General features: G+C 35.8%; 1 protein-coding gene across 1 annotated transcript; it reads left to right on the top strand.

The window, feature by feature from the left end:
- The first annotated feature begins 39,863 nt into the window (after positions 1–39,863).
- On the top strand, positions 39,864–81,186 carry LOC131075075 (phosphoglucomutase, chloroplastic). The gene is made up of 22 exons (XM_058011879.2): positions 39,864–40,450; positions 40,535–40,600; positions 40,678–40,722; positions 41,042–41,134; positions 41,223–41,275; positions 43,404–43,455; positions 43,626–43,694; positions 43,840–43,908; positions 55,910–56,032; positions 56,126–56,178; positions 66,308–66,386; positions 66,529–66,593; positions 66,669–66,736; positions 78,511–78,629; positions 78,752–78,826; positions 79,016–79,131; positions 79,304–79,445; positions 79,618–79,699; positions 79,786–79,832; positions 79,961–80,038; positions 80,539–80,644; positions 80,727–81,186. The coding sequence occupies exons 1-22, from the start codon at positions 40,187–40,189 to the stop codon at positions 80,792–80,794; spliced, it is 1,932 nt and encodes a 643-aa protein (XP_057867862.2). The 5' UTR covers positions 39,864–40,186; the 3' UTR covers positions 80,795–81,186.
- Positions 81,187–144,179: the final 62,993 nt, after the last annotated feature.

The raw sequence follows: 144,179 nt of genomic DNA, 5'->3' as shown, positions 1-144,179 counted from the left end.
TTTATATTTGGGGAGCTCTTTTTCTATTGATCACTTTGAGTAAACATTTCAACCATCATTTTTGTTGTCAATTATGGCTTCAAATTTTATTTAGATTGATTAAATTCTTTTTAGCCAATGCATGCACAGTTGCTGAAATTTCACCCAAAATGACGTGGCATATATGTGGCACACAGATTTTGGGAGAAACACTTTTGATTGAAACACAAACAATTTTTTTCCTTTCAAAAATTTGAATCATTGTCACCTTTACTTGTAAAGTTTCAGTTCGAATGGTTTCAATTGGTCAAAATGGTTTTAGCCAAAACTCTTTTGGTTGAAATATTTATGTGGCCACCTTGTTGGTAGCCACCTCCTCCTTTTTCAAAATTTTCTAAAACTTTCCACTTGAACTCAAAATTTCTTCAGTTACAATGGATTAAAAATACTCTTTTGTAGGGCTCAAAGTCTACAATACAAATAAACATTAGTTAAATTCACATGGTAAATATTTTATAATCGAAAATGGCTCTGCAATCTAGCAAACATGCAAATGACCGAGTAGGTGATGGGGGGAGAAGACACATGGGGGTCGCCTCAACATCTGGTAGGGTTTCCCCTCTGCAAGATAAACCTTGGGAAACTGTGAAGAGCAAGAAAACCATTAAGGCAGAAAGGCGATGGGCTGCTAGGGCGGTTGTCGACTCTGCATATCGATATCCCGACGAACATCGTTCATACTAGGGCAGAAACTGGGAAATGGCTGGGAAACATCCATATGGCAGGGAAGTCTCTGCACATAACCATCTATGACATGTGGTAGTGGGAAAGAGAGCAACTAGGGAAAAGAAGAGGGAAGCCAGGGCGACGGAACAACCAAAAATTTGGGTGATTCCCATCACCTCTCAAATCCCCAACTGCGCCACCAAGGCAAATAAGATACTGCTGGGCTCTCGAACAAATAATTCAGGCCCTGGATAGCACATCTAAAAGCCACGGCAGAATACACGCCCACTTACCAACAAAACAAAGGGTTATGTTAGACCGGTGAAGGATGGAGGAAGGGCACTGCCATTTCATAGCCCTAAATTCACCAAACCAGTTTTGGTCTTGAAGCTGAGAAACTCTCCATACAAGGTTGTAAGAAATGAGGATGCCCTAGCAGCAACAAATCTCGATCCAGAGCCCATCAAAATCATGAAACCTCTAGAAGAAAAGGAATTAAGCAAGTATTGCAGAGGGCACAGACTCTTTACAAAATGGGGAGGGAACAACCAGCCATTCAACAAAATTGTGGAATGGTGGAAAATGAATTTCCATGGCCAAGTAAGTATAAAAATCCTAGTAAACAAATTTATATACATTAGATGCCATGATAAATCTATGAAGGCCAAATTTTTGCATGAAGATTATGTTTTTTACAAAGGTACAAATTTTAATTGCACTGATTGGCAACCGAAATTCGATGCTAATGGTTTTGAATTTGAAATGGAATCAAAATGGATAGAAATCCACAATGTTCCTGTAGAATTAATGCATGATAAAATCCTTATAGAAATTGGGGATAGTTTGGGCAACTTCATAGCTATCGAAAAAAATTGGTCGGATAGCTCAGACATAAAAATGTTAATAGAATTAAACAAAGCCCAGGGAGACCTCAAAGATATAATCTTAGAAACAATAGATGGCATATACACTCTAAAACCGGTATGGTATAATGGACCAGTAGCAGAAGATTTAGCTTTCTGCAAGAGGTCAAACCCTAATTTATAGAAGCTGCAAGCGACAGTATGAGATAAAATTGTAGCTTCAAATGAGAAAAAATACATACAATTTAATGATGACAGGGGTGGCTTCATAATAAATGTTGGTCAGCAAGGGATTGATACTACCCCAACTCCGCCTACTATCCCAGTCTTGGATAACAGTCATGAAAGAACCTTAGAAACTCAAGCTTATAATAATGAAGAGCAAATCCAAGCAGAACTGAACAATGTTATAGAAAACCTAATTGAGAAAATAGTTGAAGAATATGTAGATGAAATACTCCTCGAACACCCCAACAAATTGGGCAAGAAATGCTAACATCCCCATTATAGAACAGGTTCATTCCTCCCCCCCCCCCAAAAAACCCCTATTAACTGCCAACCCAAATGAGGTGGCCCAAGAAGATATAACCACAACCTATACCACTCTGGAGGATTCCCTTGTTGTGGAAGGATTTAATGCAAATGAGGAAAGATATTTTATTATCAAGGAACTAATCAATATGTAGGTAATGGACAATAACAGAATAGTAAACAACAATTTAACCAATCCACAAAATAGAGGTATCCTCCAGACTACAAGTGAGAGACCAACTCCTGAATGTGGAAAACCTATGAACAACAAAAGAGGTGGGATGTATTTTTAGACAAAAGAAAGATGGATCGGGATGCGGAGGGACGGGCCTAAATAACAACACTATTGGGGCAAGGAAAATCTCCCCATCCCCTCGAAGAGGTATAAACATACTTACATGGAATGTTAGGGGTCTGGGAGCCCCTAATAAACAGAGATTGATTAAGAGAAGTATACTAAAATCTTCTATGGATATAGTTTTGATACAAAAAACAAAACTAAGCAAGACTGATATAAACAATTTTAGCAGAAAATTCACCCAATGGTAAATGGAAGCTATGGAGTCTACAGGGGCATCAAGGGGACTAGGTATAATGTGGAGAAAAAGTACAGTTGCATTCACATGCCAAACCAAAATGCAAAATTGGATGGCTGGCAGAGTTAGAACCCTTAGTCTAAATCTTGAGTTTATAATTATTTATGTTTATGGCCTAATTCCAACAGACAAGAAGAAATTAGTGTGGCAGGAAATAGAACACTACTTAAATATGCAGGATGAAAAACACATCATCATAGGTGGTGACTTCAACACTATCTTATACTCATCTGATAAAAGTGGTGGTATAACAACCATTAAACAATCACAAAGAGACTTCGTAAACTGGATAAATAACAATAACTTATTCAAAATTAGAATAGAGACTGGTTTCCACACATGGAACAACAAGAGAAAAGATTTTTCTAACATCGCAGAAATACTCGATAGATTCTTCTTTAAAGGAGATCTAACCGTTTTCCATACAGAACTAAAAACTATAGTATTGCCTTGGTCGGGCTCTGATCACTACCCAGTATGCTTAGACCTTGTGGGGGAAACAAAGAAAATGGGGTATCCCTTCTAGTTCGAAAGAATGTGGTTTACACATGAAGACTTCCTCCCCAACATACAAAAATGATGGAAGAATAGTATCTTTGTAGGATCAAAAATGTATTGTCTGGTCTCTAAGCTGAAAGAGATTAAGCACAAGATATTACATTGGAACAAAGAGAAATTTAAAAACATCTTTGAAGAAAATTCAAGAATTGAGAATGAATTGGAGACAATAAACATTGATGTGATGCAAAACAGGATGACCTTTGAGACATATGAAGCTGAGAAAAGGCTTCTACGTGAATATGAAGACATTCTAGCCAAAGAAGAGATATACTAGAAACAGGAATCTCAAGAAACATGGTTAGAAGATGGGGATCAAAACACCATTTTTTTTCACAACAGAGTTAAAGTTAAAAGAGAAGCAAACAAAATTACCCAAATCACCAATGACAGTGATCAGATCATAATGGATCAAGATCTAATTGCAAAAGATGCAATTATGTATTTTGAAAACATCCTTAACAACTGGGAACACTCAGACCTCCCTAACAACAGAGTCTTAACAAATAATATACCCAAACTGATAACAGAGGTTGATAATAAAATGTTAAACTCTAAAATCACTCACGAAGAAGTTCAAATAGCTCTGGCACAATTTCACGGAGACAAAGCCCCTAGACCGGATGGCTTCCCTGCTAGTTTCCTCCAGAAATGCTGGCACATCTTAGGGGACGAGGTAACTAATGCCTTGGAATCCGCTCGCAATGCAGGGAGATTCCTATAAGAAATTAATAACACCTTTTTGGACTTAATTCCAAATAAGGAGAACCCCTCAAAATGGGATGAGTTCAGACCCATTTCTCTATGCAACATGATCTATAAGCTACTAGCTAAAGTCATGGCTAATAGATTAAAAAAATTACTGCCTACCATAATATCAGAAGAACAAACAGGCTTTGTACCCAATAGGTCAATTTTAGATGGGATTATTATTGTCCAGGAAGCCATCCACTCCTGCCAGAACCAAGGGCAGCCTAATATGCTGCTAAAATTAGACATTAAAAAGGCTTATGACAAAGTGGATTGGTACTTCCTCTGCAGTTGTATGAAGGCCTTTGGCTTTAACAAACAATAGATAAATTGGATTTACTTCTGTATATCAAACCCTAGGTTCTCTATCTTACTAAATAGGAAACCAAAAGGCTTATTTGAAGCCTCCAGAGGACTCAAACAAGGGGATCCTTTATCCCCATTCTTATTTATAATTATGTCTGAAGCCCTTGGTAGGAGTCTGGAGGCATAACAGAGGTCCAACAAACTATTGAGAATTCAGATCATGGGTGGAGTAGAACCATGTACCCATCAACAATTTGTTGACGACGCAATAATTTTGGGAAAAGGACAGCTAAAGACAGCTAAGGAAATTAAGTACATATTATAGTCTTATGGGCTGGCCTCAGGAGAGATGGTAAATAAAGAGAAATCAGAAATATTTTTCTTTAAAATGGAAGCATGAGAGGAATACAGGATAGCTTCGTATCTAGGATACAAAATAGGGCATCTACCACTAACATATTTAGGGATGCCTCTAGACAAAGGTATCAAAACGAATAAACTTTGGGACCCCCTAATTGAAAAAGTGAGGAAGAAGTTGGCATCCTGGAAAGCCTTATCGCTGACAGGGGCAGGAAGACTAGCCCTCATAAAAATAGTATTAGCAGCAATGCCTATCTACCTTCTATCTTGCATACCACTTCCAAAAGGGACATATAAAAGACTAACTCAAATAATGAGAGACTTCTATTGGAATGGTGCAAAAGATAAAAACAAAATGAAACTAATATCATGGGAAAAGATATGTCGAGAAAAGAGTGATGGAGGAACGGGAATAAAAAAATTACTATGGCAAAATATGGCTTTAGGGGCAAAATTGGTATGGAGAATATATACATCCTCAGAAGCAAAATGGGCCAGAATCCTTAGTAGCAAATACATGTCACAAAATCAGAGAGAGGCAATATTTAGGGAAACAAATCCACCCATGGGATCTAGAATCTGGAACTTTATAATAGAAAGTCGATCACTCATAGTGAACCACCTATCCTGGGATATTGATGATGGCAAAATAGCCTTGTTCTGGGATTACTGGGGTAGCTACCCCTCAATAGACAGTCTAATGAACACAACTGACATTAAAAATCAAATAAAATCTTTATGGGGGAACCATGTAAAGGATTATATGACACTGGCACCCGAATCGACAATGGGATGGAAATGAAAAAACATGACCCCATTCTTAGTGGACAATAAAGACCAAGAATTGTTGCAAATTCTAGAGGGCAGGACAATGACACTCAGACCTGGGCCAGATGAGCTTATATGGTCAAAATCAAAGAATGGACAATACAACTGCAAATATGGCTTTAGAACCATATATGAGGAGGCAAACATTATAAAAGACTACACCCCTAACACAATTTTTTGGGACAAATTTGGCCTCCCAAAAGTTGGCTTCTTTGCTTGGGTGGTGTTGGATCTCAAATCAATAGATTGGATAGGTTCTAACGAAATGAAAACTCCTATGATCAAACCATCCAATTTGACATGGCCAACTTATAGAGTGAACTTATTTGGTTACTAACTCCCTCACTTTAGGCTCTACAAGACCTAGGCAGGTATATGTTGGTATTATGGATGTGTTGCATTGGTTTTGTCATTGATTTCAACACTTGTCAACACTTGTCAACACTTATCAACACTTATCTTTCTGGAGATCTTTGGTTATGTTCACCGGCATGTTCGGTGACTTATGTACAATCACTGGTATTTGGTTCACCGGTAGGTCATATTGTTCACCGACACTGAGGATGATTTGTTATCATCTAGAGATTGCTTGGTTATGTTGAAGACATGGTTTGGACACTTGGTTTTGGTGATTTGGTTATTGGTCTAATTGATTTTACATATTTGTTGTTACCGGAAAATTGGTCTAGGTTATGGACCGGCATGCGTTATCTATTCCAGATCAGCACGACACATTATGGAGATGATTTACTGATTGGTTATTATTGTAAACGCATTGAGCCAACATGATGTATCGCATATTGATTCATTTGTAATTGATTTAATTGTAATATTCTTAGTGAGCTGACCTACACATTTGGTCTTAGATTTTGGTATATATGTAAGATCTCATTTGTGAGATTATGCGGTAGAGGAATATAGTAAGGTATTATAAGGTTGTGATATTCGGTATATGTGAATATAAGCAGAGCTACTCATGCAGACATCATTTGAAGATTTAAAGAAGAAGACAATCAGAGCTTAACTGATGTTGAATCCAACATCTGAAGTTGCTATTTTGAGTAGTACATTATCATTGGATTTAACCATCCAATTGTAGTCAGTGTGACTCTCCTTTTGTGATTGAGCTCTAGGTAGTTGGCCTTTCTGCATGTGCAGACCCCATTTGTACACACATACTATCTGCAGTAGTATCATCTGACTATGGGTAAGGTTTCCCACCATGGTTTTTCCCCTTATAGGGTTTCCATGTACAAATATATGTGTTATGTGTTGTGGATGATATTTCTCTTTATGTTTCATGCATTAAACTTCACTGGTATTGTTATTAACTATTAAACTGTCAACCAGCATTAAGTTTGGTTTACTGGTATTATGCATCAAGTTTGACTAAGTTATATTTGGGTTGAAATTAATAGACAATTGATTCAGCCCCCCCCCCCCCCTCTCAATTGCCTCCGGGTCCTAACAGTATACCTATTCACTAGTGGCTTTCAATAACTAATGATTTTTATATCAGATTGAGTATCTTTGATCTAAATTTTTCCCTATCTCAGATTGGCATAGGTTCCTAGGATAGGTGGCTTTTAGATGAGTTCAAGATTGTTGTTGTGGAAGCTATTCGATCTTTGTACTTGAAATTTATATGTATGTATACTATTGCTAATTGGTTTTATATGTACTACTTAACTAGTCCTATTGCTTTAATGTAAAGGTAACTAATATAGTAAAGATTGTGATTCGTAAATGACTAGTGTCTTCCTTGTTATTTGGGTTACAGAGTCTTATATTCTTCTAGGACTTAATGTATGATTTATGAGACAATTATTAAACTTACCCCTTTGGTAAATCTGTCAATTACTGTTTCTTAAAAGAGATCTGTCAAATGTTTATGTTATAGACAATTTGAATGAATTTAACCCTAACCTTAAAGGATCATTCAAGAAAGAGCTACAAGGAACAATGACAATTCACTAGTAGATATTTTGATTTAGATTAACATAAACTTCACTAAAAGAATACAAGTAACCTTATCTTCTCAGAGATAATATCACAAACAACTGCCTATAGAAAATGAAATAACTCATAGCACAAATGCGAAGGAAAACAAATGAATGTATTAAAGGTCCAAAATAGTACAGTATTATGCCAGAGTATATAATATATTTCTTGATACCCCATCTCTACAAAAACTACTCATATATATATGAGAGCAAAATCTATCCTACGAAGAGTCATGTCTCTTCCATACTAACACTAGATTGTGTTTGTTTAACAAAGTGAAAGATAAACAAATTACACATTCCAAGGTGATTTATGTAATTATCACTCTTGTAACAACTGGTGGCAATGCTCCTTATCTTCAACTTTGTTTCTAGTGAAAATAAATCGAACACTGCCCGATTTATGCATGGTACCATGCCTTCATCTCGGTTTATTTCAGCAACAACTTTTCCCTTAACATAGGCAAACTCATTTTGCCATTGTTCTAATGAAATCATCTCTCCCTCCTTGCAGATTGTTGGTACTTTTGCAATGCCATCTTCATCCAATGCCTGGAGATCTTTATTAAGTGCATCTGCATATTTGTCATGTTCCTCTAAATATAGATCTCCTTGAGCTTTCTCTTATGGTGGCATGGCCTCATGATTGTTCATTACATCATGTAACCTTTTCTTCAACCTTTCATGCTCCTCCAAGGATTTTATAGTCCCTGTATAGGCCTTCCAATACTGGTTTGTGTATACCATCATAGTTTTAAACCTATGTTCAACAATGTCATTAGCAAGTTTGTTAATTCTCACTTTAGCATTATCTACTTGTTTTGCAAGCTTTTCACTTCTTGTTTTCTAATAAATGGCATATGTTAAAGCATCTATAACCTACTGGTTAGTTTGGAGCATCGTATCCAACTGATCATTCCCAATAACAGGAGCCTGTTGTAGAAATTGTTCTTGTAACTTCTGGATTTCTTCAATGGCCTTCTCATACAAACCCTTGTAAGTGTTATTTTCTCTGGCCAAGAACTCTGTTTGATCTTGATTCAACTTTGCTACATCCAAGTTCAATCTGGTTGTGTTCCTAGGATCAGTATTTCTAGCTTGTTGGACCAACAAATGGCCAAAAGCTTGAATTGTGTCAACAAGTATAGGTCTCTTTTCCTTTGGATACAAGGCCCATAGCATGAGAGCTTTTTGATCCGGGTCATATCCCGAACCCATAAAGATTTTGTCAACTTCATCAGGCATGATTTGCCTAGTTGGATCATGTTTTCTATGAAAGCTATCAAATAATAATGCGGATCTCATGTCCCATCCAGAATAAATCAACACACCGACATCTTTGAGTAATTGTCTCCCATTTTCAGGTGTCATCTCCCTCATGGCCAGATGTACCTCTTCTTGCAATTTCAAGATCTTTTCTTCTTCTATTTTTTCCTTCATAACATCTCTAATTTTCTTTCCTTTATGTTGGCACAAAAATGTATTGAACTCCTTAGAAGAAATAAAATCATTGTCAGCAATAAAATCCTCATGTTCTAATAGTATTATATCTCCAATCTCCTGGACATTGTATTGTCTTGTTACCAAATTCAATTGCACGTCACTTTCAAAACTAGGCAGGTAATCTTCCCTGGGCGAATCAATTGGAATAAAGTCAGAGGTGGATTGAGGAGACATTTGAATCAAGGGCTTTGTATCCCTAATGTGTTGTACTTTGTCTCTGAAAAACATATGCAGGGAGACCTTCTAAGATTTCAAGTTCATGCTCCATGAGCTTGTTTGCTTTAGCCAAGGGGTCATTTATCCCCTGTAGGACATCATCATTAATTTTTCCTTTATTTAGTTTCCATGCATAGGCCTTTGAGACCTTATCATGTTGTGTCCTCTTAGCAATGGTTGTTTCTCTATCCAAATTTCTTATAAAGTCATCTAGCATGAATGGCTCATGATCACCTACTCATAGCTTCTGTGATACCTTCGCTTCTTTTAGGTAACCCTCGGGGTCAAAGTTTGGTCTAGGGTCACCTTCCACCAGTTTATAATAGTTTAATTTGTTCTGTAACAATCCAAAACTCTTAGAGCTCTTAACAATAAAATCTAAGAACACCAACAACCCAGGCACGATGGACTATTTTCCATGATCTAGTTAAGTGTTGGGCACTTGTTGTTGACAACTGTCTGATAACCTCGAGGCATGCCACTCTATTAGGCACTGTGATGGGCAATAAATAGGTTTTTCCTTCAAACTCATATACTCTTATTTGAGTGTAATCTAGAAAGCAATACCAGTCTCCCCAATTGTGCTCAATTGAGGTGTCTTCACCATACTCCTTTGGTCTCAAAAATATCAAAATTTCAAGAGACAAGGCATGGTCGCAAGGATATCCCAACAATATGTACAATGTCTTAATAAAAAACTCCTCAAAATGCCAATACTGGTTATTATTGTATCTCTGGTCCCATGAAGATATCCACAGTTGCACAGGTTTTCTCATCCCAGCCTTATCATATGCCCCAATGCATAACTCATCTAGCCATAACCCTTTGTCTTGTCCCACATACAACAACATATGCATAAGAATAGATTAATACTTAAAATGTACATTAATCACATCTTCTTTCAATTTCTCTAAACTGTGATTAATGACTTCAGCAAGAAAAGTAGCAAAATCAAATAACCTGGGATTGTTAGACTGCAAGTCTATACAAATAACCATGGCTGCTATATCCATCAAAGGATGAGCCTCTATTCCCAGAACCTGAGCAACACAATAGTATGTATATCTGAAGTAAGGATGGAAAGAATTAACATCATAATAAACTTTATCTTCTTTGCTCAATGGCACTATCAACCCTACAACTCTAGGCCTATGGATGGGAAGTCTCCATCTCTTATAAATGTCTTCTATGTTGAAATATTCTTGTGCCAACTTCTTGGTATCAATCTGTTCCTCGATTCCCCAATCCAAATCAAACACAGTGTCGATAATTTCTTTAGTTATTGATAATATTGGTTTCCCCATATCATCATATATGGTCCTGATTTTGGGATCATAATTGTTGGGTAGGGATTTCATGAGTTCAACATTTACAAAGACATTAGCTACTGCTAGTTTCCTCAAATTTAATCTCCACAAATTATTCATAGGCTCGGGTGCATTCCTTCATATATATCTGAAAATAAATAGTTCATGACCTCTTATTTTAGTCCATATATCTCCTAGGCCCTCAACCCTATCCTCTGAACCTTCCTCATTTGTTTTAATTTTCTTAGACCTAAGGCTTGACGAAGGACATTGGTCAATTAGGTCTTGGGCCAGTGAGTGCCCTTCCTTTTTCTGCCTTTTAGGTTTATCCGCCATGGGCTGGGTCTCTTTAGCTTTCCTAACCCTACTCTTTTTAGAAGATGACCCCTCCATTATCACTACAGAGCTCTGAGAATGAGAAACTTACTTGAATTTTGGGTAGACCTCTTGTGAATCTGATTTTGAATCGTCTGGCTTTTCGAGGCTCACTGTGAATTCTTGAAGCGTTGCCCAAAAGTGTTTCTTTTCTTGTCAATTTATCGAGCATTCATGGTGATCTTATCAGTTAACATTACTGGATGCACAACGGTCATAGAGGCATTCATTTGAATTTATGATGAGGTGACTTCATTAAGATTTGTATTGATCTTCACGACAGAAAGTAATCATTTATCTAGTAGTACTTCATATTTTCTATCGATGCTCATTAATTTTATAGCTGCACTATTGTTTTGATGGAATCGTTCACTTCGGTGGCATCACTTTATCTTCCTTTGAAATGTCATGTTTCATCAATGTTACCTTTGTTTCGATGAAACCATCATTATCGTCAATGAGCCTTGTGGTTTCATCGATCTCTTCATTTTCATCGAAAGCTTTACCTTACATGTTCATGTCGATGTAATCCTCCATCGATTCATCGAAACCTTGTTTTCGATAGGAATCCTTTTGTCGCTGCATTTCACAACCGTCTTATCAATCTTTAAGTTTATCGATAATGGTTCCTCATTATCTGGCTTTTGTATTGGCATCGATGGAATTCCTTATGTTGGTGAAAGAAGAATATCTTCCTTCAACCTTTCATTTTTACTAATGGCATATTACCGATGAAAATCTCTTATGTTATATCAACCTTTTGTCTTTCGATGAAACTGTCACTGTCGGCCAATAACTTTAGTATCTCTTCGACACCCTTCTTTCCTAAAAAATTCGTATCGATGAAACCTTCCCCAGCTTCTTTGATCTCATCATTTTGATAGAACTATCTTCTTCGGTGAATTCTTTACATGTCCTACAGATACCGTATTTTCTTTGGCAGCCTTGCTTCATCAATGGAACCTCCTTTGGTTTCTTTGATATACCTTCTATTGATGAAAATTAATTCTTTTGATAAGTCCCTTTGAAGTTCATCAAGGCCCAAGTCTGTTCGATAAATTATCTTATCGATGAAACATCGATAGGTTTCTTCGATACAAGAGGTGTACCATTTCGATCAAACTAGACATTTCGGTGAGAAGTTAGTGTGTATATTTGATGCTTTGGTTTGGGCGATAACTTTTAGGATTATGATGTCGGTGGAAGTTTCAAGGGTTCTATCGAAATTATTAAGGGTGTGCTTGATTTTATTTTTATTTTATTTTTTTAAGCTTTCGTAGCTTCAACTAAAACCATAGAATTCTATTTATTTAAATTTGATGCTCAACAGTGGCTCTGACTGGGGATGGAGGTATACTATGGATGCCTTCAAGAATACAAAATCTTTGGTTAATAGAAACATACTAATGGGATGGTATATACAATGGCAAAGTTAATTCTACTGTACTGTACATGGAATTATATTGTTTGTTTAAGAGAAAATTTTCTTTAGGAATTGTCCATGTACTAGCAAATCCTGATTCTCTCCTGTTGCACTTTGTATGAAATATGAGTCTTCTCTTGCCTTTTCCAAGATTATATATGGCCCTAGCTAGAGAGCGTCAAACTTCCCATGCTTGCCTTTCTCCTAATTTCTTGCATCCCACATCAAAACCCAATCACCTATCTCAAATTTTCTATTTGTTGTTCTTTTTTCATACAATCTCTTCATTTGATTTTGTAATTTAACATTTTATTTCTGAGCCTTTGTTCTGATTTCATCCAGCTCTATTAATTGTACAAGCCTTTCCTGCAGAGGATCAATGATATCAATCTCTTCCTGTAGTATGAATTTGTGAACAGGCAAGAGGTTATCCAGAGGAAGTCTAGCTTTCTTGCCATAAACTAACTCAAATGGATATCTTTCTATAGACTTCTTCACTATTATCCTATCTACCCAGATTACCAGATTCAATTTATAATCCCAATTTTTCTTATTTTGTCCTAATATCTTCTTAATGATCTTGAGAATATTTTCATTACTAGACTCAACCTATCCATTACCTTGGGGATGATAAGGAGATGAATGATATATCTTGATGCCATACTCTTCACAAAAGGTGTTGAATTCTTCAGATCTAAAACACATACCATTTTCTATGATGATTCTTGCAGGGACACCAAACCTGGAAATAATATTTTCCATCATGAATTTGATCACCACTTTACTAGTAGCCTATTTGGTAGGGACTACTTCCACCCATTTAGTTAGATAATCAGTGGCTACCAAGATCCATTTGTGTCCTCCACTAGATTTATCATATATTTCCCCTATGAAATCCAATCCCCATTGTTGAAATGGTTCTTCAACCTGCATTGGTCTTAATGGGAGCGCTCCTTGGTACTTCATTTTTCCTAAGAACTTTTGGCATGCTTCACACTCTCTAACATACTTATGGGAATCATTAAACACATGTGGCCAATAATACCTCACCCTTAATATCTTGTGAGTTGTAGTCCTGGCAGAAAAATGACCACCACACACTCCACTATGCATTTCTTGCAAGATCTTGTGTGCCTGACATTCATCTAAACACAGTAGCAATATTCCGTCTCTATTCTTCCAGTATAAATCACCATTGATTATCACATATTTTGAAGATTGAAACTTTAGGGTTCTTTTTTGGTTATCAGTCATATCATCCGGACACTTCTGGTGCTTAAGGTAATACATAACATTTTTGTACAGTGTTGTGTTTTCAATGTTGAACCTAGCCTCCTCCAAACTGACTTCATTTATCTGCAACTTCTCAACTTCTTCCCCTACCATAAGCTTAGCTAATCCTTGTCCCTTTATGACTTATGAAATCTTAAGTTCAATATTAAATTCTTGTATTTGATTAATCCACTTACACCTTTTCCTTGTGACTTTTGTCTGTCTAAATATGTCTTTAAATGCTACATTAGAAACATAGGCTATTACTTCTGCTCCTACCAAGTATGGCCTAAAATGTTTTACTACTTTCACTAGGGCATAAGCTTTATTTTCATTTATTTCATACTTCACTTCAGTTGGGCTTAATGATTTACTAAAATATGCAATCGGTTGTTCACAACCATCTTTATTCTTTGGTAACAATACGGCTGCTACTGTATGACAAGAAGCAAATGAAAATATTTGAAATGGTCTGTTGAAATCTGGTGATATCAATACGGCTACCTCAGTTATTTCCCTCTTGATCGCTATAAATGCATCCAATGCTTCAGCATTCCCATCTATTTTAGCTCCTTTTCTCAACATTCTTACTATGGGTTTTACAATATCTGCAAAGTTCAGGATAAATCTTATAACAAAATTTATTTGTCCTAAGAATGATTGAATGACCTTGACATTTTTTGGGATGGGGACTTTATTAATCACAATTACCCTCTTAGTCTTCACTCCTTCTTTAGATACTATATGTCCCATAAGCTTTCCTTCTTCAACACCAAAGTGACACTTTTTCGGGTTAAGGGATATCCCGTATTCCAAGGCCCTTTTGAATATCTTTTCCAAGTGGCTGCAATGGTCTTCAGAGTTCTTTGAATAAGCGGTTAGATCATCTTGATACACTACCATTATCATGTCTATCAATTCTGCAAATGCTACATCCATTGCAATTTAGAAAGTTGCACCTGCATTGGTCAATCCAAATGGTATCCTTGCATACACATATGTACCCCATGGGGTTGTAGAAGTTGTCTTATATTGTTTAGCTTCCTTGACTTTTACTTGGTTATACCCTAAAAATCCATCCATCATGGATAACAGCTCACATCTAGTCACTTTCTGCAACATGATATCCAAATAAAGGGTAATTATCCTTTAGCGATGCTATGTTCAGGTTCCTAAAGTCCACACATTGCCTGATGTCCCCATTCTTCTTTCTGACTGATACTAGATTTGAGACCCAAGTAGAATACCTACAAGGTTTGATTATTCCCGCATCTTTCATCTTGATTATCTCCTCCCTCATCTTGGGCAACAAGGTAGGATTTATAGGCCTCTGTTTCTATCTGAATGGTTTAGCATCAGGTTTAAGTGGTATCTCGTGCTGAAATAGATCCTCTATGTAGGCTTTGAGGTCATCATATCACCATGCAAAGACATGTCTATATTTCTGAGTAGCATTATTAATTGTTGTTTCATTTTAGGGGTCAATTTATTTCCAATATACACATGCCTTGGAGATTATTCATTCCAAATTAACCTGCTCAACATCATCTTCCTTAGTTGTAGCTACTTTTGCTTCTATTTTGTCCTGTGTATTGAAGGTTATTTCTAATGCGACCAAACCTTTTGGTAGTTTGTTAGATTTTAGCTGTATGATTTCCTGCCCAAACAATGTTTCCCTTCCATCATCTCTTCTACAAAGTCATTAAAGTTGATGGCTTGTGTCTGAAAATGATCCATACATTGTAAGAAGTTTAATAGGTCAGCATCATCTTGAAAAAATTTCCAATTATATAGGTTATCAGGGACAGAGGGTCTGAATTTTATCTCCACTTCTGATATTCCATTCAACGTCACATCATTTTCTTTTAATGCAATATTTGCTAGGAAATCGGCCATTATGTTCTTTGATCTATCAACCCAATTTATTTCAAACGCATCAAACAGCTCAATGGTGTCCCATACTACATTTCTATACTGCTTTAATCTAAGATGTTTCAAAGAATACTTTTCCTTAATTTGAGACACTATCAACTCTGAATCCTCAAATACACTAAGGATTTTAATTCCATGCTTAACTGCCAAGTTCAATCCGGTAAGTAGAGCTTCATACTCAGCAATATTGTTTGTACATTCAAATATCAACCTGAAAGAATACTTGAATGTTTCCCCACTTGGTGAGATGAATAAAATCCCAGCCCCACTTCCTTCCTTGTTATATGATCCATCAAAATACATGCGCCATACTTGGTCTTGAGTTTCTTCAATGCAAGATTTAATTGGGGTCAAAGCTTCTGTCTTTGGCTTTGTTAACTGTACTTTAAAGTTATCAATGTCTGACTGAATGAAACAAATTTGTTCAGGATGCTCCACATCCTCTATGATATCAGGAATGAGGCTCTCTCTCAATTCTTACTTGATGTCTGTTCACTGGTATGGTTGCATATGATAAATTCAATTGGACATGTCCCCCTATCAGGTTTGACCACTGTCTAGAGAATAACATCCCATAATTAGGAGGGACATCCACCACCGTGATGTCTGTTTTGTAGGATGCTTCAGGGCATGCTACTAGCTTGAACTCTACATCTTTCATAACACCCACCACTGGAACAGATCTGTTATCCATAGCATAACACTTGCCAAATGTCGTATCCACCCCCATTCCAAGCTCTTTCATAACTCCTACAAGAATAACATTTATTGTTGCTCCTGAATCAATCATGCAATTTTTAATCATCTTATTATTGATCATTAGAGTCAGGTAAAAGGGGTCTACTTGGGAAGGACTCTTTGTTATTGTTGATCCAAAGTATATAGCTGGAGCTGGATCATGTTCACCATTACTGTCTTGACCAACCTGCTTGTGTTCTTTCACTTTCTCTCCCAAGACATCTGTGATCATCCTTAGAGTCTTTTCTTTGTATTCAGGGAACTTCATCATCTCAAGCAATGGTACATAGACCTTCATTTGTGTCAAAGCATTGGCAATGTCAAACGATGTGGTAATGGACATTGGGGAAGTAGCTGTCATATTCTCCCTCTCTCCCTTTTGCAGTTTTGTTATTTGAACCTCCTTCTCTTTGGTTTTGTCTGAGTCCTTGTCTTGGATATTATTCATTTTATTTATTGGTTTAGATATTTTGTTGGTTTCTTTTATGAACATTCTGGAGGGTTTTCCCTACTCAGGTTTTATGGTTTTGTTTCTGAGAGCATAGGTTCTTTTGGCTTATTCAACTGCAGCCTTCGTGATTCTTTCTCTTTCTTCTTTAGTAGGAACCCTGAGTTTGATTTCATCTTCCTCATCCAAAAATATTTGTTGCACACAATACTGCTGACTAGTATGTTTGGAAGCTATATCACTGTTTCCATCCCCTTCAGATGAATCATATTCTTCAAACAAAAGATTTATAGCGTGATCATCTGCATACCCTTCATAATCTTCTTCTTCTTCCTGTAACTTCTTCGCTACCACACATTGATAAGGGGAATTTGGCATGGCACAAGCAAAACATGAAATATCATCTTCTATCACTTAATTCATAGTTCTCTTCAAGGGATTTGGTGGTTGTGTGCTGTCTTTTTGGTTCTTTTCTACTGGTTTTCTATCTTTCAATGCAATGTTGTAGGGCATATCATGTAATCTGGGTCTATCATGGCAAAAGAATTGTTGTTTTTCTGTTTTGTTCACCCTCACAGACAAATCCTTCAAAATATTTAACACTTTATCAAATTTATCTTCATCCTTGATTTGCTTAGGTGCCCTTGGGTTAAACAGTTTTGCATCATCCCTTCTTCCAATTCTCCCAATGGCTTTCCCTTTGTTTTCTATGGTTATGGTAGCCTTCATGACATCTTGGAGAGTTCCAGGGCTTCTGGTTCTCATAATTTGTTTTGTTGTCAAAAGTATTTATGTAGTATAGGACACTCACTTCAAGGACTAGTTTTATCATGTTGGGGATTTTGTTTAGAACTTTATTGAATCTCTTATTGAAGTCAACCATTGTTTCATTAGCTTCTTTTTTGATACTTATGATTTCATGTAGCGCAAACTCGGGGCTATTATGATCTCCATACTATTCGAGGAAAAGTCTTTTAAATTCTACAAGGCTACTTATTGAGGCATCAGGCAACTTTCTGAACCAGTCTCTTGCATCCTTTATCAAAGATTGCATGAATAATTTCATCTTGACATCCTCATATGGCAGGCAGAATTCTTCCATAACTGTATCAAAGGCTTTGCAGTGTGCCTCTCCTGTGATTGCATTGCTCCCAGTGAACTTTGGTATTGCAGTTTGGACTTCATTTGGAATGGGATGAGAATACACCATCATTCCTGAAAAGTCAAATTGCTTGATACGTTCTATATTCATCAATCCATATCCTCCCTGGAAGAAATTTCCATGGTTCTAACTTATATTATTATAAGGGGGGAATTGATTTTGGGGTTGGAATTGATTTTGATATGCAAAGTTGTTAAAATGATTGTACTGATGTTCGGGAGGTATATTGGTGTATGCAAAAAAGTTGTTTCCATAATCATATAAGGGGTTTCCAGATATCTTATAGGTATTATCCTTTGCATTGGTTTCATCTTTATGACTTCTCCCTTTGTTTGATCCTCGGGTTGCATGTTCACATCTCTCTTTGTATTTATTCAGGTTATGATCAATATCATTTTCATTGACATTAATGCCCAGCCTACCACATAATTCTATACACTCCCGTTTTCTTCAAGTATCTTTCATTTCAGTAGCTACATCCAACATTTGTTTCATTAAATCTGTCAAATAGTCTGGTGCATCCATCGTACTTGAGCCTGAGGAACTTGATGTATTTGCTCTTGAATTTGGGCAGTGATTTTCAAAACCAGGAGGGCATTTTCCTTTTCGTGCTTTATCTGCAGTTGCCAAGTCCTCATTTCTTGGGCATGAAGAAATTGTATAGTTCTGTTTATTCCAAGCTGAATGTGGGTTATTTTCAGAGTAATACTGATTATATCTCTCATTCATGAAGTCATTCATGTGTTCCATTGGATTTTCTGTTAATTCTTTCTTTTGATTGTTCGTATTTCTTTTCTGATCAAAGTTTAATTGTACTATAGGATGGCCTTGTGTTAGTGACCTTCTCCCGTACATAAAAATTCTTTTCTTTACTTTAGAGTCGCCACCTCTCTTTAGAGAGGAAATTTTTTTATTTTTTATATGAGTTATTTCCCACAACAAAGTCCTTTTAGATGAATGTTCTCCCCAGCAGAGTCGCCAATTTGTTGGATCTCAAATCAACAGATTGGATAGGTTCTAAAGAAATGCCAACTCCTATGATCAAACCCTCCAATTTTACTTGACCAACTTACAAAGTGAACTTATTTGGTTACTAACTCCCTCACTTTAGGCTCTGCAAGACCTAGGCGGGTATACCTATTCACTAGTGGCTTTCGATAACTAATGCTTTTTATAGCAGATTGAGTATCTTTGATCTAAAATTTTCCCTATCTTAGATTGCCATAGGTTCCTAGGATGGGTGACTTTTAGATGATTTCAAGATTGTTGTTGTGGAGCTATTCGATATTTGTACTTGAAAATTATATGTATGTATACTATTGCTAATTGGTTTTATATGTACTACTTAACTAGTCCTATTGCTATAATGTAAAGGTAATTAATATGGTAAAGATTGTGATTCATAAATGACCAGTGTTTTCCCTGTTATTTGGGCTACAGAGTCTTATATTATTCTAGGACTTAATGTATGATTTATGGGACAAACATTAAACTTACCCCTTTGGTAAATCTGTCAATTATTGTTTCTTAAAAGAGATCTATCAAATGTTTATGTTATAGACAACCTAAATGAATGCAGCCCTAACCTTAAGGGACCATTCAAGAAAGAGCTACAAGGAATAATGATAATTCACTAGTAGATCTTTTGATTTAGATTTACAACATAAGAGCATAAACTTCACTGCAAGAATACAAGTAACCTTATCTTCTCAGAGATAATATCACAAACAACTGCCTATAGAAAATGAAATAACTCACAACACATATGAGAAGGAAAGCAACTGATTGTATTAAAGGTTCAAAATAGTGCAATATTATGCTAGAGTCTAAAATATATTTCTTGATGCCCTATCTCTACAAAAACTACTCATATATATATGAGAGAAAAATCTATCCTATGAAGAGTCATGTCTCTTCCATACTAACACTAGATTGTGTTTGTTTAACAAAGTGAAAGATAAACAAATTAAGCATTCCAACGTGATTTATGTAATTATCACACTTGTAATATTTGGTGGCAATGCTCCTTGTCTTCAACTTTGTTTCTAGTGAAAATAAATCGAACACTGCCCGATTTATGTATGACGCCATGCCTTCATCTCGGTTTATTTCAGCAACAACTTTTCCCTTAACATAGGCAAACCCATTTTTCCATTGTTCTAATAATATCATCTCTCCCTCCTTGCAGATTGTTGGTACTTTTGCAATGCCATCTTCATCCAATGCCTAGAGATCTTTATTAAGTGCATTTTCATATCTGTCATGTTCCTCTAAATATAGATCTCCTTGAGCTTTCTCTTCTGGTGACATGGCCTCATGATTGTTCATTACATCCTGCAACCTTTTCTTCAACCTTTCATGCTCCTCCAAGAATTTTATAGTCCCTGTATAGGCCTTCCAATACTGGTTTGTGTATACCATCATACTTTTAAACCTATGTTCAACAATGTCAATAGCTAGTTTGTTAATTATCACTTTAGCATTATCTACTTGTTTTGCAAGCTTTGCACTTCTTGGTTTCCAATAAATGGCATATGTTAAAGCATCTATAACCTTCTGGTCAGTCTAGAGCATCGTATCAAACTCATCATTCCCAATAATAGGATCTTGTTGTGGCAATTGTTCTTGTAACTTTTGGATTTCTTCAGTGGCCTTCTCATACAAACCCTTGTAAGTGTTATTTTCTCGGACCAAGAAGTCCATCTGATCTTGATTCAACTTCGCTACATCCAAGTTCAATCTGGCTATGACCCTAGGATCAGTCTTTCCATCTTGTTGGATCATCAAATGGCCAAAAGCTTGATATGTGTCAACAAGTATAGGTCTCTTTTCCTTTGGATACAAGGCCCACAACATGAGAGCATTTTGATCTGGGTCATATCCCAAACCCATAAAGATTTTGTCAACTTCATCAGGCATGATTTGCCTAGTTGGATCTTGTTTTCTGTGAAAGCTATCAAATAATAGTGCGGATCTCATGTCCCATCTAGAATAAATCAACACACCAGCAACTTTGAGTAATTGTCTCCCCTTTTCAGGTGTCATCTCCCTCATGGCCAGATCTACCTCTTCTTGCAATTTTTGGATCTTTTCTTCTTCTATTTTTCCCTTCATAACATCCCTGATTTGCATTCCTTTATTTTGGCACAAAAATGTATTGAACTCCTTAGAAGAAATAAAATCATTATCAACAATAAAATCCTCATGTTCTAATAGTTGTATATCTCCAATCTCCTGGACATTGTATTGTCCTGTTACCAAATTCCATTGCACATCACTTTCAAAACCAGGCGGGTAATCTTCCCTAGGAGAATCAATTGGAATAAAGTCAGAGGTGGATTGGGGAGACATTTGAATCAAGGGCTATGTATCCCTAATGTGTTGTGCTCTGTCTCTGAAAACATATGCAGGGACGCCTTCTAAGATTTCAAGTTCATGCTCCATGAGCTTGTTCGCTTTAGCCAAGGGGTCATTTATCCCCTGTAGGACATCATCATTAATTTTTCCTCTATTTAGTTTCCATGCATAGGCCTTTGAGACCTTATCATGGTGTGTCCTCTTAGCAATGGTTGTTTCTTTATCCAAATCTCTTATAAACTCATTTGGCATGAATGGCTCATGGTCACCTGCTCGCAACTTATGTGATGCCTTCGCTTTTCTTATGTAACCCTCAGGGTCAAAGTTCGCTCTAGGGTCACCTTCCACCATTTTATAATAGTTTAATTTGTTGTACAACAATCCATAACTCTTAGAGCTCTTAACAATAAAATCTGAGAACACCAGCAACCCAGGCACAATGGACTGTTTTCCATGATTTCTTAAGTGTTGGGCACTTGTTGTTGACAATTGTCTGACAATATCAAGGCACGCCACTCTATCAGGCACTGTGACAGGCAATAAATAGGGTTTTCCTTCAAACCCATTTACTCTTATTTGAGTGTAATCTAGAAAGAAATATGAGTCTCCCCAATTGTGCTCAATTGAGGTGTCTTCACCATACTCCTTTGGTCTCAAAAATCTCTGAATTTCAGGAGACAAGGCATGGTCGTATGGATATCCCTATAATCTATACAATGTCTTTGTTGGCTTGATGATGATTGTAATGAATTCATCTTGTTGTCATTGATGAAACACTCTCACACACACATATGATTATATCGACTACCGGTGTAATTTCAATTGTTTACACTGTTAACCGGTATGTTAGAGGTTTATCTCTAACCGGTACTTTGTGTCAACCAGTATGTGCATAAGAGACAACCTATGGTTATACTAAGTCGGCATCAAGATGAAGATCCATATGGATATCAAACGAAGATTCATGGACAATGGTTCATATGTTTTATTCAAACTAATATTGATTGTTCCAATCGGTATTTGATTATTTATGTGATGAGTTACCTGCACCGACTACTTGGCGGTAATTTTTGTGATGAGTTATGATCACATGTCTAGATACACTACACCTAGGAAATTGTGTTTTGATTTCCTTAGGCCGACATAAGCTTTTAATGTCTATTTAAAGACATCTTAGTGAATCATTTGAAAGAGATGTTATGTAACTGATGGTATGCATGAAGAGTGAAAGTTTTTGTTGAAGAGAAATAAGTGTTAAGATGAAGAGTGTGTTGAAGAGCAGTGTTGAATGTACTTAGAAGGATTTGATCAAGCAAGTATTGTGCTACTCAGAACAGATCAAACCTTTCTTGTTGTTTTCTAACCATTACAATAGAATCAAATCCCTTAACTGGGTAAGCTCTAACAAGCTTCAATGTACAAATCCTCTAACAAGGTGATCCATTAGTTTTGATTCTTAAATCCTCCAACAAGGTTACTCCTAACAGGGTACTACTCTTAACAGGGTATGAGCTTCTAATCAAGCTTTGGGATCTCTAACAAGATTCGCTCCTAGCAGAGCACTTTGTAGACCTTAACCGGTCAGTTATCTATTACTGCAGATAGTTAACTTGTGAGTTCCATCTCACCGTGGTTTTTACCTATTTGGGTTTTCCACGTATAAACACTTGGGTAATGGTGGATTATTTACTTATTGTGAATGTTGTTATATCATTTTGGATTGCATGCATTGTGTTTAAAATCTCTATTAAGTTTATCTACCGGTTAGTGTTTGAAGTAGTGTTTTATTTGGTTTCACTGATTCAACCCCCCCCCCCTCTCAGTACTTTTCAAGTCCATCAATTGGTATCAGAACCTAACTTATTTGAAGCCTAATCGCTTAGAAGGGAGCCTTGAAACCACCATGGGGGACATGAGCTACCGTGAGATGGCTAGAGAGCTAGAAGCTAGAAGAAATGAACTTGAATCCCTTAGGGTCAAACTGAAAGCTTCTCAAGTCAAGAGGAGAGAGCTAACTGAATAACTATTAGAGATATCTAATAATAGTTCTTTAGATGAAGCCAATATTGATGCTTTAGCAGAGGAAGTTGAAAAGCTGTATGGTGAGAAACTAAATCTAAGGAGAGAGCTAGAAGGTCACTATACACATGAGTCAGGAACTGGAAGCTAGGAGAGTTGTTGAAGATCTTATCAAGGAAAGAGATCAAGAGATTACAAAGATCAAACAGGAAAAAGATATTATGTATGAGAATTCGATTGCTGAAAGAGAAGAAAAGGAGAACCTGCAGCTAGCTCTTGAACTTGCATCATCTCTGAAAGAGAACCTGTCTAATCGTAATGAAGATCTCATCAAACAGCTTACTGAAGCCAATGAGAAAAAGTTCTACCATGCTGGAAGAAGAAATTCAATCACAAAGAATGAAGGCTGATATCATTGGACTTGGTTTTCACACAACTGAAAAAGGTGAATCCTCTGGTACTAAGAACAAATCTGCTCCTAAGATCAAAAAGCCTACCGGTAAGAAGGTCTTTAAACCTGTCTGCTTTATTTGCCATAAACCTGGTCACACTGCAAATGTTTGTAGAAGCAAACCAAACATAAATGTAAGTTACAATACTAATGCTAGGTATGTGTCCAAGAAATTTGAAGGTCATTTCTTCACATGTGGAATGTATGGACATAGATCTGTTGAGTGCAGATATGGAGCAAACAACCCCGTGCCACACATGCATCCAAGACCAAATGGTGACCGGATGAGGAACTTTGATAATCGGGTAAACCTGAGCTGGCAAAGATCCTACGACAACTGGTTTAGTCCATTCGAGATGGAAAAGGTAACAAAAATTTGCACCTTCTGTAATAACTTTGGTCATGTGGCTATGAACTACAGAAGAAGAACAGGAAGAGGAAATGCAGGACCTTGGAGATCATCTGGTATGGCCTATTATCACTGTAACAAACTAGGGCACTTAGCAAAATTCTACAGATCTAGAAATAGCAAACCGGTCAACTCTTCTAAGGATCCAAAAGGAAAGCAGAAAGTTGATATTGAAGAAACCAGAAAGGATATGAATCAGATTTGGAAGAAGAAAAGTGATGACTCACTTGGAGAAGAAACTGTTCCTTCACCCAGTGAAGAGAACCCTGCACCGGTGACTTAAGCCTTTTTAATATGGCTAAGGGGAGCTTAACGGTAAAACATCTATGGACCCCTTGTGAAAAATGAGCGGTGAAATTAGGGTTTGTAACCCTAACGGGTGAGCTTTTATTATAGTAGGTAAAAAGGATAAAAACAAGTCTTACTTTGTCATTTTTTACCCTAACTCATTCGAGAAAGAAATTTGAAGCAATTGCAGAGCTGAGTAAGATTGTCTTGTTGTTAATTGTCAAATTTTTTTGTGATTTGAGAAATTAATCTGAATTGAAGGTTGTAGAAAGTTGAACTGTTGTGCACTTGGGCATTTCAACCGGTAAACAGAGAAAAGTGTGCAAAACAAGGTATTTCTTTGAACATACTGTTTCGAATCTTGTATGTCTAGAATGGCATCTTCTTCAAAGTCTGTAGAGAGGTTGACGATCACTTCAGAGCCTATGGAAGCTCTAAAGGTAGATGAAATTATGTCATATAATACATTATCTCAAGTTCTGAACGGAGTTGTGGTAAATGGTGATCTGTCCAGTTATATAGACTGCAAGTTAGAAGATTTAGGATCTCTATACATTTACACACAGCTGAAATCACTTTGTGATGAGAATGGTAAAATTAAGACATAGTATGCTAGGGTTTTCGAAAAGGGTTTTCATAATGCCTCTTATTTTCTTGAAGATTTCAAAGAAGCACATATCAGAATAATATTGAGTAGAGTTCATCAAGAGAACATGTACTTAGAAAGGACTCACACAATTACCAAGGAATCCATTTAGGCTGTGACTGGCTACTTTGCAACTGATGAAGTACCTGAGCTAAGGAAAATTTCTAAGGATATTGTCTTTGATTTAACTGGTTCTACATCTGACTGGCATGCTTTTTCTGTCAACAACATCAGGGACTCTACAGTGAAATTTGCAGCAATGGTGATAGGCTACCGAGTATTTTACTCCAGTAGACTTAACAATGTTCCATCTGCAACAATCCACACAGCTCAACGAATGATTGTGGATAATGATAACTATGATATTTGTGAAGCTATCAGAAGAAAACTATTTTTGAATTTTAAATCTATCAAGAAGGATAGTAGTCAGAAATTCAAGTTTGGTCAACTTTTAGTCGGCCTATTCTTTTACTTTCAGAATTTTCTACTAGAGATAGGAGACATTGAGTGGTCAAAGGACTCACTGGTCTCGGCACAAATCAAGAACAACATCAAGGCGGTAAAGAATACTTTGTATGCTGCCATGAACAAGTATTTCAATGAGTTCCAAAAGAAGATGAGTATGAGAATGAGGCTACCGGAAGATGTGGTAAAACACCTTAAGAAGGATATAATCTTCACCATTACCACTGATTTTTGTCTAATGCAAGCTATTGATCCAAGAGAGGAAGAAATGGAAGACATGAGTTATGAAGTAAACTATGATCTTCTGGTTGGCTATGATAACACCTTATCGGCATCACCAATAGCCAAAGAGAAAAGAAAATTGGACATTATGGTAGTCCAAAATGAAGTTGCACAAATTGATACTGCACCTATGAAAAGTGCAAAAGGAAATAATAAAAAGTCCGATAAAGAATCTCCAAAAAAGATTACTAGGGTTACCAGGAGTGTTATAACCAAAAAGCAATCAGAACCCAAGGTATATATTAAGAAAGAGACAAAGAAGAGAGGCAGAAAATTAATTTTGCAACCAGAATCTGAGGGAACGGATTCTGATGAAGAATCAAACAGGGCAAAGACATCCGGAAAAATATCTAAGAAGGTAAAGGTAGTGCCAAAGGCAACTACACCTATTGATATAGCTGCTTACAAACCGGATACCCATTTTGAAAGAATAATGAAGACACTAGGGAGGAATAGGCTTGACAATGTCAAAGAATATTTTGATTCCTTCACTGAAGATGAGAAAGAGCAAGTGATTCAACAGGTAATCACTCATTTGTGTCATTACAATAGATTTCCACATGATTTGGAAAAGATTATTTCAATCTCTTTGTATAATATTCTTTTGAATAAATGGGAGGAAGTTATTAGATTAGAAAAAGAAATCATTGATGAGGTATTTGTACAATATTTTCCTGTGGATGATATTAGTGCCTTAGTTGCTCGGTACAAATCCCAGTTTACATTCAAAGCAAGAAGACTGAAGTTACTTAGTGGAAAGAGAGCAATAATTGAGACTGAGACTCATCATATAGCTTGTGAAATTAAATGGATGGGAGAGCTCATCCAATCCTCTATGAATGAGGATAATGTTGTTGATGATGTTACTCTACCGGAAATGGATGAAGAGGAAATTATTCAACCTGATGAGGTCTATCCACTCAAGAAGAAGGATGATTCCATTATTCCTGTTGATAATAATGTTCAGAACATAGTGGACCTATATGGAGATATCACTGCACCAGATATGGAGCCCCCAACAATCACTAATGTACAGGTTACACTAGTTTAGCAACCAGCTACTCAACCAAAAGTGGAAAATCCACCGACAACAGAACAACTGGAGAAACCTCAATCTCCACCGGTGATTCAAGAAATTCAGAAGGAGACTACTAAAAATGTTGTCACACAGTCACCTGAAAAGACAACATAGGAGAATATAGAGAAAGCTATCATTAAGGTTGTATCCCCTGAACTGGCAAAGTAGAAACAACTTGAAGATGATGATTCTTTAAGTATTTCAAGACCTATTTATATGAACACTTTGAGCACATCAGAAATGATGAAGATTGCTAATGTTATGCAATCTAGAGCGCATAAGAAGAGACTGGAAGAGCAAAGGGTTGAAGCAGAGACAATTCAGAATGCAGTAGAAATTTTGTCTGGTCTACTACTGGAAACATATATAGCACATCTTTCTACACCCATTAGCAAACTTGGTCAGTTAGTTGAAGATGCATCTGATCAAATCAAGTCACTAGAAGATGCTACTGAACTGTATGCTGAAAAGATCCACAAGAAGAATTATTGAGACGAATTGGCAAAGAATATTGAAAGTGGCAAAATGGCTCTATCTCACAATAAAAGTCTGTTGAGAAAAGCTATTGAAACAGGAGGAAAGTATCTTGCCTCTACCTCTAATGTTACTTTCTTTTATTCTGACATTTCAAAAATTCAAGTTGAAACAAAGCAAGAAATGGAAAGGATGTGCAAGGCATACGTCCCACTCCAGGACTCCATTCATGCCTTTAACAAGTTTGTTGATGATTTGCATAACAGACTTGACAACTATGATAATGAGAAGGCAAAGAGACTCCGGTCTCTTAAACAACTCAAGAGTCTACTCACATCACATGTAGACATTCTTCAGAGAGCCTACTCCAATGCAGAAGCTATTCTTGCAACCCCTGAAACCTGCACACTGGACTTAATGGAAGAATTCCATTCCCAACTGACATCTACATTCGAGTATACTGCACACATATTGGAATCATGGGAAAACGCTTTGTCACAGATGAAGAAGAGATTCAATGCTATTTTTCTGAGATTATCTAATGCATGAACTTTTTAAAAAGTTATTATTATATACGTTGAACACTTTGATACAAATTTTTTATCTATATGTATATTATTTACCTTTCAATTTGGCATTGTTGTCAAAGGGGGAGTATAAATATGTATGTGTGTCTCTGAAAATTTTGTATTTATGCATGCATTAAGGGGGAGTATGAATATATGTGTAAATTTGTTGTGTATGCACACTTAGTGGTATTAGTGTAAAATTTTCAAGTGTTGCCATCAATGCCAAAGGGGGAGATTGTTGGCTTGATGATGATTGTAATGAATTCATCACTTGTTGTCATTGATGAAACACTCTCACACACACATACGATTATATCGACTACCAGTGTAATTTCAATTGTTTACATTGTTAACCGATATGTTAGAGGTTTATCTCTAACCAGCACTTTGTGTCAACTGGTATGTGCATAAGAGACAACCTATGGTTATACTAAGTCGGCATCAAGATAAAGATCTAGATGGAGATCAAGTGAAGATTCATGGACAATAGTTCATATGTTTTATTCAAACCGGTATTGATTGTTCCAACCGGTATTTGGTTATTTATGTGATGAGTTACCTGCACAGACTACTTGGCGGTAATTTTTGTGATGAGTTATGATCACATGTCTAGATACACCGCACCTAGGAAATTGTGTTTTAATTTCCTTAGGCCGACATAAGATTTGAATGTCTATTTAAAGACATCTTAGTGAATCATTTGAAAGAGATGTTATGTAACTGATGGTATGCATGAAGAGCAAAAGTTTTTATTGAAGAGTGATAAGTGTTAAGATGAAGAGTGTGTTGAAGAGCAGTGTTGAATGTACTTAGAAGGATCTGATCAAGCAAGTATTGTGCTACTCAAAATAGATCAAACGTTTCTTGTTGTTTTCTAACCATTACAACAGAATCAAATCCCTTAACCGGGTAAGCTCTAACAAGCTTCAATGTACAATTCCTCTAACAAGGTGATCCATTAGTTTTGATTCTTAAATCCTCCAGTGAGGTTACTCCTAACAGGGTAATACTCTTAACAACGTATGAGCTTCTAATCAAGCTTTGGGATCTCTAACAAGATTCGCTCCTAGCAAAGCACTTTGTAGACCTTAACTGGTCAGTTATCTATTACTGCAGATAGTTAACTTGTGAGTTCCATCTCATCGTGGTTTTTACCTATTTGGGTTTTCCATGTATAAACACTTGTGTAATGGTGGATGCTTTACTTTTTGTGAATGTTGTTATATCATTTTGGATTGTATGGATTGTGTTTAAAATCTTTGTTAAGTTCATCTACGGGTTAATGTTTGAAGTAGTATTTTATTTGGTGTCACTGATTCATCCCTCCCCCCTCTTAGTTCTTTTCAAGTCCATTAGTCTTAACAAAAAACTCCTCAAAATGCCAGTATTGGTTATTATTGTATCTAGTCCCACGAAGATATCCATAGTTGTACATGTTTTCTCATCCTAGCCTTATCATATGCCCTGATGCATAACTCATCTAGCCACAACCCTTTGTCTTGTCCCACATACAACAACATATGCATAAGAATAGAATAATACTTAAAATGTACATTAATCACATCTTCTTTCAGTTTCTCTAAACCGTGATTAATGACTTCGGCAAGAAAAGTAGCAAATCAAATAACTTGGGATCCTTAGACTGTAAGTTTGCACAAATAACCATGGACGCTATATCCATAAAAGGATGAGCCTCTATTCCCAGAACCTGAGCAACACAATAGTATGTATATCTGAAGTAAGGATGAACAAAATTAACATCATAAGTAACTTTGTCTTCTTTGCCCAATGGCACTATCAACCCTGCAACTCTAGGCCTATGGATGGGAAGTCTCCATCTCTTATAAATGTCTTCTATGTTGAAATATTATTGTGCCAACTTCTTGGTATCAATCTATTCCTTGAATCCACAATCCAAATCAAACACAGTGTCGATAATTTCTTTAGTAATTGATAATATTGGTTTCCCCATATAATCATATATGGTCCTGGTTTTGGGATCATAATTGTTGGCTAGGGATTTCATGAGTTCAACATTTACAAAGACATTAGCTACTGCCAGTTTCCCCAAATTTAATCTCCACAAATTATTCACAGGCTCAGGTGCATTCCTTCATATATATCCAAAAATAAACAGTTCATGACCTCTTATTTCTATCCATATATCTCCTAGGCCCTCAAACCTATCCTCCAAACCTTCCTTGTCTGTTTTAATTTTCTTAGACCTAAGGCTTGACGAAGGACATTGGTCAATTAGGTCTTGGGCCAGTGAGTGCCCTTCCTTTTTCTGCCTTTTAGGTTTATCCTCCACGGGCTGGGTCTCTTTAGCTTTCCTAACCCTACTCTTTTTAGAAGATGACCCCTCCATTATCACTACAGAGCTCTAAGAATGAGAAAATTACTTGAATTATGGGTAGACCTCTTGTGAATCTGATTTTGAATAGTCTGGCTTTCCGAGGCTCACTATGAATTCTTCAAGCGTTGCCCAAAAGTGTTTCCTTTCTTGTCAATTTATCGAGCATTCATGGCGATCTTATCAGTTAACATTATCGGTTGCACAATGGTCACAGAGGCATTCATTTGAATTTATGATGAGGTGACTTCATTAAGATTTGTATTGATCTTCGCGGCAGAAAGTAATCATTTATCTAGCAATACTTCATATTTTCTATTGATGCTCATTAATTTTATAGCTGCACTATTGTTTCGATGGAATCATTCACTTCAGTGGCATCACTTTATCTTCCTTCAAAATGTCATGTTTCATCGATGTTACCTTTGTTTCGATGAAACCATCATTATCATCAATGAGCCTTGTGGTTTCATCGATATCCTCATTTTCATCGAAAGCTTTACCTTATGTGTTCATGTCGATGTAATCCTCCATCGATTCATCGAACCCCTGTTTTCGATAGGAATCCTTTTGTCGCTGCATTTCACAACCGTCTTATCGATCTTTAAGTTTATCGATAATGGTTCCTCGTTATCCAACTTTTGCATTGGCATCGATGGAATTCCTTATGTCGGTGAAAGAAGAATATCTTCCTTCGACCTTTCATTTTTACCGATGGCATGTTATCAATGAAAATCTCTTATGTTTTATCGACCTTTTGTCTTTTGATGAAACTGTCACTGTCGGCCAATAACTTTAGTATCTCTTCGACACCCTTCTTTCCTCGAAAAGTCCTATCGATGAAACCTTCCCCAGTTTCTTCGATCTCATCATTTTGGTAGAATTATCTTCTTCGGGGAATTCTTTACATGTCCTATCGATACCGTATTTTCTTTGGCAGGCTTGCTTCATTGATGAAACCTCCTTTGGTTTCTTCGATATACCTTCTATCAATGAAAAGTAATGCTTTCGATAAGTCCTTTTGAAGTTCATCAAGGCCCAAGTCTATTAGATGAACCATCGATAGGTTTCTTCGATAGAACAGGTGTACCATTTGGATCAAACTAGACATTTTGGTGAGAGGTTAGTGTGTATATCTGATGGCTTTGGTTTGGGCAATAACTTATAGGATTCTGATGTCGGTGGAAGTTTCAAGGGTTCTATCAAAATTCTTAAGGGCATGTTTGATTTCATTTATTTATTTTTTTGAAAACTTCCGTAGCTTCAACTAAAACCATGGAATTCTATTGATTTAAATTTGATGCTCAACAAGCGACATTTCAGGGGAAAGTACTAACTACGAAACGATTCAAACTTAGAGGTTTTGAAGGACCCTCAATTTGTGTCTTATGCAAGAAAGATGAGGAAACAAATGACCACATATTCACAACCTTAGCTACACATAGAGATGCTGGTATTGGCTGATGACACAATTAGGCTGGTCAGGTGCCATCATCCCTTACCTAAAGGATTGGCTCATAAATTGGCCATTAATCAAAAGGAATATCATCTTCCACAATCTATGGATATGTAGTCCAACAATAGTAATTTGGGAGGTTTGGAAGGAGAGGAACAAGAGAATCTTTTAGGAAACATAAATGAAGGCAGAAATCTTGATAGCAAAAATAGAAGCCTCCATCACAGAAACCTCCAATAATAGGAATATGACCATTCCACAACATGATAATACATTTACAGAGTGGGACAACTATATCAGAAAGCAGTGGAAGGGGATCAAAATCCCCCCTTTCTCTAGGAAAGGGAACAAAGATAAGACCAAGGATAGAAAAGCATGCAAATGGGTGCCCCCGGAGATTGGATGGTGCAAACTCAATTTTGATGGAGCATCCAGAGGCAATCCAGAGGAGGTAGGGGCGAGATGTATAATTCACCCACATGAAGAGATATGTATTGGATCGATCTCCCGATATCTAGGGCATTGCACTAACAATAAGGCAAAACTATTGAGCCTAATACTTCTGCAAACAATTAAAAATATCCAAATTAGAAATAGAAGGGGAGTCGGCTATTATTGTTAATGCAATAAGGTCCAGGAAAATGCCGAATTGGGAGCTCAGAAGCTTATTGGATAGAGCCCTATCGCTAATGGGAAGCTTCTCAGACTACACGATCAATTACATCTACAGAGAAGCAAACACATTGGCTGATAAGTTAGCCAATTTAGGGGCAGATGGTACAAATAAAACTACATCATCAACACATAGGTAGTCAGATCTGGATACTCATACGCAGACACAAATTGAGACAGAATCCTAGAAACAATATATTCACAACACATTTACATGTAGAATGGAAGGTATATATAGGTACATGCGCAGATAAAGATATATATGTACGAATACAGGTGTATTTATATAATTATATGTGTACACGTGCATATATATGAGCAGAGACATATATGGATGCACATATGCATATATAACTATATATAGAGGTATATACAAACATATATATAGTTATAAGCGCATGCAATCACATATATACCTATCAATAGCATCCTTAGAGCAGAGACTACTCCCTTCTATAGACACAACGAATATAAATAAGGTATGGTGGCAGGCACTTAGGGTTTAATATAGGCAAGAATATGTCAAAATGACATACAACTCATACACAGATATAAATATATTCACACTCACATAAAGATATACATAAATACCTATATATATAGACATATATATACTCAGAGGCAAAAGATGCAAAACATGGCCTGAATCCTTAGCAAACTGGAGACACTAGGATATAAACAAATAGAAAATAAATGACAGAGCGATCAACAATCTCAAAACTGATACAACATGACAGAATTGAGATGACACCTTCACAGATTTGACAGAGACACACATGCTCATCTGCATACATACATTAGGATAAAATATATACTTACATGCATATATATGCACATATATACAGATATATAAGTATAGATATAGATAAATATGCACGCACACACACACACACACACACACACATATTTGTATAAATATAAATGCATAAAGACATATACATATTTGAACATGGATAGAAATTGAAACGAACAAATATATACATACATAAGAATATATATATATATATATATATATATATATATATATATATATATATATATATATATATATATATATATATATATATATATATATATATATATATATATTTGCCCACAAACAAACACACACACACACACACACACATGTGTGTGTGTGTGTGTGTGTGTGTGTGTGTGTGTGTGTGTGTGTGTGTGTGTGTGAATGTAGTATATAAAAAATGATGAAACAACATCAGCCATAAATCATCATGAAGATACTGCTCGATTATTTGAGTAATCATGCACTGACAAAGCAAAGGAGTAAGGCGAATCAATAATCATGAAAAAGATAATAATCACTCCTGCAGTCATACAATGGGACATTTTGGGGGAAGGGAATATGTTAGAGTTATTAGCAAGCAATCATATAACATATTGAAAGACAGATAGGTAAACTTCATTTGACTAGCCTGGCACAACCGGGGTCACAATTTGTAGTACCGACTCTATCGATTGCCATAACTAGTATATCTTCGCATAAGCATACACCACTTAGCTCTGCCTAAAAATGGATTCTCATATTTGTCTCTGCCCGGAGAAGTGCACAATGTCCTTCATAGGAGAAATTTATAACAAGAGATGGTCGGTTATCCTGAGAACAGAGGATGATTTGGTTATACATTCGACCAAAAGGATTCTGGGTGATGAGATTATCCTTTCAAAACATAGGAAAAGAGTTAACAATAGCATCCCAACAGGGTTTGCAACAATTTTACTTACAATGGGAGAAGGAAAAGCAGTAACAGTCACATTATGCAGGTTGATTTCCAAAGAAGAATACTTGGGTAACCTGGAAATGGCGATAAAGTGTGTGGATAACAATGTACAAACACCTTACCCAGAAGATTAATCCAAAGTGACGGAAGCCATTGATAAGGGAGAGGTTCTTAATGTAGAGTTCAAAAGGCCTATTCTTAGTAATAAAGACCAGAGTCTCTATCGCCAAAGACAAACAAAGATTGTAAGAAGAATTGCATTCCTTAAGCAATGGCTTGGAGTGGTTAAAGAACTAAAAGGGGAATGGTGGGTGAGTTATATGGTAGAAGAAGGATGGACCCCATTCCAAGCTCATAACCCCTCTGTGTCACAAGCCTCTAGTATGGAAGTCGTAGATGACAGGGAAGAGGATTAAGCTCCAGTTACATAGTTTTTTGCTATTACTATTATAATGAATCTTATACATAGAGATATAGGATTTGCAGTTAGTACATAGTGAACTGTTTATCTTTGATATAATATATATAGCGAAGGGCAAGATACTCACTGTATGACAATATCAAAATATAGCTAAACCAATACTTACATAGACACGAATCTTGAATATCACAGTAAGAATCTAAAGTGCAGGATAGAGAGGTTGTGGTAGTATCAATCCTTTGCTGACCAATGCTTTCACTTCTGATAATTATTGTAGACTGGGTAATCTTTCAAAGTAGAGTCAACAATTTCTGATGTTGACTTATTTTGAAAGAAACCTAGTCTAGAATAACAACAGGGGTGAGTATATATAAATAGTATTGGCTTTTATTCTTCTCTTGACACTAACAGTTAACATAGTAGTTTTGCAGAAGAAGGTATTGAAAATTTGTTTTGCAGGAGAAGGTTTTGAAAATATGTTTTGCAAGATAATCAGAAGGTGACAAATATGGCAACAAGGAACTTGGAAAGTTGGACAAAAATACACTATCCCCTGTAAATCAAAGATTATCCATATGAAGGGCTTTTTGATAAGCCAGAATGTAGAACCTAGAAAAGGTCATATGCAATTTAAATGTTATTAGTTTGATTGGACCAATGGTCTCGGGCAAGGCCAGAGGTTTTCTCCTCTCCGCTCTTTCCTACCGATGCCCGCACTGAGCAGAGATTGTAACATTCTTTATTAATAAAATACGGCTTAAGCCTTTTTACCGAACAAAAAAAAAAAGTCTACAATACAAATACACATATTTTTATGTTTTGATTAGTTTTAATATGTTTTATTTTTAAATGTTGCAAGTAGGTTATTATAATTAAAGATGGGCCTAATTAGATATTAAAAAAAATATTAAAACATATTCAATTCTTTTGAAAAATGCATGGTTCACTAGAAGGGAGAATCCTCTCCAAAACGGGTATAATTTTTTTTGAAAATGATAGAAAATTAGAAAAAAGTTGATGTTATATGAAAATTAGTATTCTCTAGTAAGTTTGACTTTAAAACATTATTAAAATCTAAAAATATTAATCAAAAATCATTTTTTTTCCATGCACTAGATATTGAAGTTAATTTGTTTGGAAAAAAATCGAGGAAAAATATATTTTTTTGATCATTTTTGTAATGTCAACTAGACCTTAGCTTTTTTGAATTTTTTAGCAATTCAATATTCTCTTAAATTTATAAAAGAACACAAGTTGAACTAATTTTTGAAAATTTTAACAAATTTTAAGAATAAACTTCATCAAGAGTTCTACATTTCATTAGTTTATGTCATTTGGAAATTCAAATCATAAAGATCACTTTTATGTGGTTAAAGTTAATTTTCTTTGTTTCTTGTTAGCTCAATTCTTTATAAAAGTGTGACATAGGTTTGTACTTTTACCCAATATTACTCAAGGAAATGATAATAACTAGCTACTAGCTCCTATATATATCTTAAGTATGCCTTGGTTGCTACCCAAATTGACTTAGATAATTAATTATAATCACTAGAATTACCTAAATACTCATATATGATTATAATAATGATTTTTTAACTTATTTAAGAGTTAAGATAGTCACAAGCTAGCTACTTATATACTAAAATACAATATAGGTTTAAGGCATACTAAGATAACTAATATGCAATTGCTAAAATTAGAAGGATATTTTTTAACTTATAAACACATTAGTAATCCCTAAGTGGAATTACTCAAATGAAGATGAGGGTTTTCATCCCCAAATCCATTCTTTGTAGTGCACAAATATCCTTAGATGGAATTACTTAGAGGAACAAGAAGGTTTTCATCCTCAAATATGTTTTGTCAAAGGGATTTCATCACAGGGATAAAAGAATGAACAGAGTTCAATCTTAGAGAGCAAATATTTGATGAAAAATGAAATGCTTTCTCCTTTGCCCAAATCTCCAAACCCTTCTTTTATCGATACTTTTGAAATTTTTTTAAAAAAATAAAATAATTTTCCCTTCAAAAAAAGTTTCTAGAAGAACATTTTAAAATAACATCAGTATCACTCTCTACATCATGCTTAGTGACACTTTTTGGTCCCTCTTTCAAAATAATATTTTTTAATAATAAATTACAATTTACTTTTTTACGAATATAACTTAAGTTTTTGGACAACTTTAGTTAAATGACTAAATTCTATCCCTCATATTACACTAATAGCTTATAAAAAATAAATTATTAGGCTAGGGATTTTTCAATTAACATTGCAGAAAAAAGGGGACATGAAAGAATTTGTCTACCTTAATTACTTGGACTTATGTATGAAGAATAAATGATGTTGATGATCATATTTCAAAGTTTGCAAAGGAAACGATATTCTCCTTATATGAATCCCCTAGATGTAAATTAACAATTTGAACATTGATTAGAAACACGCCAAGCAACCATGTACTATATGTAGTCTCCTCACTAATGATGTAAATGCTAATGTAATGTGATTCTATTAGAATTTAATAAACTGAATTTTCTTACTCTTAAACATCTCTTGGATCTTAAAAAGTGAATCAGGGTTTGTCTTACCATACAACATTGCACTCATATTGACAAGTAGTTACTAACTTAGGGAGGGAGTTAAAGTTCTATCTTAAATTTCAATTTGAATTTGAATTTTCGATGTAATTCTTATGTTGTAAATTTGACCTAAGAAAGAAATGGATATACTAAAGATATTAAACCTTGAAGATGTGTAAAAGTAGATCGGGTTAAGTATAATTTATTTGCCAACTTGTACATGGAAACATGGCACTTATATAGTAGAGAGTGAAACCAAAATCATACATAGTTTTTACCCTTACAATTATATAGTCTATGGAGCTATATAATAGAATATAAGGGTTTTAACTTATGTGAGGCTAAAGATGGTGTTGATCTCCTTTAATGGTTTCAATAACTAGGCCCTAGAACGATAACTTAGGGATTGGATATCCATACTAAGTAGTTATCTCATCATTATGAAGACTCATTTTCTGTCAACCCAAGGGTGTATACTTGAAATGGGTCAACAAAGTATATGCACTAGAGACCAATTGTAGCCATGCTATCTAGGATTGAAAAGGAAATGGCATTGGAAGTAAAGTGCATGGAAAGGTAACAACTTAAATTCTAAAAAACAACTATCATCTCAACTGAATTCAAATGAATAACAACAATCCAATCCATGACAAGCAAACATGAAACTACTCTATCTACTTTGGTTGCAGGAATAGTCATAGGATGGAGCTCCAGTGGCTACAGGAATAGTCAACTACTAGGACAACAACTAAATACTGCATGAAAAATAGCTACTGAATACAAAGATTGAAATTCTCACCAAATGGGTCCCCTTAGCGAGTCTTCCTAAAGCTCAATCAGGTACTGGAAACTAGAATATCATCTTATTTATCCAAAAATGCTAGTACATCATAATGTAGCTAAAACCGTTATCCAATAAACTAGAAAATGGAATTATAATATCTGAAGATCTACTCCCTAAGAAGGGGTATCTGAACTCTATTTATAGCAAAAAGACTCCTAACTGATTCTAGCTAACAACAAGTCCACTCCCAAGACATTAGGAGGACACAATTTATTACAACATAAGAAAAGGGGAGAGAGTTATACTCCGAAAAGGAAACAATCAAGCTATTTCTACCGCAGAGCATAATTGATCCCCCTAGATCTACTCTACTACAAGCATGAACATTAAAGTCTCATTATTACTTCCACATGAGCTGTAAATAATCAGTTGCTGACTCTTTCAATGTTCAACCCCGCGTGACTTTGTCTTCAACCAGTTAATTGGCATGAACTCCCACGTTGTGAAGCTTTGACCATTATTGCTTCTTCATTAATTCCTACATCATGACATTAGCGTGTACAAAACAAAGGCATATCTATTTCACATCAGAATAACATTTATTTAACTACATGCAAGATTAATAAGAAAAAATCACATAGCAAGGTCTCCTACCATATTTCACCATTTAATAAAAAAATGAAGTATAAGGGTAAGTTCATGCCCACTTTTGTCAAGTTTAGGATAACAACATAGAACCATCATTAACAAAGTCTTAAGACCTATAATAGTATCTAAACCCTTGACAGAACCAGTAAAAACATAAAAGACATAGACAAAATTGAGCCATTATTTGGGCTCATCAGATGGTCTATTAGACAACTAAAACATCTTTTTGCAATGCTAATCTTTTATTGTGAAGCTTGATGACGAGTTCTTTTATTTTCTCAATTGTCTCCTTTTTAAACAAATCCTATAAAGAAATTGTTGTCAATGAATTTGTGTATTTGACTAAGATGTCCTTGTACACCTAACACTCCAAAATAAAGTGCTTTTCTGATTCAATCATATCAACTATGCAAAAGATACATAGTCTCTCCTCCTATTCCTCTTTTAGCTTCTATCATATGCCCATTTCACATCGAGGATGATGTGAGTTAGTCCTTAATTGGGCTATGAGAATCATTGCTCTCTAAGTGGTATTTGCCCTTATATAATCTTTTTAGTGGTGATCACAAGTAGAGGTAATTTGACTAAGATGATATTTCCTCTTTGTGGCTAATGTCTTTTCCTATGTAGTTGTGCATAATTTAACCATAAAAAATACATTTATGTCTTTATTATTATTTGGGCATGCATTCAAGTTGATATTTCATTTGTTCATCTATATTTTATTTTGTTTTATCCAAGTCCTCTTCATTTGTTTAAAACTTATTCCATAACAACCTTATGTCATCTATTTGATTCGATTTATTCAACTTTTTTATTTTCTCAGATAGCCTCCTAGAAGATGAGCCCTAACTATTGCCCTAGTAAGAAAGGTGTTTGTCTTTACTAGAAGACCTCATAAGAAAGTGTTGCTTTAATTTTGAATTCACTTATATTCACATGCTTTTGAATCCTGTTTTGTTACTAGCCCACAATTCACATAGAAACATAAATAATCATTAAAATTTGAAGAATTTTAGGATTCCATGATTCAATCTCTCTAATTATTTTCTCTAGTGTAAAAGATATTCTCCAAACAAAAACTCCTTTTCCTTATTCATATTTTGAATTAAACTTATGATAAAATCTATTCCAAAATATTTCTACTCGTATATTATTTTCTCAAAATCCACCTTAAAACTATAAATTAAAACTACTATTTTTTCTTTAAATTAAAAGTATCAAAATTTTGATCTCTTACTTGCACGCTCATCTCCCTAAGAAGAGCTTTCGAGTACCTATTCCTTTCATTTCACAGACCATCTTTGACGTTGGGAACGTAAAAATTTCTTCTTCTTCTTCGTAAAAAATCTGATCTTGTATTTTATTCTTTTCTTTCTCCCGTGAGCGGACCTCGCAAGATTTCCAGGGATTAAACGAATATGCTTAAAAACCAAGTTTTGAGGGTGAGACACGTGTCCCGGCCACTGCCGCAGGCAATGGATACCATGGGCGAGACGGCCCGCTGCACCGGAGATTGTGTATAGTCGTCACCTCTGCATGTGGAGATCACTGATCTTTTCCATGCCTTATTTTTGCCCTCTCTTCTCTTGTTGAGCAGGAGAGTGTGTGTGAGAGATTAAAAAATGGGGCATTTGCATCTTCTTCATCATCTTCACGGAGGGGCACACCCTGTACAGGGGCAGGGGCATGCTCATGTTTACACGCAGTCGCCTGCCTTCTGGAGAATCCCATCGTCTTCATCTTCGCTTTCGCTTTCACCTTCACCTTCACCTTCACCTTCACTTTCAGGCCTCAGTCTCAGGCGAAGCCCAATGCCGATCGGAATAGTTACCCCGATCAAAGTATCTGCTTCTTCTTCATCTGTGGCAAGCCCCGAGGGCTTCCAGGTATTTGTGATTCCTCTCCTTAGTTTTACACAATGATGTCTATACTTATTACCACCCACTTTAAGTTGCTTTGGTTGTTACCAGGTCACAGCGGTGCCAACCAAAGCAGTCGAAGGACAGAAGACTGGAACCAGTGGACTGCGAAAGAAAGTAATTTCTCGTGTAAACACCAACACTTGTTTATTCTTAAATCATTTTTTTTTAATATTTTTGATCTTCTGCCGCAGGTTAAAGTGTTTATGCAGCGAAACTATCTTGCGAATTGGATTCAGGTACCTCATTCATTATCTTACTCACTTTGGATTTCGTTAGTTTCAATTTCAATCGCTATAACTGTTTCCGACTTGTCAGTTTTAGTTTCAAGTAGTAAAACTGTTTTGATCAAATTTTTCATATTTTTTGAAAGAAGTATCGATCTATAAAATGTGCTATTTTAGCGTATATATTTCCTATTCATTTAGTCGCTTTCAGAATGTAGTACGTTATGTTAGGTCAGTGTGAAGCAATTAATTTATCTGTACGATAAGTATAATAGGAAAGGAAAGGAAACAGTGAGACAATAATGAGGATCGATTTGCATTTTATATACAGGCTCTGTTCGACTCTTTGCCAGCGGAAGAATACAAAGGTGGGTTGTTGGTTCTAGGTGGAGATGGGCGCTATTTTAACAAGGAAGCTGCACAGGTCTGGTTTTTGAATCCAAACTCCACAGATTTTTGCCAGGCAACTAAAGTTTGTGCTGAGTGTGATTCTTGGTTAAACCAAAGTGCAGATCATCATAAAAATAGCTGCAGGCAATGGCGTGGGGAAAATTCTTGTTGGAAGGTAATGCCCAAAGGTTATGTAGTGCTCCTAGTGTGCAATTTTTCATCAGAACTGTTGTTAGCACAGTAGCTACAGGTAGCTGTCATGAAATTTTATCACTATGGTAACTGTCAAGAAATTTAATCACTACGGTAACTGTCATGAAATTTGTACTTTTAGAATATGGCACTTCCTAAAATAGGTCCGCTATGGTTTTTAAACTTCCTCAAAATATGTTGTGGAATCCGGTTGGGGCAAACTTTTGGAAGTACCTTACATTGAGATCGAAAAGCAAACAATGTTACTTGACTGATAAAATCGGAGAGTTTACATGGACGATGGAGAAACCTAGAGTAGAAAGTATGTCTTCATTTCTGTTCTTTTATTACTTTACTATTGTTCTAGAGAATGCTCTAGTCTTAAGATACAATATTACTGTGCTTTAGGATTGATGCTGCTATACTGATTGCATATTTTGTTATGTCAGAGATGATCTCTTATTTGGTAATCAAGTGTTACCATGGGACAATAAGCTCAGTACTAGACTATTTATGTATATTTGTTTGATCTAGGTGACAGCTGTACCATAGAGGGTTTACACACCATTGCCATAGAGCACATTGCGACGATAAGAGAGTAGGTGAAAAAGATAGTTTCAAGCTTGCTTTTCATCTTTAGTGTTTTCTTTGTCCTACAGAGTTTTGACGTTCTACATTCTTATCCAACAGTGTGTCCTTTCTGTCAAAGATTTGTTGTTTATCTCTTCAGAGTCTTTTAATCTTTCTGTTGTCTTATTTAAAATTTCCACCATATTTCACAAGGCAATAGGATCAATCACCCGTGTCCTCTCTACATGCATCAGGGTGGATGAATACTTTATTTTATACTTTTATGCCAGGGAGAGAAAACACTGCTTTCTTGCATAGGATTTCTGGAGGCCCTTTACCTACCACCTTTCATATCCAAGCCGAGTCATTCCCAACCATAGGTATCTGGTCATTATAGAAGATCCCAAAACTGTTTGGGTGATCTCTGGACATTGCTGTTTGCATTCTGATGGAAATACATCAGTAAATTGATATGTGGACAACAACTATTTCTGACTTAAAAATATTTGTCAATAAAAAAATCATTTCTCCATTAAAATTTAGGACCATGTAACTCAATGAGCCCTGGAGTTGATTTGAGTAGTTTGGTAAATTCAACTTTTTTTTTTTGAAATTTGCCATTCTAATTTCTAGCAGTGACATTCAAATAAAAAAATAAAAAAAAGTTGCAAGTTTAGATATATATGAAATCCTCTGATATCACAGAAATTTATGAGGGAATGTTGACCTTAGTTGCAGAAAGTTGAATCTTTTAAAAAAGCAATTTATTCTGATTAATCTTTGTTTTTTTCAGTTAATTTGTCAACCCTTTTTTGGTCAGAAGCAAGATTTGATTGTGATTAATTTCTGATTAAATCTCCCTTTTTAGGGAATCGTCAGTTGTGTCTATAAAATCTGCATCTAATCAATCCTGCCATTTTTTTACACTTTGTTTTTTTCAAATTTTTTGTAGTGGTTTCAGCAATTTAAAAAATCCCTAACCCTAACTTTACCTTATTAATTGAAAACTCTTTTTCTTTTGGTTTGTTGAGTTGTTCCCAAGAATTTCTTTTGCTAGTATGAGGGGAATTACTACAAATTTGACAACAAGGGGGTTATCAATACCAGTATATCAAAATCTTAAAGAATGCGAATTACCAACTAGATTCTTCTAATAAAAAGGACCAATTCCTGTGAATACATGATTCTATCAGGATAAATCTACCAGCATCCTTAATTCAAGGTTATTAATTAATTCTTTATGTTCTGCTTGTTGATGACTCTGGTGAGAAATGGCCTTGTGGAGCCCATTTTTGTTGGTTGAGGTTGGAACAAAATTATAAACAGAAAAATCTGGAAACTAATTGATAATTAATATTGCTTATGTACAACATGTTTTTTTGTCTTCCATGACAATGCTGAAAATGATAGAGAAATTTGATATTTAATTTTTTAATTTTGATTTAACACACAACTTAGTCCTCGTTTCTTTTTATTAGCATGATAGTAATTTAATTATGCAGCATTTGGGCATGAAATCTGACAAGCTGGTTCTATGACAGGGATGGGTTGATGTCTACACCTGCAGTATCTGCAGTTATTCGTAAAAAGAAGGTATCCCCTATTTTGATGTTTTAACTTTTCCCTTTTTTTAGTTTTACACTTTTTAACAGCTGTAGCATTTATTTAATCTGCCCATGATTTTTTATGCACATTTCAGCGGCTGTGCAGAATGAAGTATTAACTTTATCTTGAGCTATTGAATAATATTATGTTTCAAACAGGCTAATGGAGGTTTTATAATGAGTGCAAGTCACAATCCTGCAGGACCAGAAAATGACTGGGGTATAAAGGTAGGTATATTTAATATTTGAAAGGGATTTGCTATCCCTTTTGGCTCCACTTTGCCCTCTATATAATGACATTTTTGTATAATTTCTTTTGCTTTTACTTATTTTTTTTGATTTTACTGATCATGCTTTTCTCTCATTTATTTAGTTCAACTATAGCAGTGGACAGCCTGCACCTGAATCTATAACAGATAAAATATATGGCAACACCCTTTCTGTAAGTATTTTCTAGTCATGTTCACAAGCAATATTTGGATAAAATTTGGGATGGATCAAAATGTGGCGCTTTATATCACTGTCCCAGAGCTATCTTATATTCACTTGTTTTTGTTGTCAGCAGTTTTGAAATATCCCTGGCTTACTTTGTAACAGAATTTTCTTTAATTTCTAGAATCTTCACCAATAATACACTCAGACTTGAATAAATTTTCAGATCACAACTAAATTTGATATCAATCTAATACTACAAGGATCAATCACAGATTTACATCCAATGATGACATATTAAGAAATTCGCAGAATTAGAAAATCAATGCCTTCGATTTATTATGAGAGAATTTCAGAATCACAGCTTATCAGACACAAAGAAGACTTACACAAAATCTCCATTGATTTGTATTCCTTATAATTTCTTTCTTGGCAACGGAAGAAGAGATACAGGAGTCGATATAGTTTGGCATTGGAAGTTGCCAAACTCAGTCTCTCCACACCACGTAAACTGGCTCCAGCGGCTTCCCGATGTGGAAATATCTCTGCCACAAGGTGCTCTCAACAGGTTAATATGGAGAATAATTACCACAAACTCCTCCAGTCGTAGCACCTATAGTATGCTTGCTCACTCCCCTATTCCTTCAGTGAAGTCACCTTACAAGAAGAGCTCAGTCTTTGTATTGCATTCACCAATCTTTGAAATTATCTTATGACCCCTTGCGGCATCTCTGTATGAAATTATTATTGTGCCTCAACAGCAAACAGGCAGCTTTGAGGATTATATGTTGCAACTCTTGAATCAAAACCCAACATGCTTCAATGATTGGTTTCTCTAATATAAAGGCTTTTCATGGCAAGGGAAGATTATATCGCACCATTTGTCTACAAATCAAGGCCATGTCCCATAATCGCAAATGCCTTGCCAATGGCTTCGATCAAATGATGAGACTCACTGCTTAGAATATTAATACGCTGCCATACAAAGAACAGTCAATATAGGATGTCAATAATTATCACTCAGGCCACGCTTAGATGAACTAGGAACCTGTGATAAAATAATTTCTGTTATTTCCTTCAAAGACAATCACTCCTAAAGCCCACGATAGATAATGGTAATGAAACGGCAGAGCAAATACTGAAATTGTAATTTGATCGAGCTAACACACAGCCAGCTCACAACCATATAAAATGTCCTTTATTTAAGATGGAAGATATTCAATATGAAACTATATTGAGCCTCAACACCTGCAAATATCTTAATTAATAACTGCAAATTTGTCTCCAAAGGAGACTTCACAAATTTGGCTCAGATGTAGACTCCGTCACCCTTTAGGAAGAACTAGGGTTTCATCTAGCCCTTCTGTCACACTCTTGAAGGTTTTTATCTCCAGAAATTGTCAAACATTTATCAAATCCAAAAGCATGAGGAAACCATCACCAGGAACCCCTTATAAAGGTCTCCAGGAAGTATCGAGAAGATAGGAGGCCGACTTGGGAAAACATATTTAATAAAGTGACATAATAATATTTAATTATATTATTATCATTAAATTGATTAATATGAAGTCGTCATTTAAATATTTCATTTATTTTTGACAACTTAATAAAAATCAGTTTAATTAATTGTCACTTTAAAAATTGGGAACAACACAAGTTTCACCGAAGGCAATATGTATGTAGCTTGGATTTCAAACAGCACTTATGTAATTAATTTTCTCGCGTGTGAACTAGTCAGTTGAAACAATTATTTTTGATTGTAAAAAATTAGCCATTGTGGCAGCCTAGTGGTTTAATGTAATGAATAGTAGCAGTCAGTAGGGTAATTAAGGATCAGGAATTGCAATCTCCAGTTACCTGGAATATTGTAAATGTAGCCATTCAGTAAGGGAATAAGCAAGTCTTTCAAGGGCTTCCACTGGCACATATTTACACCATTTGTTTAACAAATTTCATAAAACATCACCCCTTCCGAAATTAGTAGAAAAGAGCTGCATAAACCTTCAAAGGATTTAAGCATTGTGAGGTCCTATGCTCGGTGAAATTCTGTTGAAAATATTGATTCCGTTGAAAAGTGTTTGCATTGCTGCAAAGGGTGCTGTTTTTTTGTGTCAAAGTGATGCCCTTTGAAATGGGTGTTATGAGTATTTTCTCAGCGAGGCTGACACAACTCACAGAGATCCAAATTGCCATCCCTGCATGTTTAATCAGTGTTTTTTAGCAAAAAATTGCGCTTGTAATTTATTTTGTGATTTGGGTTATAGTTTGCTGTTGTGCTGGTCCTGTGGGGTTTAGACAAGAGATTTATTATTATATCAATTATTTAATTTTATTTAAGCATCACATTATTTCCACCATATGAACACTGTAGCACTCAGCAACAGGTATGCTGGAATATGCATAATCACCTCAGGTCCTCCGCACCTATAGCATGTATCTCTAAACTTTGCATGTACAAAGGTAGCCTTTACACATGCAGTCATGGCTGGGGTAATTTAAGTCCTTATGTGTTTAATTCCTTGAAACTACCTTTAAACACGGAAACGATTGCTTCAACTTTCAAGTTGTCCTATTACACACTCAAGAGTAGCTATTTTGTAAGGTCTCTATTCCTAGATTCCTTAAATCACTGAAATGTTTACTTGATCTTGGCTATTAAAAATGATTTTCATCAATTTCATAATATCTTGTATTTGTTGCATTGAGTGGATCCTGTAGTTCAGATGTAAGGCAATACAATTGTGGCCATAATAATTTGATAAAAAATTGTAGGTATGCCCCTCCCTACTACTGTGGAAGGCTGAAGCCATGCTAATGTTGCTTGGTGTAGAATGGAAAAATTAGAGGTCAAACAAAGACTTCATCTACCTTTTTAGAAGTATAATTTATCACAAATGCTGTTGTGAATAGGGTAGTCTAAATTTTGTTCATTGCAGCCCATTCTTTTCTTTAAAATTTCTGTTTGTTACTGTGCTTATATATAAGGTTATCTAGGTAAATGTAGGAAACCAATTAGGTGCCTTGGTGATTAGGATCATACTATTTGAGCTATTTAGGACAATTTACATTTTTTTGTAACTTGCTCTTATCTTTTTTCCATATTGAATTCCGATGATGACGGTTTTTCCTTTTGATTTGCATATATTTCTCATTTAGTGCAATGATTAAGATCTAGGCATGCAAGTTTAGAAGCCATACCACAAAAGTTTGCTAGTTAATCCTAATTTAATGTAATAAAAGATATATATGTTCGGAGGATATAAAACACTCTGTGTTGAATTTAGTCTTTTAGATTAATACAATACTCAGAAAATAAAAATTTATCTTAATTTTCAGATTAATATTGATTGCTGTTAGTGTTAGGATTTTCCAGAATTAAGCAAAAGTAGAGAAATGAACAGAATGAACTCACAACACACAAGTACCCTGGGAAAACCTCTGAGGAGGAAAAACCCAGCAAGAAAGATCCTCAGATCTGATTATGTATTAAGCATAATGTTCTGATTACAACACTTATCTCTGATTGCTGTCCAAACAGCAAGTTGCCAAGGTGATGTAGAATGATGCCCTAGCTGTAGATGACCAAGACACCAATCAGCAGAAGATGACTTCAACAGGCTGAAGCAGCATATAACCAAATGTTCTTGCAGTTCACCAAGGAGCAGATTCGCCAAGTGAAGGAGGGCAGATCACATTTAGGAGCAGAGCAGATCGCATTTGCTGATGTGCGTGAGATATTAATTGATTTACTTCATCTTGAAGTACACACATATATATCTTCCTCTTGATGGTAGACCTCTAGGTCGGCTAGCAATAATTATATTTTATTTATTAATTATTTTCCTTAACACGTTTCATGAGAGGCACATCAAGTTGCGTGAGATATAGGGTCGTCCCTATTGGAGGGTGGCGTGTGAGAAAGGGCCCAGCCCTAAAGGGCGGATTCCAATGTTGCCTTAGGCAATTGGAATCCGCTCTTCACCCTAATTAAAACTAACACTCTGTACAATAAATATCTAGGTTAAAAAATGAAATAAGACAATCAATATAATAAGGAGCCTAGATAAAGGAGCCAAATCTAGAAACATACCTGAAACTAATGAATTTGGAACTGAAGCAGAGATAAAATAACCAAAATAAATACGTACACTGAAGTTGGAGAGAGGACTGACTTGACTGTGACAGAAAATAGATACCTAGAATCTGGAAATAAAAGCCGAGACAAATGCACTTTGTGAAAGCTGTGCAGAAATTCAGATTGAGGATGCAAGTTAGGCCTCAATCCTTCTGAAGCAGTGTTGAATCTTTAAAACTTCAGTGCCTGCAGAAAATGAGTTTGCCTGTTTCTATACCTGCAAATAGAAGACCTGGTGGTGCTGAGGAATACTGTTGGGTCTTGTTATGGCAATGGTGAATCGTTAAGGCTTCCTAGATTTCAATCAAGATCTGTTAATTGATTCAAGAATTTTGTGATAATTTGGAAGACACTCCAAGCAGCACATGCAACAGATGTGTAAATATCTGACCAAGTGGGGTAGAATTGTAATAATTGCCTGACAATGATGAAATGAATGCCTGAGATAATAGTTTGTGTAAGAATTAAGATTTAATTGTTGATGCAAGAGCTAGAGTAGCAGAGGTGTGACTGATGTAAAACAGAGATGTAATAGAGGCATTTCATGATTCTGTGTATTTAAGTACATGATCTTGGGATCTCAGTGGATGGAAGTGATAATTGGAATGACCTAGGGGTGATGTCCTTCTATAATTGAACTTGTTGGTGTGCATGTGGATGGGTAATGGTAACATTAGCTGGCTTAGGGCCAGAATACATATCAATTTGCAACGGAGAGGGTCAAGGCCATGATGGTGGCTTTGACTTGGGCAACGAAAATACTGATCTGAGCAGAAGTAAAATGATATTTGTGACTGATAAATAGAGTACAAAGTGTGCCAAATTGAACAAAATCATGTGCTAGGACTATGTTCCTAGGACCTCCACACAAATTGGTGTAAAATGAGAGAGAAAAGTGTAAGGGGATGCATTTTTCAAGTCTACAATATAATAACTTAAATTTTTAAGGGCAGGTTGTACTACTACAATTTTGAATTTGAAGGAATGCGACACCATTTTAATTTAGATTTTTAATGGAGGTTTTGACAAAAATTAATGGTGTTTGAATGCATTGTGCTAGATGAGTATACGGTTTTCTAATTATAGCAATTGAATTTGGATATTTAGGCAAATATTGTGCTGGATACGAAGCTGCTTTCTTCAGTTGGGACATACCAATAGAATCAAAATTTAAAGGCAATTTGTTTTGAAAGTATTGAATTATGAGATTATTCCTGTTGTACTGAGTAATCAAATGTATTTACAACTGATCCCAAGTCGGCCAAATCTTTGCATCAAGTGGTGCAATTTTTAGTATTATCGTTTATCATGATTATAGAGAAATGCAAAGATATATTTGGGATGCAAGTTGGGTACTTAGTGTTAGTTTTAATTAGGGTGAAGAGCGGATTCCAATTGCCTAAGGCAACATTGGAATCCGCCCTTAAGGGCTGGGCCCTTTATCTTGAAAGGGTAACGTGTACCCTTTATGGCTGGGCCCTTCTCACACGCCACTCTCCAATAGGGCCGACCCTATAACTCACACCTCATGATATGCCTCTCACCAAATGAAACGTGTCTAAGGGAAAAGAAATTAATAAATAAAATATTTATTGCAAGCCGACCTAGAGGTCTACCTCCAAGGGAAAGATATATATATATATATATGAATTAAGTCATTCATTTATCATACAAAAAAAAACGAATTCTGTCTGCAAGCAAGAGGTGTGAAATACATCAATATTAAGGCGAATATCTTCAGCAAAGTGCGAACTCCATCAGCTTCTCTCTAGTGTTATCTCTGCTGTTAGGAGAGTGCGAATTCCACAAGAGTGGTGTTCATTCATGCAAACATTAAGGCTAATTAAAATCCATTAGTCTACTCCTCATCATGTGAACTGACAATTGAAGGACCTGCTGTTTTGAAGTTGGTCACAGTCATTAGCTGAAGACATATATATCATCCATCTTCTATTCAAGGACAAATCTTTGGTTGCTATGTATACCTACTGGTTGGTGCAATAAAAGGCAGATCTGAAACTTGTTAAGAGGCATATCTGAGACCACTGGAAAGTTGAAGATGCTATCAGCCCTAAGGGTGAACTAAGATAAGTATTGTAATTAGAATATTGTTCATAATCCATAATCAGATTTGAGGATCTTTTCTGGCTGGGTTTTTCCTCCTAGGAGGTTTTCCCAGGGTAATAAGTGTCTTATTCAATTTTGGTTATGTTTCTGTTTGTTCCTAAATCTAAAACTTACTAAATCTAATAGTAAACTATCTAGGATAAAGGTTAATTCTGTTTTCTGAGTTTTCTATTAATCTGAAAGTGTAAAACTCAACATGGTATTAGAGCTCTAGGTTAGATTAACCTTCGAATTTCAGTAGTCTGCTATTTCCAGTTTGCTTTTTCATTTTCAGTCAGGTCAATGGGGCTGAAAGTTGAAGATAGGCTCGAAGGGAGTCTTAAATATGTTGCATGGAAGGTTCGCATCCTTCTTGCCCTCGAGGAAGATCTTCTTCAGTTCGTAGAAGAGAAAGATCTGACTGAGCCGACAGATGCAGAAGAGTTAAAACAATTCAAGAAGAATGCCCTCAAAGCCAGAAAGCTCATCATTGACTCAGTTAGAGATCATTTGGTCACCTCCATCTCTAAGTTCACTACAGCTAGAGAGATATTCAAACATCTAGAAGGTATTTATGAGATCAATAACCTCAGTAGAGCAATTGCATTAAGACAACAATTACTTCATATTAAAATGGCAAAGAAAGATTCAGTTATGTCTTACTTCATGAAGATCTTAGAACTAAAGGATCAACTAGGCACAATTGGTCATGACATTGGAAACAAAGATATTGTCATGATATCATTAAATGGTCTTCCAGACTCATGGGACTCCTTCATTCAATCCATAAGTGGGAGATTTGAATTCCCTACCTTTGATTGTCTTCGGAACGATTGCCTTCATGAGGAATCTCGCCTTGCCACAAGGGGAAAACTCGAAAGTCCTCAAGTGAATGATCAACATATGCTTGTAGCCCAATGTAAGAAAATGTGGTAATTGGAAAAAAAAATAATCCCAAGAGGAGTAGAGATTTCAGACCACCTAGCTCTCAGTATTCTTGGAAGAAGCCAAGAGATCTCTCTCGTGTTCGATGTTTCGGGTGTGACAAATATGGTCACTATGCTAAAGAATGTCAGAATGAACCCATGCAAAAAGAAGCCAACCTAAATGAAGTCTCAGAACAAAATGAAGACTTTTTATTCATCTCTGCCTTATCAAGCAGCATACCTTCAGATAGTAACACATGGCTGATTGACAGTGGTGCTTCCAGACACATCACAGGCTATCGTGAACATCTCTTAGACTTAGTAGAAAAGGATACCAGTTTACATGTGGTAATTGGTGACGATGCTTGATATTCGGTAAGAGGTTCTGGCACTACTTTAAATTTAGACTCTGGTATTTCACTTCACCTTAGTGATATCTTATTTGTTCCTAGAATTAAAAGAAACTTAATTTCTATTTCTGCTTTAGAAGATAAAGGTTATCAAGTAGCATTTTTTGAGGGTAAAGTACTTGCTTGGCCTAAGAAATCTAGTTTTAAATCTGCTCGTGTTATTGGAAATAGATATGATAGTTTGTATAAGCTTTCTTCTAACCCTGTTCAAGCCCTCATTAATGAGACCCCTGAATCCCATGAGCTATAGCATAGAAAGCTTGGACACTTACACTTTCAAGCTCTTCCCTCTCTTGGAAAGATAGTTAAAGGTATGCCTAAACTTAGTAAATTTCATGATGATTCATGTAAAGGTTTTGCTATGGGTAAAAATGTTAAAAGTCCTTTTCATAAAAGTGAAAGTAGAGCTAAAGAAAAACTAGAACTTGTTCATTTTGGTTTATGTGGCCCTATGTCTATAGCACCCCCTAGTGGATTTCTTTATTATGTAATATTCATAGATGATTTCTCTAGGAAAACTTGGATCTATTTCTTAAAGACTAAAGAATCTGATGAAGTCTTAAGTAGATTTAAAGAATTTAAGGCATTGGCTGAAAACATCTCTGGTAAAAGAATTAAATGCTTAAGGTGTGACAATGGAGGCGAGTATATGTCTGACAGTTTTTATGACTTCTGTATTGAGTCAGGAATTAAGAGGGAGTTTAGTGTTCCCTACAACCCTCAGCAAAATGGAGTTGCTGAAAGAAAGAATAGGACTATTGTTGAGGCTGCAAAGGCCATGATCTATGATCAAGATTTGCAGACCTTTCTTTGGGCTGAGGCTTCTAGAACAACGGTCTATATTCAGAATAGATGTCCCCATTGTGTTCTAAAGAATATGACTCTTGAAGAAGCCTTCTCAAGATCCAAACCTGACATCAGCCACTTGAGAATTTTTGGAAGTCTTGTATATGTTCATGTGCCTAAAGAAAAACGAACTAAGTTGGAGCCCTCCGGAAAGAAAGGAATGCTAGTTGGATACAGTGAATCCTCCTTCAGGATCTACATTCCAGGTCAAAGGTATGTTGAGGTAAGTAGGGATGTTACTTTTGAAGAAGACATTGCATTTAAGAAGTCAAAAGGTTCTCCTGTTATTGATGAGGCTAATGATAATCAAGATATGAATGTTGATACTAACCTTGAGATTCAAAGGGAGTCTGTTGTGCCTCCACCTCAAGAAGTGCATGATGACCCACTTGAGCCTATGAATCCCACAGATGTACCTGGTGACATTGTGGTTAGCAAAAAGAGGCCACTTTGGGTGAGAAACACCATTCAAGAAGCTGAAAGATTTGCAGCCCCCAGTGGTACCTTCAGAGAAAGCAAGAGACCTCAAGTATTCTCCAACTACGTTGCATTGATGAGCAATCTCATTGAGTCTGAGCCATGCAATGTTGAAGAAGCCTTGAACCATCATGCCTGGAAGTTAGCCATGGATGAAGAATATCAGTCAATCATCAAGAATGATGTCTGGGATATTGTGCTTAGACTTAAAGGTAAGTCTGTTGTTTCCTCTAAATGGTTATTTAAAATTAAACATAATGCCGATGGTAGTACTGAGAAATATAAAGCTAGATTTGTAGCTCGTGGTTTCTCTCAAAAGGAAGGCATAGATTATGAAGAAATATTTGCTCCTGTTGCTAGATATACTTCTATTAGAACTATAATAGCCATTGCAGTAGCTAAAGGTTGGAAGCTACATCAAATGGATGCTAAGACTGCCTTCCTTAATGGAGTCATTGAGGAAGAAGTCTATATTGAACAACCTGAGGGTTATGAGATCCATGAAAGAGAAACTCATGTTTGCAGATTAAAGAAAGCACTATATGGCCTCAAACAGGCCCCTCGAGCTTGGTATGAAAGAATTGATAAGTACTTGGTAAGCTTAGGGTTTTGTAAAAATGATGCTGATTCTAACATTTATTTTAAAGTATCTAATGATGAAATGCTAATTCTGGTTCTATATGTGGATGATTTATTTCTTACTGGTAAAGATGATCTCATCATTAGATGTAAGAAAGAATTAGCTTCAGAATTTGAAATGAAGGATTTAGATCTAATGCATTATTTTCTAGGTCTAGAAGTATAACAAAGACCTAACGAAATTTTCTTAAGTCAAGGAAAGTATACTATTGATATTCTGAAAAGATTTAGAATGATGGATTGTAAACCTATGTCTACTCCTATGGAATCTAACTTAAAGAAGTTGAGTGTTTCTGCAGCTAACTCTGATTCTGCAAATCCTTTTGAGTACATGCAGTTGATTGGATCATTGATGCATCTAGTTAACACTAGACCAGATATATGCTATGCAGTGAATGCCCTCAGCCAGTTCATAAGCATGCCTAAACATGTTCACCTTGTTGCAGCCAAACACATCCTGAGATACTTGCGAGGCACAGTTGGCTTTGGGCTGAAGTATCCAATGAAAAATCCAATCACCTTGGAAGGTTACTCAGATGTAGATTGGGTAGGAAGTGTAAAAGATAGGAAAAGTACTTCAGGCATCTACTTCAACTTAGGATCTACAGTGATTTCTTGGGCTTGCAGAAAACAGTCCTTAGTGGCACTAAGTACAACTGAAACTGAGTATATTGCTGCAAGTGTTGCTTCTAGGGAAGCAGTATGGCTTCGTAAACTTCTTGCTGGGTTGTTTGGATAACCTTGGAAACCCAGAGTCATTCATTGTGATAATCAGAGTTGCATAAAGATGTCAGTCAATCCAGTGTTCCATGACAGGTCAAAACATGTGGAAACTCATTATCACTTCATTCGGGATATGGTGCAAAGAGGTGCTATTCAGCTGAAGTATGTCAGCATTGATGATCAAATTGCAGATATCCTTACCAAGCCTCTATCCAAGGTGAAGTTTGTGTACTTCAGAGACAGGCTTGGGATTTCAGAAAATGAAACCTTGGTTGAGAGGGAGTCTCAACCTTAGTGATGCATTGTGTTGCATCAACTACCCTCTACGGGCAATGTAAGGTGGTAGTCTTCTCAGGGAGAAGAGTAATTGTTACCATCCTCTGCGGGCAATGTAAGATGGTCGAAAAGATCCTCGCCACCCTCTGCGGGCAATGTAAGGTGGCTCCAGTCTTTGCTTGTGTGCAAGATGGAAGATTTTGTTATGTAATTCCATTCTATGCTTGTGTGCAAGTGGAAGTCTACTATGTTCTGATTATGTAATCCATTCTTTGCTTGTGTGCAAGATGGAAGATAGTGACATTCTGATTATATTCTCTTCTCCCTAATTAAGAGGGAGTGTTAGTTTTAATTAGGGCGAAGAGCGGATTCCAATTGCCTAAGGCAACAATGGAATCTGCCCTTAAGGGCTGGGCCCTTTATCTTGAAAGGGTAACGTGTACCCTTTAGGGTTGGGCCCTTCTCACATGCCACTCTCCAATAGGGCCGACCCTATAACTCACACCTCATGATATGCCTCTCACCAAATGAAACGTGTTAAGGGAAAAGAAATTAATAAATAAAATATTTATTGCAAGCCGACCTAGAGATCTACCGCCAAGGGAAAGATATATATATGAATTAAGTCATTCATTTATCATACAAAAAAAAGCGAATTCTGTCTGCAAGTAAGAGGTGCGAAATACATCAATATTAAGGTGAATATCTTCAGCAAAGTGTGAACTCCATCAGCTTCTCTCTAGTGTTATCTCTGCTGTTAGGAGAGTGCGAATTCCACAAGAGTGGTGTTCATTCATGCAAACATTAAGGCTAATTTACATCCATTAGTCTACTCCTCATCATGCGAACTGATAGTTGAAGGACCTGCTGTTCTGAAGTTGGTCACAGTCATCAGCTGAAGACATATATATCATCCATCTGCTATTCAAGGACAAATCTTTGGTTGCTATGTATACCTATTGGTTGGTGCAATAAAAGGCAGATCTGAAACTTGTTAAGAGGCATATTTGAGACCACTGGAAAGTTGAAGATGCTATCAGCCCTAAGGGTGAACTGAGATAAGTATTGTAATCAGAATATTGTTCTTAATCTATAATCAGATTTGAGGATCTTTTCTGGCTGGGTTTTTCCTCCTAGGAGGTTTTCCCATGGTAATAAGTGTCTTATTCAATTTTGGTTATGTTTCTGTTTGTTCCTAAATCTGAAACTTACTAAATCTAACAGTAAACTATCTAGGATAAATGTTAATTCTGTTTTCTGAGTTTTCTATTAATCTGAAAGTGTAAAACTCAACACTTAGTTTGAATGTTTAAATGTGATAAGCATCCTATTTAACCAACTATATTTTCTGTTAAGATTAGATTAAAAAAATAAGCGGTTTATTTGATTCTGCAAAGTAATGGCTTTGTTGAAAGAAATGGAATGAAATAACTTTAATCTTCAAAGGAAGCTGTCTGTAAATGTTGAATGCAGATTCAAGAAATCAAAATGGCAAATTTTTCAGATGTTGATTTGTCTAGATTGGGTGTTACAAAGTTTGGGAGTTTCATTGTGGAAGTTATTGATCCTGTTGCTGATTACATGGAACTACTAGAGGTAATGATTGATGGATGGCCCTTGTTCTTTTATTTTTATCGGAGATTTGTGGTCATCTTAGATGCAGATAATCCAATTAGTTTGTTTATGTAGAGTGTCTTTGACTTTGAGCTCATAAAGAACCTCATAACTCGGCCAGATTTCAGGTAATTTAAATATCACTCTGCCATACTGTTCAAATACTTTTATGAAAAGCATTAACATAAATGCATGCAGAGATAGATAGTGAATGCTGGCAAGAAAACTTGTATAACATGCATTTATATATATGCTACTCAAATACACACACACACACACACACACATGCATGATCCTTTTATGTGGTACCTTGTGAGCTTAGGTGTATGTGTTGTCTGTTAAGAGTTTTTTTGTTGAGTTTGAGATTGAAACTAAATTGTTAAATGGATTGAGGTTTACTTGAGTATAATCTAATGAAATGTAATTAGTCAAGAAAGTTATTTACTTCTCTGTAAAATCTGATTGATATATGAATGCTTAATGTGATTAGCTGTTTCCAATTCGAAAGACTTATTGCTATTTTCATCATTTGACTTGGTCCTTGCTATTAATGGGTACAAAGCATGGCTTGAAAATGCATCTTGGTCATTTATAGCTTAGGAAATAGACTTTATAAGAATCATTCGATTAGCAGCCCTTTCCCATGAGATAGAAAGAAATACTTTAAACTAAAGCATAAAGAGTAAATATTAACGTCCAATTTATTTATTTCTTTTAATTGCCATGGGCAGTATTTTGTTATTAATTTTTACTTTTATTATTAGTTTTTTGATAATATACTGGGGGATCTATAAGGGCCCCCACCCAAGAAAGAGACTAAACCAAATACAAAGAAAGCTAACAAAATAACTGACAAACTATCAAAATGCTGGCTTAAGAAGAACCAACGAAAATCAAGGCCAAAGGCTTGCAGCCATCTAGAGGCAAAAGTAGGAAAAAAAGACAATCAAAATCTTCATAGAGGTTTGAAATCATCACAGTTATAGATTCCCCAACCATCGACACCAGACAAAGAACCAATCCCACAGTTAGAAATAGAAGAATCGATACCTAGAAAATAAACCCTATGAAGACTTTTCTCAAGCTTACACTCGAATCAATTACAAGCTAGAGACTACCAACTGCCCCTTGAATGAGTCACTGTCAAATCTCTCACCACCATTGATCAGGATTAAATTGGGAAAATATTGAAATCTAATTTTTCCAAAATTTTATATGTTTTAGTAAATTGCAATTTTGAGGGTCTTCGGTGCATTTCTGGACAAATATGGTGCCCGGAAATTTGGTTCTAGATTATTTGAATACCTTTCCAACGCATCAAACGGTTTGTAATTCGGAGCTAGGATGAGAAAGTTATGCCTTCTCAAAGTGGACTGAAATTTTATATTTAGTTTTTTGATAATTTTGATAGTTTTAATAGTTTAATTGTAATAAACATTATGATGACTCTTCATTTCAATTCCAAGGGATTTGTGTGACCCTTGGGATACATTCGACTTGTATAAACTCCAATTTTGAATAGAATGGAGACAGTTTTTGGTTTGCAATCTTCTTATTGTCAATTTTTGTGTTGAAATCTACAATACCGCAGGTATCACACTAGGTATTGTAATCTGGTTTTCATAAATCAGATCAGTGGTATCAGAGCGGGAACGCTCCTTTATGCCAATTTACACAAGGTCTTCCTACCAAAGATTAGGATTGGATACACAAGATTTGTCAAAATACCCACCTTTGAGACGCACACAATCGAAGATGTCAGACAATGATGTTAAGAAGTTGGTCGAGGAAGCTTTAAATAAGCAACGAGAGGAGATGATGAGTCAATTTTCATACCTCCTACAGAAGCAAAAACCCTCTGAATCTGAAACACCATTTCGTGGAAATACCCCTTTCAAAGTGCAGGTCAATTTCGACATCCCAAATTTTGAAGGAAAGGTCGATGCTGAAGCTGTTGATAACTGGTTATCAAAGTTGGATAGGTACTTTTCTGTAAATAATTTCTCAGATGCTGAAAAGATAACATTTGCTCTCCTCAAAGCTGAAACCCATGTGAAATTAGCATGGGAAACCAAAGTAGCAAATAAAGAACAAGAATCAGTTGCTGAAGATGGTTTTATACTATCTCTTGATAAGAAGCCCACATGGGGAGAATTTGTGGAATATATAAAAGAAGCCTACCTCCCGGAGGATGTATATGAACAAAAATACATAGAATGGCAGCTTCTTCGCCAAAGGAGGGATCAGTCTGTGCAAGATTACACCAATACATTCCATTCACTTTCAGCAAAACTCGGTATTAATGATTCAGAGAAGCATAGAATTTTGAAATATCGGAGTGGACTTCACAGGTATATTCAAACAGAGATGGATTTTTTAAATATTGAGACATTGGCAACTGCCTATAAATATGCTACAAAAATTGAAGAAAAATCCAAGCAAAAAGGGAAGAGGGACTACTTTGCAAACAACAAGCCAAGGGCTGAAGGTGGCAATAAATTTGCAGGGAAACAGGTGACCAAGGAACCTCATTCAAATTCACCCAAGAACACATGGTGGTCTACTAAAAAGACAGACACAGGCATGTGGTGTGAGATGCATAAGTCCCCAACCCATAATACAAAGGATTGTCGAAGTATTAAAAATTTGATGACAGAAATACGAGGGGAGGAAGCTGAACCTGAATCGTCACCAATAGATAATTCTAAGAAAGAGGAGAATGATTCCATCATAGAAGCAAACCCATATGCCGTAGTTGGAACTGCTAAAGTATTTCCCCGTGAAGATGAAGAGAGACTTTTTCATTCACAGATGTGGGTTGATGGAAAGCCTCTACATTTTATTGTTGATAGTGGGAGTCAAAAGAATTTGATCTCTAGGGAGACAGTCAAAAGATTAAATTTGAAAGTGACAAGACACCCACAACCATACTCTATGGGATGGGTGAATGAGGGACAAGATATTCAAATCAATCAACAATGTCGTTTGCCATATTCAATCAAGCCTTTCAAGGATGAAGTGATATGTGATGTAGCACCATTGGATGTATGCGATGTCTTGTTGGGGCAGCCATACATGTATCAGAGGCATGGGGTGTATGAGTCCAGGCCACGTAGTGTTACAATCAAGCTTGGTGAGAAGAGGTACCGAATACCAGAGGTATGTCCAACACAAACTACATCTTTAATTAGTGCTAAACAATGTAAACGCTTGATTGCTCAAACTGGAGCTTTTATTGTACTCATGATTCGCCCTGAACAAACAAAGTCAGTTGTTCTTAATACACATGCTAAGGTAACAGAGAATCAACAAAATCAAATAGATAAAATTTTGAAAGAATATCACAGTGTGTTTACACCACCAGTGGGAGTACCAACACACTGTCAAGTCAAGCACTCTATTGATTTAATTCCAGGCACACCGCTACCACATGAGCCAATATATAGGAGGTCAGTTTTGGAAAATAATGAGATTAAGAGACAAATTCAGGAGTTGATTCAGAAAGGACACATTCGTCCAAGTGCTTCACCTTGTGGAAGTCCAATTGTCCTTGCTAAAAAGAAAGATGGGACATGGAGGCTTTGTATTGATTATAGAGCATTAAACAAAATCTCTGTTAAAAATAGATATCCAATCCCTCGAATTGATGATTTGTTGGACCAACTTAGGGGGGCTAAATTCTTTACAAAAGTTGACTTGAAGTCTGGATACCACCAAGTACCAATTGATCCAGCAGATGTGTGGAAGACTGCATTTAAATCTAAGGAAGGTTTGTTTGAATGGTTGGTCATGCCTTTTGGCCTAACAAATGCCCCAGCCACATTTATGAGATTGATGAATGATGTGCTTAGGCCATTCATTGATTCTTTTGTAGTTGTTTATTTGGATGACATACTCATCTTTAGCAGAACTTGGTCTGAGCATTTGCAGCATGTTGAACAAGTTCTTTCAACTCTGCAAAAACACAAACTTTATGCCAACATTGAGAAGTGTTCTTTTGGTATGCAGAGTATTCAATACTTAGGGTATATCATTGACGTTGAGGGTGTTCATGTTGATCCAGCAAAGATTCAAATAATTCAAGATTGGCCATCCCCTAAAAATTTCACAGAGCTTCGCAGCTTCTTGGGCTTAGCCAACTTCTATCGTAGATTTGTGTTTGGTTTCTCACACATATCATGGCCTCTTAATCAATCACTCAGGGGTGGAGCACAAGCAAAATTTCAGTGGACAGAGGCACAACAACAAGCATTTGAGGAGTTAAAGAAAAGACTATGTTCAGCACCAGTATTGGTCCTTCCAGATCTACACCAAGCATTTGAGATAGAAACAGATGCATCAGATTATGCTCTTGGTGCGGTACTCACACAAAATGGGCATCCTGTTGCCTATCACAGTGAAACTTTTTCTGATACAGTACGTAAGTATCCCACCTATGATAAGGAGTTGTATGCCGTTGTTCAGGCTTGCAAACAATGGAAACACTATATACTGGGAAAAGAAACTGTTATACATACAGACCATAAACCACTCCAATTCTTGCAAACACAAGGAAAGCTACAAAATGATAGACTTCAACGGTGGTCAGTCTATTTACAACAATTTCACCTCAACATTCGTCATAAAAAAGGAAGCAGTAACAAGGTGGCAGATTGTTTGAGTAGGCCTCCAATTGCAGGTTTGACAATAGTGTTGGATTCATGCGGTCATCAATCATCCACTTGGGTACAACTATATAGTACTGACCCTGATTTTGCTAACATCTATAGTAATTTGGTAGAAGGAAAATCTGTCTCTGATTTTCACTTGCAGGATGGGTTTCTTTGCCATAATGGTCACATATGTGTACCCACCGAAGAACGGAAGAAAATGATATGGGAAGCTCACTACAGTCGTGTTGCAGGACATTTTGGTATTGGTAAGACTACTGCTATCCTTCAAAAGTATTTCTATTGGCCAAAAATGAAGCAAGATGTCATTTCACATATACAAGCTTGTGCAGCCTGTGCGATTGCAAAACCAGCAAACCGTAAGTTGGGTCTATACTTACCATTACCTATTCCTGATAAGCCATGGCAGTCTATTTCAATGGATTTTATGTCTGGGCTTCCAACTACCAGGTGGGGGCATGATTGTGTATATGTTGTGTTAGATAGGTTTTCTAAAATGGCTATCATGGTGGCATGTAAAAAGATGATTTCTGCAGAAGATACTGCCAAGCTATTTTTTGAACATGTGTGGGTTCATTTTGGTTTGCCAAAAACCATTATTTCTGATAGGGATAGCAGGTTCATCAGCAAATTTTGGTCTGCACTATGGGCTAAAATGGACACGAAACTGACAAAGTCCACAACATTCCATCCCCAAACAAATGGGCAGACAGAAGTGGTGAATCGAATGATTATTCATATTTTACGGATGTATCATTCAAAACATCCTCGCACGTGGGATGAAAGCTTACCCTATGTGCAACACAGCTACAACCATGCACTCCATAGTACTACAGGGCACAGTCCATTTGAGGTTTCTCTTGGGTACCAGCCATTGGCACCTATGGATGTAGCAATACCATCTCTACAGTCTAGTAGTCCATTGAATGGTGACAAGGAGGTAGATAAAGCAGAAAAATTCATTGATAACATTAGACACCTACAACAACAAGTTTATGAGATATTGGAGCAGAGTAATCAGAAGTATAAGGAAAGACATGATAAACATAGAACTCCCCATCAGTTTCAGGTTGGTGACAAGGTATGGTTACATTTTCAGAAAGAGCGCCTGCATGGACCAAATAGGAAGCTTCGACCTCTTCGTTATGGACCATACACTATTGTGAAACAAGTTGGTGAGAATGCTTTTGAACTTAATTTGCCATCCTTTTTGGGACTGCATCCAGTTTTCAATGTGGAGTTGTTGAGACCCTATTTTCCTCCTTTATTGGATATCTCCCAAGCTACTGAATACATTCAAGTTGCAGAGTTAAACCCCTCTACTATTGCTCCAGTCCAGTGTGACCATGTTACTGAAGCCATTTTAAAGACTTTGAGAAATCAGAAAATTCCTTTGTATCGGGTGGTTCGAGCTGGTCAGCATTCTCATCAAGGCAAGTGGCTTACTAAGGAACAAATTGAAGAACAATTTCCTCATCTGTTGCAGCAGATTAGTGCAATGGGGCCCATTGCCTCTTAAGGGGGGAGGAATGATCAGGATTAAATTGGGAAAATATTGAAATCTAATTTTTCCAATATTTTATATGTTTTAGTAAATTGCAATTTTGAGGGTCTTTGGTGCATTTCTGGACAAATATGGAACATCATCGATGTTTCTGAAATTTGGTTCTAGATTATTTGAATACCTTTCCAACGCATCAAACGGTTTGTAATTCGGAGCTAGGATGAGAAAGTTATGCCTTCTCAAAGTGGACTGAAATTTTATATTTAGTTTTTTGATAATTTTGATAGTTTTAATAGTTTAATTGTAATAAACATTATGATGACTCTTCATTTCAATTCCAAGGGATTTGTGTGACCCTTGGGATACATTCGACTTGTATAAACTCCAATTTTGAATAGAATGGAGACAGTTTTTGGTTTGCAATCTTCTTATTGTCAATTTTTGTGTTGAAATCTACAATACCGCAAGTATCACACTAGGTATTGTAATCTGGTTTTCATAAATCAGATCAACCATCCTTAAATCCTCACTGAAGGCTCTCACATCTTGTAGACTCTGACAGAACATTGATTTCCTTGTTATAAACGCATAACATTGAGTGAGTCATTGGTTAGACTCAATTGATATCTAAGTTGTTACTTGTTAGATTTGTAGAATATCTAAGTTATGTGATAGATTACATGTTGCAAAGGCCAATAATCACTATGGAAGTGGAACCATTCCCATGTATGACTACTCATCTCCTGACAATTGCATAGTGTTGAATTGTTTGTTGGCAGTTGCCTAATCTGCTAGCAGATGACTTGGCATAGTGTGAGCCTTGCAGTTGCCACCTAGACTGTTGCATCACCTAATTGTCCAGATCCAAAAGTGGTACACTTAAAACATGGTAAGAAGTGGTGTGAACTTTGTGGTTCGGCCTAGACGTGTGGTGGAGCATGTTAAAGTCAACATAGAAACCACAAAAGGTTTGGTGCAAGTATGTTTATTGCAGAAGTGTCCAAAAGTGGTACACATAAAACATAGTAAGAAACGGTGTGAACTTTTTGGTTTGGCCTAGAGGTGTGCTGGAGCATGTTAAAGCCATCATAGAAATCACGAAAGGTTTATTGCAAGTATGTTTATTGCAGAAGTGTTCAATCTCGTGCAGAGTGCTCTGCACCATTGGTGGAATATGCGTGGCACTTGTTGGAGACAGATTGATGATCCTTGTGTTGTCATGAGCATTTGTTGCAGATCATAAAAGTGTTCCCATAGTTACCACAAGCCATGATAATGGTCTTAGGATTACCGTAAGAACTTTGTTTGGTAGATCCTCCTAGATCATGGAGTTAGCTAGATTTTACAATAGAAGTTTGAAATCTGGAAAACATTAAAAAAACCTTAAAATTATTTGAGAGATTGCTAAAAAAATTCATTTGTACATTGTCATACGGTTGGTGACAAGAAAATACTAAGGTTTTGAGTGCACTTCAGTGTGAATCTACGTTACCCGGGGACGCGTCCCCAGGCTAAAATCCCCCTTCCCCGTACCTGGGACGTTTCGGGGACTTGGGGATGGCTAGGGGACGTCCCCTTGCTGTCCCCAAAATTGCAAAATCTGTGGGAAACGTCCCGGAAACTTGGGGACGACAGTGATTCTCAAAGGGGATGTCCCCCCATCCCCAATATGGTTGGGGACATCTGTGATGTCCTCTAACCATCGCGGGGACAGCCAGCCGTCCCCCTTTTCCCAGCACATTAAAAAAAGAAGAAAAAACTCAAATGCTCAAAAAAAACATTTTTTAATCTTGTTATGAGTCTGTAAAACTGGATTTTCACTAATATGATGCGTAAACATGTCTCAATCACTTCCAAAAGCACTTAGAAATAATGAGCAGCAGCCTGGTAATAAATTTCACAAACACTTAGAACTCTGTAGTATGTAAAAAAGTGGTTTCAGGTCTGCAATATTAGACTAATCACTGATATGAAAGGTAAACAAATCGGAATCATAGCCAAAAGCACTCAGGAATATGAATAACAGCTTGGTAATGAATTTCACAAACACCCAAAACTTTGTACTGCATAAAGAAGTGGTTGTAGGTCATAATAGTAATGGAAGACTATCAAAATATCCTCCAACTAGAAAGAAACAATGAACTACATGCAAACAAGTGCTGGCATATTGACAATGAATTTTCAATTATGAATGCATATTGAGTATTGACAATGAATTCTGAATTATGAATGCATATTGGGAATTGACAATGAATTCTGAACACAATTGTGGTATGTTAAGGTTCTATAATGTACATATAGCTTCTTTATGCATGTTTTCATATGAATATAATGTATATATACATGCTTTATCTATTTTCCATATGAACATTTAAAATTTCCCTATATATTTAAAATTTTCCCTATATTTTATATAGCCACCCCCTTTGCTGCCCCCTCACCATCCCCAAAATTGGCAAAAGTTTTTGCTGTCCCGGAAACTCGTCCTGCCATCCCCTGCCATCCCTGTCCCGGAAACTCGGGGTAACATAGGTGTGAATTGCTTAGTGTTCACAGAGGAGTGCAATTTTTGAGCAATGGTGTTTGCAGCAAGATGATATTTATAGTGTGTGTGATTGAGAATGTTTTCTTTCTGCTTGAAAACCACCTTCCACATGGCTCTTGATAGTGCCAAACAACTTTCTCTCATAGCTGTAGCTTTGCAGGTTGTTTGCAAACTCTGAAATACAGTTCATGTAGGAACCCTCACTGCCTTTGTTAGAAATTTTTAAAACACACTTTCTTTTGATGCTTCTGTTGCATTTTTCTGTTCCTGGTGCTTTTTATCCGTCATGAAAAGGTGCATCCACCATATTTAGGCTTCTTGGAACTTGTCTTTGACCATGTGTTGAGTGAGCAGGTTAAAGGCCAGCTTGGTGCTTCAGTTGGGCTGCATGATGGGCAGTCTAGGTGTATTTGTTATTGCATCAAGGCCGCTCAAATACATTCCCTATGAAATGGTATATTTCATTGGAAGAGCCGAGGGAGGTCTCATCAATTTCAGAGATGTCTATTATAGAGTATGAACTTAAATTTCCTTGATATAACTTCCACAACTTTGAGAGTTGGTGAACTTAAATTACTAGATGTGATAACATCATTTGAACATCATGTATTAAATAATATTAATGTGATGACATATAGTAGTATAAAAGACATCATATTTGAGTTAATAGACTAACACTTTTGAACATATTAAAAACAAATAACTTCATCTTCAAGTTATGGAAAATGTGTATAACTATAAACTCATTGATTGATGCACAAGTTATTAGAGAGGAGAAAAAGTGCCCTGTTTATATAAATGTTTGTTTGGATAGGACTTTCATTTGTTATTACATGCTCAAATAGAGTCTCCTCTATTGCATTTGTGTCCTATATCAAATGTTTATGAGAATATTTAAACATTGTATTTAATTAAATAATAATGTAATATAATAAGAAGTAGTTTAATAGCATAATAAAAAAAGATATTAATATTCTTCAAACTAATTGAATTTGCCTGCTCAAATTTTGTCATTGATAAATTTGTTTCGAATTTTTTCCTTGCTGAATGGAATACACTGTAGGGCCCATTGGAAATAAGATCAGCCATAGAATGAAAATGAACACAAAATAAAGAAGCAAAAGTAAAGAAAACAAAACGAGTAAAAAGAAAATCTGCAAATGAAGAAAACAAAGCAAGGGAAATCAAACAACAAATGAAATTAAAAAAAACTGGAGATGAGCATTCATCATTCAAGTGTTGACGTGCTGTATATTGACGGAAAAACATCAATCTGTTTTCTTCTAAGTACTTGTGCCAGATTGTGTTATTGCCCAAGCCAATGGTGATAAACACTATAGATTATTTTCCAATCATCTGTTTTTTGTTACTTTGCATATTAGTACAGTTTATGTGTATATAAACTTTTTCTGCTTTATGAGCCAATCAACTCATTCGTAAATTTGTCATTGCCATCCATTGTTTAAGTGTTAGTATGTATGTCAGGGGAATAATTCTCATGTCTCTGTTGTGATAGATTTTCCATTCTATGGATGCAGTTTCAAATTTGATGCTATGAATGCTGTGACTGGTGCCTATGCAAAACCTATCTTTGTGGACAGACTTGGAGCAATTTCTGTAGGTTAAGTTCCTTGTTTTCTAGTCAGTAACTAAATATACAAGATAATATAGTGTAGTTTTGATGGCAAGTTTTATAGTTGTATCACTTGTGATTTTTTCAAAGTAAGAAGGTTGTTTACGATTGAGCTGTTTGTTGCAGGATTCCATATGCAATGGAATTCCTTTACAAGATTTTGGAAACCTACACCCAGATCCTAACTTAACGTAAGTATTAGGCTTTTTTAAAAAAATTTGATAGGTAAGAGTATTAACCACTGAAGTCCTTTATATGACAAACAGATATGCCAAGGAGTTGGTAGATATTATGTATGGAGGGGATACACCAAATTTTGGAGCTGCTAGTGACGGTAAGTATTGCCTTTCATATAAAATTGAGATAATCTGCAGTATTTTGAATATTGTGGAAAATATTCAGGATTAAGGCTTTTGTTATTTCAAAAAAATGTGCCTTTTGTTCCTCTATTTGTGATGTATTATATGCGAAAAATGGAGAGGTATATTTGCAAGATAGTCTTTGACCAGTAGCATGGGACACTGTTAAATAAGTGATGAGAATCTTGGGGCATGCAATACATGCTTCTTTTAATATTGAAATGCTATAAATTATTTGTCATTGGAACCTCCAACAGGGCTAAATTTTTTGTGGTGGATAACAAAACCTTTAAATTCAGCAAGTTGTGGACAACATAGTTTCAGACCATACCACTCTACTTAAGAAATGAAAGAATCTTAGTTACTGAAAGTAACACTGTTTGAAGATCCCTTCACATATAATAAATGAAATCACATCACCATAAGTAAACTCATTTTAATCAATACCTAGTATAAGTTGCTCAATAATCCACTTATGTTTCTAGGTAAGTTAAAATTTGATTGAAAAATTTACCCATGCATCTCAAGATAAGAAGTTGCAAAGACTGTAATCTTATTAGTTCCTGCCAAGGTAGGAAACTATTGCATCCATTCAATCCAAATTTTCCATTAGTTTAGCCAATCAATGTACAGAATTAAAAATTTGAACAACATTTCTAGGGTTTATAATTGAATTTCTTATTTAATAATTTCAAGAAAAAATATTTATCTCTCTTCTTATTGATTTTAGTAGTTTTAAAATCAATTCATTATTTTTTTTTCTATATTACATATCAATCAATGCATTTAATTTTTTGGATCAAATTTCTGTTCTAACGTCATCAAATCTCTACATTAAATAGATAACTATTATATTGAATACGAAAATCCTTTTCCGACCAGGAATTTTCATTTGCACATTATTCTCACGAGATGAAATAATTTAATCCAAACAAAGTAAAATAAAAGCAGCTTCAACAGCCGAGGGAAGTTGGCCACGTGGGACCCTTTTTGCCACCCTTTTTGCAAAATAATAATTAGCCACAACCATTTATCTTAGTTGAATTAAAATATAAATTGGAATTATTTTAAAATATTATCTTTATAAATATGATCTAAAAAAATCTTATTTTATGTTTATTTTTGAAATTTTAATATTTTCTTATTATTTGAAATAACTATTTTTCTTCATATTTAACATTTTTTTTTTAATTTTTATTATAAAATATCATTTTAAATTTTTTGCCCTATACACTCTTTTCAAAATAATTAAATTTCTCAAATATAGAAGTACAATGTCACCTTATTTGTTAGTGATAGTGATTTTTTTCATGATAGTATTTATATTATAATAAAATTAATGGAATGCATTTAAAATTAACCATGAAAAAAGAAATAATTAAATTTCTCAAATATAGAATACAATGTCACCTTATTTGTTAGTGATAGTGATTTTTTTCATGATAGTATTTATATTATAATAAAATTAATGGGATGCATTTAAAATTAACTATGAAAAAAGAAACAAAATCTTCATTTTTAAATAGATAACTCTAGAAATTATCAAGAAGGAAGAATAATAAATGTGGAAAAAACTAAACACGAATTACCTTGATTTCAAAACAATATTAATAGAAATTTTTGTGTAATTATGTCTATAGACATCAAATAAAAGCTAACCATTTAAATAAAATAATTTAAAGGTAAAATAAAATAACTATTAAGTAAATTAAAAATATAAAAAAACTTTCATGCTGGAATTAGATTATTAAGTAAATTAAAAATATTAAAAAACTTTCATGCTGGAATTAGATCATGTTCTAGTTTTTGATCTTAAAATATTGTCAAGAAAATAAAAAATGATTATTCAAGTAAATGTAAAAAGGAAGTAAAAATCTAGTATTTTTTACTTATTCCACTTAAATCACAATGCCTCAATATAGTAGTTTAATTAAAATTATTTAATAACAAAAAATTTAATATAAAACATACTGAATTTATTTGATTATTAATTTATTATTAATCAAGATTATCAACTAATAAAGTTTTCATTTTATTGAAGAATGTTACAAAAGTATGGCCAATATTTAAGCTTTTAGTTTTTTCAATGTATTAATTATATATTAAACAATAGACTATTCTCAAATACTTAACGATTACTTCACCATTTTGTATGATTTTGTACTAAGTTGCCGAATCAGGTATGGGTACAAGAACGGGACGTAACCGGCAGAAATTGTTTTTGGGGTTGGTTACATTTTCGGTATATATATATATATATATATATGTACATTGTATGTATATATATATGTAGCAAAAAAATAGAATTAAGTTTAGAATGTCATATACCAATACATATGCTAAACAAAACCATGAAAAATTTCAAATTTTGAAACATAACATATTAATTTAAATTTAGTTTTCAATATCAAAAAGATCAAACTAGAATCACTAAACATTCGGCATCTAAAAATGCGAACCTCGGATGTACCCATAGGAGATTCATTTTAGAACCCGACTTCGGTATGTTTCCTACCTAGAATCACCGGAAAAATCCCACGATTCTGCAAGTTAGATTTTCTATATAGATTTAGAAACTTTCAATATTATTCCATCTATTTCTCTCTAATCTTATGTATCTTAGATTTAAATATTTTACTTTAGATTTAAAATATTTTATAATATATTTTTATTATATTTATTTGTATTATTTAAGAATTATTTTATTGAACAGGAAAAACATTTCAAAGGACAACCATTTTCAAATTTTCTTTAAATAAATAAAAATACATTATTCTCTACTTATTCTAATTTTTTGTTTTTATTTAATTAATAAAGAAGTTTGCTTTATTAATAAAAATTTAATAAAGTTGTATTTAAATTTAACTATGAAAAAATGAAACAAAATCTTTATTTTTAAATAGAAAACCCTATAAAATACCGAGGAGGGGCAATAAATGAGAGTAAAGAACTAAAAAATAATTGTAGAATATTCTCTCTTTATCTTGGTATATATCTCTCTCCCTCCTCTATCTCCTATTCCTCTCTCCCTCTCTCCATATCTATTTGTATATCTCATCACTATTTATTTGTATCTATGTTTATCTCTTTTCCTCTCTCTCTTTCTCTCCCCATCTATATCTTCTTATATATCTATCCCTCTATTACTCTATCTTTTTATATCTCTATGTCTCCCTCTTCCTCTATATCTCTCTATCTACCTATCTCCCTCCATCTTCCTCTCTCCCCTCTATCTCTAGAAATGTCTCCCCCCCCCCCCTCTCTCTCTCCCTCCCATTCCCCCTTCCCAGATCTCTATATCTATATCTCTCTACCTATCTATCTCTATCTCTCCATATTTCTTTTTCCTTATTTTCAACTCTATAGTAACCACACTATTGACAGGAACTTGACGCATTGCGTCTCTTGTTGAAGTTACAATACTCGCATCTTTTTAATATCTAAATACTATTAATTAATTTAACTATTTTTAATTGGAACATCCAAGAGGGCTAATTTTGTGGTGGATAACAAAACCTTTAAATTCAAGAAGTTGTGGACAACACATTTTCAGACCATGGTACTCTACTTAAGAAATAATAGAATCTTAGTTATTGAAAGTAACATACCATGGAAGATCCCTTCACATATAATGGAATCAAATCATCATTTGTAAACTCATTTCAATCAATGCCTAGTATATGTTATTCAACAATCCACTAATGTTTCTAGGGAAGAAAAAAATTTATTGAAAAATTTACCCATGCATCTCAAGATAAGAAGTTGCAAAGAATGTAATATTATTTCTGTAATTATTTATTGAAGTTTATAATGGAGAGGCATGACTTTTAATATAACAAGTTAATAAAAGGATTGAGTATGCACTTAGAAAGCAAGTGACCTACTTATGGTGTGCATAGGAGATCCCTCTAGTACCATAGTAGATCTACTGTAATAACAAAAATGTTAATATTTGAAAGGAAGTAGAGTTATGGAATATGCTTTCTACACTAGTCTATGAGAGGAAGCATGTGCAAAAATTAAATTGATTATATATTTAAAAGGATATAAACACAAAAGTAATATACCATAACACTGATTTATGTGGAGAAAACCCTTACGGGAGAAAAATATTCACACTCCAAAGAAAATCAATGTATTATTCAATAATCAATGGTTACTATACACTTGTAGAGTCTACACCTTTATAGGAGTATCACCAATAAGATATTTGAAGCAATTCTGGCAGCATAACAATACCTACAAAACTCACTATATAAATTCCATCTCAAGCATCTAATAAATAGGAGAAACAATATATGAAACCATCAAATGGTAATTAGGAAACCATAAGCTGAAACCAGCCAAAATGTGGTGTTCAAATCCCTAGTCAAAATCCAATGCTCTAATCTCAAAATGAGTCCATAGTCTAAAAATAGTATTTTCCTTGCATCAGTCATATTCCACTCACCAACTGGGGTGCTCCATTATCTCCATTCGAAGGTGCCTTATGATGTGCCATAAATTTGTCAACAAGTGTAACTCCTTATAGCTCTCTTATGTATATTCATGTTGTTGTGATATGTTTTCTTTGGTTAATGTTCATTTCAACATTTTTTGGTGCCAAAATCAACCTCTAAGAGCCCTTGAATATTGTATTTTTGTGTTCTATAGCCCATTTTATTTTTGGTTCTTAAGACTAGGATGCAAGGTGGAGACACCATTTCTTATAATATGAAATATTTTTTATTCACCAATCAGTAGGGTTTTCTTTTTAGCTACTTTGTAATACATTTTATCTATATTATGCTATTTTTTGGTAGAGCTCAAAATTCTATTTTATGTTTTAATTTTAATTAGGAGATCTTGGGATAATGCCATAATAGGCATATTAATGCCATATTTATGAGCTGGCGTTATGCACACAGTATGATGAGGAAAGATGTTCTTGCACTGGCATGTCACTTCCCTTTTAAGGAGCATTCACGAGAGGAACATTTAGAGCACCAAATGTCCTTATGTGCGAGCAAGTAGTTGTAGGATTTGATATATATGAATGCACTCATCTGCTAGTATCTATTTTGGCATGTAAGCATATAGATCAGCAACTTGTACTACATGGAAAATGCATATCCGTATTCTCCTCTACTTTTTCCATCCATCAATGGAAAGTATAATGGAAACAAAAAAAGATTTTCCTAAACACCATAGTGGCAACCAAATCCTTGTGCTTCTAGTGAGACATAAGGGTGGAGAGATCACATAAATTCTACCTCTAGTCAAAGGGTTTGATTGGAGTTGAAAGGTTTGTATTCCATTTTGCAACACACATCCTTTTCAATCAAATTAAACCCTTTTGAGTGGTGGTAGGAGCTGTGTGATATTCCACAACATTGTTTCACTATGAGACACATCATTGAGGATTTTCCTTGATACTAACATAACTAGTATAATGACTTGTAGTATTCTCATGCTAATGAGACAACACTTTATCATGTTGCCCACCTCCTTGTATATCATGTATACAAATAGTTTCAATTGTTGCTTTAGAAGGATCTTTGTGTAGGTAGAACCACTTGGCTTAGTTTGAGAAATTAAAGTATGGATGCACTACTAGGATTTCTTTAACATCTCAAAAGCTTCTTGTTGCACTTTTATTATTCCTTTTCCTAGCGATGCTTCTAGTAGCATATCTATGCACACAAAATTATGGATGAATTTCTTCTAATAATTTATATGGCCAATAAAAATACTTGCACCTCTTTAGGCATCTATTATTTCAAGCTATATATTGCCAATTATTTGAGTCCACCTTCATCCCTTCCTTGCATATCACATACTCCTATAGAGTTCCAAATATTATCACAATCATACATATCTTCAAGTTTAGTGAGGTTTTAGCAAAGCATTGTTCAAACATTGGGTGCGGGGATTTGATGTGGTCCTTCAAGTTCTTGTACACCATTCAAAATTCAAACTATACTTGGCAAAAGTAGTGGATGGAATGTTTAAAGGATTTCATTATGATCCATGAGGATATGATTGATGCATCTTTAGACCAAAGCAATCATACGATAGGAAATGCATCTCCATTCTATTCCAAAGGTGGTCTTGGATTTGTCTTTTAAAATATAAAATTGATGATGGCGTAAGAATGCATGATCAAATATTTATGGCTCACCTTGCAATGCCTTCCAAGATCTCAATGATTGTGTGTGAGAAAGGGGATTGTTACACACACTTCATTAATTGTGCTAAAGGTTGTAGAATTTGAATGCATGAATCTTTGATTCTTTTGTAATTAAGATTATGTTTGAACTCGTTCAATCTATCTCCTTGATCATGAAAAACATTTAATTTAATCTTCCTCTTTCACCTTTCTGCAAAAATTTAGGTTCATATAGTTGGGCCACACCTTTACTAGTTAGGCTCTAAACTTTTGTTTAATTTTTATGTATCTTAGGGAAAATGCAAGTGTTTTGACAAATTCACCATTGATCCAATAGTCTCCAATTGTTTCCATTTAGGTAGCTCTCTAATGCTTATTTTGATTTTAATCGGATTATTGGAGTGTAGGGGTTGGTTGTAGTATACCACAGTGCCCTCTTGTTTGTCACATAACACCCTTTTCCTAGTAGTTGATTCCAAGCTTTAGACAATGCATTTCCTCCTTTTGTGGGTCCTTGCTACTGCATGTTGCAATTTTTTGCTATTTATCTACCAATAACTTGGCTTGTGTGCTTTGCACTACTTGCCTTGCTTATGCTCTTTCTCCTTGGGGTTGAGATTATTGTGCATTTCTTGGACCCAATCCTCCATTTGGCCATCAATAGATAGCATTGGAACTCAGTTTTGTCAGAAGGCAATGAACAACTAAGGACAAGAGTTGTTAAATGAAAATGTGACAACCTTTTTTTACACCCACTTAGTAGTAGTGTTGTAGTTTTCATTGATTTAAAATGCAGAAAGCCATGTTGCTAGTGTGACTAAAGGTTATTCACCCACAATTGTATTGGTAAATCATAAATGTCGAGTGTCTAATTAAGCAGGAAATTTGATAAATCAATCAAACCCTAAATATAAGAGCTGAGATTTGACAATGTAAGGTGTAAAAGTGTTTAGCTCTTTGGCAATGTTGGGTTCTCGATGTTGTTGAATTGATTGTGCAAAGCACTTGACAATTGGATATTATCTTGATATTGGATCTTGGTTGAAGATTATTTGGATTTGATTCTTGATGTCTGCTGTGTTAGTGGACATGAATTGTCTAGCCTTTGTGATTCTATCCTCTGCTATTATAGATGGTTGAAACTTGGGTTATTGCAAATTATAACTAATTTGGGAGCTAGTGGTGCTAAGGAGCACCTCGTGGTTTTGTTGTAAGGGGAGTGAAGTATGATTTTTTTTGGCTCCTAGTTAGAAACTTAGACCCCATTGCTGATTTTATAGAGTTGAAATCACACAAGATATTCAATGCAGAATGCCTAAAGTGTAGTATTTGTTGACATTGATCCAATTCTTGAAATGTTTCTACTTGATAATGCTCTCAATTTGGTCTTATGATCTTTCAATTACCTTTCAATAGATGAATTCCAGCGTCTTGAGACTTGCCTTCAAATACAATATCCTAGGCACTAAATTTGAATATCGGTGTACAATTTGACATGCGGCTCAAGGGTCAGATCAAGTAAGTAAAAAGTATTTTTGAATTAGGGGGATTGAATTGTGTGCGCCATTCTGTCATCTTATCTAGGATGAGTGAATTAGGATGGGCTTGAACTATTGGGGCTAAAAAGGTTGAAAGTTGATGGATTTTTCGTATCTTGTTAGCTTACATGCAAAATATGTTGAATAAAGTGTGAAGACAACATATCTTCAAGACAAAGCCCAAAATAAGTGTAAGACAAACGGGAAAGGGGTGAAGTATCCACTTTTCTCCTTTACACTTATTAGACATAACTAATGTGGTGTTTTTACATAATTAATGTAAGTTGTAAATACTTGTTTTCAAAATGTATACCCACATTACGTTTATACTATCGTATATCTAATAATAACATGATATAGTTGGAGAAAATATGTCTACGTATTTTGATAAATCTTTGTGAAATTCTTGTTGACATTTTTAGAATCTTCAACTTTTTTTTAAACATAACCTAATAGTATAAAATGCTAGTTATTTTCTTATATTAAGAATTTAAATAAAGGATTGGTAAGATGGGATTACTTAACCAGCCCAAATTGGTGGCCACAATGAGGGACCTTCTCCCCTCTATGTCAACATAGAACTCAAGAAACACCATTAGAATCTAGTGAGTCTAACTCAGATGGGTGGCCAATCACACACTAAGAGGTGACAACCAAAGCTAGGTGGCTAACAACGCTTAGAGGCAACAACCACACTAGAGCAACCGATCATGGACTAAGAGGTGGTGACCACATTGATGAGAACTAGGCAGCCAGCCACATACTTAGAGGTGGCGTTTAGAGCATTTGAGCTGGTTTAGATATCAATATTAGATTACAACTTAGGTGCATATATTAGAAGCCATGATGCATGTCCAAGAGTCACCAAGAGTCACCACTTGGAAATCCACATTTAGGTGTTTTTTGGGGATTTGAACTTGGGTCTCCACAATGAGAACCCAATGTTGTCACCACTAAGAAATGCTTGGTAGCGAATCATGAGAGGCCTATTATAGACATCAAAATAGCCGATCCTAAGTTCAAAATTTTTTAGCACATGCTATGTAGCAAAGATAATTCACTTGAAAAATCTCTGGCTGATAATCATGGGAAGTATGTGTCCTTGACAGTAGAAAGTTTTATCATTCCTCTATTGATGTATAGAGTTTCCCGTCAAGGGACATAGCATGCCACAAAATGAGATGGGTTATTGCTGCCTTGGAAAAACAATGAAGTTGAAAATGATTTTAATTGAAATTAAATGAATGCTGAATGGAAACACATACTATCACTTACCTTTCAACAAATTTTGTCTATATTGCAAAAGCCCCAAGTGTGCACAAAAAATAAGGCTAAGATAAGAAAAAGCCGCGAAAAATATTTTGATGCTGTGAATGTGGTCATTTTTATTTTATGATTCTATTGATCATCTATTTCAAGTTTTTCATATACACTGTTGGAAGATTATGAGCGCTGGATTGTCAACGGTAGGCATAGGAAATATATGATTTTTTGAGAAATTTATTTAAAAATTCTAATGGGGTAGAAAAATCTTTTGAGGTAATATGTTGGCAATGTGCAAGTTTTATTGAAAATGAATGCATGGCTGATGAGTTATGGGAATGTTCAGACTCCATGGAAGAGAAATAAGTTAGATTTTTGTAAGAGGGATTTAGTACCCAATTTCTTTATAAACCCCACAAGTTGACTTTCCAAATTCATTTTTTTCAGAAATTATCTTATTACCCCTAGTGAACAAAGTTATTTTTTTAGTGGAAAGAAGACATGGTGCACGCTTGATCAGGTCATCAGAATAGGATAAATGGTTTTCGTCCATATCATGTCATTGTAATGTTTTAAATGTGTTAAGACAAGCTAGAAATAGAAACAATGGCATTGGAACAATTTCAATAGGGGAAATTTGTTTTGAAGGAGGCTCATTAAGAACACTTTTGACATTTACCTACTTGGGCTTAAGCTGGATTTTTTGATGTTTTTACACTTTAGAGGTCCTTTTTCACAAACTTATCTGATCATGGTATATTATAGTAAAGGCTACTAAATTTGATGTCATATTTTATGTAGTTGAATACATTCAAGTGTGTATGTTTTGCATAGACACTAGGTTGTGATGAATTTGCCAACATAACTGCTGAATGTACTATTTACAGGGTATATACACTACCATAAGATTTTAATTATTGGAGAAACTCTTAGAATAGAGGTAAAATACCCATTTGGAAAAATGATATCTCAATTCAGCATTTGCATGTTACATTGTACCTCAATGGCTACAAGATCTTAGTTCTCAAGCTCTCATACATTCACTATTGACCAGCCTCAATGCTAAAAACTTAGAATAACAAAATATATGAATGGTGTATCCGTCATACTAGACCACTTATAACATTCTCTTGCATATATATTACTTGCTTTTATATCATTAAATGATCTCAAAGTCCTTACATTACAAGTGGGGTGTCTAGAGGCAACTTCCTTTACATAAATGTCATCTTGCAATACATGTTTCAACAATATATATTCATCGGCATCCAATGCACATATAATTTCATCAATTTGCTCTTTGTCAAAGGAATTGAGGGGAGCAGAGTAGTGAACCAACTGACCCATAAAGAATAATATAAACATGATCATGAAAAATATAGTGAACTATTATAAACATGATTAGAATGATGAAAGGAGTTATAGAGACCATACCCGTGAAGGAAATTATGTAGAGATCATCACACATTACAGATCACAAATGTGTCATATGGCCTCTATGGTGCATGCTTCTTGTACATGTCCCATATGAAAAATAATCAATCACAAACCTATCAAGAAATCTCAACACATGCTCTTAGTACATTCATTAGGCATCCCTAATCATTAATAGAAACGGAAACCTTAAAACAATCTTGAATAAATATTCCAACAAGAATTAACTTTTATTTTTGCAAAGGAACAAGGGCATACCATATCTTCTTCCACTAAAGACCCATCAAAGCATATCTTCTCCTAAAGATATGAGTCTCCCTTCTAAAGAAGAGAAGTTTAGCCGTCATTAAGATTACTAAGTCCCTGTACAAGGCCTTAAAAATGGCTCAAAGGCGAAAGACCTTTAATTTATTTCTTAAGAGTTTAGAAGACAATAACCTTGGTGCTTATATTCCACTGAGGGCTACAATATTTAGAAGTCTTATAGCTGGGAAGACTATTACAAACCCATACAAACTATGTCTCCAGTTACATAAATCTGCCAATTTAGGTTACAGTTTACACCAGCATTTAGACAACAAGCCAAGTTCTTTTATCGAAGTGCAGAAAATAAGAATAAAATAACTAAGGAAATTCCAAAGGAGTTTGGGACATCTTGAATATAAAGATTATGAACAAAGGTTCGTTTATTTAACAAGGTTACTTTTCTAATTTGGGTTTTGTATGTACTTACTTTTCTAGAGTTTCCCCATTCCCTCCTTTTAATTGGACTAATTGCTTCCTAGTTGTAGGTGTTGATACTTTATTTGGTTCTTGGAATTCCTGTTAGCATCTCTGATTAGCTGTTGAAACTTGTTCTTTTGAGTCCTATTAACTTTCTTTAGTCATTTGCAGACAATAATATATTATCTTTCCTATTCTCAATCATGATCCTAATTTATGAACTTGAATGCCCGATTGATCTGGAGAAAGCAGATATCCACTTGCATCCATTAGATGTGTCGAAGTTAGTAACTTTTAGGCTACTTGAAATATCTAAAAGTTACCTATGGTGTTTCTCAGGTTTAAACATTTATCTAACTTTTAGAGGATACATTTGACAAGTAATGCCAGACAAACATAATGCTCCATGTGCTCATAAAATATGGTCATCTTGCTGCCATATTATTGTGATCTTTCAAGTGACAACAGTAATTAGCTTATGTTTGATTGTTTTAACTCTTGATTATCCATCTTTTTTCTTTTGGATTAGAATAAAATAAAATTGTATGGCTGTTTATGCCTGTGGCTTGTTTTGGGTCACTTTGTTATCATTTTCAACCTCTGGCTTTAGAATTGATTATATGTTTTCCTTGCCTGAGGTCAGGTGATGGTGACCGAAACATGATTCTTGGTAGAGGCTTCTTTGTAACTCCTTCAGATTCAGTAGCCATGATTGCAGCTAATGCTGAAGTAGCAATTCCGTACTTCAAGAATGGACTAAAGGTGGCTCTGTCTTAAAATTTGTGCAGTTTTAAGTTTGAATTATCTTTAGAAAGTTTGTAAACTCATATGTTGCATATGAAGAATAGTTGGTCGGTTACTTTATTTATTACTTTTATTCGTAGGGTTTGGCAAGGTCTATGCCAACGAGTGGAGCCTTGGATCTTGTAGCAAAGAAACTAAACCTTCCATTCTTTGAGGTTTGTTCCCTTGAGTGATCACCTTGAAGTATACTTCTATTTCCATTATAGTCCATCAGGAAGGATATTGGATATTGATCTCGTAATAATTATGGTGTGTTTAGATAATGTAAAATTAATATATTCTTGCATATAAGATCATGTGTGCCATGTAAAAGTGGGTTTAGGTTGAAATTACTCCTTTTGCAGGTCCCTACTGGCTGGAAATTCTTTGGAAATCTCATGGATGCAGGGAAACTGTCAATATGTGGGGAAGAAAGTTTTGGAACTGGATCTGATCATGTTCGTGAGAAAGATGGCATCTGGTATGTTGATTAGAAATGCTTAAATAAGGTTTTACTGTTGAAAAAATGGAAAAACTTTGTGAGACTTTAAATGTTTGTAGTAATAACAGGGCATTCTCAAAACATCAGACTGTTCAAATATAATGAATTTGATTTTTTTTGGTTGGATTCCATTGCTTGTTGTCATGCACAGGGCTGTCTTAGCTTGGCTTTCGATCATTGCTCATAGGAATAAGGATAAAAAGGTTGGTGAGAAGTTCGTATCTGTTGAAGATGTTGCAAAGGAGCATTGGGCGACATATGGGCGTAACTTCTTTGCTCGATATGATTATGAGGTAAGTGGTATTTAAAAGTTACGTACAGAATATAATGTGTTACCATACTAAAGCAATATTTTGCACTCAAATCATACAATTTGATTTATCTTTACATTATAGACAGGGAGCATCTGACTGCTTTTAAGCTATCAGAGTTTCAAAAATAATTCAATATTATTATGTTGTCTAGGAATGTGAGTCAGATGGAGCCAACAGAATGGTTGAGCATCTACGGGATTTGCTTTCTAAAACCAAATCAGGAGAAAAGTATGGTAAGTTAACTTCATATATTTGTTCAGTAGCTAAATTTAGAGTTTGAGCCTATTATTTTTGAAATCGGTTGATCTCATCTACTCAGGGAGCTATGAACTCAAGTTCGCGGATGACTTTTCATACACAGATCCAGTAAGTTGAAAGGCAGCACATGTTTTATTTATAGCGTGTATATGAATCTCGAATATTAATTATTTGGCCTTGTGCCCACTTTAAAGAAAGTTCTGCACTATACAGTACTTTTGTCTCAAATATTTCAGGTTGACGGGAGTATTGCATCTAAACAAGGAATTCGTTTTGTTTTCACGGATGGTTCTAGAATTATATTCCGTCTATCGGTAAGTATTTTATTCTTTATCGTCTTTTTTTTGGCATCTCATTTGCTTTCTATAGATAGAAGCCTATGCTATAAATATTAGGATTTGCTGCTACTGTTAGCAATTGTCTGGGAAGAGGCTCTGAAATACTGAAAAAAAATCTTTTAAGTCCATTCATCGTGGTGCTTATGCCCACGGCATTTGGCCCTCTCCCTCTACAATTATGGTAGGCTCTTAAAGACCTTTTTCACTGTCGAGTAATATCAAAATAAACATGTCCTGTCTGGAAAGGAAAGTTAATAACATAAGCTTTTACATTTTACTGGAGCGACAGAAAATCTTCTTCTATGTTATTGTAGAAGCGAAGACAATATAGTAATATTGAACAAGGATTTTCCTTTCTTAATAACAAGGATTGTCAGATTATTCAAGTTGAATATCTGTACTTTTTGTATTTTAGGTCTGACTATTCTTTACTAGTAAAAGACTTGGTGATTAACAATGAGGGATCTAATCTGCAGGGCACAGGTTCAGCTGGTGCTACAATTAGACTTTATGTGGAGCAGTATGAGCAAGATGTTACTAAGCATGATATGAACGCACAGGAAGCCTTGAAACCTTTAATTGGTTAGTTTTCCGGTCTGCAGAACTGTATTAGGTAATCTATCAAATATTGTATCTAACAGGAGTGATTTGTGTTTGCATGCAGATGTTGCTCTATCAATTTCAAAGCTTAAGGATTTCACTGGACGGGAAGAACCTACTGTCATCACCTAAGCCGACATATTTTGTTTTGTCTATATTTTTGTCTAAATAAGTTTTCCATCCCCACAAATGATGGTGTGGGCTCTGGTTCAGGTCCAATAGTCACCTAGATGTTTTTATATGCATTGACTGCACTTTCAATAATTCACAGTTTTGCCATTAATATGGATGACTCTTAATTTCAAGTTACTCAAGTACTGGCAGACATGGAGGGAAAAATTACCAACTCTGCAAGTTTCACCAAATCTATAAAAACTTGTCATACATGTATGGTTCTCCGTCATTTGTATATCCTCCTATGAAATTTTCTTTACGGTCATCTATTAGATCATGGCCTTTTCAACATTTTCATTGTCATATATGATCTCTCCTGGAAATCAAGGAACTTTACACCTTAACTTTTATTGTTCGAATTTGTACCTCTTTGTGTTTCAACTCTTGACAAAGCTTGTAGTAATTCAAGCCTTGACATATTGTCTAAGCAGCGGGTATCCATCTCATTCATGTCAGTTTCTCTCATAGCCAGAGTTGGAGTTGTCCAGCTTTTAGGGAGTTCTAAGTGGAGAGGCAACTTCTTCTCTTGTTGCCTCCTAACCTATCTTATTGAAACATGTTACAACTAAAGATTAGGGCTACATCTATTGTGATTGGTACTCAAGTTCCTACACCACCATGACCTAAAGACACTCCTAAATCTGGCTTTTTCTATGATAATGAAATATCTTTCAAAGAATGGAGATTCCTCCAAAAAATTGTTTTCCTTGGAAAAAATGGAGATGAGATGATAACAATATTCAGAGCAAACTAGACAAAGTCACTTTGTTTCTATGGTGAGAAAGACAATAGAGAAACCATTTTACAAGAAAGGCCTAGAGGGAAAGAGGTGTACAATGGAGGGAATTATTGATATAGATTCTTTAGGATGAGGACAAGGGTGATGAGTTTCAAGGAGGGATGTTTCCTAACACTAAAGTGAGGTATATTAGTCATGGGAGGACCAAGCATAAGATGATGAGGGGGAGAATCATGATAATGGGTGATGGTTGACGTGCATGCAAATGAAGTGAACACAAGGGGAGCATGGCCACAATGATGATAAGAATGTCTCATCGCAAAGCAGCACGTGTGCTTGGAGCAAGTAGAGCAGTAGCAACTAGAAGCTAGATGTGAGCTACTCTTATAGGGAGTAACTTTATGCAATTCATGTTACCAGGACATTTGTGGGTGGTTTGAGAAAGACATATCACCACCATATCCTACATTTGGAAATTGTGATATACCATTATACATCTAGGGATGAAGATAGACGTTCATAACATGCTGGAGATTTAATTCTGTATCTATATATTGTCAAATATTGTGGATACTCGACCACAATGAAACAGAAGTACATCAAAAGGTACTCTTTATGAGATTACTTAGGATGGCAAGTACCATTTCTATTTTGATTATAGAGCACAAGAACATGGCGTGCATGTTGCGGTATGCTATACTGCAATGATGTTGACATGGAGGTCCAATGTAAGGGATATAAACTTTGATGTCAATAACGATATGGATGTGGTGCAAGCATATGTACCACATTTAGACATAGATAAGTATCAAGGGATTTAGGGAAGAATTTGAAGGAACCGATCATGATAGAGGTCACAAGGATTGGTGATGTTGATGCATGCAAATGATACTTGTTGCTACTTGTTTTATGGATTTGACCACAAAAGAAACATAGATTGTTTATAATTTATTAGTTCAACTAAGCAATCACTTTCCCTGGTAATAGGGAGAGATCAAAAGAAGAGATATGGTCCCGTGAGAGAGTTAGTTATCTACCTTGTGCAGCCAAGGATGATGGTGTAAAGGACAATGAAACAAACAATATAGTAAATTATTGCCATAATAGAATTATGGAATGAGAAACTCCCAACAAATTAGTGAAATTTCATGTAGAAAAATGTGATAAGAATATGATGCTACTCTAGTCAACAAGTAAGAATATGTATGATACCCGTACAAGAGAAAAATCAAAAGGCCAAAATCAAGGGTTTTGGGATGCTCATGGGCAACTATACAAACTTCGATGATTTGAATAATCATTACATGCAAACATTTTGGACATTTATGGAATGGATCAAGTTCTTGTAACTTTTGATGATTCACCTTTCTATTGGTGCTTTTTTTGTGCCTTGTTTTCTTGTCGAGGTGATGTTGTGACTATATGTATAGTGTGAGCCTTGAAATTGTGTTCTAACATGCCATAGCCTTGGAAGTACCATTTGTCACGGCACATGCTTTCGTCATTTCACATTTATCAATGATGAGAGGGAGGGAGAAGGGTTGACTTTTTGCTCGATTGGCGTAAATCATACATTATTATATTCATCCATCTTTCTTAGGTAGATATTATAGATATGTATTTTATTTTTAAATATTCTATTTGCATGATTTTGGGGCTAGCTTGCTTTCTTTTGTAATTTTCTTTATATGGGTTTGGGCAAATTGTGCTATTTTTGGAGGTTGATCTTTTGTCTCCATTTCATTTATTTTCTATAAAATGCAACTTCATTGCATATTATTTTTCTTCATTATAATGACTAAGAAAGTTCTTTTTCATTCATATTTTTATATATGTGATCTATTTTTTCACTAGATAATTAATTTCTTGAATATTTATTGTTCCCAAGTTAGATTGACTTAAAAAACATGTAATAAATCATACATGGTACTATATAGAAGGTTAGATTAGGCCCTCATTTTATCTATGCAAAATAGAGTGTTTTTTTTAAGATTAATAAATTGGAGATCAATAAAAGGGGCTTAGCCTTGCAACTAAAAACACTAGAGAATAATATATAAACACTAAGCCCTTACACAAACAGTCCGTAACAAGGCATAATAGGTTATCAGATGCATTATAAAGCATTACCAAAAACTAAAAAAATACTAGCAAAAGAATGGTAACCTATAAATGCCACATAGCATTACAACCACTAGTTGCCTTAAGAAGCTTTGATAATCCACGATAGGTAGGCCACCAACATTAGGTAGATAAAATGGCCATAATTTTTACTATAAATGCCATTAGTAGAGATTGCCATCAATTGAGCCATTGATATAGTCATGCCCTTTGTTGATTCTAACCTTCAAATTTACCTTTGATAATCTTTTTGTCCTTGATTGCATGAACTAACTTGTCAGTCATAGCATATATCCACTTGTTACCTCAGGTACTTTGTTGCATTGTAACACTACCAAATGTTTGACCATGCACATATCCTAGTAAAAAATAGTAAGGGTTTACCCCTCATTTATCAAGTCTCGAAATATATTCATCGTCATTACATCTACACTAGATCCTCTATCCTTTGCCTCCCCAAGACCACACTCTTGATGGGGATTCACTTCTTTCTCATTGTCCTATTTTGCAATCCTTCCCCTCCAAGCTTGGCCTAACAAGTAGCTCCAACATGCATTACCTCACCTTCAATGATGGAATAACTACCAACAACTTAGACATAAAATCCATTAATATTGAACCATTATGCCCTTGTTGCTAAGAATGGCCTTCATAACTTTCAAGGATGTCATGCTAGAGCCATTAATTTTTTTCTTTAATCTATGGTCTAAAAAATGACATCAGTGAATTGAGTTCTAAGAGCCACTCTGTAATGTCCCCACTTTAAAATATAAATTAATAATAATGAATAATAATCAAATTTAAATATAAAAGAACAAAAATAAAATTTAAATTTAAAAATATAAAATAATCTAATTAAATATAATTAAGTTAATGAATGGTCAAAAGGCATGAAATGATAAGTAGTGACTCCCCCAAATATAAGGTATAAAAGGGAGAAGAGAACTCATTTGAAGGGGGGATAATTTTGGGAATTAGAAGTGTAGATCTGATTTAAATAAGAAATGCAGATCTGATTGTGAAAGGTTGTCCTTTTCAAATGGCGGAAATAATAAAGAGTTGCACTCTTTCAAAGGGTGCTAATGGTGAAAGGGTGTGTCTCTTGTCAAAGGGCATACATGATGAAGAGGTGTGACCTCTCCCTCACATTAAGTGACATAAAGGAAAGGAATCAAATGCCTCCAGTGATCACCATCTATCAGATCAGTTTAAAACTGATATAGAAAAGAAGAATAGAAAAGAAGAAAGGGCTATCTACAAGAAAATATATCAGGTACAACAAATAACAAAAAAATTATATCTATTCACCACGGATAGGTAAGGGAAGCATTTCCCTTATTTAGTAGAAGGCACAACACACTTTTAGTATCTATATTATTTATATTAGTAACAATAATAATAATATCATGAATGTTGATAATATTATGTGTATGTTTATAATGAAAAATTATTGTTCTGAAAAGTTTGTGTATTGAGCAAAAATGTTTGATTGCTTACTGTCCGTGAATATATATTGTGTAATTCTATTTAAGATGAATGTTGTTCAGTAAAGAGTTTTAGGAACTGTCTTATATCCATCTTGTTGAGAGTATCGAGAGGGTTTCCGTGGTAACGAGGGGCTTTCATGTGGTCATAGGACCCATGAGGTCAAGGAGCCAGTTACTTTCTCCATACCAGTCTTGCTAAGTTGGAAAGAATCTGAATGTTTAAAGGTATAAAGACTGGAAGGATAGCAAACGGGGCTGTCAAGTCTAGCAAGGGGGTTAAAAGAAACCATCCCTTGGTCTTGGTAGACAACGGACCCAAGCTGTCCCTCCAGGCCTCTTATACTTTCTCTCTGACTATATATTAAATAGAATAGTGTCTAGTGATCATAAGTAAATATGTTTGTAGGTGTGTATGCTTCCTTGTGGTTATAGGTTCTCTCCAATCAAGTAACCTACCCTTCCAGAATAAGGTAAGTTTTGTTTCATACTTTGATTTTTCCAAATGTATGAATTGAATGTTTAAGTGATCAATCAAATGATATAGTAATATTTGATTCAAAAATTCACTATAATAAGTTTAATCAGAGTTTGTCTCCTAAATTGAATAAGTTTTTTTTTTAAATTACTAGTGTATTGAGTAAATAATTATTGTTAAACAAGCTCACTACTAGTAGGGGACATTACAATGGTATCAGAGCATGATCCTACCATCCTGCAGGATAAAAGATGAGACAATGAATCATTCTAGTCAATAAGAAGGAATCAATGATCTTTTCTTAAATCTTTTCTTAACTTAGCCATTAGTCTTTGTATACTATGTTTACTACCCTTGCTTAGAAAACAACCTCTTTTTTGTTCACATCCTAGGTGTCTAAAATCACCCAGGGCAATTTACCATTTTTGGATAGAATTCATGTGTTTCCATATCATATCATAAATGACCCAACCCTCCAATATGCAATGTTTCACCTCTTTCATGGAACAAAATCTAATCGAAATTGGAACAACATGACCCCCTTGGGCAATACATTCCTTTTTCATTGATAAGACGATGACTTGGCATGTAACATCTTCCATGGTGGTTGTGGCTCAATTTTGAGCTTTTAATTTATTTTAAACTTACCTACGCCATTATGTTTAGAAGTCCAAAAACCTTAGGAATGTCTATCAAATAGTTCCACAATTTTGACCATAATAAAATTTTGGTTTTTGTGAAGACTTCATATTTGTGTGCTTGTGTATTTTGGTATTTTTTTATATAATCTAGTTGTTTTTATGTTTCTATTCTTTCTCTTTGATCAACAACAACATTTAAATCTCATACCTTCAAATTTTTTGTTCTTGGTGACATAATTTATTTTTTTAAAAAGAAAATGGCATTTTAGGATACTAGAGGAGTTAAATTTATAAAGCAAAATAAATTTAAAACTAGTATGTTTCAAAATTAATTATATTAAAATAAAATTATTAAAAACTTGATTGGATAGTAAAAATTAATGCGTATTGAGTTTCAATTCGCATACATTTATATAAAATATGAGAAACATATTTTTAAACAAAATTAATAACATTAGTGTGATATCTTGTTAATGGGTTGATTATGAAGGTGAATGGTAACATATTAGAGAAATAAAAAACTCTTTTGAGGGATTTCGAGAAATTGAACTTTGATAGTGCATCTCAAGGAAATTTGGCCTGGGCAAGTGGGTTATGCCTTCATGTGACTCATTTGGAGTCTTCATTAAAGGAGGATCTTTCGTGTTAGTCCATAAATTTAATGAGGTAGAATGAGAAAAGCTATTATTGCAAGCTCTTTATTAGGTATATAGGAATGATGTACAAAAATATTATTATGAAACTTGTTATTATAGATCCTTTTATGAATTACATAGTGGTTTGAAGGAAAAAACACTTGAATTGGAAATCAACTTTCTTCTTGACAAGGCAATTCATTTCTGTCATCATTTTGAATATATTTCATATTCTCATTGCTTCCAAAAATAAAAACAAAATAAGATGGTAGAGTAGTTAGCCAACAAAGGTGTGGATCTATCTCTTTTCTCAACTTTAGAAAGCCCTATTATATCATGTTGGACGACTTCAGTTTTTTTATCATGTGATGAACATCCACCATGATTGGATTCTTCTTTGACACTCACCGTTTAATCATGTTAAAATCTTGCCTTATTGGGCTGACATTTTGATAAATGATATGAGTTGGTGGTTCTTTAAAGTGTGATGTGTGTGAACTCCTTTATGGGCCATGTCCTCTTTGATTTGCAAGCATTTGTTGAAGATTTTTCTGTTATATTGGTTAATCATTGATGTCCTTATGACTTAGGGTGGCATTTGGGTGGTTTGGGGTTTTTATGCTCAAGGTTTATTTTTAGATGAAAAGTGTTTTAGAGACCTACGGATCCCTTAAGGCAAGGTTAAACCTCAAATAATAGACTTAAGAGGATATTTAGATGCCTTAAGTTCATTCTTTTGATTCTCATGAAAAGTATCATTAGGGAAGAGGGATTAACACAATGACTTTGTGTGATATTTTGGCATAAGTGTGGTTGAATTTTGTAAGAAGTTAGTATTGAACACACCTAGATGCTGAGAGGGGGGTTGAATAAGCATGCACTAAAAATTTATTCTTTCATTAATCCTTAAAACATTTGTTATCACCGATTTTAGACTTGGCAAAAACATGGGATAACCCCTACAAAATTTGTCCGTTTCATAGCCCACACCCTCTAAGAACACATGTCGAGGTGCTTTCCAAACCCTCTCATGTGTAGGAAGGCTCTTGATAAATTGTCTTGATTTGAGTCTCAATTTGTTAATCTAAAAGATTGATAAATTGTCTTTTTAGGAGTTAGTTTTTATTTCTTTGTGTATTATTAGAGTTAAAACTCGATTTTGCATAAGTGTCGATTTTGCATAAGTCTCAAGTATAGGTTCAGTTTTGAGTTACAACTTCAAACTACACCAACGTCAGTGTAATGTAGGGTTACAACTCCAAACTACACCAAAGCCAGTGTAATTCAGAGTTACAACTCTAAACTACACCAACTTCACCCTCTTAGTGCAGTTCAAAGTTACAACTATGAATTACACAAAGCCTGTGCATTCACAAAATGCAGTTTGGGGTTGTAACTTCGAACTGCACTCAAAGCACATTCGTAAGTGTAGTTCGGAGTTGTAACCCCAAACTACACCTAGCTTGTCATGAAATAATCACAAGTATTACACCTTGAAACCCTCACATTGTTGTAAATTGGAGTTATAACTTTGAACTACATCATCCCAAATACAAACCCAATTTGCATGACTTGCATGTGTTGAACCCTCCTAGGTGTAAATCATGTTTTAAACCTTGATTCACAATTTTTGGTCTATTTTGTCTAACTCTCGGAATTCTTCAAATCAGTACTGCACTTCACTCTAGACACCAAATTCCGCACACCGGGACCAAATGACTCTAGAATATAGGCTACCTTGCAACAATATGAAGATTTTTTGAAGACGAATGATGATAATGAAGATGTGTCTCCAGACACTTATTCATTCTCTCAATGCTTTCTAATTTATGTAATTTGTAATTTATTTTCAACATTTTACATGTTTTTTTCAATGACATGTAACAACAACACAAGTCCAAAGTCAAATAGGACTCTTGTTGTTGAAAAAATCAAAATTAGTTGCAACTTTCCCATATGAAGGTGTTCATTGTAAATATTTATCTTTTGGCAATGCAACAACTCTGTGTCGGTTTGGAAGCATTCTAAAACTTTTTTTTTAGATGTAAATTAAATTGCAATCAATAAAAGAGACAAGTTGCTTTCAATCTGTGTTGTAACAAGTTGTAATGTGACGACATTATTTGGAGTTGATTGTGAGTATTGTGGTGTTATTTGAAAGAGATTTAAACCTATTCTTGTAGTCTTTGATCTGCTTATTGTGTTTAAAATGAATGTTATGTTGTCAAAATTGATCTTGTAGTCTTTGAGCTACTTATCATGTTTGAAGCTAACGTTTCATGCTCAAGCAAAGAGATAACTTGCAGTTTTGTGTTGCTTTTACCTTCCACGCTTGTGCATTTAAGGTGAAATGTATGTTGATGTCTTTGAGCTACACGCATTTCATCTTTGTTCCTGAAGCTTTATAGGAATTCATGGAAAGTCTTTAAGCTTTCATGAGCTTATTGGTTACTAATTCTGCTAGGTTATACTTGAATGTTTATTGTAAGAAAGGATCATCTATTATGAAGGAAGAGGATATGACGAGGGAAGAACACGTATTCTGAAAAAAAGAGAATATGGTGAAAGTAACACCTTATTAATTAGCTTAGTGTACATAATTTTAGCTCCTAGTTAGGTGTTAGTGATTTTTAGTAGCAATAAATAGGGGGATCCTCCCCTTACAAGGAGGAGAGACTATGTCTCACACAATGTGGTTAAATCTACTCTTTTTCAATTGGTTGAATCAAGTCAATTGGAAAATATTCACCCAAGAATTTTTGGCGACTCTGCTAGGGACACGAGAACACAACCAAGCACTTCACGCTTTTGGTTGAAGCATACCAATACCTTATTATTGGTATTTCCTTTTATTGTCGATATACATTTCATGGTAAATTGGATACTCAAGGTCCTTGGGGACACACTTTTGTTCTGTCAAATTTGAATCCACCTTTTCATCCGCTTCCACAAGGCTCACAAAAGAATATTCCCAATTTTTATGGAGATGGCAAGCAACATCCAGATGAACATCTTTCTTCTTTTTACATTGCCTATGATGTTCTTGGTGTGGAACATTAAGATGTTTCGATAAGATTGTTTATTGAAACACTACAAGGTGTTGCTCCTAACTGGTTCTACCATCTTGCACCACAAACTATTATCAATTGGTAGACACTCAAAACAAAGTTCGAGGAGAGGTTCAAGCCCACAAAGGATGCACATGCATTATTTTTTGATTAAGGTAAAATCAGGTTTTGAAGGGGCCTCGAAACCCTTTACAAGCAGAACTTAAACAACAAAAGCAAAGAGATACAAAAAGGAATAGACCATCGAAAAGCTAGCAGAAAACCAAAGAAAACCAGAAAAAGCCCCAAAAAGCCAGCAAGCCAGCTGGACTCCAAGAGAGAAACTAGTTGATTTTTTCTAGGGCATTCGCTAGGGTGTTGCTAATTTCATGCAGCTCTTTGATGCTATCCCTGAGATTAGGGAGATCCTTTGCAGAAGCAGCCACAACTTTCTTGACACTAGCCCTGGTCCTCTTCGCAGCGCCACCAATAGGAGTAACTTCATCGCTACCACTCTGGATAGTCTCTTTGTCCAAGTCAAGTTCCACTACCAGTTTTGGAGAGCTGGTATGATCAATGACCTTAGAAATATCCTCCACGTTTTTAGTGACAATAGATAGGATACTCGGGATAACACCCATAAGATTTTTCATCGCCTCTCTCCCTTCTTCCAGCGATTTAACCTTATCCTCCATATTCTGCTTCCAATTTATCTGGTCTCTGTTGTCGTCCTCCCTCTTCTCATCTGTGTTTTTCCCCTTTTTTTCTAGGTTCTTCAGGAGCTCATAAGTCCATCTGTCATAATCCATTCTCGCTTTAGTGAGTTTCTTGAGGTTATCCAAGAGAAGCCCTTTATCCGCACTTTCCTTATCCTCACTAGCTTTGTCCTTAGTCATGTCCTTCTCAGAATCTTTGTTCGTTTCCTTCTCAGAATTCACATCAGTTTCCTCATTATCCTTGAAATCCACATCCTCCATAGGATGGCTATTGTCCTTACCAGGGCGATCACTGAGGGTGGGGCTTTCATTTCCAGGCTCATTATCACCACTTTCTTCCTCATTTCCCAGCTCCTCATCGTTCTAGCTGTCTTCGCCATTGGAGTCATCCATCTCCATTTCGCTGCATTCCTTATCAATTTTCTCTGTTTCCATCTTAGGGGCACTTTTTCTTTTTTTGCTAGAGGACACCTTCTTCTTGCTGGAGTCTTCTCCCTCCAGCTTTCTCTTACCCGGAGAGGCAGAAATCCTCTTGTTTTCCAGTAGGGCGAGGGTTTTACAATGCTCATAGATGAGAAGCAAAAGCCCACAGTGGAGAATCAGGCTAGAGGGATTTTTACTATGTTTATTGAGGGACCTGGAAAGGGACCTAAAAAGGTAGTAGGGTAGAGATACCTTTTTTTCGTGTTTGAAATGGTTTAAGAGAATGAAGTGGTAGGTGTGGGCCCTGGAGAATCGGCCCTCAACCGTCATGTATTCCATAATTGCATTCAGAACCCATCCCCATATTTTCTTAATATTAGCTGCTTTGTAGTAGCCCCCAGTGGCTTTGCCGATTCTAACGCTCTCTTTCTCTTTCCTCGGGAACATATTGACCACATTGTTGGAGACTTTAAGGTCTCGAAAGAAATTAAGCCTAGTGTGGGGCATTCCAGTCACTGTAGCTATAAGCCCAGCGTCCAGCTTGAACTTAACTCCATAGATTTTAAATGAGCCATTAGACCAATTTTCAAAAATCTTGGAAATGACAAGGTTTACCCTACCATTATCATAGTCCACGAGCTTCTCCATGAAGCTTGTGAGAGAACCCTTTTCCAGTTTTGCCCACACTTTCGACATCTCTTTCCAAGTCGACGTATTGTCTGGTTCCTCCTGTTACTACTTATCAAGTTGCCATTAGTTTTATGTTCAAAAGTTATTCTATATACTCTAGTCGGTTACTACTACCGAAATATTCAGTCGGTATGAACAGTCTAGTCAGTTACAGAAGAAAGTAGTCTCAGAGCGTAGTTTACACCAAGCTATCTACCGAGTATCATTTCATGTCTACCGAGCAGCAAAGATGACACACTGAGTTGATATACACCGAGTGAAACGTGTTACCAGATTCATTGAACCTTGACATACATATGAAAACGTGCTACAAGATCAAGGCACATAGAACCGTTATCACATTGGAAATTGCACTTAAAGATTCTGTATGATTTTGAGGTCATCTAACCAATGAATTATTTTGCATGGTTATTCATTCGATAAAACATGTTTGTAAGATCGAAGCAATGAATGGATCACCGACATAAGAGATCTATTTATACAACATGAGTTAAGAATTAAAAAAAGGTGTGTGCATGAGTATAAGAAGACTGTTACAGAGACACAGAGGTCACCGAGAAGGCTTTTAGAGAACAGTCAAAGAACAAAGTAAACATAAGGGTTTACCGAGTTACTATATGGGTTATCGAGGTATGCTATAAGCAAGGTAATCTATTCTGAGCACATAGAATCTGCTATAACATTCCAGATGTAAAGTTGCAGATATTTGTAATGATTTATTGTAATATTTTGAAGTTGTAAGAGAAACCTTTAACAGGGTAAAAGACTCTAATCAAGTCTATAAATTGTAAAGCCTCTAACCAGGTGTAGCATTTAGTTTGAGTGTTGTAAAATCCTTTAGCAAGGTAGATCTAACAGATCTTGTTACTCCTAATAGGGTAAGCTATCATAAATAGCTAAACATGTAGCTCTAATCGAGCACTCTTTATTATTGCAGTAGTGAAGTTGTGGGTGCCATCCCCATTGCAGTTTTTCTCTCCAACCAAGAGTTTCTGCGTAACCAAAATATATGTGTTATGGAGTGAATCATGTATGATTGTTATCTATTTGTTTTAGCTTTATATTATGTTATTGCACTATTCGGTTTATGCATAATAGTAAAGTTATTATTGAAGAAAAGTTTTGAAGTACTGATTCACCCCTCCCCTCTCAGTACATTAGCTTTCCATATTGGGCCTAACAATTGGTATCAGAGCTTCAATGTTGGAAAAAAGTTTAACTACCTAAAGAGAAAGATCTTATCAATGGAAGGCTATAAACAATCTCGGAGGATTATGTATCTGCAAGAAGAGTTGGATCATGCTAATCAAGTGATTGTAGACATGCAAAGGCAAATGCAAAAATCTCTGAAAGTAAGAAGAAGATTATCTGATGATTTACAAGACTCTCAAGAGTTACATCATTTGAGAATAGTATATTTGAAGAAACTGAAAAAATGATTGGAGTATTGAGAGAAAAGAACAAAGCATTGGCTGATCAATTAAAAGCAATGAAAAGAGAATATGAACATTTCAGCACACAGATGATTGAAAATCTTGATGCATTAAGGACAACCAAGGATAAAGTAAGAGATCTACAAATAGAGAAACAACAACTTGAAGTCTTGGTATCTGATAAGAATGATGAAATCACAAGGTTGACTGGAATTCAACAAAATCTGTCAGACCAACTAGGTTATGCACATCATGAAACCATTCTGAAGGATGATGAGAATCAAGCATTGAAACTTGACGTATCAAGGTTGACCGATGAACTTGAAACAGAGAAGAAATCCAAAGAAACACTGAAGAAGAGTTATGAAGCATCAAAGATGTTGGATGAGCAACTGAATACAAGAAGACCCAACAAAGATGCATGACTCAGTTACAAAGAAAATGACTCTACCGAGAAAGGAATTCATACTACCGAGAGAGGAGAATCATCAAAGCAAGCTGGATTCAACAAGAACATCAAAGGAAAGAAGCTTATTTGCAACTACTATGGAAATCAAGGTCACACTGCCAACATATGCCAAATCAGAAAAGGTAAGCAACCGAATGTCACCAAGTCCAATAGTTATTGTTACAATTGCAATAAATATGGTCACACATCTAATCAATGTAGGACAAAGTCTGTAAACAATTATCAGAAGGCAAAATTCAAAGGGTTTTGTAAAAAATACAATAGATATGGACATAGTACCGAGAAGTGTTGGCTTAAGCAAAAGAACTATATGTGGTATGCACACCGAGCAAATGCTAGAGGTTACCGAACTCACACAGATCCTTACCGACAGTATTCTGCAATACCATGGGATTACAATACAAGGATATGGTGTGAATGTTGTGGAAGATATGGACATATAAGTGCCAACTATTTTATAAGGTTTGGGATGAACAACCGAAGATCATGGAGAAATCCTGGTATGGCATGTTTTCATTGTCACAAAGTCGGACACTTAGTTGGAGATTGCAGAGATCAACCTAGAAAAGACAATGAGGAAATAAAAGAAAAATTAAAGATGATTTGGAAAAAGAAGGAAATTGTGTCAAATAAAGAAAGCACCTTACCTACCGAGTTAGGTGTACCTATTCCAAATTAATCGGTAAAGGTATGAAGGGATTGCATTCTCTCAAGGTAAATCTTAACAGTTCCTATTTTATTATGTACTTAATTCAAAATCTACATAATTAAGATGTAATAGTAAGTTTGAAATTCTATCAAAGTCTTTTGAAGCACTATATAGGAAACCTGTCAAGTCGGTGTATACAGGAAACCTGTCTAGTCTGTGAATGAAGGAAGTTTGGTTACTCGGTTAAAGCGGAGAAAGGAAAGAAAGTTAAAGTGGAACCGAGTGCATTTAATGTTTTTGACCTGAACCTGCACGGAGCTTGATAAGGTATAATGTGTACTTAAAAGCATTTTCGCAGTCATTTTCACTTACCAAGTTTTCAAGAGAGCAGAGCAAAGCGAATCTAAGGTGATCAAAACCTCCTACAAAGCAAATTCAAGGTATTTACATCAATCTCAATGCATTGTTAAGATGATTTACTGATCGTATCGAGCTGCCATTATCTATTAAGTATAAAGCGTTAGTCATTTGAAATCCTGAAACCCTAAGGATCCTTTGTTAGCATTTATTTGAAATCTAAATGGCACCTAAGATCCAAGATCCCATTGTTGTCAAGAACGTAGAGAAGCCCTCACTAAAATACTCTTTGACTCCCAAAGTTGCTTTTGAATCGGATGACAAAACCGCATTTTCACTCATCCTGGATAGAGTGTTGTTAGTCGAGGATGTGAGATTCTTCACCAAATGTTGTGTTGAAGAACTCGGTCATGTTGAAATCAAAGACACCTATGATGAGCTGTGTACCGATGGTAAACTGAATAGCAAGTATGAGCACATCAAGATCAAGGAATTGACTGAAGCCCTAACCTATCCTCGTGTGTTCAAACCCCAGCGGGTCAAGTTTGTTCGAAGCAGAGTTCACGATGATTTCATGTGGCTAGAAGAGCAACCATTTAAGATTACCAAGGAAATCATTCATCTGATTACCGGTTACCTTATTTATGATCATGCACAAGCCCAAAAGATGATATCACAGAAGGAATTGATCAGTTTAACCGGAGTGGAATCAGATTGCAGAGGATTGAAACTGAATAATGTCACAGATGAAGAACTAAAATTTGCCATTAGAGTTATAGGTTACTGTTTCTTCCAATCAGTAAGGGAAAACAGTGTACCCTGTGCAACAGTATACTTGGCATACAAAATTGTGAAAAAGGGAATGAAAATTGATCTATGTGAGGTGTTGCTGAAGAATCTGTTTGAGAATCTGAACACCATCAGGAAGCCGATGAAAAACAACTCGACTAATACACTAAAGTTTGGATCATTACTTGTATGCATGTTTTTCTATTTTGAAAAATTCTTTCCATCAGTCGGTAAAGTTGTTTGGGAACTACACCGACCAATCACCCATCAGATTAATGACTTCATCAAGAAGTTAGGTGATAATTTCAATGATATTATGGATGATTACTTCAGTAAATTTCAAGAGAAAATGCATAACAGGTATAGGATTCCACCCCAGCTAGTGGAGAAATACAAAAATGACATATGTTTTGAAGTTGACACTGATTACTGTTATGTGAATGCTATGGAACCAAGGACTCAATCTTTGTCACCAATGGGTTACGAGATTGATTTTGACATCACACAACAGCAAATTGATGCATTTCTTACATTACCGAGGCATGCTACCGAGCTGAGGTATGGAACCTATGAGGAAGTGAAAGAAAAGGTAAAGATGAGCATTGTAGTACCCAAAGCTACAAGAAAGGCAACAAAGATGATTAAGGCATTGTCGGAGAAATTCGGAGAAGACTCTTCCTCTACACCTGTCAAAGGCACTTTAGCTATTACCGAAGAAGAATCTGAAGCCCAAGAGGCAGCAATAACACTGAGCACTGAATTGCCTAAGGGAAAAGTGTTGAAGAGAAAGAAACAGGACACATCAAAGGCCTCACCGACTCCATCTCCAAAGCAACCTAACACTAGAGCATCTGCAGCTTCACTGAGTAAGAAAACAAAGAGTGTTAGTGTTCCCAAGGTAACAAAGACCTACAAGAAATCTACTCGGAGACTCATTTTGGCAAAAGAGTCTAGTGATACCGAATTAGAGGATGCAAGAAAATTTCAGATTGTCAAAAGCAAGAAGGTAAATGTACATAGTGTTGAAAACTTCTGTGCTAATTTGAAAGAATATGGAGGATTTGGATCATTCAAATATGTAAAGTATGAAACCAGAAATAATGATGAGAAGAGACAAATTGAAGAAGCTGTCATCTGCACACTTCTAAAATTCCGGTTAACTCCATTGGAACTAGCTAAGTCACTTCCAAATGAACTTTATTTGCATATTGATAATAGATGGAAGTATGCAATGGACTCAGAGAAACAGATCAGAGAAAGAAGTCTGGTTCATTTCTTTCCTGACAAGTCAGTAGCTGAAATAAAAGAACATCTGACAACCTACAACTCAAAGTTTCTTGTCAAACAGAGAGCCTTAAAACTGATGAATGGGTTGTATATTGAAGTTGAAAATGAGACAAAAGCAAAGTGGCAGGAAATCTTTAAAGTCAAGGATGTCGGTGAGCAAGCTGAAATCAAAATTGTTGATGTCACCGAGCAAGATCCTGATGCTACCGAGCAAGACCCTGCTGACTCCATTCAAATAGATGAAGATGTCATGGATATAGAGGCACCAAAATAGGAAATGATAGAAGGAAATGCATATGAAAAACTTGTATCTAGTGAATCAATCTTGGAACAAGTTCAGCCTTATCCACCGGTCAAGCAACCTATCTCAACCGAAACCCCTCATGACACGGAGCAAGGCACCAAAGGTCACAAGTCTACAACAGGAGAAGGTACTACTCAAGAACAGACATCTCAAGCACCTTCTAGCACTGAGAATGTTGCAACTAAGACACCGAGTACCGAGACACCAAAGGACTCTACAGAGGCTAAAGAAACTGATCAAAGTGTTGCCTCTACCGAGCAACCTACTGAGGGTCATCAAGCCTCACAAGCCATTGTCTTAGTTCCATCAGTGAAAGGTAAAGAAAAGAAGATGAAAAAGCATAGTTTTAAAGTTGATTTGTCAAAGCCAATAGTGTTGCCCAATATAGATATATCAAAATTAAAGGGGCAAGCACTCATTGATTTCGGTGAACTATGCAAAGCAAAGGCCGAACAAGAGAAGCAAATGGTGATTCAAAAGAAAAATAAGGTACTTCAGAAGGTGAAAGCACTCTTAATAGATATGCTACCTAAAGCTACTGTGTCAACAAATGCAGCCATCCACATTCAACTGGATGAACTCCTAACAAAGATAGAGACATCTGGAGTCGATGCATCGAAGTATTTGAGCAAGCTAAAAGACAAAGAGCTCACTGCAAAAATGATAGAAGAGGTACAAAAAGCTATAACTATTGGCAAAGTTAAACTTGTCAAATTTATTGCTGAGTTGACTCCTCAACTCAAGCACATTCTTTATTTATTTCAGAAACTCTGCACATTTTCTTTATTCATTAAAGACATTAAAAATAAAACAGAGGCAATTGAGAAAGAGATCACCGATTTCTCAAATAAGTTGACCACAGAGCCAAATTCCATTCAGAATTTTTATACAAAGCTACAATAGCTCATGGCTCAACAATTGGACTTAAGAAATGAAGAACACAAGATCCGGATGGACATAATGACACTTTAGACATTATTCCTTCATCTTTCATCCGTCCAAGAACAGATCAACCGAGCCACCTCCCTATCTACTACACAAGAGGGAAGCACTCTAGATGGCTTAATATCATTATTGGCTGATATTCAAGCACAAAATTCTTTAATGGACAGTGTAAAGAATGCCCTCTCTATCGGTCCCACCAAAGCACGAACCAAGTACAAATCCATTTTTGATCAGTTACCACCTCCGAATGGTAATTAAGTTTTGATGTTTGTCAAAAAGGGGGAGTGATATAGTACTAGAGGAATGATAGGAGTGATATAGTATTGGAGGAGTGATACAGTATTCAAAGCATCAAACAAAAGGAGTATAGTATACAGGGGGAGTATACCGAGCAGAGCAAGCACAGTATCCAAGTGCAGTGAACTGAGCAGTGAACAGGACAGTAAGCGAAGATCGAGAGCAGCACACAGAACAAATCACCAAGCATGCAAAATTAGAGTTTTGTACAGTATATCGATAAGGGGAGTATATTTGGATTTACTATTTCATTGACTATTGTATATACTGTCAGCATAGTCAAATTTTGCAAGTATATAGATTATTGAGTTATAACTTTGAAAGTAGTTTTTTGTCAAACATCTCAACTAATGTCAAAAGGGGAGATTGTTACTACTTATCAAGTTGCCATTAGTTTTATGTTCAAAAGTTATTCTATATACTCTAGTCGGTTACTACTACCGAAATATTCAGTCGGTATGAACAGTCTAGTCGGTTATAGAAGAAAGTAGTCTCAGAGCATAGTTTACACCGAGCTGTCTACCGAGTATCATTTCATGTCTACCAAGCAGCAAAGATGACACACCGAGTTGATACACACCTAGTGAAACATGTTACCATATTCATTGAACTTGGACATACATAGGAAAATGTGTTACAAGATCAAGGCACATAGAACTGTTATCACATTGGAAATTGCACTTAAAGATTGTGTATGATTTTGAGGTCATCTAACCAATGAATATTTTGCATGGTTATTCATTCGATAAAACATGTTTGTAAGATTGAAGCAATGAATGGATCACCGACATAAGAGATCTATTTATACAACACGAGTTAAGAATTAAAAAAAGGTATGTGCATGAGTATAAGAAGACTGTTACAGAGACACAGAGGTCACCGAGAAGGCTTTCAGAGAACAGTCAAAGAACAAAGTAAACAAAAGGGTTTACTGAGTTACTATATGGGTTACCGAGGTATGCTATAAGCAAGGTAATCTATTCTGAGCACATAGAATCTGCTATAACATTCCAGATGTAAAGTTGCAGATATTTGTAATGATTTATTGTAATATTTTGAAGTTGTAAGAGAAACCTTTAACAGGGTAAAAGACTCTAATCAAGTCTATAAATTGTAAAGCCTCTAACCAGGTGCAACATTTAGTTTGAGTGTTGTAAAATCCTTTAGCAAGGTAGATCTAATAGATCTTGTTACTCCTAATAGGGTAAGCTATTAGAAATAGCTAAACATGTAGCTCTAACCGAGCACTCTTTATTATTGCAGTAGTGAATTTGTGGGTGCCATCCCCACCGCAATTTTTCTTTCTAACCAAGAGTTTCTGCATAACCAAAATATATGTGTTATGGAGTGAATCATGTATGATTGTTATCTATTTTAGCTTTATATTATGTTACTGCATTATTCGGTTTATGCATAATAGTAAAGTTATTATTGAAGAAAAGTTTTGAAGTACTGATTTACCCCTCCCCTCTTAGTACATTATCTTTCCATATTGGGCCTAACACCTCCCTTCTTAAGACTCCTCCCATCTTTGGATTCAAACTATCTGCTTCGTTTCTCTGCAAACTAAGCCCTTCTTTCCTGAAGTTGCTTAAGATTTTGAACCGGGAAACCCACAAAGAATGCGATAAAATATTATAGATTGTTGGGGATCTGCCGCTTTGCCAAGTAATGATGACCTTTCCATCAAGGCATAAATTATTCATAATCCTTGTCATGATAATACTGTCCTTCTCTCCCCATATGACGGTCCTTTCTAAGGAACTCTTTAATGCTTAAATTGAGATCTTGCTTGTGCCAAATCGATTGGGAGTCAAAGTAGACTCCTATATTCGCTAGATAGTCCGCCACACTATTTTGCTCTCTAAAGGCATGTTGAATAATAATTTCTTTAAAACTTGCAATGATCTCCCTAGCTTTCATGATAATATTTTCAATTGACCAAGATGGCTCCGACTCCCCCTTGAGACACTTAATAATATTAAGTGAATCTCCCTCAAGCCATAATTTTTCATAATTAAGAATTTTGGTTAAAATTAAGGTGTTCAGGGCAGCTGAGGCTTCGGAAAAATGACTAGTTTGATTCCCCAAAGGACCAGCCACCGCTTTTAAACAACTTCCAGCAAAATTCCCGACAATGCCCCCATATCTGGCTTTACCCAGATTCCCCTTTGAGGCCCCATCAAAGTTAGCCTTAATCCACCACTGAGGAGGAAAACACCAAACGAGACCATCTTTTCCTTTCTCTTTACTAGTAGTAGTGGTGGAGAGGTTCCACCTGTCTTTGGAGTCATCTTTAGCAGCTGGTCCATGATAAGTGCCATAGAGGCATTCAAATATACTCCTATAATTTTTATTTGCCACCACTTCGGGAATAACCCTTTTATCCCTGAAAATCCTATTGTTACACTCTTTCCAGATATTCCAGATAACAATCGACAGAGTGAGTCTCCAGGTCTCCACAATTTTAGGATTAGAATTAGGGCAGTGCCATTGCTGCCAGGAATCCCCTAGGGAGTTCGAGAAAACCCAACTCAGGTTCCACCTGCTTAAGATGATTTTCTAGACATCCTGACTAAAAGTGCACTGAATGAGAATATGGCAAGCCATCTCTTCTTCCCTGCAACAAAGAGAACACCTATTAGGAAAAACAAAACCTCTCTTTTGAAGGTTATCCAAGGTTAAAACATTATTTTGGATGAAAATCCAGAAGAAGTTAACCTTAGGAACTAACTTCTTGTTCCAAACTTTAGCCCAGATAGGAATTTATTCCATAGAATCATTATGAATAGCCACAACTGAGGAAACATAACATTTCCTATCCGAGGTTTCCCTCATATCAATCTATCATCTTTGTTGTCTATAGGGATTTTAGTAGAAAGAGCAATCTGAAGGAACTTGAGCCCCAAACATTGCTGGATAAAATCAATCCAGTTCCCATTTCTCCAGTAATCTCTGACCAGCTCACCAAACCTGCTTTTGAACCAGTCTTTCCAGTCTTTAAGGATTGGGAATTCCTCCAGGGGTTTGTCCAATATCCATCTATCTTCCCAAAATCTTATTCTCCTCCCATCCCTAAGGTTCCAGTTCGACCAGCAGCAACCCAACTTTTAGCAGATTGAACAACATTCCATATAGCCAAACCTTCAACAATGAAAGAATTATCAAGGAATTCTTCCTCAGAAGGTTGCATATAAAGATATTTGTTTTTCGAGATTGAGTTCCATTCTCTTTCCTCTCCTTTCAATCTCCAAATTTGTTTGGCTAATAAATCTTTATTCATAGTACTGATATTCCTTAAGCCCAACCCACCAGAGGCCTTAGGGGAACAAATTTTATTCCAGGCAATAAGGGGAATTCTATTTTTGACTTTCACTCCCGAATTTTTTTTTTGGATTCTTTCAATGGCTTCCGCAAACTTAGTGGGGATTTTGAACAAGCTGAGAGCATAAACAAGAAGATTTTGGAGAGTGGATTTAAGCAGAGTAATTTTGCCCACTTGACTAAGGACAACCCCTTTCCAACCAGCAAGTTTCGAGTGAAGTCTGTCTATCAACTTACTCCAGAAGGAATCCTTGGGCTTGAGACACAAAGGAAGCCCTGGATAAGTGGAGGGAAGCTCAGAAATAATGCAACCAAAAATTCTACCAATCCTTAGTTACCTTTGGATTGGGGTATTGATGAAGAACAGAGAACTTTTATCCCAGTTGATTTTTTGACCAGAGGCAGATTCATAAGTATTTAGGATATTCTTCATATTTTTAGCTTCCAAGATGGTTGCTTCCCCCATGGTAATAGAATCATCAACAAATTGTTCATGAGAACAAACAACATTGGAAGAAGAAGGTTTTAGACCCTAAGATTGCCATCTTCCACATTTTTAAGAATAAATCTACCCAGACATTCTGCTAGAATAGTAAACACGATAGGGGATATGGGGTCCCCCTGTCTAAGACCTCTAGTGCTTTTGAAGAAGCTAGATGGGGAACCATTGACTATAACAACAGATGAGGAAGTTTCCATAAGTTGAGAACAAAGCTGAATAACTTTGCCACAAAAACCGAAAGCTTTCATAATTCTAAGGAGAAATTGCCAGTTCACTCTATCAAAAGCTTTAGCCATGTCTAACTTCAGGAAGAAGCCCTGGTTATTCACCACTTTCAGGGAGTGGATATTTTCATGAACGGATATAATGGAGTCCAAAATTTGTCTTCCGGGGACAAAGCCATTCTGCTGGACAGAGATTATTCTTGGAAGAATATCCAACAACCTGGAAGTCAGAACCTTGGATAAAATCTTATACACAGAGTTGCACAAGCTAATGGGTCTAAACTTGTTGAGAGAATCAACACCTAGGATTTTCGGGATAAGGACAATGAAGGTAGCATTCAGTTCCTTAAGGAGCCTTCTAGAGCCAAAGAATTCTTTAACACCATTGCAGATGTCAGCCTCCACGATGTGCCAAAATTTTTGGAAAAAAACATTGGAAAACTGTCCGGTTCAGGGGACTTATCACCCTGAAAAGAGAACACCGCCTTTTTGATTTCCTGATTAGAGGGAATACTGGATAAAAGGTTATTATCAACTTCAGCCAGGATAGAAGGAATTGCTTGTAAAAGGGTATTTTGATTGCTGATATCCAGGTTATCCACTTCTCCCAGCGAGGAGCTAAAATGCTCAAGAGCTTCCTTCCTAATATCATTATTCTCTGTTAGGATGCCTTTACTGCAGGATAGTCTGAATATTCTATTAGCCGCCCTATGCTTAAGAGCAGTTAAGTGAAAAAAATGGGTATTTTTATCGCCTTCCTTCAAGAACAAGGCTCTAGATCTTGTCTCCAGAACGTCTATTCATTGGAGATAATGGTGTGGTATTTAGACAAGAGGACATTTTCGGCCATCCTAAGATCTTCAGACAACCCAACCACTTGGATTCTATCCTGAACATCCTTTATTTTAGTATTGACTTGATTTTTACTCTTGAAAATATCCCCAAAAATCTCTTTGTTCCAGATTTTAATTTTGGCTATTCTAAAAAGAGCCTTACCCTCCACTTCAGAATTCCACCATTCAGTAATATGCGCTTCCAAGGAAGGATGGGAAAGCCACGCTTTTTCAAATCTAAAAGGGAAGTTTCTCTTGGTTGAAAGAGAGTTGGCACAAAAGGAGATGGGGTAATGGTCTGACCCAATTTTGATAACAGAAGCAAGGGAGCAGCTAAACTTGGTTAACCACTCAGGAGAAATTAAAGTTCTATCTAACTTTACTTGAATCAGGTCAGCTCCAGTTCTTCTATTTGTCCAGGTGTAATTGATGCCCTGGAGATCCACGTCAATGAGAGCTTGATCATTTATGAAATCCATAAGGTCTTGTTTCCCATCAAGTTGTAAAGGGAGACCTCCCATTTTCTCTTCCTCTTTGAGCGGAGTATTGAAATCTCCCATAATAATCCAACTTTGGTCAACAAACTTGAGTCTGTTGTCTGCAAGGCTTCTCCAATATTTAACTCTCTCAGTTTTAGTGTTAGGCGCGTAGACATTAGATAACACCCAGACAAAGTTGTCCTTAATATGCTCAAGCTGAACCGAGTTCCTATTAAAAGCATAGATGATTTCCCTACCTTTAATGGTTTTTTGGTTCCAAAAAATCATAGTTCCACTAGAAGCTCCCTTCAAGTTAGAACCTATGACACCATTTTCCTTGAAAATTCTTATCTTTTCAAATTTTTCCTTAGACATTTTGGTTTCCTGAACAAGGACCACATCCGGTTTATGATCTCTAATGATGTTTCGTAACACATCCTGCTTATGAGGGGCGTTCAGCCCTATGATATTCCAGGATATTATCTTCATACTTTAATTGGGGATAGGGATGACTCAATGGAACACTGTGTTCCATCAACATGGTTCTTCCAGCTTTCCTGTTCCCTTTGATGTTTTAGGGATGGCCTTCCTTGCTTTTTGTTCTGACTTCCAACATCTGCCTTTTTTTTATTCCTGCTTCTAGTTGAGATCCCTCCATTGAGTTCCTCCTTGTTCATTTTTCCTTCTCTCGGACCAAGAATCCAGAGATTCCCTTCCAGAATATCCATTACCACACTTTGAGAAGGGGTTTTACAAAGATGAGGCTTTGGGCTTCCATTGGTTAAAAGCAATAAGGGCTCGATGTGAGAAGGGTCTTGAGCTTCATTGAATTTTTCCTCGGCCGATTTTGAGAATGAAGAGGCTGGACCAGATTCTTCCTTCTCCTGACTGACAGATCCAATCTCCCGGTCCTTTGGGCTAATTTTATTTTTCAACTCAGTTCCTTGCTCTACTTCTATAGAATTCTTTGGTTGGTTATTAGAGCAGACACAATCTTGTTTTTCATTATTGCTATTCCCAGCCTTCTTGACTTCATTAACTAATTCCGTAACATTCTTATTTTTGTCACACTCAGCTGATGGGTCTCCTTTTTTATCAATCGTTTGCCAGATCTTTTTGTTCTTAATATTACTACAAGTCTTGCTTTCCTTGCTCTTCTTGAGCAGGCATGATTTTTTCCAATGCCCCGATTTTTTGCAATGGAAACAGGCAAACGAAAGTGATTCATATTCAATAGCTTGGGACTATTTTCCAAGTTTAGATATGATTTCTATGGATTGAGGCATATCCGTCATGTGATTAACATTAATACAAATGCGAGAAAAGACTAACCTTGATTTAGCCACCGTCATCAGATCAATCGACAGAAGTTCTCCAAATGATTTCGCAATACCCTTGAATACTTCCTTGTTCCAGTATTCCAGCGGGAGACCCGGGAGACGTGTCCAAACTGGCGTAGAAACAAAGAAGGACTTGTCAAGGGCGAGGTTTGGGGCCCATTTCTGAAGAGCCAAGGATGACTTGACAAGCATCCATGGGCCTTCATAGAGAGCCTTATTCATGTCTTCTTTAGAGTTAAAAGCGAAGGAAAAAACCCCCTAGGTAGCGCTGCCACATCCACTTGACCTTTAACAAGCCATTTTCTCCTTATGAAATCCCTAACATCATCGATGTTAGGCCTAAAGCCAAAAAATCATCCCACTAAAGTCATGGATAGACCTGCTATAGTCATATCGACCACTTTATCCAGAAAAGAGATAGCAACCAGTCCCGAAACTGGATTTTAGATATTTTTGACTTCCGGGAGCCTAGATTTAGCCAGCGGTTTCACTCCAAAGAGAGAAGACCATTTTTTACCTTTACCTCTGTCATGTGGGTCCCCAGATTTTGAATCTTTGTCCTCCCCCGGTTTGACTATTTCCTTGTCCTCTTCTGACCCTTGAGATGCCTGTCCTCCTGCCTGTTTGCTAGTTCCAATCCTAGAGAAACTGCCTTCCCCAGGAAATCCACCTTCCCCAGGAATTCCGCCATTCCCCAATTTGAAATTTGGGGTTCCCGCTCCTTTTCGCTCCGCCATAAAACATGCAATGTTAGCACAATTGAATTAAATGAAAAAAGAGTCACACAAACCTATGCAGGAGTTTGTGGCTAAATTCAACAAATTGTCTAATAGAACTCCAACGATGGCTCAACCCACCACTGAAAATTTGAAGTGCTTCTTCATCAACACTCATTTGCTTGAGGTAAGTTTCTTGTTGAGAAGGGCAAATTCGAGAGATCTTGCAGCTGCACAAACCTTAGCAATTGAGGTTGAAGATGATCTAATTCTTGTTGAGAAGATAAGGAAAGATCCTAATGGATCCAAAGGAAATTCTTCTTTGGAGTCATCTTCAACTATTGGCCATTTGGTGGAATTGATTATGTGTTGCATTGATGTTTTGTCATTGATGTCAACACTAGCTATTTGGATGCTTTACCGACACCCTTCTGATCCCGATAGGTTAAGTGGTTTCTGGTTAACTTGGATTTGGTATGATCCAACAGGCTCCAGTATAGTTTGGTGATGGAATTGGCTTGTTCATGATACTTGTACTCATATTTGGTCAGTTGGTTTTGGTCTGGTGATTGGATGCTATCCTGCTTGCTTAGAAGATTGGTTTCTGGTTCCGATGAGGGTTTGACTGACAGAGCTTTTGATGGAGATCTTTGATGAATTGCATAAGTGGTGTCAGTGCAGCTTCTTATGGAGTTTCAAGATGCTGTTGGTGATCGTGTTCGAGACTTGGCAATTGAAGATCATTGCTGAAGCGTGTGGACCTATACTTGGTCCCAGTTGATCTAGGTTATGGACCGACTTTAATGTAATGTGTGGATACGACCTATTGATGTATTTACGGGATGTCTTACGTGTTGATATTATTTGTTTGGTCTAAGGCTGACATGGTTTGTAATTATGTGATCAGTTTATTATCTGGTGGATGACCTGATTGTTTATGGTCGAGGGTTTGTATAAATAGATGTAAGATCTCATTGTAGATCATCATGGTTAATGTAAGAGGTCATGGTCAAGTAATGTAATGTGTGAATAATGTAATATCATTCAGGCAGAGGAGTTGGTCGATCATCTGAGATTGAATTGGGTTTATGTACGAGGATTTAGTCCTCCGATATTGAGCATAACTAAAATTGTACTCAGGCATAGGAGATTCTATCTTTTGCAGTTCAACACTTCTCCAGATTGTAGTCTGGATTTGTATTTAGTTAGTGAGGCTCCTTTTGTGATGAGCAGTGCGCTCTAGGCTATTGGCCTTCCTGCAAGTGAAGACCCCTTCATTGTAATTCAAATACTTACTGCAGAAGTATTATCTGACTGTGGATAGGCTTCCCACCATGGTTTTTCCCTTTACTGGGTTTTCCACATACAATTCTTGGTGTTGTGTGGATGACTTTTATTTTGTGATTATTGTTTATGCTTAATTAGTTTAACTGCTATTTCAGTATTATTATTTTGGGTTTCAGTATTAAAGTTTTAATTGTTGAATGTTCTTGTAATCTGTGACAAGTGATTCACCCATCCCCCCCCCTCAGTTGTCTTCCAGTTATCTGAACTGTTTAACAATTGGTATAAGAGCTTTGGTCCTCTCTGCAAAAAGATTAATGACTTGAGGAAGATCCTACGGTGACTAACAGTTCAAGTTCATCTAGTTTTTCTAGAGCTATCTTTTGAAGGGATATTCTAAGGCTTGATTGAACAAATTACATAGTATGGAAGATTCAAATGGAGACTCATCTGAGATGTCTTGGAAAGGAGATTTGGGAGATCACACAAAATGCTATCACACCCTATAATCCGGGATTTGAAAATCCTCCTCCAACAAACCTGGACAAGGAACTTGAGAATGATTGTAGAGAAAGAGAAGCCCTTTTGTGTGCACTTTCTGATCAGCAAATAATGGGATTAACCGACAAATCATCTGGAAAGGCTGTATGGGATAAGTTGGAGACTCTTAATGAAGCTGACCCTATAGTGAAGATTGCTAAACTTGATGGTTACCTGATAAGATATGAAAACCTAAAGATGGAAGAAGATGAAAGGATTAATGCATTCATGGAAAGGGTAAATGAGATTGTTATGGGAATTCAATGTTGTGGTGGACCTCTGAGCGAAGATGAAATTGTTTCTAAAGTCCTGAGAGCCCTACCACTGGCTTACAAAATGAAGGCTACTGCTATTAATGAGTTGAGAACAATGACTAATACATCTGTCAACAAAGATACTTTGGTTGGGAAACTATCTACTTTTGAGCTTGAGGAATTTGGATCTTCTAGAGCTGTGAAGACTGAACCTGATTTTCATGCATCTACATCTACAATCGGTAAGCAAGACTGGAAAACTTTATATGCAAAGGAGTTAGAAGATATGAATAGAGAAGATGATGAGTTTGAGCAACTTGAAGCAGTATTTACTAGAAGAGTACCGAAAGGATTGGTTGGAAGTAAGTATGAAGTAAAAGAACCTTTTAAATATTTTGCATGTAATAAGATTGGTCATTTTGCATCTAGATTTCTTGAAAGGAATTCAAGATTTGAAGAAAGAGTTAAAATATCATTTAAGCCTAACCTTGGATATCAGAACAAAAATAAATACAAGAAAAACAAAGACAAATCATGCTACATAGCAGATGCGGAAGACATTAATGATTCAGATGATGAACCAACAAAAGAATTTTCTAGTGGATCCAAAAATGGGAAGGAATGGGTGTTGCTGGCTATCAAGAAAGATGATCCACACTGGAAGAGAATGTACTTGAAGAGAAGGCACTTGCTTCTAAAATTGAGGACAAGGATGAATGGGTAATTGATAGTGGTTGTTCACATCATATGAATGGAGATAAAAGGAAGTTTTTGTCTATGCAAGAATTTGATAGTGGACTAGTTAGATTTTGAGATTACAAGGCATGTATGATTAAAGGAAAAAGAATTATATGATTGGATGGTAAGAACAATACTGACAATGTTTATTATGTTGAAGGTTTGAAGCATAATCTTTTGAGTGTAGGACAATTGGTAGATAAGGGATTTCAATTACAATTCAAGGATGGAAAATGCTAAATCATTAACACATCTAGCTTAGAGATTGCAACCGGTACACAGAGCAAAGGTAATATATTTCATTTGAACTCTGGTTAGAAGACATGTTTGATTACACAGATTGATGAGAGTTGGCTATGGCATAAAAGGCTGTGTCATGTGAATTTTGATTGCATTGTGAAGATCAATTCAACTAAGACAGTTAGGGATATACCTAAGATTATGAAGCCTTATAATCCGGTATGTAAAGAATGTCAAATGGGTAAACAGGTCAAAACCTCTTTTAGGAGTATACAAGATAAATCAAATGATGTTCGTGATCTTATTCATACTAATTTGTGTGGCCCTGCTAGAGTTAAAAGTTTTCATGGTGATAGATATTTCATGCTAATCATTGATGATTATTCTAGAATGATGTGGGTTACTTTTTTGAGAGAAAAATCTAAAGCATTTGAAAAGTTTAGAATCTTTAAGGCTAAAGTGGAAATTGAGACAAGATTGAAGATTAAATGTTTGAGATCAGATCATGGTGGAGAATTCACATCCGGTGAGTTTAATAACTTTTGTGAGAAGCATGGTATAAGAAGACAATTTTCTGCTCCCTGGACACCTCAGCAAAATGGAGTTGTGGAAAGGAAAAACATAACTATCTTAGATGCTGCTAGAACAATGATGGTGGAAGCTAGTCTACCTCATATCTACTAGAGAGAAGCAGTGAGTACAACGGTTTATACATTCAACAGAGTACATATCAAAGGAGAAATAAGACACCTTATGCATTATGATTTGGCAATACACCTACAGTTAAGTATTTCAAAATTTTTGGTAGTAAATGTTATATCAAGAGAGATGATACTATTGGGAAATTTGATCCTAGATGTGATGAAGGCATATTTCTTGGTTATTCTAATGAAAGCAAAGCATATAGATGTTATAACAAGAGATTTTATAAAATTATGGAGAGTGCTAATGTCAAAGTAGATGAGTTGAACAAAAGTCAAATTAGAGTTTATGAGAAGGAACTGGCAGTGGAAATGATTATATTTGAACCGGTAGCACCTTTACCAGAATAGAGAGTTGAACCAGTTACTCCAGCAACATCAAAGAATTCTATAGTGACTGAAGAACAGGGAAGAGGAACAAAAAGTCAGAAGACTCCTAGGTATGTGAGATTGAATCATTCTGAAGATCAGATCATTGGGGATAAGAGCAATGGAGTGATGACAAGAAGAAGACTGGCAACTAATGAGGTATGTTTAATTTCACAAGTTGAACCGGTATCAGTAATTGAAGCTTGTAAAGATGAAAATTGGTTGAAAGCTATGGAAGAGGAATTAGATCATATTGAGAAAAATAACACATGGACTTTGGTTCCCCGACGTAAAAATAAAAATTTATCAGAACTAAATGGGTTTTTAGGAATAAATTGAATGAGGATGGTCAAGTTATAAGGAATAAGGATAGATTGATTTGTAAAGGATATTCTAAGAAGGAAGGAATTGATTATGAAGAGACTTTTGCACATGTAGCTAGGATTGAAGCTGTAAGATTATTTCTTGCCTATGCTGCTTATAAAAACTACAAGGTTTATCAGATGGATGTTAAATGTGCATTTTTGAATGGGGATCTTAATGAGGAAGTTTATATTGAGCAACTTGATGGTTTTTCACTATTAGATGATACAAATATGGTTTGCAGGTTAAGGAAATCTTTTTATGGACTAAAAAGAGCACCTAAAGCTTGGTATGCAAGGTTGGATAAATATCTTTTGAAGCTTGGTTACTAAGGGCAGTGGTGACAATAATTTATATTATAAAATCACTGATGATGATATATTGATTGTCAAAGTATTTGTTGATGACATTATCTTTGGAGGTGAAGATAAGCTATGCATAGAATTTTCTAAGAATATGGAGAAAGAATTTGAGATCTCTATGATTGTGAGATGAAATTTTTCTTAGGTTTGCAGATTACTTAGATTGACAAAGGTATTTTTATTTGTCAAACTAAATATGCTAAGGAATTATTGAAGAAATTTGGTACGGGAGATTCTAAACCGGTAAGTACTTCTATGGTTACAAGTGAGAAATTGACAAAAAAAGATGTTTCTGCACCGGTAAATCCTACAAGATACAAATCTATGATTGGAGGTCTTCTCTATTTGACTCAGACTAGGCCTAACATTATGAATACTATTTGTGTTTTTTCAAGATTTTAGAGTGATCCTAGAGAAAATCATGAGATGATGGTAAAAAAGATTTTTAGATACTTGCAAGGTACATTAGAATATGGGTTGTGGTACCCTAAGGATGATAAATTTACTTTATGTGGATATATACAGATGCTGATACTTTTGGTGGAGCTTTCTTTCTTGGAAAGAAGTTGTTTTCATGGATCAACAAGAAACAACCTTGTAATTCTTTATCTATTGCTGAAGCTGAGTATGTTGCTGCTGCTACTAACTGTGCACAAGTTTTATGGATGAAGCAAATGTTGAAGGATATAAAGGTGGATTGTGATGCATCGGTAGTTATTCACTGTGATAACTCTGCTGCTATTGATATATCAAAGAATTCAATATTTCAATCTAAGACAAAACACATATCTATCGAGTATAACTTTTTGAAATAGAAGGTGGAAGAAAATGAAGTTAGACTGGTTTAGGTGAACACTAAAGATCAGATTGCAGATATTTTCACTAAATCGTTATCCAAGGAATCATTTGAGTACTTGAGAGACAAATTGGGAGTTTTTTGCCCCTCTGATAGAGCCTTTATTGATGTGGTTTGACATCAGTTCGGCATGCATTATCAGACATAAATAGCAAGGGAGATCACCAACTTTAGAAAAAACAAGGTCAACCTCGTTGTCACCTTCTTTCTTCTCTCTGTCTAGCTCTGCAATCATTAACTTCATTGTCTCTTGTTTATGAGACAATAAAGATAAGATTTGAATGTACTTCTCCCTTGTGGGAATTGCCTTATTCTCAACCAGGACATCTATCCTGAAGTCCTCCATTTTGCTCCACAAGGTAGTACTTTTCACAACCTCTGCAATCTTCTGTGATAAAGAGGTTTTGAGTCCTTGCATCCGACTCTAGATTACTTCATAATTAGACAATAGTTCCACTTTTGATCTCAGAAGATGAGAGCCTTCTGACCTTAGCCTTGAAATCCACTCATCCATCACTCGACCTTTAGCTCCCACCTGTTCAATATTCTTGAGAGCTTTGGTATCTATTGAAGATCCTATAGGCTCTATCTCTTGAGAAGATTGTGTGACCTTCAGAAGAATGTTGGTCAGCTGTTCACACTTCTGCTTCAAGATATTTTTCTCATCCCTCTCTTGATCCAATCTTCTTAATAAAGAATTAAGGGCTGTCTGAGAATCTAATTTCACACTCTCATGTGTTTCCACCCCGAGCTCTACGACCTGCATGGTATAATCTTCAGATTGTATGTTTCCTTTGTCCTTGTCTGACAATGGCACCATAACTTCAGCGTATTTTCTCTTGGAAGCTGGGTCTATTACCACCTGAGATACCGTTCTTGGCTTTTTTGTTCCCTTAGGTTTCGAGGGAACTAAAAGTTCAAAGTCAAACTCATTTGGGGATATCTCCTATTTTTTCCTCTTTGGGGCCACTACTTCCATCCAAGGGGGTAGTTCTGGATTGGCTGATGGAGTAGTAGCTCCTTGCTAACTTGGAGTTGAAACTTCAAAAGCAGGTTGACTAGAACTTGGAGTAGTTGTGAGTGTTACTGATGGTGCTGATATTGAGGCATCTAGTGGAACATTTGTTGCTGCTACCTCTTTAGTTACAGATGGGAGAGTGGAGGGTGCTGTGAATGTAACTTCAACACTTACCAATGGAGGAATTGCTATGGCAGTGGTAGTAGTGACGGGTAAATCTATTGAAACTTGTTCTGTAAGTGCATCTTGCAAGGTCTCATTAAAATCCATCATGGTGGATTCAAAATTAGATGAAGGGATATCATCTAAATTAGAGAAGTTGGTTATTGTAAAAAATTGACCAACGGTTTCTGATTGCGTCATACCCATACTTAGATCTCCATCTTCTTGAAAATCTTCATCCTCTTGGTCAGAGTCAGAATCAGAGTCAATAGAATGGATGATTACCTATGAGGTAATCGGGGCATCAACTTCAGCTGGATGTGATACTTCTTCTTCCTGTACTTCATCTTGTTGAGGAATTTCACCTTCTTTAACCTCCTTTCCTTTTCCAACTTCACTGGCAGGCAGTTGTTCTGGATCCTTCGCCACTGCTTCCTGTGATGCAGATGATGATTCACCCTTCTTCGACCCTTTAAGTATAAATTTTATTTTGGGTCCTTTACCCTTCGACTGTATTACAGGAGCTAAGGATAGTACTTGTGAGTCTGCCCTACTCTTTGTTCTTATTTCAGCTATTTCTGTCTTGCCCAATGGGCCATCACTATTGTCGTTATCTCCTGAACTAGTGGGAAGTTGTTTCATCCTAAGGTTCTATTTTAGAAACCAAGCATTAGTGTTTGCTAAGATAGAAGAGATCCTTTGTGTAATAGATTTGCTTTCTTTCTTTGATCATTGCACAAGTGGAATTGGGGAGTCAACAATCTTCTTCTCATAATAAACAGGGTCCACTATGCCATCTATGTCTTCCATGGTCATTGGGATCTTAGCTAGATCCAAATTTTCAATTTGTTCCAGAGTAAGGCGGCTGAAATCCATCCTTCTTATATCCTCTTCATTCTGACAATCTACCCAAACATCCTCAAACCTATAAACATGAGTGTAAGTCCTTTTGAGTTTGTTCTTTATACCCCGAAAATCAAAATCGGTTCAGGCCTTGAATCTTCTCATGGTATTCCACTACATTTCCTCCTCCATATTTTTGGCCTTGGGGTTGGTTAGCATTGAATACCTGCCAATTGACTCTAGGAATTTCAACTCAGTCTTATGTGCTTGTGATTGCTTTTCATGTATACTAATCAGTTGTTTGCACAACTCCATAAGGACGATTTTGTCTGAGGGGAACCTTGGAAGAATGAAGGGCTCACCTGAGAAACATCTAATTCAGATATAGGTGAATGTGGGAAACTGTAGAAATACACACCCGAAATGAGACACCCTATTGTAAGCGGCCTCTGATATTCTTCTCTTTTGTAGGCCTTTATCAAAAATGCACTTCCATACAACAAAGAAGGCGTCATTAACCCTTATGTAATGATTACCTTGATTCTTGATTGTTAGCTGGTCATAGTACTCCCAAACGGGCACCACTCTTCTGTCACCCTTGGTAGACAAGCTTGGATATTGCCTCATTGAAGCAGTTGCGTAAACCAGGTACAAGGTCATGTAAAACTTCAGTGTTACCTTGACCTCCTTCAATTGAGCACAAAGCGCATCACTGATCTGTTCTCCCCAATCAATTCTTGCGGCCCCCTTTCTGATTATATTTATGTAATAAGACATCCAGCTTTGAAAATAATGAGAGTCCTTTAATCCTCTCACTCTGGATAACATGGTGACCATGTCGTTATATTCCTCATTAAAATCACTCCTGTGGAAGGACTTAGGCTATCATGAGGTGAGGGAAGTTCTTGCAGTAGAGATATAAATAGTATTGATCACCTTTTTGCATTTATCCTCATGTTTCTCGTAGTACTCTTGAGCACTCTCTTGAGAAATATCAGCTACTTCTTCAACTGATGAACCTTTAAAGACACTATTGAAGAATACACTGTCTAGAGTCATGATGACATTCTGATCTTCATCTTTCACTTGCCTTGTGCTTGGATCAAAGTGATCAACTACTGCCAGTACAAATTCAGGATCATGAGCCACAACTAGGAAAGATGCATACTTATGCAGCTCAGATTTGATTAAACTAGTTAGACGTGCAGGAGCCTTTTGAACTCGATCAACAAATTCTTGCATATCAACATGCCCAATTTTGGTGTCTCTGATCTCCTTAATATTTGAGTCCACCGAACTCTCTGGGTATAGATTCAAGTACATGTCGTACTTGTATTTCATCTTTTTTGATGATGCTTTACTTGGAGAAGGTTGTCTTGAGGAAAACTCAAGTTTGTTGTGAGAGAGTTTTGACATTCATCCACAATGACTGCATTCAATACCGATGATTAGCTATTCATCATTATCAAAATCAATTTTTCTAAAATGGATCGAAAAATGGGACTCAAAATAGGCTTAGGAGTAAAACTGCCAAAAACAGCAGGTCCGGGAAAAAAGTCCGACCTGCAAATAAAAACACCTTGATCTGCACATCGGACTTTAAAGTTTGATGTGCAGTCTTATGAAAGGGTTATCAACACATCGAACTTTAAAGTTCGATGTGTCAATCTGGGGAAAAACATTAACACATCGAACTTTAAAGTCCGATGTGTAGGGGAAAAACTTCAAACAAGCACATCCGAATTTAAAGTCCGATGTGCTTCCTAGAAAAGGTTTAAAGGCACATCAGACTTTAAAGTCCGATGTGCTTACAAAGGGGAAGGACAACCAGTCGACATGTCGGGTTTTAAAACCCAACATGTTGACCTACTCCCCTCTGCATATCAGATTTTAAAGTCCGATATGCGAAGGTTAAGATCCCACATATCAGACTTTAAAATCCGATATGCGGAGATACATTTCTCTAGCTGCACACTAGATTTTAAAGTCTGGTATGTAGCTTTAGAAGGGGGGCTCTGAAGGGCAATTAGGTTTTGAAGTCCGATTGTCCTTCGGAACAAGGGAGATAATCGAACTACAAAATTCGATTGCCCTCCGGAGAGAAGTCCAAAAAGACAAACAAAAACAAAAACAAAAACGAAAACAAACAAGATGCAAACTCGAAAAAGAAACCCAAAAAGACAAAAAGAAACACAAACCCTACCTCTTCCGCTTCACTGATGATGGAAAAAGATCCGATAATGGAGCAAGGAAAATCCGAATCCCAATGAGTAAAAGCAGGGGAGGGCGTGCAGAGAAGAAGACAAACCACAATGAAAACCCAAAACACAAAAATCAACTTTAAAAAGATTTTTAATCAAACCCTAATAGCAATTAATGCGGTATTAATACAACACTCAGTTGCATGTTGGGCTTTAAAGTCTGACATGCAAGCTAGGAACACTTGCACCTCGGACTTTAAAGTCCAACATGCAAACCATGAACAAAACACATGCAGTTCGGACTTTAAAGTCCGAATTGCAGGCTAAACAACATGCAGTTCGGACTTTAAAGTCCGAACTGCAGGTTTAGACCACATGCAAATACATACCGGACTTTAAAGTCTGATGTGTATTTGGCAACAAAGAACCCTGCAGTTGGGACTTTAAAGTCCGAATTGCAGGTAAAACTGCAAACTTAAGGAACAAGGAAAACAATAAAAATAGGAAGCAAAGAACGAAACAAACTAACCAACCAAGTCGATTAAGCTCTCCCGAAGACCATAAGGTACGAAACGAACCAGTTTCGTAGGGTTGCCTCATGATTTTGGCCATGCTGAAATCAAGGACAATAGAAGGTACTAGCCATGTTGAACAAGATGAAAATAATGCATCTAAATTTCAAGGTCATGAACTTGAACATATTATGCATGAGAGAACTACCAGAGAATTTGATGAACACCTATTTATAAACATAATAGAGGAGTTTTGCTCAAGTCTTGGTGACAACTCTCTTAAATCTAAAGTTTGTACTTCTGATAAACTGAGACCAAAGGATCCAATATTCATACTTATTCTGTAGGTGATCAAATCAATTGAGAACTTGATGTCATTCACAAAATGCATCACCAAAATATATTATAAATCCAAACAACAAAGTGATGCAATGTGGAGAAATGCAGAGCAAAATACTAACCCATAGGCACAAGTAAATTTACCAACTCAACACTTAAACAATTTTTTCTTCAATTGTTTTGATTAATAAAAACCAGGTTTTTGAAAGGAACCCAAAACCTTGTTACAAAGTAGGAGAAAGATAAAGCATAAAAGAGGCAGAAAACAAGAGTGCCTGATCACCCACACATAGAACAGTTTCCAGCCAAAACAAAAAGGGAACACAAGACAAAGGAAGCAACACTAGACAACCAAAGTAAAGCACAAAGACATCACAAGGACAACTAAATGTTTCTCATAAGTTCTTCAACATGAACCACCATCTGCTTCATATTGATCGCATAATTTTCCATTTCTTCCAGCTCTTTTTCCTTGATATCAACCTGTTTCCAAGTGTTGGCCCTTGTTCTTTTTTCGTGACCCTTCTTCTCCATCTGATCCTTATCACCCTCCTTCCCTTTAATCTGTTCAAATTTGTTAATCAGGATGTTAATATGGTCAACAATAGCCTTAAGGATCTGGAAGTTTTGCTCGACAATCCTCTTCATAGTAAGCTTCATCCTATCCACTCTGTTGACCAGATTGTTCAGGTTAGTATCTAGACCCTTAACATCTCCGTTCCCTTCCATCTCCTTCACCTTCTTTTCCATTTCCAAAATTTTACTAACCATAGCCTCAATTGCTTCAGCCTTGTTAATAGAAACCATTAATTCTTTTATGTTTTCAGAGTGAGGCTTCTTGCCCATAGTAGCCTTTTTGATCACATTGAGGTCAGTCTTCAAGTCACTAATCTCTTTTTCCATTTTGCTAATGACCTCACAAAAACCCTTGATGTTGTCATTACCAATGTCACCATGACAGTCATTTTTATTTCCTATGTTATTCTCCTGACCCTCATTCTGCATTCTCTGTGTGCTCAGGTTCTCCCCATGATCACCATCCAACATTTCATCTTCCTCCTTACCCTTCAAAGCCATTAGAAATTGTGATTAGCAAAGACATGTTGCTTCATCTGGATACGGTCCAGTTCAATCATAGATTTTGCCTCACACTTGAGATTACTTCTACAATAAAGGACAATGATTTTGTCAGAACAGCAAGCCAGGTTGGCAGCCCAATCAACAAACTTGTTGGCTTCTCTATATACATGAGTGAAAATACACATTTCAAAAGTTTCACTAATTTCCTTCACAGTTTTGATGGCATTGTGTATAGACCAAGAGGGAGGGAAAACATTATTCAAGCAATTATTAATATTGAAAGAATCGCCTTCAACCCAAACTTTAGTGTAGTTGGAATCCTTAGCAAGAACCAACCTATGATAAGCAGCAATGACCTCGGCAACATGGTTGGTTTGATTACCTATAGGAATACATTTGATAGCTTTGCATATTCCCCCTTCATCCCTTAAAACCACACAACACCCTACATTGCTACGGTTACCCTTGGAAGCACCATCGAAGTTAATTTCATCCATCCATGAGGGGGGCATTCCCATCTCGCCTCTTCTTTAGGATTAGCATGTATGATATCATTCCCCTTTATTCTCCAATTCTTGAAAATGATGTTATCACCTTGATCTTTGGGGTTGGTTATTCCACCAGTGATGTAGAGGTTCTCCACCATATATCTTTTGATTTTCTCAAAAATAATTTGAGCTTTTGAAGCCTTATCTCTGAACACTCTATCATTTCTTTCTTTCCAGATTCCCCAACAAATATGAGGTAAAACAAATCTCCATAACAAAGTAACTGAATTGTTCTTTGAAGGGTGGAACCAGGAATTAAAAACATCTTGGACAACTTTAGGGAAGACCCATCTGACATTGAAGTTGTCCATACATCTAGCCCAAATATCAATAGAGAAGGGACAATGGATAAACATGTGATTAATGGTTTCCTCATTCTGCATACAAAGATGACAAATACTAGGCAGACAAAAACCTCTAGTTTTGAGATTGTCAGTTGTCAGGAGCTTATTTTGAAGGACAATCCAGAATAAAATATTAATTTTGGGAATAAGTCCTTTCACCCAAGCCTTAGCCCAGCAAGGAATCTCCTAACTAGAATATTGCTGAATACAAAGAGTGGAGACAAAAAATTTACCATCAGTAGTAAGTTTCCAGATAAGGTGGTCCTTGTCATCAACCACCACCATAGAATTCATAATTTTATTAAGATGCTCAAGGGAAGGATCAACAGATGATAAGTTCTTCCACTGGCCTAAATCCCAGTAGTCAGCCGCAGTAGTACCAATTTTTTCCTTACACTGATCCTGAAACTTTTCCCAATCAGGATTGTCACTAATGGGAGAGTCTAACAACCAGGCGTCTTCCCAGAATTTAATGAAATTACCCTTCCCCACCTTCCATTTCACTCCTTTGACTATTATATCTCTAGTTCTAGTGACATTTTTCCAGATGTTGGAACCAATCAGAATATCTTCAGCCTTGAGGAAACTATGAAGGGTAGGGAGCTATCTTTTATACTTATTGTCCCATATCAATTTCCATTCTCCCTCAGTATTATAACCTCTCCATATCGGCTTAGCCATGAGAAACTCATTCATATCTCTGATTCTTCTAAGACCAAGGCCTCCTTTTCTTATAGGTTTGCACACCTTATCCCATGCAATCAAATACATTCTCTTCTTTTCCTCAACCCCAGTCCAAAGAAAGGTTCTTTGAATTTTTTCAATAGCCTGTACAAACTTAACATGGATTCTAAAAAGACTGATAACATAGAGAGGGATACTCTGAAGAAGTTGGACCTTTCCCGCTTGGCTAAGCAAATAGACTTTCCAACCAGCTAACTTCTTATGAAATTTATCCACAAGAGCATCCCAGAAGGTATCAGGAGGCACCTGACATAAAGGGAGCCTAGGATAGGTGGCAGGGAGATTCCCGATTTGGCTACCCAAAATGTTACTAATCTTTGTGTGTCTTCTCTCTGGGGTTTTTATAAAATAAAAAAAACTTTTAGACCAATTAATCAGCTGACCAGTAGCAATCCCATATTTGTCCAAAGCTTTCTTTAAGCTTCTAGAATCTTTCACAAAAGAATTCCCCATAATAATTGAGTCGTCCACAAATTGCTGATGAGAACAAACTTGGTCAGCAGATGAAGGTTTAAGCCCTCTAAACTCTCCCTTCTCAACTAGTTTTCCAATAAATCTACCCAAGCATTTCACCATGATTATGAAAAGAATAGGGGAGAGAGGGTCCCCCTGTCTAAGACCTCTGGAGGACTTGAAAAAGGGGGAAGGCGACCCATTGACCAACACAGAAAAAGAAGTAGAGGAAACCAGTTGCATAATTAGACTGATGCTTCTAGAACAAAATCCAAAGGCAGAAAGAACAGTCTGCATAAAGCCCCAATCAACTCTATCATAGGCTTTAGATAAGTCAAGCTTTAGAAAGAAACCTTCTTTTTTAGCCCTAGAAAGAGAATGAATGTTCTCATGGACCGTGATTATCAAGTCCAAAATTTGCCTCCCAGGGACAAAACCACTTTGCTGGGGAGATATGATAGAGGGGAGCAAAGTAAGAATTCTAGAGGTCAAGACTTTAGAGATAATATTGTACAAAGAATTGCAGAGGCTGATAGGTCTAAAAAGATCCATGGAGTCAACTCCCATCTTCTTGGGAATAAGAGCAAGGAAAGTACCATTCAATTCTTTCAAAATTCTCCTAACACCAAAGAATTCTTTCACAACACTGGAAACATCCCTTCCAACAATATGCCAATACATTTGAAAAAAGAACATAGGGAAACCATCCAGGCTTGGGGCCTTATTACCTTCAAAAGAGTTGACAACTTTCAAAATCTCATCATTAGTTGGGATAGCAATAAGATAGGAGTTCTGATCAACATCCAAGATAGAAGGGATGCAATCCATAAGGTCCCTTTGAGCTTGAAGGTCCAGGTTCTGATCCTTAGTCAAAAGATTGGAGAAGAATTCCAAGGCAGTCTTCCTCATAGAATCTTCATCATCAATAGTTTTTCCATTGAATTTAAGCTGAGAAATCCTGTTGATAGCCTTGTGTTTCAAAGTGGACATGTGAAAGTATTTGGTGTTTCTATCCCCCTCCTTCAACCAGATATTCCTCGACCTCTGTTTCCAGAAAGTTTCTTCTTTGGCTATGATGTCATGATATTTCATAAGAATCTCATCTTCAGCCTCTCTAGAGACATTGTTGTAGCCATTATTCTGAATCTCATCTTGGATATCTTTCAGATCTAAGAGAATGGTGGCTTTGGAGACAAAAATGTTCCCAAAGGAATCCTTATTCCATCTTTTAACATTGTCTTTCACAAACTTCAACTTTTTGACCACCTTATACATAGCATTTCCTTCAACTCTAACCTACCACCAATCCTTGATTTTGCTTTCAAGGTCCGGGTGTTTGGTCCACATTCTTTCAAATCTATAAGGGAAATGCCTCTTTCAAATCTAACTTTTCTTCAATTGTTAGATGAGACTAAACCAACACAATCACAAAATCTTCTCCAAAGCAAGTAAAATCAACACAGATGTCTTCAAAATGAACATATGATAAATAATCACATACCATTGACTTCAAACAGATAAATAATTAACTGATAAGCCTCCTAAAATGACTATCACACCAAAGAACAACTTGTCAACATATCTCCAACATACTGCCATTTGAAATATCACCTCTAAAATTTGATATACCTATCATCTGAAGTACCATAAATCATAATACATTCATTTTTATCTGAAACTAAATGACAATACATATTGTTAGACATCAATGTTGACATCAATGAGAACATGCATTGCCAACATCCTCACACTCAAATCAACAAGTCTGCAACAATCTACTCCTTTTTCATTAACGATAACATTATGTACATATCTACACAATCTATATACTTATGTCTCCTCCTTTGACATCAAGGACAAAGGGAAACATATTTACATAGGTCAAAACATAACTATACATGCTCCCCCTAATTATATGAACACATTTCAAAAATTCTCCACCTTGGATGGAGAGTCCTAAAAATTGATACAAAAATCTTCATAAAAAATTTAACCAAAAATCTATTATGTCTTAACTCCTTTGGAAGGTAGGATACCTTTGTACTGTACCTTCAAAACAACAATAATAGTTTCCCAAGTAGCAAAGGCAGAAGAAAGAATCTTATTTTGACACTTAAATTGTAAAGATAAATCTTTTGCAACACCAACATCATCCAAATCCATCTTTTATTCAACTTTTATCACATCACCCAAAGTTGTAGATAATGTTGCCAACCTTAGATCAATAATTTCTCTTAATAAACCAAATTTCTTCTTTAAATTTGATTTCTCCATTTTTCTAACAAATCTAATAAAATATGTAGTTGACCAATCTATAACCAAAGGGATGCATCAACATCTTTTTCTAGGTCATTTGCACCATTCATCTGAAAAATCTGGGACTCAATCAAGTTCATATGTGCTTTGATGCACTTCATGGAATAGGACCATTTCAAACAATATTTATACAAATCTATATAGCTTCATCAACACTATCTTTGAAATTCTTTAGATTATCCTGTAGCAAGGTGTCACCTATCAAAAACCTTTGCCTTCCTCTTGTCATTCAATCTCCTTAAAGCATCTTCTTCTGCTTTCTTCTTCATATGGGCTGAATGATATTTGAAAGAATCCACTAGTAACTTTAATTTTTTCTCCAAAGCCAAGGATATGTTAATGGGTACCTCTAGTAATCCATCATCGATTAACTTTAATGCATATTCAATAAGACTAGATTTCTTCACATGTTCTTGCATGTACTCTTTTTTGGCTAATGAAATCGATAAATCAGTTAGCTGAAATTTCTGAAGTGGGAAAATTATGGACAAATCAATCTGTCCCTCATGTGTAGGAACCTTCAATAGTTGTGGGGTCACAACTAGCTCAAACTACACTTGTAGACATAAAAGGTCTTCGAAATAATTTGTAGCATCAACACTCTGACCATTGGACAAAGCTTCCTTTATATTGTTTGACTTTACAATAGCATCATGGAATTTTTCAGTAGGTGTATCTTCCTTCTTCTCTTCTTCACCATCCACAATTGCTTTCTTCCTTTTTGGCATCCTTCTCCCTCTCTCCTTCTCTAATTTTTTTTTCTTCAATATTTTTTTCTTCTCCAATATCCTTCTCTTGTCCTTCTTTATTAAACATTTCCTTCTATCTCAATATTCTCATCAACATCAAACATATCTACATTCCATGTATCCTCTATAATTTGTTCTTCAACTTGGCTTGTATTCTCCAGATTAAAAGCACTCATCTCATTTCCTTTCTATGTTTCTTCTTCATAAAGATCCTCAACTACAATATCATCTAAAACCAACATCCTTTTTTGTCACTATATCTCCTTTATTTCCCTTAGAATTTTGGCAGTGAGTTCCTTAATCTCTCTACTTTATCTTTAGCTTCTCTTATCATGCTCATAAAAGCATTTTCCCTCTATTTTGTTCTTAGTTCTTGAGCCCATTTTTTGGTTAAAAGGGCAATTTCTTCCTTGGACAATGTATCAATGTATTGTTTGATGACTTGTCTTTTCATATTTGATTCAAGTTCCACTTCCTCACTTCCTCTTTCTATTAGAACATCCACAAGGCACTTCAGAAGTTGATCTCTGATATTAGTCAAGGTATAATTATGCTTCATCATGTACATAATAATGGCTTATTGAATAGCCTCTTCATTGTACATAGGTATATTTGAATAAGGCTCTACAACTCTTTCTAATGCACCATGGCATACAATAACATTAAAAATAGTATTTACATCATAGGGATCCTACTTATCCGACTCTGAGGAAAATTTATTTGGCTTATTAGGCTCTCCTTTTCCTTTGTTTGTCTTCTTATAATTTCCTTCCTCCATAGTTTTCTTTTCTCTTCATCTTAGCTCAAAATCCTTCATTAGCTCTTCCTCATTTTCATCAGTATCACTCTCAATATTCACAATTCTTAGCTTCTCTCATTTTGCCTTTCGTTTACTCCTTTGCTTCTTCCTTCCTATGGAAGTCTCTAATTGCTTCAAAATGTTAGTGCTTGTTATTATCTTGCTATGATAAGTGGCTATGGGAGATGTAGGAAATGTTGCAGAGGCAACAACAATAGCAACTTTGCTAGATCTTCTTCAACCTAATTGTTATGGTGCATTAGCAGGTACACCAAGACTCTCCTCTAAATCATCTTTCATATCCTTGAATGTTTCCTCTACTTTATTATTTTCAAGTTTCTCTTCCACCCTTTTTGTTATCAATTTGCTTGTAATCTCATCATAAGTGCCAAATATTTCTTCATCGAGATCAATTGGATTTTGAAGTAACAAATCAACATAGGCTGCCCATTCAGGTCCAAACAACTCACAACTAAATTTAGGAACCCAACCTATCCTCAGCTCAAGAGCCTCCATGTAGCAGTTATCCTTGTCTACCATAAAAGCAATATATTCTTTATATGTTTCAACTACATCTCTCAGTATCCTACACCTATTGCTCATCTCATCTTGAATTTTTTTGATAAAGCCCCAATAGGAAACATTACTTTATTTCATAGTTGGATAGTTGAGAACATGTTTCCTAATTTGAGATCCAATAGAAACATCTCTTTCGCAAACAACATTTTTTCTACTAGGTTGTTCTCTCAAGAAATAAAACATTAAAGAAATGATAAGTGAACCATATCGGAAAGGATGTTTTGACTTCTTTGTCTTTCTCATGCTCTCAAAGAATTCTAGTCTCGACAACTCACAAATCAATGCCCTTTCTTTCTTTCTTTCACCATCTAGTAAGCAATGTGGATAGTAGTAGCAGATGTAATACCTTCTTTGTTAGTGAAATAGATTTATAAGAAATCCCTATTGTAGCATACCTTACTCCAAGATATTTGATGTCATCAATTGTAAGAGCCTTGTTGTTGAATCTTGAACCAATTAGCCTCTCAACCTCATCATTTTTCACCACTTTTAGAATGAGAACCTCTTATGTGGAGCAAAGACGAACAACATCTCTCTTCATGATCATATAGGGTTAATCAAGCCACATAAATTCCTAATTAATTCTTCTCAAAACAATTCGTACCATATCCTCCTCTCCAAACCAAGGAAAATCACTCCGTACATCCAATTTCATCTCTTTCAAGATGACATATTTAGGTTTCAACATGAATTGAATAATTTGTGGATTTTCTTCTTTGAACTCGATTATCTTCATATGATTGTGCTCTTTCATGTGAGCATGGTGTAGTGTCAAAAATTGCATACCCCTTTGTAATTCCACCTACACTTTTGTATCCACTTTAGTGTCCATTCCCCTAGCATCTGAGTAGGCTCATTTTAACCCTTGCATTAGCCGTTTCTCTCTCAAACTGATTAGGACACCTTTTCTAGCACCTATCTTTCAGCTTCAGTTTCGTGTTAGCCACATGTTTCTCTTGGCACTCGTCATTTTCTTAGTGTGATTCATTTGGACACTAGCGTGTCGCATGGATGTCCATGCACCATGCATTCATCTCATGACATCTTTACATTGAAATGTTGGTTCTGTGCATTTCGACACTTGTCACCTATCTTAGTCGGTGAAAACAACTCAAAATTTCCTAAACGACTCACTACCCCATTCTTTCCCTCCTATTCTCTCATTTAAATCCACATTTTCAATCCATACAAGCTCTCTTGGTTCTCTCAAGAAGTATTTCTCATTCTGTGGGCTCTGACAACTTCTCTTCCTCTCTCTTGATTGCTGCAGTATCTCTAATTCACTATAACACTCTCAAGATCTCACAATAATCTTGCTAGCTATCTTAGCTTTCACCAACCTATCTAGTAATATATTTTTAGTTATCTTGTCTTTGAGCATCTTAGGATTTATCACATCCCTTATCTATTTGATCGTTTTATCATTCTATCTATTTATCTTTTGATCTATTTATCTATCTGGCTATTGTGGAGGTAGAAACACCAAAATAGGGACTTGATTGAGGGTAGTCTCCAAACAAACCCAAACATTTTTCCTCTTCTTTTTGTGTGTAGGTTTATTAGAAGCATTGAAAAACATGAGGGTTTTCTTGTGCTCTATTTATTTCATGTAGGTTATCTGAAGGGTAGAGTTGGGTTTTCATGTTTCAAAGTCTTTTATGTTCGTGGTCCATATGAGACTATAGTGCACCACACAAACGTTTGTGCATTGCATTTGGGTATTTGGATGAGATGCTCATATTTAGACCAAAGACTCTATATCTGCTCTTTTGATTTCTCTAATTAGATATCTTCACTAGTTTCACTAGTTGGAGGTATTTGAATGTATGTTGTCAAATTGGCTCTCAAGGGAACATAGTTATTCCCTTTGCAATGTTATTTTTACATAATTATTGATGGCACACCTTGCTAATCACCCAAACAATAAACAAAATTATAGAAACTTACAATAGGTTGATAGGGGAATTAATGATAGGAGGTTTAGGCATTAACCACGAAGAACAATTACAACATCAACAGTATACTAAAACCAGAATAAGAAACAATTGGTGCTTGTTCAGGCACCAAGTATATGCAAGAATAGAACAAATGGAGATTTGTGTTTTATTTAATTCACCACTTATTACAAGGTTTTTGGATTCTTAATAGAATCAGTCTATCACACAATTTATTAACACCAAACTCCTCGTAGCCTGCCCTGAATGATTTATTTATAGGCTCATTCGATCCTTCATTTCATTAACACCTATTCGGTTTGCACTCTACTCTTATACTGGTTCTTTTCTAACTCAAACAACCCCCGATTCAACATCAATGCCCTCTCAAATAGGAGCAAAAATTTTAGTTGGTTAATGACTACCATTGTGGTTGTGGTAACTGACTTCCAATGACATTTTTGCTAGCTTGGCCTGGGTAACTGACTACCCAAAATTACCTTGTTATTGCTATTACCGTTGTTGTTTGCTTATTTTTCCTTCATAGGCATCAAAGTATGTTTCACTCTATCTTTCTCAATTTTTTAGGTGCTCTCCCTTCCATTGTGCACCGTTTTTCTGTCAAATTTCTCTGGTCTTCCAAGCAATAGATGCCACACATCCATAGGCATTATATCACATAATACATTATCTTTATAAATTCTAATCTAAAAATCAACATAAGCTCTCATTTACTAACAATTGATGTCCTTTTTGTAACCATGATACCTTATAGGGAGATGGATGCTTGATCCTTTTAAGGTCTAACTTATCTACCATATTTGTTGCAACAATGTTATCTGTACTACCACTATCAATAATCAATCTAAAACATTTACCTTTGGACTTACATTTGGTTTTGAATAAGGCTCTCCTTTGAATGGGTTCTTGGTTTTGTTTTTGGGGCTTCGATAATAATCTCTTCAATAATAATAACTATCCTGATTCCAGCTCCTCTTTATGGTGAGAAGTTGATCCCACACTCTCTTGATCAACATGGATAGTTTGATTTCTCTTTTAAAACTTCATATTCCCTCCTTGAGAAGGCTCAGAGCATTCCCAACTCTTGTGCCCAATTTGGTTTCACTTGAAACATTTTCCAGTGATTCCTCTTCCTCTGCCCTATGAAGCTCCTCTTCCACCTTTATTTTGATAGCCACCTCTATCATTGTTGGCTGTCCCACTACTACTCTGCCACTCCCTCATACTTGAAATACTTATCTATCATTGATCCAATCAATCAAATCTTCACCATTGAGGATCTCTATTTTAGGTTTGGAACCCACATTCAATACTGTCCTCAACAATCTCTCCTCAACGCTTTCAGGTTCTTCATGTACTTTGTCATTCCCTTCATGTTATTGTTCTTCCTCTTCATTCTCACTCACACCATCTTTATGGGTTCCCCTTCTTTGTGCCCTTTATATGTCATCCATTCAGGCCATCAAATGCTACAACATTTCTTGAATTCCTTCACCAGGAACTCTTTCGCCTCTTCCTCGAGCTCCACCTCTGCCCATTCTTATTAGAGGAATTTTGTCTGCACAACTCAAGATCAATCTCTTTAGGCTCTGATACCACTATGATGACACACCTTTATGATCACCCAAACAATAAACAAAATCACAAAAACATACAAGTTGTTGATAGGGGAATTACTGATAGGAAGTTTAGGCATTAACCAAGAAGAACGGTTACAACATCAACAGTCTGCTAAAACCCAAACATGAAACAATTGGTGCTTGTTCAGGCACCAAGTATATGCAACAACAGAACAAATGGATATTTGTGTTTTATTTGATTCGCCACTTATTACAAGGTTTTCTAATTATTAATAGAATCAGTCTATCACAATCTATAAACATCAAACTCCTTGCAGGCTACCCTCGTCGATTTCTTTATAGGCTCATTCGATCCTTCATTTCATTGACACCCATTCGGTCTGCACTCTGTTCTTAGATTAGTTCTTTTCTAACTTGACCAACCACCAATTCAATAACAATGTCCTCTCAAATGGGAGTGGAAAGTTCAGTTGGTTAATAGCTACCATCGTGATTGTGGTAATTGAATTCAAACGGTACTTTTTCTAGTGTGGGCTGTGTAAGCGACTGCCCAAGTCAACTTTTCTAACTGTCTGCCAATATAAATCCCTGTCATGACTAAGTAAAGAACAAAAATAGAAGCCTAAACCAACTTGCACAATGGAGAACACATCTTCTTGTAAAAGTTAAGACAAGAGCACAACATGGACCAACACACATAAATTTGTGATAGGAACAAGAGAGAAACAAATTGTAACCAAAACCAAAACCAAAACTAGAAGAAACGAAACACCAAAAACATGAAAGGAAAAGGGGATTCTCTTGCATCAATTACACATGGATATAAATGCGCACATCCTTAAGAGTGAATTATATTACAAGGTATTCGAGAGAATGCACAAGTTGCATAAGTTAAACTAGATTTGTATGTTCTGTTCTTGAAAATCAAGCAAGGTTTGTCCACCACATCAAAAAGCCCTAGGTGTAGCCATAATCAACTTACAAAGCATAAGGGTATGCAAAATAAACTAAGAAATATGAAAACATATTGCTTGGGTTTATGCAAAAAATCATGCTACAAATTCTTCTACACTCCCGAGGTCCACACACACTTGAATGCTTCAAATGAGGTCAAAAAATCACCAAGTATGCTTTATATATCATTATCACCTACCCTGAAAATTCGACATTGAATGAACTTCATTTTAGCAACTTTTTGTTCTATATTAGAATGCAACAAGAAAAACCCTTTGCATTCCTTTGAGAGTGAACCATCTACTCCAAAAATGTATCAACAAACTCTAACTTACCAGACCATCATATCCTAATATTCTCTTCCAATATGCTGATCGATTCAACATATATACTTCATAGGGAGGTTGATATATTTTGCAACTAAAGCTCTCCCTTAGGTAATGCTATCTTATTTAGTTTTCGGAAGAAGAACCTACACCATCCTAGGGTATAGATACATCACATATATTTCTTTCCTCACTCTTTCTATTACCTCCTTCATATTTCTTTACCCATTGTTCCTTCATCTTCTTCTTTTCTTGCTCAACATCAATCTTCTTCTAGGGAATAGAGGACCTAACAACATCCCCTCTACAAAATCTAGCAATATGTCCATGTTTATTGCAATTGTAACATGTGAGACCATATTGCAAACAATTTTAATTCCATCTCATATTAGATCTGCACTCAATAGCCTTATGACCAAATTTATTGTAGGTGTAACAATAACCATTGAAATATTGAACACTTCTAGCATCGTTTGTATTCATGAAGTTGTTCTTTATCATTCTAATTTTGCATTCATTAGCTTTATGACCATATTTTTTGCAAGCAAAGAAATGAACATTAAATGGTTGAGATCTTGAAGACCTATACGAATTCTAATTAATCTTGCTTCTACATTCAACAACTTTGTGTCCAAATTTATTGCTATAATGGGGTGAAAAGTGAATGATGGAGAGATCAAGAGGAAATATTTTCTTCCCTCCGAGGAGAGATGGAAGTTTTGTTGGCCATTTAGTGGAATTTATTATGTGTTGCATTGATGTTTTGTCATTGATGTCAACACTAGCTATTTGGATGCTTTACCGACACCCTTCTAGTCCCGGTAGGATGAGTAGTTCTGGTTGTTTTGGATTTGACATGATCCGGTAGGCTCCGATATGATTTGGTTATGTAATTGGATTATTAATGATACTCATGTTCATATTCAATAAGTTGGTTTTGGTTTGGTGGTCAGATGCTATCCTGTTTGCTTGGAAGCTTGGCTTGTGGTTCCGACGAGGGTTTCACCGATAGAGATTTTGTCGAAGATCTTTGATGATATGCATAATTGGTGTTGGTGCAACTTCTGGTGGAGTTTCCAGATGCTGTTGGTGATCATGTTGTTGGCATATGCACACTCCAATGAGATTGTATGTGATTGAAGGTTTTGTCATTGATGGTAACCTTGCAATCTTATGGCACCGACAGAGGCATTATACCGGCATCAGCAGATCACACTCTACACCGGCACTCAGGACATTAGCATTGGCACAGAAGAAAGGAAGTATACCGGCACAGAGGCCAACATGATTTTGTTATATTATATTTTGTTTATTATTGTAAAAATATGTAAACCGACTTGGCAAATTGTAAAATGACTCATATATAAAAGAGATCATTGTAGACATTTGAGTGATGTGAAGGAGAAGCAGATAGGAAAATATTAGGTAGACCTATTGTGCGAAATATAGGTCAAGAGGTATATGTAAAGAACAGAGCAGGAACCGGTACTGAATCTGGCATTGAAGATGCTATTGTAAAGAAGTACAAGATATTGGATTTGTATAATCCTTATTGTAAGTCAGTGAGACTTCCCATTGAGCAGTGAGCTCTAGGCAATTGGCCTTTCTGCATTTGTAGGCCCCTATTGTAAGTAATATTCTCTTATTGGCCAGTGAGTGAATATTGTGGGTCACAAATCCCACTGAGGTTTTTCCCACACCGGGTTTCCTCGTTAACATCTTGTGTCATGGTGTGTTTTTCATGTGGATGTTCTTGATTCTGTTTATTGCATTATTTCTTGCATACCGGTACACTGTTATATTATGTTCTGCATGTTTTAAGTTAATAAATTCTAATTACCGGTCAGATACTGATTCACCCCCCCTCTTAGTATCTATGGGACCCCTAACAATTGGTATTAGAGCCTAGTCCTCTATTTTCAAAATCCTAACAACTTGAGGAAGATCTTGACACCGGTAAAGATGGAAAATCTGATGAAGCAACTGGAAGGAGCTCTTACAGACTATGATGCAAAAAAGTTGAAAAATATCAAATTAGAAGATGATTTAAGAGCAGCTCAGGACATCATTCAGGCACTTCAAGAAATTTTTATTGTTGCAAGAAATAAGAGAAGAGAATTTTGTGAAAAATTGCAAAATGAGAATGATGAAAAGGAATCACTTAATGATATGATAAACAAGTTGAAACAAGAGATCATGACAACAAAAAATGAAATGCAGGATATGACTATGAGATTTTGCAAAGAGATTGAGGATAGGAAAAAGAATGAAGAAGAATTGACCAGAAGACTAAGTGATGCAGCAAATGAGAACACAAGACTTAGCTATGAAAATGACATGTTGAAGACAGATCTAATGCATACTCAGAATGACTCAAATGAACCGATGAGACAAAAAGAAGTCCTAGAAAGAGAACTAGAAACTGCAAATCAACATAAAGAAAAATTCAAGAAAAGCGCAGAGGAACTTGGCACCTTGCTGAAAAATAAAAAACCTAAAGGTGACACTTCTGGAATTGGCTTTGAAGTTGGTGAAAGCTCCGGTACTGCAAATACTCAGGATCACAGCAAACCGGTAAGACAACCTAATGCTTATAATTTCAATGGTAAATGCTTTAACTGTAATAAGTATGGTCATAGAGCAAATGAATGTAGATCTAGAAATTATCAGAATATCAACACACCCACCGGTCAATGTTCTAAATGCAACAAAGTTGGTCACAACTCTGAAAACTGCAGAATGAATGTGAGATGTTATGTTTGTGGAAGATTTGGACATTTATCTAATCAATGTAGGACACAAACCAGAATAGGTTATGGGAAAGCTATTTAGAAGAATAATGTAACTTGTTATGCATGTAACAAGATTGGGCATATTGCTAAATTTTGTAGAAGTAAAGGAACACCGGTAGACAACAAAAATTCTAGCTTGAAACGTAAAGAAAAAGTTGAAGAGGTTAAGCAAGAATTCTCAAAACAATGGATTAGAAAAGGTGATCTAAATATTGGGAATACTCCTCTACCGGTAGAACCAATCAATACTTCACCGGCAGGACAGAGTGATGCTTCACCGGAAGGACAGAGCAGTGCTCCACCGGTAGGAAGTTCTTCATCTAATTGAAGAAAATTTCCTTGAGGGTTTGGCAATCTATTGATACATGTGCTATTATTCCCTCGGTTAGAGATAAGAAGTTGAAAATTACCTATTACCATGTTAAGTGAATACTTAACCGGCATGCAATTAATGTGGTAGATGGCAAAAAGACACTATAAAATTAAGGTTTGGGCTCCATTTCATTTCACTGAGATTTCAAATTTTTGAAGAGCGTGAAGACTCTGAGCTAAGGCATTTCGAGCAAGAAGGAAGAACACTCCAAGCAATCATCCATCCAAGGTAGTAAAAGGTATTTAATCATGGCATCCACCTCTGCAATTGAATATATAGCAAACCCTACTATTGTTGAAGTGATAAAAAGACCTAGGCCCGTATTTCAGTTAGTTCCTGAGATAGCAAAGAAGGATGATACCTTAGGTGCTTTTTCTCAAATTCCTAAGGGAGTTGTATATGCTGAAGACCCCAGAAAGTACATCCACTGCAACATAGAGGAATTAGGAGATGAGGAAATTAAAACCATGTATAAAACTGTGATATGTGATAATACCGGAAATGTAAAGGATGAACACAAGATCATTGAGACACTAGGATTTATAGAAATCCTTAGCATTCCTGAATTTTCCAAGGATGTGATTATGATAGTCTTAAGCAGGGTACATGGAGAATTTTTTTGGCTAGATGCAATTCATAAAATCACCAAGGAAGCTGTGAAAGCTGTCACAGGGTTACCAACCACCGGTAAAAGACCAGATAAAACCAAGAAGGTTTCTAATGACCTAGTTATAAACCTAACTGGTGCAACATTTGACAAGAGGTCTCTAAGGGTTAATGATGTAAAAGATATCAATGTGAGATTCATCAGTATGATTATAGGGTATAAAGCTACTCATGCTAATAGACTCAATTTAGTTTCAAGTTTATGCATTAAGAGTGCTTATGATATGGTCACAGGTAATGCAAAAATTGACATATGTGAGTGGTTAAAGGATGAATTAATTGACAATCTTGGAAAGATCAAGAAGGACAAGAAAGGAACTTTCAGATTTGGAAATTTGTTAGTATGTCTAATGCTACACATAACAAAACATGTTCCTGGTATAGGTTACAAAGAACTTGGATATGACATACCGGTAGGCAAACAATTAACAGAACTATTCAATAACATGGGTGAGAACAAGGAAAACAATATTCATGACCTTTTCCAAGCATTAAAAGCCAAAATGAAGAAAAGAGTAAGGTTATCACAGAAGATTGTAGACAAATACAAAGATGATATATGCTTTTTCATCAAGAAAGATGAAATCTGGATGGAAGCGGTCATCCCAAGGACAGTTTGGGTAACCGAGATGGGCTATGAAACAGATGACTACATAGCTGAAACATATGCTAAAGCACTTCTGGAAGCCCCTAGAGAACCTAAGCAAGAAGTATTTGGTAGTGTAGAGAATATTGAAAGACAAATTCAATCAAAGAAAAGGGTGAAAAAGGTTGAGGCAGTTGTAAGGAAAGTGTCCAGACAAGCAAAAGCCATTAAAGAAGATGTATTGAAGAAAACCGACATAACAGAGGATGAGTTAGCAGCTCCACAACCTGAAACTCACCTATCACCGATAGGTACTTCTTCAGGAAGTGACATGCCTGCAACTTTCAAAAGAGTTGTAAGAAAAAGAGATCCCTCACCGGCAACCACACCTTCACCTAGGAGGACAAGACAAAAGCAACAAGCAGTGAGATCTCCGGTTAGAAAGGCCACACCAAAGAAGAAACTGACACCCAAGAAGAAGAAAAGGACAAACAAAGACTTGGCCCCTCTTTATATACTGCTGAATGAAATCACAGAGGAAGGTAAATTGAAGAATATAGAGAAAATATATGACACTCTAACAGCTAATGAGAAAGAACAAGTTGAAAATAGTGTTATATTGCACATGGATATGTACAAGAAATTTTTGATGGAAGTAGTCAATGAAATACCAAATAAATTATTCAAAAGACTAGAGGCAAGAAGACAGGTAGTGATAGAATTGGATAAGAAAATAAAATTGAAAAGTTACTTGCTGTATATCTAGTAAACTCTCCACAAGAAATTGATGATTTGATTGCAAAGGCCAACCAGTTAGTATTCTCTACTGCACACCGACATATTTCACTAATGGCAGGAAGAGTTAATGAAGTGATAGAGGAAATAGAAAATGGATGGGATATATTTCTAGTTGAGAAAGAAAAGCAGGAAGAATACAGGAACCCCAAGCCTATCAAAGTCTATCAGAAAGACAAAGATAAGGGTAAAGGAAAGGTTGGTGGACCTCCTAGTATCAAAATAAAAGATAACTTATCCCCACCACCTCTGTTTACTCCACCAGTAACAACTATTGAAGGTCAACCGATAGCCGACAGTATGGATGTAGAGGATAATAATCCTAATCTTGAAGTCCTATATACCGTGAATGTTGATACTCAGAAGATCAACATAGTAGTAGACAAAGATACAACATAAAAGACAGATATGGCTAGTGAGCCTCCGGTGACTGAGGAAATTGATAAACTAGTAGAAGATAAAGAGCTAAAGGTAGAGACTAAGAAATAGACTGAGGAAATGGAACATACAGAGAAACCAACAGAGCTAAAGGCTCCAAGACAACAACAACTGGAATAGGTACATAAGGAAACAGTGCCACCGACTACTAGTGAAGTTGGAACAACATTGCTTAAAGAAATGCAGACACAAACTGACCTACCAGAGGTCAATACAAACTTGGTTACTTCCACCAGTACTCAGATTATTGACTCATCATCAAGCTTCAAATCAACCAATGTGACTGAGCTACTACTTGATTCTATCAAGAAAATAACTGACTGTAGCTCACAGGCTTACAAAGCAATTGATGATACCATACCAATTTTGAAGGTAATTGCTTCTAACTGTAATATAGATAACAAAGATTCTTTAGGACAATTGGATACACTGTGTAAATATATCTCAGAAAACATTGAGAAAATAAAGGAAGATTCAGTGAAGGATAAGGTAGAAATTGAAAAACAGAAATTCTTTGATGAACAAATAAAGAAGGGTAATAGAGATTTTGACACACTTCTACCGGAATTATGTAATTTGTTAAAAGAGTACAAAAATTTGTACAAAGATACCTGTAAAACAAAATTTTTGACTGTAGATATTGACAAGAAAATGAGCAAGGTAGAGGATGAGATCAATAAACTTGCATATAATTTTGTCAACTCACCTGATACACTATCAATTTTTGAGGAAAAGATAACAAATTTTGAGGGAGAACTAATCAAATTGGAAAGAGAGAAAGAAAGAATAATAAGTAAGGCAAAACATTTGAGATCTAAACTAAGTCCAAGATTGGACTATCTAGCATCTCTGCGGAAGAAAATTTTTGAGGCACTAATACAAGGCAACAAAACACCAGCAGAGCATTTGTAGCATCTCACTGGTACAGTGAAGAGAACAGAAACAACAATAAAGGATAGCAAGAAGTTTATGGATAGTATAAACTTGATTTTGGGAGATCTTTTTCAAATTATAACTACCCAGCTACAAGGTTGAAACCACAAACTCTATTGACATCTTGATAACCTTTGTCATTGATGCCAAAGGGGGAGTAGTGGGATGAGAAAATTCCAATCACAGGACAGAAATCATATGCTCAGGGGGAGCTCTCACATTTTTTTTTGGTAACTCACATTTTTGGTAACATTTTTGGACTACATATTTTTGGATACTTTTTGAAATTTCTCATGAGTGTTGCCATCAATGCCAAAGGGGGAGATTGTTGGCATATGCACACTCCAATGAGACATTGTATGTGATTGAAGGTTTTGTCATTGATGGAAACCTTGCAATCCTATGGCATTAGCAAAGGCATTATACCGGCATCAACAGATCACACTCTACACCGGCACTCAGGACACCGACACCAACACAGAAGAAAGGAAGTATACCGGCACAAAGGCCGACAGGATTTTGTTATATTATATTTTGTTTATTATTGTAAAAATATGTAAGCCGACTTGGCAAATTGTAAAATGACTCTTATATATAAAAGAGATCATTGTAGACATTTGAGTGATGTGAAGGAGAAGCAGATAGGAAAATATTAGGTAGACCTATTGTGCAAAATATAGGTCAAGAGGTATATGTAAAGAACAGAGCAGGAACCGGTACTGAATCTGGCATTGAAGATGCTATTGTAAAGCAGTACAAGATATTGGATTTGTATAATCCTTATTGTAAGTCAGTGAGACTTCCCATTGAGTAGTGAGCTCTAGGCAATTGGCCTTCCTGCATGTGCAGGCCCCTATTGTAAGTAATATTCTCTTATTGGCCAGTGAGTGAATATTGTGGGTCACAAATCCCACCGAGGTTTTTCCCACACCGGGTTTCCTTGTTAACATCTTGTGTTATGGTGTGTTTTTCATGTGGATGTTCTTGATTCTGTTTATTGCATTATTTCTTGCATACCGGTACACTGTTATATTATGTTCTGCATGTTTTAAGTTAAGAAATTCTAATTACCGGTCAGATACTGATTCACCCCCCCCTCTCAGTATCTGTGGGACCCCTAACACATGTTCGAGACTTGGCAGATGGAGATCATTGCTTTAGCGTGTGGACCTATATTGGGTCCTGATTGATCTAGGTTATGGACCGACTTAATGTAACGTGTGGATTGGACCTCTCGATGTGTTTCTGGGATGTCTTATGTGTTGGATATTATTTGCTTGGTCTAAGGCCAACATGATTTGTAATTATGTAATTGGTTTATTGTCTAGTGACCGACCTGATTGTTTATGGTCGAGGATTTGTATATATAGATATAATGTTATAAATTAGGATATTATGATACTAATCATTATAAACAAGATATAAAATAAATGAAATAAGAATCATACATGTATAAATATAGACATTACACAAGATATACACGGGGAAAACCCTTTTGGGTAAAAAACCCCATAAAGCATCATTTTATTAAAACACACAAATATAGTCTATCATAAAATAGACTTGAACCTGGGGATACTCCTCCAATACTTCCACATGGCCAATAATACCTCTTGTGCATAGTGATGCAACTCACCATAAAGCTCCAAATTCACAAACCTCTCAAATAAGAGAGATCCTCCTTAAATATAGGAGGAAGGGTGGCTTCACTAGTCACACCTTTTCAATAACCCCCACTCATAAATAATTAATAATCTAATAGTTATTAGATTATAATTATTTCAAATGGGATATGCTTATAAAGCATATAATATATAAGGTTTTATAACCTTATATTAGAAAATTATATATAAATGTTATAAGGATGTGATCCCTAATAACATTATGTTCTAACACCCCCCCTTAATGTTAATAGGGGATCACATGTCAATTTTCTTAAAAGAAAAAATGAAGCACCCCAGTAACGTAGGCCTTCTTTGACAGTGATAAACAAGGACACAAATATATGCCAACATGAAGATCATGCGTTCCAGACTACATGAAAGTCATCTTGTCATAATTTATAATCCCAGTGTTTTAAAAATGATGCTACGAGGTCTTAAAAAATTATATTGGAGCCGCGGTCTCCTCAAATTAGCCTCTCCCTGGGTACATTACATAGTTCCCATAGGACTTAATACAATTATTTTACAAGTAGAAGATTTACAAGGAGAAGAATTTACAATATGCCCGTAGGACTTAAGCACAAATGTGCCTATAGGACGTACTAATGCCTACCCGCAGTAATTAAAACAAAAAAGGACTTACATATGCCTATATGCAAGCTTAAAGAACTTACTAATTCCTATATAGGTCTTATTTCATACCTATTAGGACATATGCCTACCCGTAGGATTTAAAAACTAGGATTTAGCCACTAGGTGGTGTCATTGACATGCACACTCCCCCTCAATGGCATCACCTAAGGCAAATAATTATTTGAATTTGGAGCATATAATTCCTAAAGATATTATGCCTATTAGGTCTTACATCTAGGATTTATCCACTAGGTGGTGTCATGTACACTCCCCCTTAATGGCATCACCTAAAACCAATCACTACACAAAGGATTTCAAAGTGATGGCTAAAATTCCAATATATAGAATGTGCCCATGATCTTCAAGGTGTCTTTATTATAGAATGATTTCACTTGAGTGAGGTGTCCATGATCTTGAAGGTGCCTTTATTATAGAATTCTTTCACTTGAGTGAGGTGCCCATGATCTTCAAGGTTCATTTTGATCTTTAGAAATGATATTTTCTAGGAGTAAAGTAACTTCAAGTAAGATGGTCTTTTTACATGTATCCAAATGGAACTCTTCCATAAATCTTCAAGCATATTGATTCTTCAGGAGCTACTTTCATATTTTGCCCATTTGATTCAAAGACACATAGAAGATAGTCTTCTTCTCAAAGTATTGCATCATCAATGTAATAGCACTTGCACCATATGTTTTGAAGGCACAACCTCGCCATAGAAGAAATAATATAGTTAGTATCATAGTAATCAATTAAACTTGATTTTTGGTGCAAAGAAAGAACATAATATTATGCATTTGTCATTTGCCAAAGATCATATAATATTCCTCATAAATATAAAATATAGTCCAATGATTGGTAGCAAGGAGATCAACATTTATTTTTATGAGAATAGGAATGAATAATTAGTTGTCTTTTTTAAAATACAAAATAGACATGCTACTACATATAGTAATGATCCATAAAAAAATAGACAACGAGTGAACCATCCTTTCTAGGTTTGCTCCCCAAACAGTTTATAAGGGCGATAACCACCCATTATAAATAGTATGATTGAAAAATAGACAAAAAACATAGATATCTTTGATCTCCAAAAAAAATTGTAATGATAAATTTTGAATTTACTTATGAAAATTTAATAGCCTTTATATTTCATAGATAAATATTTTATGCTCTATTTATGGATAAATAGATGATCATTATGATAGTTTGATAGCAAAGCATTTGTTCATCAAATATACTACAAGTAGAAAGTTATGAATATAATCCTCTAAAATATTATTTGGAGATAAGTTATGATGTTCCTTCCCTTTGTCTCACTTAGTGCACTTATGAGTATTTTGTAATGCAACTTAGAGCACTGTTATACCAATTAATTTGGGAGGACAACTTGAAAATAGTAATTGGGACTAGATGCACCAAACATATTATAACATTATATGGAAGGATCAACACCATCATTAGTTATGAGGTGCTTTCTTCTTTGTTATGTCTCATCAACAAGTTATTTACAAGAAGATAGCATAAAAAAGGGAAAAAAAAGGGATATGGATATATCCACCCATATTAAATGACTACATAAAATATATTATAAAGCACCTTTATAAAGAAAATATGAAATATCAACACTTATAATGGGTGATCTAAGGAAGTACAAGTCTACACCATCTCTTATAACATTGTGGAAGCAACCCTCTTAAAGATATTCTTTTCAGATACATGTATGTTCAATAATGTGTTTGACAAAAATAATCTTGCATTAATCATAGACAATGAGATTTTCTTACATTGATCATTTTTAATGATAAGATTATTTGCATGTATGGGAGTGTGCAAGTTTTTGTGTAATGTTTCTATAGGGGGGGATTTCTTACATACACGTGGATCTATGAAATTCATGACACTCTCATGCTAATAGTAGAAAGGCAGTGATAAACTTCTTTGAAAATCAACGTGACACAACCCTTGATATTATTAAATTAAAATTGATACTAAATAGATGAATGTGCCCATGGAATGGTATAGTTTCCAAAATATCTTATAGTAATGTGTGGAAGAAGAACCTCACATAGTAAGCACTCCAATAAGGTGATTTATGTTTCATTTTGACCTAGCATCATGATTTAAAATAAAATAAAAATGAAGATATATATTTTAAAAGGAGAGTTGCGAATATTTTGTGAAATAACTCTAGTATACAATGAGATGAAATTAGTGCAACTACATAATAGAATTATAGAAGATTTTGAATCACTTTGTAATGATTAGATGAAACAATTAATATGACTATTAGAATGTATTTTTCTTAATCAATCATAAAAGGAGCCAATTCACAGTACAAGTTATTTGAGAATCTACACATAGTTAAGCAAATAATGCGTAGTCTAGTGAGTAGTAGAAAATAAATACAAATACTGATTTTAGACAAGGAAAATGATCAAGGAAGTTTATATATATATATGATTATTGATTTTTAATATTATTTAACTATTTTGTACAACCTGAGTTGACCTAGTGATGGAGAACCCGTGCTCTTGGAAGAGAGGTCACAAGTTCAAATCCCATAGGGGGTAGAGTATGTACATCTTATCGACTTCAGCCTATTACCGATAAAAAAATAAAATAAAAATTATTTAATTATTTTCCATATAAAAATGGAAGGTCCCAAAGGAAGAATAATGCTTCTCACCCAGCATTTGAACTGGACAGCTAGGCTTCATAGCAAATCTGTGGCATAACAATGCAAGGGTGGCACCTACCTGTCACATGATGAAGGCGTAATGCACGACACAAGGTCAACGTGGAAAGAAATGAATAAGTACAGTATAGGCTGACATGGCAATTTGGAATGCTTTTGTCTCGCTGTTCGATTCACCTAAATTTTGCACACTCAGTGAACCCATTGATTTGTTCAATGGAATATATTTGAAACAACTAAATGTAATTATTTCACAGTATGCATATCTATTCAAACAACATCATATGAAGCAACCTCTACTCCTATAGGTTCCTTAATACTCAATTCCAATGTATCGATATATGTATAATTCCGCTACTTCATTCTTAAAATGCCCTTAGTTTAAATATTGTGTCCACAAAATCAACGCGATCAATGTCACAAACTTCAGTAGTTCACAAGGCACCGCGTACATTAAAAATATCATAATCACACAAGAGAGGGCGACATAAGCGAAAGTCTCATTGATGATGAATGGGGAAGATGGTCAATAAAAAAAATGGTAACACATTGTTCTGGTGTTTTGCAATTGGCTTTGCTGGTAGACGGTTCCCCAGTTTTCACTTTGCAATCATTCACATATTACAGGCAATGATAATCAATTATTAATCTTTTGTAGTTTGAATATGTGGAAAGAGAATGAGATGCTTGAGAAGGAGGAGAAAGGCAATGAAATATCGATTTATATTTGTTTGCCTACATTTGTGATACGAGTCGTTTTGTTTTCAAAAGTCATATGTATTGACAAAGAGTTGTGTTCCTCTATGCAACATAGGCAGGTAAGTATGCAAAAAGAGATAAATGAATTTGACTTCCTTTATTTCAAGTTTGAGATAAGAAGAAACATAATACTGACGAAGTATATATATATAGATGTTCTAGTTCACATTTGTTCTCTGGTTTAAATTAAGGAGAACATATGAATGAAATATTTTTAAGCTAGTATGTATATAAATATAAGGATGGATCATTTAAATAAATAATATGAAAAGGGATTTAAGAATAGGTTATAAAAAAAATTTATAAAGCATTTCAAATGTTAATTTCTTATAGTATAAATTGATATCTTTGTTTAAAGTTTTGATAATATAATTCAATTATAATTTAAATGGATTATGAAATGTAATACTAAAAGAAAAATAATCTATCACTTAACCATCAATTAGTTAGCAATGACAACTATATGCTATATTAGTTAGGGGAAAAAATAGTATGAAAAATCTCTTAGATATTACCTTAAAAAATTGGTTGGAATTTCCTAACTTGACTTTTAATGAATTAATTATAAAAAAGAGTAGAAACTACACACCAAAAATATTGTGCAAAGGACCTTGCACATGTTGATTGAATGTAAAAAAGATCCCATCAAGTTCTACATAACTTCTTGTATAACATGTAAAAATGATTAGTATAGCCCAATAGGCTCTGATACCATGTTATAAATCAGGATATTAGGATACTAATCATTATAAATAAGATATAAAATAAATTAAATAATAATCATACATGCATAAATATAGACATTACACAAGATATACATGGGGAAAACCCTTTTGGGTAAAAAACCCCATAAAGCATCATTCTATTAAAACACTTACAAATATAGTCCATGAAATGTAATACTAAAAGATCTAATGTGCGAATAATGTAATATCATTCAGGCAGAGGATTTGGTTGATCATTGGAGATCGAATTGGGTTTATGTAAGAGGATTTAGTCCTTCGGTATTAAGCTTAACCGGAATTGTACTCAGGCATAGGAGATGCTATCTTTGTAGTTCAAACACTTCTCCGGATTGTAGTCTAGATTTCTATGTAGTCAGTGAGACTCCTTTTGTGATGAGCAGTGCGCTCTAGGCTGTTGGCCTTCCTACAAGTGCAGGCCCCTCAATTGTAATTCACATACTTACTGCAGAAGTATTATCTGACTGTGGGTAGGCTTCCCACCGTGGTTTTTCCCTTTACCGGGTTTTTCACGTATAAATCTTGGTGTCACGTGGATGGTATTTATTCTGTGATTATTGTTTATGCTTAATTGGTTTAACTGCTATTCCGGTATTTGGTTTAAGCATTTTGGTATTAAAGTTTTAATTGCTTAAGGTTTCAGTAATCTATGACAACTGACTTCCCCTCCTCTCAGTTGTCTTCTGGTTATTTGAATAGTCTAACAATTGGTATCAGAGCTTTGGTCTTCTCTGCAGAAAGCTTAACCGCTTGAGGAAGATCCTATAGTGACTAACAGATCAAGTTCATCTAGTTCATCCAGAGCTATCTTTCAGAGAGATATTCCTAGGCTTGATGGAACAAATTACACAGTATGGACGATTCAAATGGAGACTCATCTGAGATGTCTTGACAAGGAGATTTGAGAGATCACACAGAATGATGTCACACCTTACAATCTGACATCTGACAATCCTCCTCCGACAAACCTAGATAAGGAGATTGAAAATGATTGTAGAGCAAGAGAAGCCCTCTTGTGTGCACTTTCTGATCAACAAATAATGGGATTAACCAACAAATCATCTGGAAAGGCTCTATGGGATAAGTTGGAGACTCTTAATGAAGGTGACCCTATAGTGAAGATTGCTAAACTTGATGGTTACCGGGTGAGATATGAAAACCTGAAGATGGAAGAAGATGAAAGGATTACTGCATTCATGGAAAGGGTAAATGAGATTGTTATGGGAATTCAATGTTGTGGTGGAACTCTGAGTGAAGATGAAATTATTTCTAAAGTTACGAGAGCCTTACTACCGGCTTACAAAATGAAGGCTACTGCTATTAATGAGTTGAGAACAATGGCTAATACATTTGTCAACAAAGATACCTTGGTTGGGAAATTATCTCTTTTTGAGCTTGAAGAATTTGGACCTTTTGAAAATGTGAAGACTGTACCTTCTTTTCATGCATCTGTATCATCAACCGATAAACAAGATTGGAAAGCTTTATATGCAAAAGAATTGGAAGATATGAAGAGAGAAGATGATGAGTTTGAGCAACTTGAAGAACTATTTGCTAGAAGAGTACCTTAAGGACTGGTAGGAAGTAAGTATGAAGGAAAAGCACCTTTTAAATGTTTTGCATGGAATAAGATTGGTCATTTTGCATCTAGATGTCCTGAAAGGAATTCAAGATTTGAAGAAAGAGTTAGAAGATCTTTTAAGCCCAACCCTAGTATCAGAACAAGTATAAGTACAAGAAAAACAAAGACAAATCATGTTACATAATGAATGAGGAAGGCATTACTGATTCTGATGATGAATCGACAGAAGACTCTGCTAGTGGTATTGGCAATGGGAAGGAATGGGTGTTCCTGACTATCAAGGAAGATGTTCTAGCATTGGAAGAAAATATACCTGAAAAGAAGGCACTTGCTGCTAAAATTCAAGACAAGGATGAATGGGTAATTGGCAGTGGTTGTTCACATCATATGACTAGAGATAAAGGGAAGTTTATATCTTTGCAAGAATTTGATGGCGGTCTAGTTAGATTTGGAGATGACAAAGCATGTATGATCAAAGGAAAAAGAACTATATCACTGGATAGTGAGAACAATAGTGACAATGTTTATTATGTTGAAGGTTTGAGGCATA

This window comes from Cryptomeria japonica, chromosome 3 (assembly GCF_030272615.1).
Source record: "Cryptomeria japonica chromosome 3, Sugi_1.0, whole genome shotgun sequence".
Classification (NCBI taxonomy): Eukaryota; Viridiplantae; Streptophyta; class Pinopsida; order Cupressales; family Cupressaceae; genus Cryptomeria; species Cryptomeria japonica.
The sequence above is the reverse complement of the archived record's forward strand: the minus strand, read 5'-3'. Positions and strand labels throughout refer to the sequence as shown.

What these genes read in the sequence shown, in the direction of transcription:
- LOC131075075 (XM_058011879.2), top strand. Translation starts at nt 40,187, where the DNA reads ATGGGGCATTTGCATCTTCTTCATCATCTTCACGGAGGGGCACACCCT. An exon ending in ATAACTCGGCCAGATTTCAG is followed by an intron (nt 56,179 to 66,307) that starts GTAATTTAAATA and finishes CTATGGATGCAG; the next exon opens with TTTCAAATTTGATGCTATGA. An exon ending in TTTTGGAGCTGCTAGTGACG is followed by an intron (nt 66,737 to 78,510) that starts GTAAGTATTGCC and finishes GCCTGAGGTCAG; the next exon opens with GTGATGGTGACCGAAACATG.